At 38.8% G+C, this 144,179-nt stretch overlaps 2 protein-coding genes across 2 annotated transcripts in view; one reads left to right on the top strand and one right to left on the bottom strand.

Annotated features, from left to right (window-relative positions):
- The window catches only part of MRPL45 (mitochondrial ribosomal protein L45), a 22,629-nt gene extending 13,541 nt beyond the window's left edge, over positions 1-9,088 (bottom strand). Inside the window, exons 1-4 of the mRNA XM_036838215.1 lie at positions 8,960-9,088; positions 7,890-8,067; positions 7,357-7,474; positions 3,189-3,287 (exon numbers count right to left, since the gene is read on the bottom strand). Of these exons, the coding sequence (XP_036694110.1) occupies positions 3,189-3,287; positions 7,357-7,474; positions 7,890-8,067; positions 8,960-9,025 (461 nt within the window). The 5' untranslated portion in view covers positions 9,026-9,088. The remainder of the gene's footprint in view (positions 1-3,188; positions 3,288-7,356; positions 7,475-7,889; positions 8,068-8,959) is intronic.
- Positions 9,089-40,190: 31,102 nt separating this feature from the next.
- On the top strand, positions 40,191-143,846 carry NPEPPS (aminopeptidase puromycin sensitive). Its single transcript, XM_036836644.1, has 23 exons — positions 40,191-40,588; positions 51,050-51,134; positions 101,541-101,618; positions 109,974-110,095; positions 112,701-112,808; positions 114,063-114,263; positions 114,716-114,812; positions 114,926-114,959; positions 115,815-115,929; positions 118,787-118,951; positions 119,760-119,864; positions 120,292-120,352; positions 122,222-122,331; positions 124,463-124,526; positions 127,007-127,146; positions 128,953-129,087; positions 130,341-130,560; positions 134,809-134,951; positions 136,121-136,177; positions 139,018-139,125; positions 139,612-139,767; positions 140,040-140,087; positions 142,325-143,846. Exons 1-23 carry the CDS (start codon positions 40,331-40,333, stop codon positions 142,475-142,477), a joined length of 2,763 nt encoding a protein of 920 aa, XP_036692539.1. The 5' UTR covers positions 40,191-40,330; the 3' UTR covers positions 142,478-143,846.
- The last annotated feature ends 333 nt before the right edge of the window (positions 143,847-144,179 follow it).

Raw genomic sequence — 144,179 nt, 5'->3', positions numbered from 1 at the left:
AAAAAAAAATGCAGGCGTATAAAAAGGTAAGAACTAACCAAAACCAAAAGAAAAAAAAAATAAAACAGCCCTATAGAAGATACAGATTTTATCAGACACAGACTTTAAAATAATTAGTATGTTCAAGAAATTAGATGACAGAATGGAGAATTTTAGCAAAGAACTGGACACGCACACACACACTAAATCAAAAGTGAAAAGTACAAAATTAAGAACCCAACAGACAGGCTTAACAGCAGAGTTGATACAACTGAAGAGAGGACAGGAAGAAAGATCAGAAAACATCGAGAATGAAGCTGGAGGGGAAAAAAAAAAAGACTGGAAAATAAAGAAAAGAGCCCTAAGAGACATCTGGCACACTGAAAATATCTAATGTATGTGTATTCAGAGCAACACAAGGAGACAGGAAAGTAGAGCGGAAGAAACATTTGAAGAGATGTTCTAAATTTTTTCAACACTAACCAAAAAAGCACCCAAATTTAAAAAGCAATAGGAACCTGGAGCAAGATAAAGATACACACACACTCACACACACACACACACAGGTACATCACAGTAAACTGCTGAACACTGAAGGCAGAGGAAAAAAAAACTTAGAAGCAGCCAGAGAAAAAAGAAATTTTAACTTCAAAGGAACAAGAAAAAATAGCTAACTTCTCAACAGAATCAACAGAAACCAAAAGATGACATCTTCAAAATGCTGACAGAGGGGCTTCCCTGGTGGCACAGTGGTTGAGAATCCGCCTGCCAATGCAGGGGACACGGGTTCGAGCCCTGCTCTGGGAAGATCCCACATGCTGCAGAACAACCAAGCCCGTGCGCCACAACTACTGAGCCTGCGCTCTAGAGCCGGCGAGCCACAACTACTGAGCCCACATGCCACAACTACTGAAGCCCACGCGCCTAGAGCCCGTGCTCCACAACAAGAGAAGCCACTGCAATGAGAAGCCCACGCACCGCAACGAAGAGTGGCTCCTGCTCGCCGCAACTAGAGAAAGCCCGCGCGCGGCAATGAAGACCCAATGTAGCCAAAAAATAAATAATTAAATAAATACATTTATTTTATTTTTTTTTTAAATGCTGACAGAAGCTACCAACCAACCTAGAATTCTCCACCCAATGAAAGCATCCTTTAAAAATGAAGTGGGGGAGGGACTTCCCTGGTGGTCCAGTGGTTAAGAATCTGCCTTCCAATGCAGGGGATGTGGGTTTGATCCCCGGTCAGGGAACAAACATCCCACATGCTGCGGGGCAACTAAACCCTCGTGTCTCAACTACTGAGCATGTGAGCCACAACTAGAGAAGCCTGCACACTGCAACAAAAGATCCCACATGCCACAACGAAGATCTCGCGTTCCTCAACTAAGACCCAATGCAGCCAAAAATAAAATAAATAAATGAATATTTTAAATAAATAAACAAAAATGAAGTGGGGGGACTTCCCTGGTGGTCCAGTGGTTAAGACTCCATGCTCCCAACGCAGGAAGCCCAGGTTCGATCCCTGGTCAGATCCCACATGCTGCAACTAAAGATCCCACTCAGATGTAGAGAACAAATGTATGCACACCAAGGGGGGAAAGTGGCGGGGGTGGTGGTGGTGGTGGTGGGATGAATTGGGAGATTGGGATTGACATATATATACCAATATGTATAAAATAGATAACTAATAAGAACCTGCTGTATAAAAAAATAAATAAAATTCAAAAATTCAAAAAAAAAAATAAAAAAATAAAGATCCCACATGCAGCGACGAAGATCCTGCATGCTGCAACTAAGATCCAGAGCGGCCAAATAAATAAATATATTTTTTTAAAAAATGAAGTGGTGAATTCCCTGGCAGTCCAGTGGTTAAGACTCCATGCTTCCACTGCAGGGGGCGTGGGTTTGATCCCTTGTCATGCCACATGGCGTGATCAAAAAAATATATGTATTGAATATTTCAAAAAAATAAAAATAAAAAAATGAAGTGGAGGGAAAAAAACAAAAATAAAAAATGCAAGTGAAATAACAACAAGGTAGAACTAAAAAAACTAAATAACAATAACACAGGAGATGTATGAGGCAGTGACTGAAATTCAAGTGTTTGAAGCTTCTTGTGATATTGTCAACAATACATGCTAAACATTTTAACAATAACTATTATAAGAACAGAAGTAGGATGTAATAGTTCCAAGCAAGTGGAAGGAATAAAAAAGTTAGAAGGAAATTATATCAATACCACAAATGAAAGGAAAAAAAGAAACAAAGAAAAATCATGGTAACTAGAATGCAAAAAATAATGTGGTAGGAAAAAAATATCAAATATAAAAAAAACTACACTGAACAATAAACACAGCAGGTTTCAAAAAATACATCATTCATGTAAATTTTCACAACACATTAAACAATACTGTACATTGTTTATACACATGTACATGTGGTGAAAGTATAAAAATGTGCATGAGAGTAATAGGGAAGATAGTGGTTCTTTCTAGGAAGGAAAAGAATGGGGAGATGGGGCTTTAGCTGTATCTATAATGCTTTATCCCTGTCTCTTCCCCCAGTTAGGCATTCAGAAGCAAATACGGCAAAATGTAAACATCTATTACCTTGCAAGGTATTTTTTTATATGTTTGAAATATTTCACAATCACTTTTTTTAAATAAATAAAAGTAAAAAGAAATAATTAATGGATTTGACAGTATAGGTTTGGGATCCTACCTGAAGCCTAGCCACAGCAAGCTACAGTTCAAAGAATGTCAGCAACAGTCCAAGGACTAGTACTTAAGATTATTCCAGGCCCCTCATGTTGATTTTTCATCTACCTAGCAGCCCTAACTTTTCTCCCCTGGTTCAATCAAGAAAAAGTTGGAAATTTTTAAAAGAAACTTATTCAAAATAATTAAGGAAAGGAAATGTACATATATAAGACAAACACACAAAAAGGGTCAGGATGAATTAGGGATCAGGAGGGTGAAAATAGCCATTCAGCAGAGTCTCAACACTTGCCAGTGGAGCTGAGCCAGACCAAATGGTGAAAACGCCCAGAAGCAGTGAGAGGAGTCAAGGACAGCTCCAGGCTCCAATTATTTCCCACAGAGGAACATCTCCCACTCTAGAACTCTTACCTAAAGGAAAAAAAAAAAAACCTGTGCCTAGAATAATAGCTACTGAGAACATAATGGATATAAGACAGGGAGTTCACGTACTTGTTTAGACACAGGTGAGCTTCAATGAAGATGTCCTGGGCTTTTTCAGGGAAGTCCTTTATTTTAAAATTAGGATCACTTTCTCTTATCCTCCGGATTCTGTAAAATTAAGCATCAGAATCATTTCTAAAGAAGACTTCACACAATTTCCATGACTTACAGCTTACTTTACGTCCATTAATGTCTGTCCATTTATTCAATAATTGTTTTTTGAATGTGCCAAGTCCCGTAAATTCAACCTTCTAACTCACACTTAAATCAATCATTCTAAAGAAAGGCCAAAGCTGGGACTTCCTGGTGGTGTAGTGGTTAAGAACCCACCTGCCGATGCAGGGGACACGGGTTCGATCCCTGGTCCGGGAAGATCCCACAAGCCACGGAACAACTAAGCCCATGCACCACAACTACTGAGCCTGCACGCCACAACTACTGAAGCCCGTGTGCCCTAGGGCCCACGCACCACAACTACCGAAGCCCGCGCACTCTAGGGCCCGAGTGCCGCAACTACCGAGCCCGCATGCTGCAACTACTGAAGCCCATGCGCCTAGAGCCCGTGCTCCACAACAAGAGAAGCTACCACTATGAGAAGCCCGCACACCACAACGAAGAGTAGCCTCCACTCACTGCAACTAGAGATAGCCAGCACGCTTTCTCAACAAAGCAACAAAGACACAATGCAGTCAAATATTAAAATTTAAATTTAAAAAGATAAATAAATAAAAATAAAAAATAAAGACCAAAGCTTCTCATAGTGAAATTACATAATTTTGGCATTGAAGAAAACATCCTATAAGCACTAAGAAAGAAAAAACAGGTTTCATACAGAGGCTCAAGAGTCAGAAAGACATTGGGGGCTTCCCTGGTGGCGCAGTGGTTGAGAATCTGCCTGCCAAGGCAGGGGACATGGGTTCGAGCCCTGGTCTGGGAAGATCCCACATGCCGCAGAGCAACTAGGCCCGTGAGCCACAATTACTGAGCCTGCGCGTCTGGAGCCTGTGCTCCGCAACAAGAGAGGCCGCGACAGTGAGAGGCCCGCACACCGCGATGAAGAGTGGCCCCGCTCGCCACAACTAGAGAAAGCCCTCGCACAGAAACGAAGACCCAACACAGCCAAAAATAAATAAATAAATAAATAAAATTTATTAAAAAAAAAAAAAAGAAAAAAGAAAGACATTGGACTTCTAACTAGCAACATTAGAAGTTAGAAAGATGGGACTTCCCTGGTGGTCCAGTGGTTAAAACCCTGTGCTCCCAACGCAGGGGGCCCGGGTTCGATCCCTGGTTGGGGAACTAGATCCTGCATGCCGCAACTAAGATCCCGCATGCTGCAACTAAAAGAGCCCACATGCCGCAACTAAAGATCCTGCATGCCGCAACAAAGATCCCTCATGCTGCAACTAATACCCGGCACAGCCTAATAAACATTAAAAAAAAAAAAAGGAAGTTAGAAAGACAATGGAGCAGTGCTTTTAATTGAGAAAAAAATGACTCCCAGCCCAGAATTCTATACCTGGGAAAATTATAAATGAAGTGGGAGACTAAAAAAAAGACTTTTCCTTAGCCTTGCAAGATCTCATTTATCTACCATCCACCCTTTCTCAGGAAGCTGCTGGGGAATGTGCGCCACCAAAATAACTGAATGAACCATGAAAGAGAGAGATGTAAAATCCACAAAACAGGGAATACACATAAGAGCAAGGCAAAAGGAGTATCAGGATGATGATAAAACTAGATCCCACGATGTACAGTGAGCCTAAAGAGTGACCAATCCAGACTGAAATAGGTAAGAAGGCTCCAGAAGGGCTTTCTTCTTGAAGATGGGATTGATAAAATACTTAATGTTGTCTATGTACTCAGAGAAAATTAACACAACCAGGGGTTCCATAAGCAAATGAGAAAAAAAGACACGACACCAGAAAAAGAAACTATTATGCAGGAAAGGAAATGTAATAATAATGTACTGCATGACTCTGCTGTCAATAGCATTTTCGTAGTTATAATGTAAACAGGGAATCCTGATCTAATCAAAGTGTTACTATAACTATATTAAGAGGATGGGGGACACCATAACCCAGTGGAATTTATCCCAGGAATGCAGGAATGGTTTAACACTAAAAAAATCAATTAATGCAATATACCATATCAACAGAATAAAGGACAAATATCACATGATCATCTCAACAATCAGAGAAAAAGCATTTGATAAAATCCACTCCTTTGCACTTTTCACCTCAGAGCCTTGCTTGTACTGTTTTGTCTCCCTAGAATGCTATTCCTCACTATACCCCTCTACTCAGCTAACTCCAAGCAACCCTTTAGGTCCCAGCTTTAAATGTCATTTCCTTAGGGAAGCCTACCTTTAACTCCCAGACCAAGTTATCTTTCCCTGCCATATGTTCCCACAGCACTCATACTTCACCATATCTGTAATTATTTGTGTACAATCAGTATTTAATAACTGGTTTCCTCCCCTAGATAATAACTCCATAATAAAACCACCTGTGCTCTGTTCATCATCATCATGAAACCTTCCACCAAACAGCTCTTAGGCCAGGAGAGAAATACATGAGAGGAAATCATTGCAATACAGAGTTATCAGAAGCAGTAAGAATATGCGTACAGTTACATTTATAACAAAGGCAGCTCCAAAAAGTCAGGGAAGGCTTAAAAGCAGACAGAGATTAAAAGCAGACCTAGAGATTATCATACTTAGCGAAGTAAGTCAGAAAGAGAAAGACAAATACCATATGATATCACTTATATGTGGAATCTAAAATACAACACAGGGACTTCCCTAGCAGTCCAGTGGTTAAGACTTTGCGCTCCCACTGCAGGGGGCACAGGTTTGTTCCCTGGTCAGCAAACTCAGATCCCACATGCCGCGTGGTGTAGCCAAAAAAAAAAAAAAAACACACACACAACATATCTATGAAAGAGAAACAGACTCACAGACATAGAGAACAGACTCGTGGTTGCCAAAGGGGGTGGGGGAGGGAAGGATTGGGAGTTCCATTATTAAAAAAAAAGCGGGACTTCCCTGGGGGTGCAGTGGTTAAGAATCCACCTGCCAATGCAGGGGACACGGGTTCGAGCCCTGGTCCAGGAAGATCCCACATGCCATGGAGCAACTAAGCCCGTGCGCCGCAACTACTGAGCCCACATGCCACAACTACTGAAGCCCGCACTCCACAACAAGAGGAGCAACCACAATGAGAAGCCCCCACACCGCAACGAAGAGTAGCCCCTGCTCACCACAACTAGAGAAAGCCCGTGCACAGCAACAAAGATCCAAAACAGCCAAAAATAAAAATTAATTAATTTAAAAAAAAAAAAAAAAGCAGACACAACGCTTGAGAGAAAAAGACATTTTTCAGGCAAAGGAAAGGATGTGCAAAGAGACACAGCACAACATTCGTCAAGGAACTGGCAATTAGTTTGGAAATGTTAAAGTTTAGGATGAGAAAAATGGAATAAGGAGATGATGGTGGAGAGGAAGGCAAGAGCCAAATTATAAAAAGCCCTGAATACCACTGAAGAAATCTGGATTTTATTCTTCAGATAACAGGGAGCCACAAAGGAGTCTGAGACAGAAAAGTTGATGTGATAAGATCTGTATTTAGAGAAACAGGTTATGGCCACATGAAGAATTAACACTGACTCAGTACACTTGTGCATAGAAATCTATATATGACCCTAAGAACCTATCATTTAGATACAGTTAGAGCTAGAGTGACAGATACTGAAAGTCTCTTTCAGAAGAAAGTTTTGGCTCTGCTCCTTAACTAAAGCCCAGTTAGCTCCCTAGAACACGTCTGTCTTTTTAAGCCTTTTTGGCTTTTCTTACTCTCTTAAGTTTAAACTCTAAGGTATTTCTCATAAAAATATGCTCTCTCTTATTATTACTTTAAATTTTAAAATATGTGATCAAGAAAGTGTCCTACAAACTTCAATGTGAACTTCCTAAATGATATGACAAAAACGACCAATCAAGGTTGAGATGCTACGATTCAGAATGCCCATATCATACATTAGCTCTATTACAGAGAAAGAATATACTGTCAAGTTATCAAGGGAGTTACAGCCAACGCAATTAACCCAAGATGGCCTCTCTGGATTAAGCAGCAACAAGAAATTTTTATTCTGACTCCCAGCTGTCTCAGACACCTACGATAATTGTGATGTCACATTCTTCTTCAATCGCTCAGTTCTCTGTGCCAGTCCTTCCTTAGAAAGAGATGACACTCGGGCATCACCCTCAGGAGGAACATAGGCGTCAAAGATACCAGCTGTAAAGAGAGACGGAGAAAACTAAAAAAGCATTGAAAGACTAAGAAAAAGTCATCCTGAGGTCATAAAACATTGGGAGGGCTCCTGGATACAAAACAGACTAACAAAATAGACTTCCATGTAAAGGGAATCGTCTTGCATTAGAAAAAGTAGAATAAGATCATTTCAGTCTTCTCTTAGAGCCTCAGCTTCTTCTTGTACAAAAATGGAGAAGTTTTACCCTGGTCTTCTAGGAATAGTGTGAAAACAAGATCAAAGATGACCTCACGAAATATAACGTATACAAATGATTGAGACTGAACCGATTTTGTAGTTAATTAAATGCTATCATTCATACTCCAAATCATTCCACTTTCCAAGAAGATCTCTGACAGAAGGGGATTGGGCCAGGGTCTCAGAAATACCATGTCTCACCTGTACAGGCCAGATGTATGGGACGCTCCAAATGTTCCGGAGGAATGACCAGTCCTGCTTTCCGGGCATATTCTACGAACTCCTTTTCTGATTTATATTTGGGTTGGTAAGTAGGGGGTGTGAAACGTTTTTTAGTTCTCACTGTAAATACTGCTGTGGACTGAGTCACCAGGACTGGCTGGAGGATGGTAGAAAAAGGTTAGGTAACCTGGAAAAAAATCAATCTTGTACAAACTGTAAGCAAAGACAGAATGGGCACATCCAAAGAATGACTTAGGAACAATTACAAAGCCACATATCACGGGGTAAAATGCACAACTATCTTAACAATTATGGGTGTCTCTTACTAAAAGCCAGTAAGCAACTTTAACTAACACCATTCAACGTTTACTAAAGGCTTTCCTTTATTTAGTACTTTCCATAGTATAGGACTGTGCCAACTCCTAGAGATGCAGAGTTGATGAAAGCAAGACTTATGCTTTCAAAGAACGCTCAGTCTGATGGGGAACTTAAACACCAACCCAATACTGAAATGAGCAGAAGAAAAGTCCTCTTCTTGGCATCTCCTCTACATTTACTCAGATTCCATTCTGCTCGTTCTATTGGGAGCCTCAATGTAAACTTTATTCTGTCGTTCTAGCTCCCAACTGATCAATAATCTCTTCAAAGGCCAGGTCTCTTTCCTCTCTGAGCATGAGGTTTGTTCAGGCAGGTACGAGACTCCCTTCTTTACAGCTACTGTTCAATTAAGGACATTTATAAAAATCAACGGGAAGCGAACCCACCTTCCAACCATTACCTCTTCCCCTTTAACACCCCCAGGCCAGTCAGACCCAGACCAAACCGGAGAAACTTAATCCCCGAGAACTTGCCCGCTCTCATGGCCCTACCGAGGCTCTCCCCACTCCGCCACATAGTTAAGTAGTTATGTCTCGTCTACCTCAACTCTTCCCTAGCCTAAGTACGACCTGTAACGTCCAAGTTCACCAAGGACAACTGCAAAGCGAGTATTTCCCTCCACTCTGTTCCGCTCCAGCCCCTAGACTCCTATCTACCCCGTCCCTACCCACCTGCCGAGACCACCATCCTAAAGCCCTGGATAAGCGAGACAAACCCCGCGGCACGGGGACTGCCATTTTGCTCACGCAAAGGCAGCCGGGATGGAGACAGTAAAAAGCCTGGGGCCGGAAAGGAGGTTTATAGGGCGGAGCTAGCTCGGGAGTGGAATTTTCCAGGGCACGCGCCCGCCGCCGAAGTGTGAGCGGCGCGAACGCGCACGTACGCGTCCGAGTGGGTGGTGGTGGAGGAGTTGGGCTGCACATGCGCAGTAAAACGGCGTTGGGGGTAGGGTGGAAGCACGGTTGTCACGCGCCAGGCAGAGAGCGTGCAGCCGAAGCTGCGCCTGCGCGCCGGTCTTCCTGGCTGCCGGGAGTTACTGCATTCGAGAAAGACTGGGACAGTGCTGCACCTTGTGAACGAAAAGATGTTTCCCTTCTGAAATGACTATTTTTCTTCAGTGCCTTCTTGGATCCTAGAAAGGGCAAAAATGACTAGATTCTGGGTCTGTATCCGACCTCGATATTCGGGGTAACCTTAATCCGGAGCTCTAGTTTTCCCATTCTGTACCGTATGAAGAATATTCTTTCTTACTAGCAAATTAAGGAAATTAATGACTACTATGTTTATTGAAGCAAAAGACACGTGGACTGACAAAAGCATTTATCTGTTTGCCATTTGGGGACAGAGGCATAATAATATGAGGCAAATAATATTTTTATTAACAAAAAATAGCTTATACTTAGAAATTGTTTACCGGGTGCCAGGCATCTTTCTAAACTTTTTACATATATTAACTCAGTCTTCACCACAAACGAGCAATATGCTCCTTTTACATATGATGTTGCATAGAAATTAAGTACGTAATTTATTTAAGGTCACACGGCTAATAACTGGCAGAACTGGGATTCAAATTCAAGCAAACTCCAGAACCCATGCACTGACTACTACGCTGTATTGCTTCACATTAAGTGGTTAAAGGATTCATGTTGTTGGGGTCATCCTGGAAAATCCAGTGCTGTAGTCATCGTTGAATGACAAACACTTTTCATACTTACCCTTGGGTTTTTTCTCATTCTGTCAATTAACGTTTATTGAGCATTTACCTATGGTATTTTGCAGTGAATTGGGAGCTATGGACTGTACAGGGTTGAAATAGAATTGCTACAAAGGTCCAAGTAAAATGCTAAGGACTATCAAAGGAAAGAGAGATTACTTTTGAGTTTGGGGATCTCATGTCTTAAATCTTGACTTTTTAATCATACTGTGTATGTGTGTGTGTGTATATATATATATATATATATATATACACACACACATACACATACATTGATTTTTTTTTTTCCTTTTTTTTTTTGGCTGCGCAGGGCATCATGTGGGATCTTAATTCCCCAACCGAGGATTGAACCTGCACCCCCTGTAGTGGGGGCACAGAGTCTTAACCACTGGACTGCCAGGGAAGTCCCTGTATATTCTTCAAGGGTAAGAATTCCCCCACAAGTCCTAGCCACAGCATAGAACCTATAGCATGATACATTAATAGTGACATGAAATTAGGTATTATACGTATGTGATAATTAAAGAATATATATTAAGCATTTAAATGAGGTATATCTAATTATTTCTCTTTTTTTAAATTTTTACTTTTTTAAACATTTTCTTGGCCACCCTGTGTGGCATGTGGGATCTTAGTTCCCCAACCGGGGATTGAACCCCGTGCCCTTTGCATTGCAAGTGCGAAATCTTCACTGCTGGACCACCAGGGAAGTCCCAAGATGTATCTAATTATTTCTTAACAGAGTCCTGTCAATCTACTCTATGCCCCAGAAAATAAAACATGAACTTTTTTTTTAAACTGGTTTTCCTGACCAAGTGGGGAAACCCCAATCCATGATGAGTGGTTATTAATACAGAACATTGATATAGTCTTTCTGGGATTATCTACTTCACTGTTGAGTTTTACGTTTGCCTCACATGGTAGCCAACACATCCCAGATCATCTCTGCCTGCCTTCTGGTCAGTTTCTCAGGGAATGCAAACTTGTTCCATATCAACCTGGATGAAATAATAAGGGAAGTCAATGTTGTTTAATTCATTCTGAGATGAATTATAAGTGGGTTTTATTAGCTGCTGTTTTGGAAAATTCGTATTATCTTCCTATCTCATTAACTGCATGGAAAATTGGGAGTTGTCTGCCTGGGGAAGTTAACACGAAAAGGATATTTTGTAATCCTACAACCCAAGTAGTTCACATTTCAGAAAAAGCAAAGTGAGAGCAAGAGAAGGAAACTTATTGTGTAATTAGAGGAAGGAATAAGGTGGTTAGGGGCTTAACCTTGCAAAAAACAGTCTTGCACATAGTAGACACTCAAATATTTATTCAATAAGTGATCATGGGGGAAAAAAAATAAGTGGATCAGTAGAATCCCAGATAAAATATGATGAGGCAGAGGGCAAAGTTGATTTCCTGTTTCCCCAAATACGGGGGTTTCCTGGAATCACTCGTCTTACTGAAATTTCTAAATGGATCCAAAGAAGATGGGATATCCCATGAGCAGTGGGATATGTACTGTATTTGGATTTTTTTCCCTCTTAGTGGCAGATGATATCAAATATTGGAACTTCTAAAATTCTGCCTGGTAGTCTACATTCTAGGAGAAGCACTGTTGATTTGAACACGGAAGATCCTTCTGGAGAATTGGAAGAATCTGATTACAGTATGTTTATTGATTACCGTAAACAATATGATACTTGGATTGAAGCGAGTGATAGGCTTGCCACATGTTTATGTTGTACTTCCCTCCCTTGAGAGAGCGCATGAAGAACAAAGGAAGTGAAGTGAATTGTCCAAGATAAGGTGACATAGAAGAAACGAAGAATTCTGACTTTCTAAGAAATGTTTTCAACTGATCTTTAGCTAACAATGTTAGCAGAGCTTCTTTGTCACTAGGAGAGTTGACTATCTATGACTCTCACATAGTGGTGCCTGAGTGTACATCTTAGCTCCACTTCTTTTCCTCACCATAGAAAAGGGGAAATTGAGTACCTAACTCATAGAATTGTTACTAAGTCATTAAATGAGTTAATACATGTTCCCACTCTGGTTAGTTATGGTAACTGCTTCCAAGCCCCATGAGAGCCGTGGAAGGGATATATGGAGCCTAGCAGAGTCCTAGTAAGTGTCTGCTCTTTATGCTGGACACAGATAACATCGGCAGTCCCAGAGTCCACCCCAGTGCAGTGTTCCTAAAGCAAAAGAGCCCATAACCTGGATATGAATTGGAAATCCTCAGGAAGTCCTATGTGTGTTAGCTCTTTTCCTCTAGGGAGCAGTCCTCAGCTCTGTTAAACTTAAAACCATTGAAATGAAGGTTGTTTCCATGCCCAAAAGTGATTCCTTATTTCTTTCTTTCTTTATTTCTTTATGACTGTGTTGGGTCTTCTTTTCTGTGTGAGGGCTTTCTCCAGTTGCGGAGAGCAGGGACCACTCTTCATCGCGGTGCGCGGGCCTCTCACTATCGCGGCCTCTCTTGTTGCGGAGCACAGGCTCCAGACGCGCAGACTCAGTAATTGTGGCTCACGGGCCCAGTTGCTCCGTGGCATGTGGGATCTTCGCAGACCAGGGCTCGAACCCGCGTCTCCTGCATTGGCAGGCAGATTCTCAACCACTGCGCCACCGGGGAAGCCCGTGATTCCTTATTTCTGTGCTGCATGACTTTCTTCTCCTAGCTGCTCGTCTGTCTCATCCATCCTTCCATTCATCCCTGCTGCTGAAGACAAAGGCTTTTTCCTTTATCCTTTGCTGCCTGCCTCAGCCTCTTTATTTCTAAAGGTATGTTAAGGAAGAGGTATTGCTCATCCTGGCTCAGCCAGAAAAGAAGCCCATGCATCCCGCTGTTCAAGCGAGGTCTGGAACTAATCCCTCCCCTCTTCTTGCTCCACTTTCGCCCCAGCTGGCTAAATCAAGTGATAATCCTAAAAGGGAATTTCATGCTATTTGTGACTTCCCCTCTCCCTCGCCCCGGGCCCTCCCCCACCCCACCCCGTTCAGGGAGGAGAGAACAAAGCCCCTGGATCAGAGTAATCTGTTTCTAACCCACTTCCATTCCCAGGGATTACCTCTGCGGGAGGAGGGAGACAGAAATAAATCTGACATCTTGGCACTGGGAACTTGGGGCAGAAGCTCCAGGAATGCCTGCAGGGTTGTAGGCATAAGATTCAGGAGCCTGGGAGCTTGTTCTCATAGGCTGGGTTCCCAAAAAATGGGAAGTGTGATACAATGGGAAGAACTCTGGTTTGGGAGGCAGGAGACATGGGTTCTGGTCTCACCATTGCTGACATTGACTTCCTTGTGGCCTTGGGAGTCACTTTGCATCTCTAATCACTAATTTCCCCCATTAAAAAAAAAATTACTCTCTTGAGCCCTAAAAACCTACAGCCCCCATTGATGTGTATTGAGCTCCTATTAATAATGCACAAAGGCCTAACAAGGACTCCCTTTGGGGACCCTTGTGAACCAATGGCTCAGCACACCTTCCCTCTGGTCTGTATTCTTTCCTCTACCCTCCATGGGCCCTGACATACAAACATGTATCTTCCAGTTGGCCATTCTTTGGGGATGCTCTCCAGTGGCTGGGTGAGGGCTTCCTTTCCAGCTCTTCACGGTTGAAGCCAGGAAAGCTGTGTGAATGCAGGAAACTTCCACTAGAGGGTACCAAGGTTTCACTGGGATCTCAGATTGCATAGAGGCCTATGCAAACCCAGCAATTCCAGGGTTTTTAAGTACCTACGTTCAGAGATTTCGAGGTCTCCATTCATTGTTCCTTACTTGGTCTGCTCCTTACTGTTCCTGGAAGGCTTAAGAAGTCTACTATTTTGACATTATTTTGATTTGATTTGACTTCAAATCAAAGGCAGCTTGGTATAGGGGAATCCAACTGGCCAGGTCCAAACTCTATGGGCAAATTCCTTAAGTCTTTTGAGGCCCAGTATACCCATCTGTGAAATGGGGATAATAAAACTTACCTTGTAGGACTGTTGTGAGCACTAAGTGAAATCCTATGTGAAAACATATGACTGGTACACGGTAGGTGCCTAAAATTGTTTTTTCACTAGGTGAGAGTTCTTTCTCAGAATTGCCACAAACTGGGAATGGTGTTGACGGATTTGTGAGAACTGAGTACCTCCAAACAAGAAATGTGACTTTTTGCCATTTTGCTCTTGAGTCTTACAGGATTCCAGGCTAGTGCTTCTTGGTCCTGCTCAGCCTTAGCCCTTGGTCCTGTTCTCTGTGTCAGCCCAGCCATGACACTCTTCTGCCCTTCTCTTATCCTGGTTTCCTCGGTGGTAAGTTTAGTTTCTACTTCCTCATCACCTCCTTGACAAAAAGTCCTTTGTATTTTGCCCTGCGTTTTCTTTTTTTTTTTTTTTTGAATTTAATTTTTTTGTACAGCAGGTTCTTATTAGTTATCCATTTTATACATATTAGTGTATACATGTCAATCCCAATCTCCCGATTCACCCCACCCCCACCCCCCTGGCTTTTCCCCCTTGGTGTCCATCCATTAGTTCTCTGCATCTGTGTCTCTATTTCTGCCCTGCAAACCAGTTCATCTGTACCATTTTTCTAGATTCAACATATACGTGTTAATATACGATATTTGTTTTTCTCCTTCTGACTTACTTCGCTCTGTATGACAGTTCTGAGACTGAGCAGAAGTTTGGGAAAGGGGGAGGACGAGCGTGTCAGGGCTTGCGTGTCAGCAGACACGTTACAGCTGCAGGGCAAACCAGGGTGAAACCACGAGTCAGAGGCCCCAGGGCAGGCTGCTGTGAGGCCCGCCCCTCGGCTCCTCTCTCATCTCTGTCTCACCCCAGAGGTTTCCTGGCAGGAGTGGGAGAGGTTGGTATCGAGTCCTTGAGCCCTGACTCATTCCCTGACTTAGTTGGGTGTTACCCAGTTATCTCCCAGATCTCTCTCCAGAGGCCTTTACTACATAACAGTGTCATCCCAAAAGACAGAAGAGGCAGAAGAGGCAAGCAGACCACTTATTTATTCCATGCCCATGTGAGGATCCCAACAACAAATAAGAAGTTTGCCATCTTCATGGCTTTATATACCACCCAGGAGGTTACATTGGTTATAAAATGAACAAAATCATCTCATAATGCTGCCCTAAGAGATCGGCTATTTTCCAGATTGCTTTATAGAAACAATCATGTTTAACTTTCTCAAGAAAGAATAAAGTTGTGATTTTATTTTTCTTGGGCAGGGAAAGGGGCCGGGGAAAGGGTGGACGGGCACTGGAACACTGAGCCAGGAAGTGACCAGCCATTATCACATAGTGAGTCAGGGGCCTATCTAGGGACTAACTCAGGTTACCTAACCCCACCCCAAATTCCATTCTCTTTGCCTCAGTCTAGTTACTTATGGACTATAGTAATGTTCCGAGTTTTCTGGACCTCACAAAAGTTCTTAAAATCTCCAGGTTCCTGAGGGCTCCATAGGAAGTCAGTTGTATTATGCTTCTAGACCTCATACATGTCCCTTTCACTGTTTGTCCTGTGAAAATGTGAGCTGCATGTCTGTTGCCTCCCCGACAGATTGTTGAAAACACTTTAGAGTTATTTAAGATTCAAAGAAGCCCAATGTAGTAGTCTGTGTGAGCTTAGATCTTAGAGACAGGAGATTCCATGTTTAAATCATTTGTCGGTGTTCACATCCTACTATCCTTGTGTGTCACCGTACTAGTGGATGCTGAAAATTATTTTCTTATCTCCCCTTTACGCAAAGGTCCCAATTGCTCCCTAACTAGGGTCATGCTTCCTAAAGACGTGAGCTGGTTTCCAAGAAAGCAGATTTTAGCTTTATCCCTTGGCAGAGAGAATGGAGTCATTGCACACAGGCCAAAACATTCTTTCTGCCAGAGCTTCCCATCTGGAAGAAAAGAGAAAAAGAGTTTCAGAGTTTCCATAAGGGCTGCCTAAAAATGGGAGGGAGGAATAGTGAGCCATAGGGAGGGGAGAAGAAAGCTACAGAGCTGGAACCCCAAGCTCCATTGTCTGGAAAGAATGTCAGATTACACAGGCCTAAAACCCTGGCCTAGCAGCACCTACCTTTCCCTTCCTCCTAACCCTTAGCCAGGATTTATTTTGTTCCCCATTCCTTTACCTTTCACATGTATTTATCTGTCCTGCCTATCCCATCTCAGAATTTTCCCTCTATTCTTTGTTCTTTACGTACCTCCCTTCCAATTTTGTGCTTTCTGTATGGACAACTCCGAAATGTTCCTAGACTACTTTAATGCGTCTCACAAAAATAAGATTGCAGCGTTAGAAGGAACTTTCTCATAACCTGTGATGTACAGAAGTACTTCAGTGGGTCCAGGAAGCCTCTGAAATTGAATGTCAGTTTAGTCCATATATGCATCTTTCTGGCAAGAAGGCCTGTAGCTTCTGTCAAGTTCTCATATCTTCCGTTCAAATCCCTGCTGTTGACCCTGTAGTTCAGTGTGTTTTGGTGTAAGGCTGGGAACCCGAGTTAATTTTGGAACCTAGATCATGACTTCCATTTTTTAAAAATAAATTTATTTATTTACTTTTAGCTGTGTTGGGTCTTCGTTTCTGTGCGAGGGCTTTCTCTAGTTGCAGCGAGCGGAGGCCACTCTTCATCGCGGTGCGCGGGCCTCTCACTATCGCAGCCTCTCTTGTTGCGGAGCACAGGCTCCAGACGCACAGGCTCAGTAGTTGTGGCTCACGGGCCCAGTTGCTCCGCGGCATGTGGGATCTTCGCAGACCAGGGCTCGAACCCGTGTCCCCTGCATTGGCAGGCAGATTCTCAACCACTGCGCCACCAGGGAAGCCCCATGACTTCCATTTTTTATAATGAATAAAATAGAAAATATCAATGTGGGACTTTCCTGGTGGCGCAGTGGTTAAGAATCCGCCTGCCAGTGCAGGGGACATGGGTTCCCGCCCTGGTCCAGGAAGATCCCACATGCCGCAGAGCAACTAAGCCCGTGTGCCACAACTACTGAGCCAGCGCTCTAGAGCCCGCGAGCCACAACTACTGAGCCCATGTGCCACAACTACTGAAGCCCGCGCACCTAGAGCCTGTGCTCCGCAATAGGAGAAGCCACCGCAATGAGAAGCCCGCGCACCGCAACGAAGAGTAGCCCCCGCTAGGTGCAACGAGAGAAAGCCCACGTGCAGCAACGAAGACCCAATGAAGCCAAAAATAACTAACTGAATAAATAAATTTATTAAAAAGAAAATATCAATGTGTATCACACATAGTAAGGACGTTAGTTTTGATTAACATTTGATTCAAAATGCATATGTATAATAATTTTTATTTTATGTATATATGTATATAAAATCAAAACATCCAACCTCATTCATTTAGTGAATATTTATTGAGTATCCAAAGACATTGCTCTAATCACTGGGAACATGGAAGATGAAAGAGACATGTTTCTGGCCCACAAGCAGCTCACATTTAGTAGGAAAGAGAGAAGTTCACAAAACATTTGCAAAAGAACAAGTCCCACTGTAGAAGTAAGCACAAGGTACAAGGTATAAAAGAGAGTATGACACACCATTTAGAGTTCAGGTGGGGCCACACTTGAGTTGCATCTGGAGAGATGAGTAGGAATTTGCAGGGTACATAGCAAGGAGATGTGCAATTCTAGGCAAGGGACTGACATGCACAAAGACACAGCAGTGTGAGACAACACAGGATGGCCAGGGTGGCAGTGACAGTGGTGTCGTGTGTTGTCTCTGTACTGTAGAGAGGTTGGATGCTCAGGCCAGATCATGGAGAGTCTCCCACTTGAATGCAGATAATGCTAAATATTCCTAACACACTGTCACCCAGCTCTGCTTGGGCTCTCTCAATGAGACAGAACCTAGAACTTTGTGAGGTTGCTCATTCTGTTCTTGAGCATCTGATCGTGACAGATTCCTTCCTGTGCTGATGTAATATTTGCTTCCCTCTTTCAACCATTGATTCTCATTTGCCCTCTGCAGCATTACAAAAGGAGTTGACATCGTCTTCTATTCGGTTGACCCAAATGAAATTACATTTTTGTAGATCAAGATGGTTGGATACTGACAATTTCGTGTTGTTGGCCCGTACTTAAAAAAAACCAAACAGCTAATTGAGGATAGCAATTATTTATTCACCTTAGTCTTTTCTTCCCAATATTTAATATCTTTAAACTCCATCAAATTATTCCTCACGTAAGTTACTGGATCCTTTTCCAACCTGATCTCTCCCTGGGCATACACTGGTTCATCAGTATCTTTTTAAATATGAGGTACCCAGTGGATGGACCTAGAGTCTGTCATACAGAGTGAAGTAAGTCAGAAAGAGAAAAACAAATACCGTATGCTAACACATATATATGGAATCTTAAAAAAAAAAAAATGGTTATGAAGAACCTAGGGGCAGGACAGGAATAGAGACGCAGATGTAGAGAATGGACTTGACACGGGGAGGGGGAAGGGTAAGCTGGGACGAAGTGAGAGAGTGGCATGGACTTATATATGCTACCAAATGGAAAATAGATAGCTAGTGGGAAGCAGCCGCATAGCACAGGGAGATCAGCTCAGTGCTTTGTGTCCACCTAGAGGGGTGGGATAGGGAGGGTGGGAGGGAGACGAAAGAGGGAGGAGATATGGGGATATATGTATATGTATATGTATATATACATATATGTATATGTATATGTATATGTATAGCTGATTCACTTTGTTGTAAAGGAGAAACTAACACAACACTGTAAAGCAATTATACTCCAATAAAGATGTTAAAAAAAAATACCTAAAATTAAAAATTTTCTCGCTCAAAAAAAATAAATAAATAAAAAGGTGTTCATTAGAAGAAAATAATAAATTATAGTATTTGTCAAATAAATAAATATGAGGTACCCAGAACTGGTCAGTTTAAAGCACAGTGACACTATTATCTCTTTTGATCTGACCTTGTGTCTTTTCATGAATCTGTGACTGCATTGGGTTTGGTGAGTCCTAAACCTTTTTCATGTAAAATGCTGTCAAGCCAGACCCATGCCTTCCTTGTACAATTGATTTTTTTTTTTTTTTTAACCTAAATGTGAGTCTTTACTTTATCCCTGTCAAATTTCATCATGTTGATTTTTGGCACTTTGTTCTAATCTGTCATGATGATTTTATTCTTTCTTTCTTTATTTATTTTTTATTGAAGGATAGTTGATTTACAATGTTTCAGGTGTACAGCAATGATTCAGTTATACATATATATATATTCTTTTTCAGATTCTTTTCCATTATAGGTTATTACAAGATATTGAATATAGCTCCCTGTGCCATACAGTAGGTCCTTGTTGTTTATTATTTTATATATAGTAGTGTGTATCTGTTAATCCCACATTCCCAATTTATCCATCCCCCATTTCCCCTTTAGTAACCATAAGTTTGTTTTCTACATCTGTGAGTCTATTTCTATTTTGTAAATAAGTTCACTTGTATCTTTTTTTTTTTAGATTCCACATATAAGTAATGTCATATGATATTTGTCTTTCTCTGTCTAAGATGATTTTAAATCTTGCTTCTATCATCATCTAAGCTACTGATTTTAAAAATATCTAATACAACAGTGAGGCCCCTCTCTTTATTGATATCAACTTTTTAAATCAATATCCTTTGAGGTCAGTTGGAAAGCTAGTTAAAAATCTACATAACTGTGATTATCCATCCACAACTCCCCAGGCTCATTTTCTTAGCCCCATCTACCTGCTCCTTTACTACCTTGCTCTGATCTGTCCCTGGTCCATTAAGCAAACCAGACCCAGGCATCACACAACTACCGATTTCTGTATGGGACCTACAAACACCAGCTGCTTTTAAAGGAATCATCAAGGACCTTCCCGCTTGCTAATTCCCCACCTGCTCTCATGTTGATCTTCCCTCCGTGCAACTCTGCAGAGGCTTTGTGATTCCCAACTCTCATTACTCCCACCAGCCGCTCCAGGCGTGATGTCTCTATTCTTCTAGGATGTAGACTCCAGCTTGGACTTTGGCATTGCTCCTCCAGTTGGCTCTTGGTGCTCTCCCTCTGCCTACAATAGAACTCTCTTCTTTTTAGCTTGCCTATTAACCATAAATAATATGTATAACTTTGCCTCAATCTTTTTAATGGCTACATAGTATTCCATTGCATAGATAGACTATGCTGATGGACACTTAGGTGGTTCCCAAAATTTTGGCATTACAAAGAGGCCATGAGTCTGCTTGCAAGGACCAAGGTAGGATAAATTCCTGGAAATAGAATTGAAGGATCAAAAGTTATGTACCTTTTTTTTTTTTTTTTGTGAGTTTTTTTTTTTTTAATTTTTATTTATTTATTTATTTATTTATTTATGGCTGTGTTGGGTCTTCGTTTCTGTGCGAGGGCTTTCTCTAGTTGTGGCAAGCGGGGGCCACTCTTCATCGCGGTGCGCGGGCCTCTCACTATCGCGGCCTCTCTTGTTGCGGAGCACAGGCTCCAGACGCGCAGGCTCAGTAGTTGTGGCTCACGGGCCCAGTTGCTCCGCGGCATGTGGGATCTTCCCGGACCAGGCAGACCAGGGCTCGAACCCGTATCCCCTGCATTGGCAGGCAGATTCTCAACCACTGCGCCACCAGGGAAGCCCTATGTACCTTTTTATTTTGATAGTGCCAAACTGCTCTCCAAGTTGTACCATTTTACTTTAGTGGTGGTTTAGAGCTCAGCAACATAAATAATTTCAAATTAAATATACCTGTTCTTAAAAGATATCTTGCTGTTATACTATTGGAAATTTGAAATGGCTTTTAATTTTTCCCTTCTCCCTCATTTCTTCTCCTTACTCTCTCCTCTGATTTCTACCCCACTCTGAACTCCAAATTCTTCTCATTCATTTGTACAAAGTAATTCCACTGTCTCCAGACCCTAATGATTAACTCTCCCCATCCCTGCATTTGCACATACAAACCTCAGCATATTAAACCTGCTGCCGTCCAAAGCCATCCTCTTTAGTAATAACAATATTGAGCACGAACATGTATTAACTGATTTAATTCTTTTAACAACCTTGTCACGCAGGTACTATTATTATCCCTACTTCATGGGTGAGGAAATTGAGGTACAGAGAGGTTAAGTAGCTTGTCCAAGGTCACACAGTTTAAAAACTGCACAAATACTATTTGAACCGAAATAGCAGGTCTCTAGAGATCACACTCTTAACCCCTACAGACAGATATCTCTCTTCAGAGATTAGTCTACTTAGGTTCTTATCAAATTCTAACCTAACTTTCTTAGTGCTTCCTATGATATAATTCAGGCTATGGTCTCTACCCTGATCCCTATCTAGCCCACAGCATGTTCTATTAGTAGCTCTGCCCCACAAATGTGTCTGGAAAAAAGAAGTTTCAGGATGGCTATATTTACAGAGGAAAAAGTGTGGGGTGGGATCACAGGCAGAGGGGGACATCAGTCAAGCCCTCTCTCTCCCTCTGCAGAGGTGGGGCCTCCTGTTCTGGTCTCTGGGTGGGTCTCCCCAGACAGGAAGGGAGCAGTTGGCTTAGTCAGTCCAATTTTCCCTAGAGCTCAGCACACTGTGAAATTCAGGAGGTGCCTGAGGCCAATTTAGGCAAGTTCTATTCAACCAACATTCATTGAGTCCCAACAATGGGCCAGACACTGTGCTGTGTAAGGGTGCGACATGAATAAGTCACAAGCTCTAGAGTGAAGATAAGCACTTCAATTACCAGTTACCTACAGTGTGATAAGTGTCTTCATAGTTAGAACCTTGACTGCATTGTTTGGAGTGGGGGAGAGCAAGAGGAGAAAGGGAAAAGGGAAAGTATGGATAAGGTGCATATCCCTGGGTGTTTTAATTTTAAGGAAACGATCCAGATTAGGGAAAGAAATCATAACTCAGTCTCAGTAAAGATTTCTGACAGAAGGGCAGTAACTTCTCAAGTACTGAGGTCTTCAAATGCAGGTGAGGTCAAATACCTTGCCTGTTTATCTGGATTGGTGTGGGAAGGAAGGTATGAGGGCAAAGAGTAGTCAGGAAAAGTTCCAAGATCCATAATGGTGGGGGGAGGGGGACCTGTGAAATGCTAATTCCTACTTTTTCTTGGCAGCTTTTCTGGAAATTGTGATGACAGCTGGTGGTGGGAAAAATCACTGAAATCACCAGTGACCACAACAACTTCCCTGCCTCTAAGTGGCTGGCTATCACCTGAGCCATTCCAGATGATGGCAGGCTGCTATGGATCCTTTCTTTTCTTCCTTCCTTTCTTTATTCCTTCCTTTCTCCCTCCCTCCTTTCTTTCTTTCTCTTTCTTTCTTCCTTTCCTTTCATTTCCCTTCCTTTCTTTCTTTCCTTTTTTTTTTTTTTTTTTTTTTTCTGCAGTGCAGCTGACAGGATCTTAGTTCCCTGACCAGGGATCGAACCCAGGCCCTGGCAGTGAAAGCGCCGAGTCCTAACCACTGGACTGCCAGGGAACTCCTCTTTCTTTCTTCCTTTCTCCCTGCTCCTCCTTCCTTCCTTCCTTTCTTTCTTTCTTTCTTTCTTTCTTTCTTTCTTTCTTTCTTTCAGGGAGGAACAGAAAAAGAGGTTCATTTTCCAAGAGCAATGAATAAGCAAGCCACATCTTCTACATTAACTAGACAGCTTCTTGTAGGATAAAAAGGCCTGGCCAAGAGACTCAGTCAGCAGAGAGACCCAGTCTCTGGCTTCAGATCTGGTCCAACTTAATGAGAACTTTGGAAATTCACAACCTATCTGTACATCCATTTCTCATTTGTGCTGTGGGAATAATAAGTTCTTGTCTCTCAATGATATTGCAAAATAAGGAAAGAAAGGAATAATAGATAAACATTTAAAGGCCTCAGGAAGGGCTTCCCTAGTGGTGCAGTGGTTAAAAATCTGCCTGCCAATGCAGGAGACATGGATTCAAGCCCTGGTCCGGGAAGATCCCACATGCCACGGAGCACCTAAGCCCGTGGGCCACAACTGCTGAGCCTGCACTCTAGAGCCCATGAGCCACAACTACTGAAGCTTGTGTGCCTAGAGCCCATGCTCCACAACAAGAGAAGCCACAGCAATAAGCCCGTGCACCGCAAGGAAGAGTAGCCCCCGCTCGCCGCAACTAGAGAAAAGCCCGCGTGCAGCAACGAAGACCCAATGCAGCCAAAAATAAATAAAATAAATAAATATTTATTCAAAAATAAACTAAAATAAAAAATAAAGGCCTCAGGAAATAATACCTAATAGGGATATTTTTTATTGTTTTTAATAATTTCACGGATTGTTTCAGTAAAGTAAAAAGGCCATGGTTGATGTGCTGTTTTATTAAATGGGTGCTGAGTGTTGCTAAGGGGCCTCTCTTGAGTAACTTCCTCTTCTTAATTGGGACAGAAATTCTGGCTGTGGATAGAAACATAGAAGGGCCAAAATAAAACTCAACTGTTCTACAACTTCTGTTTCTCAATAGACTCCACTTAAGCATTTTGTTCTATTTCAAAGCTAAGTCATTAAAACAGGGGCCAGTTCTAATGAAGAGCATACTTATGAAGAAATATGGATAACACAAAGAGAAAGGAAAGGCAAGAAAAAAAATTCACTAATGAACTACAAGTGGCCATAAATCTGGAAACGTGGGTGAATATACTTAAAAGATTTATGAGTATTACAATACGAAACATGCTATGTTCAGTAACGTTACACGATATGTTCCTCACTAGGGGTGCCTAGTTCTATGCGATGGGCCAACAACCCACAGTACATGCAGTGCTAATGCAGTTTCTACCATTCCTTGCAAATGAGTCTGTGATACCTTGTCTCGTATAATTTATCTTTGATTTTCATTTTCACTGAATAAACATACATACCCCAGAAGAAGTAATCAAGGGGGTTCAATCTGTAAAAATATAAACTGTTATCTATGTTTCCAGACTTTATGGCTATCTTGTAACTTCTACAGAGATGAACACAGAAAATTGATGCAAAGAGAATGGTAAAGGGTCTAGAGAAAAAGAGTCTAGGGTAAAAGTAGAAACATACAGAGTGTGACCATGGAAACAAAACTGGGGGGGGAAATATCCAAATCCAGGCAGGGAGAGACAGAGACAAAGAGAGACATAGAGATCCTTTGGAAAATAAGGCAACATATCAAGGGGACAGGATAGTGAGAAGGACAGAAAAGCAGGTCAAAAAGGAAAAAAGCATTCTTAAAAGGAATTTCCTAAACTTCACAAACTGTCAAATGCAGCCTTCATTAGCCACAGCTGATGGATGGAAGCATACTTTTTCCACAGAAAATTAGAAAAATATAATTTAAGAGCTAGAAAGAAATTAAAAGTTTATCTAGTCCAACACCTAATTTTACAAATGAAGAAATTAAGGCACTGAGAGATTCTAGAGACAGATTTGGGTGGCCCTGTTGAAAAGGTGGGAGAGTCTTGATGACCATCAAGAGAAAATAATGTCTTTTCACAGTTCTCAATATTCATTTATTTTTATTTTTATTTTTATTTTTTATTTATTTATTTTTTTTTTTTTTTTTATTTTTTATTTATTTTTACTTTTTTATTGCAGTATAGTTGATTTACAATGTTGTGGCAATCTCTGCTGTACAGCAAAGTGACTCAGTTTTACACATATACACATTCTTTTTTAAATATTCTTTTCCATTATAGTTTATCACAGGAGATTGTGTATAGTTCCCTGTGCTATACAGTAGGACCTTGGTGTTTATCCATTCTAAGTGTAATAGTTTGCATCTACCAACGCCAAATTCCCAGTCCATCCCTCTCCTTCCCCCCACCCCCGGCAACCATAAATCTGATCTCTATGTCTGTTTTGTAGATAGGTTCATTTGTGCCATATTTTAGATTCCACATGAGAGTGATATCATATGGTATTTGTCTTTCTCTTTCTGACTTACTTCACTTAGTATGATAATCTCTCGTTGCATCCATGTTACTGCAAATGTTATTATTTTGTTCTTTTTTATGGCTGAGTAGTATTCCATTGTATATATGCACCACATCTTCGTTATCCATTCATCTGTCGCTGGACATTTAGGTTGTTTCCGTGTTTTGGCTACTGTGAATATTGCTGCTATGCACAGTTCTCAATATTTAAATGAAACAGGTGATGGAAACTCATCTACTCTTTTTTTAAAATTAATTAATTAATTTATTATTTGGTTGTGCCGGGTCTTAGTTGCAGCTGGCAGGCTCCTTAGTTGCAGCTTGCAGGCTCCTTAGTTGCGGCAGGCGAACTCTTAGTTGCGGCATGCATGCGGGATCTAGTTCCCTGGCCAGGGATTGAACCCGGGCCCCCTGCATTGGGAGTGTGGAGTCTTAACCACTGTGCCACCTGGGAAGTCCCCTCATCTGCTCTTGAGTGGGCCAATTTATGCACCATCTGTTAGGGAAGAACTAAATGGGAACTCAAGCTCTAGACTTGTCTTGTTCCAGCCATTCTTTAGGTTAAATTACATCAGCCCTGGAGTTTATGGAAAAAGATCACGGAAAGACTGAGCGTTGAGGTGGAAAGAGTGCCTGTCCTGTGTCAGGTTAACCTGGGTTCTTGCACTGGCTCTGCCAGTTACTAGCCACTGAGATCCCAGGCAAGTCAATTAATTCATGCATTTCTCAGTTTTCCAAAATGAGAATAATACCATGTGCTTCATGTGGTACTTGAGGAGGTAAGTGAAAGAATACATAGTATAAAGTGCATAGCAATTCACCAAAGCAATAAAAGTGGCCAATGTTAAAAAAAAAGTTCTTCCTAACTAGGAATCAAAGAAATGCAAATAAAGAGCAACGGGATACCACTTTCGCCTACCAAACTGACAAAGATTAAAAGAAAATAAAGCTAATAACATGATGCTGGAGGTTGTGGAAGCAGATATTCTCATATTTTGCTCAAAAGAATGTAAATTTGTACATTTCTGGAGATCAGTTTGGCAACATTTTTAAGAGCCTTAAAAATGTTCATGCTGGGACTTCCTCGTGGTGCAGTGGTTAAGAATCTGCCTGCCAATGCAGGGGACACGGGTTCGATCCCTAGTCCGGGAAGATCCCACATGCCGCTGAGCAACAAAGCCTGTGAGCCACAACTACTGAGTCTGTGCTCTAGAGCCTGCAAGCCATAACTACTGAGCCTGCTACCGAAGCCCTCGCACCCTAGAGTAGCCTAGAGCTACTGAAGTCCTCACGCCTAGAGCTCGTGCTCCACAACAAGAGAAGCCACCGCGATGAGAAGCCCACGCACTGCAAGGAAGAGTAGCCCCCGCTCGCTGCAACTAGAGAAAGCCTGCACGCAGCAACGAAGACACAATGCAACCAAAAATAAATAAACAAATTTAAATGTGGCATGTTTAAAAAAAAAAAAAAGAGTACATAACTGGAGGGATTATATTTGCAGAAGAGAAAGTAAATATTATAAAAAATACTGTTCACTCTCTTTGATCCCTGATTTTACTTCTAGATATTGAGCCTAAGGAAATAATCACATGTAGGAGGAAAAAGGTATTGTATATCTATATCTATAACTTTGTTCATATAAGTTCTTTATATCAGGGGTCCCCAACCCTGGGGCCACGGTCCGTGGCCTATTAGGAACCGAGCTGCACAGCAGGAGATGAGTGGCAGGTGAGCAAAACTTAATCTGCCGTTCCCCATCACTTGCATTACTGCCTGAACCATCACCTGCATTACTGCCTGAACCATCCCCACCCCCCTTCTCTGTGGAAAAATTGTCTTCCACGAAACCGGTCCCTGGTGCCAATAAGGTTGGGGACCACTCCTTTATATGACAGAAAAAAATATAGTAAGTATGAATTTTCACAACCTTCCTCTCTCCCACAAGGCAAAAAGAATGTTTTGCTGCTCAATTGGTAAAATGAGGGTATTGGGTCTTGGAGAAAATGCAATAGAGCTTCAATTTAATTTACATTGAAAAAGGCAGATATTTATAGGAAAGTGGGAAGAATTTTATCAGACTGTTTGGGGTCAGGGACCAAAGAGATGATGGGAAAAGGAAGGAAGGGAATGGAGAAACCAGGAAAAGCAGAGCTAGTTGGGAGGAAGTTTCAAACAACTGTCCTCTGCATGAAGTATTAAGAGGGAGAAGAGAAGAGAGGATTTTGAGAAGCTTTGCTATGTCTTATTAATGGAATCTCCCTTTGGTTTTTTTTTTTTAATTAATTAATTTATTTATTTATTTTTAGCTGCATTGGGTCTTCGTTGCTGCGTGAGGGCTTTCTCTAGTTACGGCGAGTGGGGGCTACTCTTCATTGTCGTGCACAGGCTTCTCATTGTGGTGGCTTCTCTTGTTGCGGAGCATGGGCTCTAGGCACACGGGCTTCAGTAGTTGTGGCACGCAGGGTCAGTAGTTGTGGCGCACGGACTCGGTAGTTGTGGCACATGGGCTTAGTTGCTCCGCGGCATGTGGGATCTTCCCGGACCAGGGCTCGAACCCTTATCCCCTGCATTGGCAGGCAGATTCTCAACCACTGCACCACCAGGGAAGCCCCTCCCTTTGGTTTTATGTTGAGAAAGTAAAGATTTACTTTTCTTTTTCTTTTCTTTATTCTCATTCTCCTCCTCTTTTTCCTTGATTCTTTCTTTTATTTTTAAATGCTGGAATGATGTTTCTGTAAAATCTTAGCTTGGGCTACCCGTCAGCTTGGTTTTATAGGGGTTATATTTAAAACAGTAAACATAATTAGACACACTCTGAATATCCAAGAATAGGAAATTAGTTAAATAAATTAACTAAGTTAAATAAGCTAGCGCATATCTATAGCCATTGACATTGAATATTTAATAACATGAATACCTGAATAATATATTAAGTGAAATAGGTCATGATCCCAACATGGTGTGTGTGTGTGTGTGTGTGTGTGTGTGTGTGTGTGTGTGTGTGTGTTATGTATCATCAAAAAAGACAGGAGGTCAGTATACTAATTATTAACAGTGATATGTTTAGAATTACTGATTATTTTTATTTTCTTAATGCTCATCTAAATTTTCTGAATTCCCTACATTGATCAAGGAATACTTTTATAATCAGAAACCTCCTTACCTTAAACCTTGTTTTTTAAAGTGAGTAGCACAAGAACCATACAGCTTCTAGATAAAGTACAGAAGAGTATCTTTGTGACCTTGAAGGAGGCAAAGATTTCTCAGCAGGGCACAAAAAGCACTAGCCATAAAAGAAAAAATTGAAAACTTGGACTTCATCAAAATTATAATTATTTACTCATCACAAGACATCACTGGGACTTCCCTGGTGGCACAGTGGTTAAGAGTCTGCCTGCCAATGCAGGGGACATGGCTTCAATCCCTGGTCTGGGAAGATCCCACATGTCGCGGAGCAACTAAGCCCGTGCACCACAACTACTGAGCCTGTGCTCTAGAGCCCGCGAGCCACAACTACTGAAGCCCGCGCACCCTAAAGCTGTGCTCCACAACAAGAGAAGCCACCGCAATGAGAAGGCCGCGCACCACAATGAAGAGTAGCCCCCACTCGCCGCAACTAGAGACAGCCCGGGCGCAGCAGTAAAGACCCAACGCAGCCAAAAAAAAAAAAAAAAAAAGACATCACAAAGAAAATGAGTAGACAAATGACAGACTGGGAAAACAGTTTTCATTTTACATATACATGACCAAGGATTCACCCAGATAATTTAAGGAGTGCCTATAAATTAACAACAAAAATTTGAGCTACCCTATTAAAAAATGGGTGAAAGACTTGAAAAGATGCCTCACAAATAAAGAGATATAAATGGCCAATAAGCCATGAAAAGTGCTTGTAGTAAATGCTATGATGTGCCACTCTGATTCTCCTTTTGGAATGAAGGACTTACTCCTCAGCTGTTGGAAAGGCTGCCAGCAGACAGCTTTCAATCAGTCCACTTCAGTGATTGCCTCTGCTGAAGAGCCCTGACTTGCCCAAGGTCAAAGCTTATACACACATACACACACAATGAATTGCTCCAGGCACTAAGTAAATGTTTAATAAACAAGAGCCTCTTCTCGAAGTGGCCTACATCCAGTGACTAATCAACATGGGGGTACAAAAGCCCAGCCACTTGTCCAAACTCAGAACATTTTTGACGGTTCATCCCAGTTTCAGCGCTTTCTGTAAGGTCAGCTGAGGCCTCTGACACTACATTGTATAATAGCTCAACTTCTTCCCTTGCTCAATCATGCTCTGTCTCTTCTCTTCCACAGATGTTGAGCCCAAGTGCACTCCCTAAAAAACCTCCTGCCAACTAATCTCCCAGTGAGTCTGCTTCCAAGGGAATTCAACCTGTGACAATGCTCAACATCAGTAATCATCAGGAAGATGCAAATTAAAACCAGAAGGAGATGCCATTTTACATCCACTAGAAGGGCTAAAAAAAGACAACACCAAATGTTGGTGAAGATGCGGAAAAACTGGAACCCTCATATAGTGCTGGTGGGAGCGTAAAAAGGTACCACCATGTTGGAGAATTGTTTGGCTATTTCTTATAAAATTAAATATATATTTAACCCGTGACACAGCAATTCCATTCTTAAGTGTGTAGCCAAGAGAAATGAAGACATATTTGTATAAAATTGAACAAGAACACTCATAGGTAGCCTTAGTTATAGTAGCCCCAAACTGGAAATAATACAAATGTCTATCAATAAGACAAGGAATAAATAAATTACAGTATAGTCCTACCATACTACTCAGCAATATAAAGGAATGGAGTACTGATACACACAACATGTGTAGATCAAAAACATTATGTTGGGGCTTCCCTGGTAGCGCAGTGGTTAAGAACCCACCTGCCAATGCAGGGGACACGGGTTCAAGCCCTGGTCCGGGAAGATCCCACATGCCGCGGAGCAACTAAGCCCATGCACCACAACTACAGAGCCTGTGCTCTAGAGCCCACGAGCCACAACTACTGAAGCCTGCGTGCCTAGAGCCCGTGCTCCGCAACAAGAGAAGCCACTGCAATGAGAAGCCCACGCACTGCAACGAACAGTAGCCCCCGCTCGCTGCAACTAGAGAAAGCCCACATGCAGCAATGAAGACCCAACGCAGCCAAAAATAAAAACAAATAAAATAAATAAATTTAAAAACAATCAAACAAAAAAAATCATGTTGTATAAAGCCACACACGTACACACACATACACCCCCGCACACACACAACACATACTAAAAGATTCCATTGACATGAAGTACAGGAACAGGCAAAACAAATCTACAGTGACAGAAATCAGAAAGTAGTTGGGTTGCTCGGGTGAAGTGGGGGCAGGAGTGGGGATTGACTGAAAAGGCCATGAGGAAACTTTCTGGGGTGATGAAAATATTCTATATCTTGTTTTGACTAGTAGTTACACAGTGGTTACAATTGTCAATATGCATTGACCTGAACATTTAAGATTCCTCCATTTTCATCGTATGAAAATTATATTTCAGTCAAAGCTTATACACACACACACAATGAATTGCTCTAGGCACTAAGTAAATGTTTAATAAACAAGTGAAGAGGAGATGACTTTTCTAAAGAACCAAATTATTAATAATTATGGAAAAGATTTCCCTTTCCTGGGTTGTAGTAAAATGTGATTCTCTTGGGATATTCCTTGATTAAAACTCTGAATATTTATTCTTCACAGTGGTGTTTTCCCCTCCCGCATTAAAATGGTTAAGCTTTGATCTCTCCCAAAGTGGCAGAATCAGGTCTATAATGTCTGCCTGCATCATTTGCAGGTGAGTGGAAATGCTAAAAGGATATTAAGATAGTAACAGTGGTGAGAGAAAGAAATAAAAAACCATCATTGGTTTCCCAGTGCGGTAGATCAGCATTTGGCTGCTATTCCGCATAATCTTGCCAACATCACTCTCAAAGCAATTTCTCTTATAAAATATGGCACAGTCGCCACCCTATTTTGAACATGGGTATTTAATCTCAGAAAAACTATTTAAGGTATTTGAAATATTTGAAGAGACAAGTTGATTTTTATGGAGCTGGTTGATATCAACCTATGCTGTTTTCCACTAAAGTTAATACCCTGGGGAGTATGAAAATTAGAAGAAGAGAGTCAGAGAATCCTTTTAGGGGTTTCATAACCTAAAAAACTAAACATGACAGAATGCCAGTGACTCTCAAGAGAAAGATTTTTGTAAACACACAAAGCTACTTTAAAATTCCCTTTAATAAAATCAAAAACCATTGTCTGCCATCTTCAAAATCTGAAAGACTACTGGTGGAGTTGCCAGATTTAGCAAACAAAAATACAGAATCTTCAATTAAATTTGAATTTCAGATAAACAATGAATAGTTTTTAGTGTAAGTATCCCCCCCCAAATATTGCATATTTTAGTATTAGCAGGTCCCATGAAATATTTGAAACATGTTTATATTAATAAACAATTTATTAAAAAAAATTTGTTGTTTATCTGGAAATCAAATTTAACTAGGCGTCCTGTACTTTATCTGGCAACCCTAGTACTGGGGAGAGTTATTTAGCCTCCTCTGCAGAACATGAGGCCCCACCTGGCTGATGAGAATGTGCCTTTAGGGTTACTACATGGAATTACAATGTTAGCAATGGTCATGGTAAAAGGAAAAGAACTGAACCTTTCTTCTGCTCCATGGATTTCTACTGTCTCTTTCACACTGAAGAAAGACTGTGAAAAGCATTTCAATGTATTTCTAATTATTTAGAGTGGTAATGGATTAGTTGTACTAAATAAAGAGTATACTTCATTTGGATCTCTAGGCTTTGTTTGTGTAGGGGCTAAGAGCCTAGGATTAACCGTATGGATTTATGAACCTAGAGAACTTGTTTCTCTTGCTAGGTTTGCTAGTCCTAGTGAGGAATGAACAGACCTGATTTAGTAAAGCAGTTGGAAGTCTTCGAAGTTGCTGCATGAAAATATTTTCTAATGAAGTTATTCCCACCACCTCCTTCACTAAAGGATTACCCACATTGTTCTGCTTTTATAGGACTTGTTACTGTGGCAGATCTCTCTATTTGTCAGATCTCATCCTCTTTAATGGAGGCTGGAGTACTAGTGCTCCAGAGGTTAGGTTGAAAACAGCAACATTGCTCTGAGTCTGTTTTGAACGCTCATGGAGGGAGCATTCTTTCTAGCAGCAGCTGATGCTCTGCAGCGTGGGATTCTATTACCTTCATTTGAGCTGCCTGGTTATTCTAGCAATCAGATCTTTCTGTCTCCTTCCTGTTACCCGGCCTTGACACCAGCTATCATGTGCCCACTTTGCCTTGACTCCCAGGCCCACAATTCTTCTTTCATTTTCTTTAAACTCATATGCCAGAATATTGGAATTTCTAGGACATTTACATGGCTATGACAACAGTGGAGAATATTTGAAATCAGGACTGTCCAGTAAAATCTAGGGCATGTAGTCCCCCTAATATTTCAAAACTTGTCCTCTGACAGTTACTTAGGACGGCATGGGTATTTGGAAAGGAGACAGGACTGGGAATCAGAAATTCTTCTCTTCATGGCTTTCGTCACTGCTTTGCAGTTAATTTTAGGCAAATTACTGCGTCTATCTCTGTCACTTTCTGATCCTTTTTATTTGAAACCCCTTATAAAAATAATTAAAAAGAACAAAGCAAAAGGAACTCATTTTCAACTTACTCTGCCTCTCCTTAAAATTTAAGTTTGAATCCTAGTGTTTGTAATACAGCATATTGGGCTTCTCTGTCCATTTACCATGAGGGTGGGGAAAGTTAGGGAAAACTAAGGCCTTAAAGACTTTACCATTTAATTTTAACTTCTTGTTTAGGAGGATAAAACAAGTGTCTGCTTTCAGGACTGCAATTTGTAAACTTCAAGTCTGAACCCAAGCTGGATAGAACTATAGTATTCTAATTCCTGGAAAAAATAAAAGGGGCTTGTAAACTAAAGAAAGTGATTTACTCTGTCAGACAGTAAGAATAGCACTATCTGTAAAACAGTGACTCCTTTTTCTCTCTTCTACCTTTTCAATTCCTTTGATCCTGTCAGCCTCCCCTCCACATATGATATCCTCTTAAATTGAGATAAGATAGTGATGAATCACGTTAGTAAAAGTACATAGGGCCAAACAAAGATGTCATATTTTGGCATCACTTGGCACTGAGACACATTAGGACAGGGCAGAAAGAGTTCAGGATTTCCTGATGCAAAATTCCTAAAACTGTGGTTCCCACTAAGTGGTTAATGTAGGTTTGGGGCAAGAAAAATACAAATCTCTCCTGAATGTTGGAGTTGTGCCTTTTTGCCTGAAGAGTTTTGTCTTTTTTTTTTTTTTTTTTGGCCTGCCCTAATTCCTGATGTCAGGTCCCCAGGGTATCTGTGCTCTGCCTCATTCTCAGTGAATGTATATTTTATACAGTGTGATCACACTTTGAACTAAAATAGACCATATCTAGAAATCTGCTGGTACAGCTTCCCAAGGACTAAAGAATATGAACAGTTTGAATTGTTTTTTGTGTCTGTGGCTTCTTCTTGAGTCAATTCACAATACAGAGATGTTACCCTCTAGATTTTATTTAGGAAAAAAAAGGCATCAGATCCCAAAGGCTAGCCTCCATACCGAGACTATTTTCCTAGTAAATGCAGAATATCTGCAAAGGAAAGGGGCCTAGATGCCTACTTTTCAGTCTCTCTTCAGCTCTGGCATTATTTTTTTTATTGAGGACAAGATAACTTTCAGTTCAGTCCTGTGCGTAAGCAGGCCACAAGCCAATTTCTAGTTCCCCCTACGCTTTTCAAGTGTTTATTAATCTTGAATTCAATGTAAATCCTGTAGGGAGGCTGGCAGTGGCAGATTTTCATCCTCAGTTATTTAAGATGCGGCTAAAACTTCAAAGGCAAATTGCTCTCATAAAATCACATCCTGTAAGACGTGATTTCACCAGGTTGGCAGGCCTTAGTGTTTTGAGTATCTTTTCTTCACCCCACCCTTAACCTAGGGCTGGACAGAGGTGAGATTATTCTCTTTGCTAGGTATGGGGTCAGGTCTTGAAGGAAGACTAATTCTGATGTAAATTCTTCTTGTCAGGGATTTAAAAAACAAATAGAAATAGAGCCAAGGGTGGAGAAACTGAGGCTATCTGACTGTTGCCAAGTTGCTGAGACTAATCCTCTTGGCTACTTCACTGGTCTGGTTCAACCTAAGCCCTCACTATTTTTTTTTGGATTTGAAGTCAAGGCAACACCATTGCTAAGTCAATTCCAGCATGCCAGCTCCAGAACACTGTAACCTTTAAAGACTTGGGATTCCGTGGGAAATGTTGTAGCAGCATTCCAGAGACCCACGCATCAGACACAGACGTATGCATTCTTCCCTGCAGCAGGGGGCGTTGGCCTTACTCCCTAAGTGATGTCCTCAAGAGTCCGGCGGCTGATCCTTCATAAGAGGACAGGGTCTAGAGAATGGACTTGAGGCTATGTGGAGGGGAAAGAGTAAGATGTGACAAAGTGAGAGAGTGGCATGGACATATATACACTACCAAACGTAAAATAGATAGCTAGTGGGAAGCAACCGCATAGCACAGGGAGATTAGCTCGGTGCTTTGTGACCACCTAGAGGGGTGGGATAGGGAGGGGGGAGGGAGGGAGATGCAAGAGGGAAGAGATATGGGAACATATATATATGTATAACTGATTCACTTTGTTATAAAGCAGAAACTAACACACCATTGTAAAGCAATTATACTCCAATAAAGATGTTAAAAAAAAAAAAGAGGGAGGGGATATGGGGATATATGTATGCATATAGCTGATTCACTTTGTTATAAAGCAGAAACTAACACACCATTGTAAAGCAATTACACTCCAATAAAGATGTTAAAAAAAAAAAAAAGGACAGGGTCAAACTGGCTCATCTCAACTTGAAGATCACCAGCAAAGGGCCTGGGTTTAGTCATGTAGTTGCCCAGTCACTTGGGATTGGTAAATAATCCTGGAGTAGTAGTAGTGAAAAAGGAAGCAGAAGTACTGAAAAAAAGGGGGGGGGGGGGGTCTAGAAAGGAAGTAAGACAGGTAGAAATGCATGACTTTTTCAACTTCCTGATGGAAAGATCCAAGAGAAATAAAACTCTTTCCGACTCTGAGGACCTTTCTTTGGCCATATTTGGAGGTATATAATGTCATATTGCCACTCTCAAATAAATAAATAAATGAACACATACAGATATACACACACATACATATATCACCTGTTACATCAAATTTAGTTATTATCCATCAGTATAGTACACATTTTAAATAAAGCATATGGAATTAATCTACTCTCTTTCATGAAGAACACAGGATGGGTAGGCAACATTCCATCTACTCCCCACATTTCCAACGGTCATTCCAACAGCCATTTTAAGTTAGAGAAAAGAGAGAAGCTGGGATCTCATGGCATCAGCTTCCTATGGATTACTCTCCAACTTTTTGTTTCCCTGGTTTTTGGAACCCCTTCACCATCTTCCACAGGTAAGACTCATGTTAGTGGAACCGGAGTTACATGCTTGAAACTGACATTGAAGGCTATAATTCTAAGTTGAGGCTAAATAGTAACAGTAATGCTTTGTTTGCATCTAATGTGGTGGGTTTTATAATGGCCTCCCAAACTCTTCCACCTGTTTCTCTTCCCCTTTCAATGTTCCATGGCCAGTGTGTCTCGCCCCTCTGCCTGAATATATTGGCTTCCTAACCTAATTCCTTTATATTCTCTTTGCTTTGAAACGTCTCTTTCAATTTCTTACATTTGCTCTGTACAGTTGACCCTTGAACAGCATGGAGGTTAGGGGCACTGACCACTCCCTCCAGTCAGAAAAATCCATGTATAACTTTACAGTCAGTCTCTGCATCTGAGGATTCAATCAACCACAGATCATGTAGTCCTATAGTTTGTATTTTATTGAAAAAAACCCACGTATAAGTGGACTCGCGCAGTCCAAACCTGTGTTGTTCAAGGACCAACTGTATATCCTTTACTCCAACTTTTTATCTACAACTCGTGCTGTGAAGATCATTCTGATATTAAGCACATGATAGGACTTCCCTGGTGGCGCAGTGGTTAAGAATTTGCCTGCCAATGCAGGGGACACGGGTTCGATCCCTGGTCTGGGAAGATCCCACATGCCGCGGAGCAAATAAGCCTGTGCGCCACAACTACTGAGCCCGCGCACCACAACTGCTGAAGCCCACGCGCCTAGAGCCCGTGCTCTGCAACAAGAGAAGCCACCGCAATAAGCCCGCACACCGCAATGAAGAGTAGCCCCCGCTCGCCACAACTAGAGAAAGCCCGTGCACAGCAATGAAGACCCAACGCAGCAAAAACAAAAAACAAAAAAGAACATGACAGACTTTTTTTTAAAAGAAATTCCCAAGCCACAAGTAAAATAATGATACTTTTCTTTGAGAAAAGTATGTATTATGCACTTATCTGCTTTACAAATGTGGAAACTGAAGCAGGGAAATTATAAGACTTGCTCTAGGTCATATATAAAAATTGGGACTATGTCCTCAGACTCTCAGACTAGTGCTTTAAAACTAAAGACAAAAGGGACTAAGATCAAAATGAATTTGATTGGTTTTTTGCTTTCTCTTTATTGAAGGATACAACTTGCATAGGTTTTTTTTCATTTGCAGATTTTCAAGGGCTTTGTTAAACAGAGAAGTTAACAAAAAGAAATCTGTTAGAAGTACCGCTAATGGCCTTGAGATATTACTGACTTCCCTACTCTTTCTGAAGCCCCATTGGAGGGAAATTAATTTCCAAGAGCCTTAAACTTCATTTAAATTATGCCAGAGAAGACTGCCTGGAGCATATGTTAGATCCTTAGTCTTCTTAATGGGAACTATATGCTACCTTCCATTCCTCTATCCCAAGTAGGCCTGGGTTCAATCTTGACTTGCTGCATTGGAACCTCGTGGGTCATGGGACTAGGGATGTGGCCAAGTAAGATTCTCCTCATTACTGTTGCCATGAAGACTATGGCCCTCGTAGGTTTTTTGTTTTGTTTTTGTTTTTTAAATCATTTCTGTGATTTTATAAAAGAAGCTTGCTTCTAGCCTTAGGTTCACATAGGTTCTCTGTGGAGCACACAGCTTGTATACAAAGGAAAGGCTACAGACTGGGTAAAATACTCTCTCTTGGTCAGTTGGTTAGTTGGGTCAATAAAAATTGAGATGTACTTTGTGCAGGGCTCAGTACTGACAGTTACAAAAGAATAAGAAGTCAAGCTTTTGCTAATAGTATATCTTAAAAAGATATCCATATAAGACAAAAATACAATTACAGAAAAACAGAACAAGTACAAATAACTCAGCAAAAGCCAGTACTTGAGAGCTGATGGGAAATGGGTTACAGTTGGGTGGAGTTAGTCAATGAGGACTTTCTGGAAGAGGTGAGTTTTGAAGGAAGGGAGGGGCATGGGTTTGCAAAGAAGGATGAGGAGGCCTTTCCAAGCAATAATGCATGAGAAACGGTAGAGAAGAGAGTGAGCAAGCTCTAAGGACCAAGTGGTAAACAGCTTAGCTTGCTAAGACTGGAGAATCTATGTTAAAGGGTAAGGAGAAACAAGTCGGAGAAAATGGTAAGGACAGTGCATGAAGAGCCTTAAATGGTTATATATCAAATTTGCTTTAACAGAAAAGAGGGAGCCTCAAAGGTTCTTGCATAATGAAAATAACTTTTTAAGAAGCTGAGGTACAGATGAATTAGAATAAAACAAAACTGGAGAAGTAGAAAATAGGGGAGATGCTGCAAAATTTTCCAGGAGAGAAAAAAAATGGCTGGGTCCTAATGCCAGCTCTGCCATTTATTAGCTATATGACCTTGGGCAAGTCACTAAATCTCTGTGTGCCTGTTTTCTCATCTGTCAAATGGGGATAATGGTGTCCACCTAACAGAATTGTTGAATGGATTAAATGAATTAATACATGAAAAGTGTTTAGTAAGCACTCAATACATTAGTATGCAATTATTAATTACATTATTAATATATTAGTATTATATTATTATTTTATGACCAAAAAGTGGTCATAGAAATGCATCCATGTAACAAAAGGCCCCATCTCACATCTTACTTTGAAATGATTGCAGCTTTTCAGTCTGTTCTAAAAGGTATGTAGGATTCAGAGGATAGGAGGGCAGGCCTAGTGTCCAAGACTGTGCTGATCAATATGATAGTCACTAGTCACATGGGGCTGTTGAAAACCCAAAATGTGCCTAGTCAAAATTGAGATGTGCTGTAAATTGAGATGTGCTGTAAATACACACTGGATTTCAAAGCCTTATTATAGAAAAAAAAAATCATATACATTTATTTTTTTGGCCATGCAGCTTGCGGGAACTCAGTTCCCCCACCTGGGATTGAATCCAGGCTGTGGCAGTGAAAGCCCAGAATCCTAACCACTAGGCCACCAGGGAACTCCCTCATTAAAACTTTTTTGTTGATTGCATGTTGAGATGATAATATTTTGGATATATTGGGTTAAATAAGATGTATCAGTTTCACCTTTTTCTCTTTTTTTTTGAATTTAAAGTTACTTAGCTGGCTTGCTTTATATATATATATATATATATATATATTTTAAAATAAATTTATTTTTGTCTGCATTGGGTCTTTGTTGCGGCGAGCAGGGGCTACTCTTCGTTGGGGTATGCGGGCTTCTCACTGCCGTGGCTTTTCTTGTTGTGGAACACGGGCTGTAGGTGGGTGGGCTCAGTAGTTGTGGTGCACGGGCTTAGTTGCTCCGCGGCATGTGGGATTTTCCCAGACCAGGGATCGAACCCGTGTCCCCTGCACTGGTAGGCGGACTCCCAACCACTGCGCCACCAGGCAAGTCCCTTGCATTATATTTCTATTGAACAACGGTGGTGCAGTACAACGTTCAGCACTGAGTTTTAAAAATTAAACGGTTCTACATGAGAAGGTTCTATAAAGGAATATGGGGAATTATAGATAAAATCTCCTTGTACTTGACACTTTAAAACATATATTTAAATATACACACATTTATATGTAATTAATATATATTTATATTAAAAATATATATACCTCAATTTGCGAGATACCTACAAAACTGAGGGAGCCACAGCTAATTTACCTTTAAAGAGGCCACAATTGGTAAAGGGTCTTTTATTTTATTATTATTATTTTTTTGGCCCCACCACGAGGCTTGCGTGATCTTAGTTCCCCAACCAGGGATCTAACCCAGGCCCTGGCAGTCAGAGCACAGAATCCTAACCACTGGACTGCCAGGGAATACTCAGGTCTTCTATTTTTTAAAAAAAAGCAGAAACAAAGATGAAAACAGAAAAAAGGTGAAACACATCTTACTTTTGAACATTAAATCATGAAAACAAAAATCTTCTAATTTCTGATATCACACCCTCAAAGGTCCAAATCTTATTGGTTTAAGTAACCTGAATTACTAAAGGTTTTCTGACAAAATTTTTCATATCATCCCTTGAAGTTACTACTTAAAATAACAGGAATAATTACGGCCAAAGAGCCTCCTATCAGGGTTTTCTGCTGGTCTGGAGGTAAAAATCTAGTTTGCGGTTTTGCTCTGAATTGATATTTCAACATTTTGCCCTGACTGCACTGACCAACTACATAGGCTTCTATTTCCAAAGACAGCCCGGGGGTTAGCGGGGTGGGGGCAAAGAGAGAGAGAGAGAGAGAGAGGTGTGTGTGTGTGTGTTAGCGGGGTGGGGGGAAAGAGAGAGAGGTGTGTGTGTGTGTGTGTGTGTGTTAGCGGGGTGGGGGGAAAGAGAGAGAGGTGTGTGTGTGTGTGTGTGTGTGTTAGCGGGGTGGGGGGAGAAGAGAGGTGTGTGTGTGTGTGTGTAGGGGGTGGGGGGCCCTCATGCCTTTTCTGTGCTTCTCAAACCCTTCCGGGCTTCTTCCGGCTCGCAGGCGGCCTGCTCCCCGCAGCGGCGTAGACAGGTGCAGCGCCAGCAGCCGCCTCCCACCCCCAAGGCTCGTCGGCGACCCTACATCCCGCCAAGCTGGCCGCGCCCTCGCCGCTCCGCCCCCTACCCGGCGCGCGCGCGCACACCGGCGGAGGCGCGCCCGTCCGGCGGGGCCGCGCACGCAAGCTGCTGCCGCCGCCGCCACCTCCTCCCTCCCTCCCTCCCTCCCTCCCTGCCTCCCTGCCTCCCTCCCTCCCTCCCTCCCTGCTGGCCCTCCTCCCCTTCCCTCCCCTCCGCCCCCTTCCCTGTAGGCAGCCGGCCCGGCAGCCCGCGCGTCCGCACTGCCTGCCTCCCGGCCCCTGGCGCTCGGGCTGGGTCTCTCCCCCGCCCCCAGGCTCCCCCGGTCGCTCTCCTCAGGCGGTCGCCGGCGCTCGGTGGATGTGGCTGGCAGCCGCCGCCCCCTCCCTCGCTCGCCGCCTGCTCTTCCTCGGCCCTCCGCCTCCTCCCCTCCTCCTTCTCCTCCTCAGCCGCTCCTCTCGCCGCCGCCGCCTCCACAGCCTGGGCCTCGCCGCGATGCCGGAGAAGAGGCCCTTCGAGCGGCTGCCTGCCGACGTCTGCCCCATCAATTACAGCCTTTGCCTCAAGCCCGACTTGCTGGACTTCACCTTCGAGGGCAAGCTGGAGGCATCCGCCCAGGTACGGCGACCCTCGGGCGCCAGGGGCGAGCTGCCGGGCAAGCAGTTAGGCCGCGCCCACGGGCTGGGCTGGGGGCCCGGTCGGCCGGGCGAGCGGGCGCGCGGGCCTGGGCGCTGCGGACCTGGGGCTGGGGGGGGCCGGCTCGGGGACGGGCGCGCCCCTCTGGGGCGGCCGCGGGGCGCCCGGGCGGCTGTGCTCTGCCCTGCCGGCCTGGGGCCCGGGCCGTGCTGCAGGGAGCGCCGCGGGAACCGGCCGGCCCGGCCCGTGTGCCCCTCGGGGCCAGCACACCTGTGTGGAGCCTCCCCCAGACCCCGGCCCTTCCGGGCTTGGTCGTGGTCTGGGAGAGGCTGGAGGGTGTTGGGGAGGCCAGAGGGGTCATCGGAGTCCATGCTCAGCCTCCTGACTCAGTTCTTTTCTCTCGTTCTCCCTACGCCCCATGAGGACACATTGGAAGGGGCAGTCATCTGGGACTCCGGCTGCCTCGCGTTAGCCAGGAGGGGAGATTCTAGAAGGGGGAAGAGGGTGAGAAGGAGAATGTTAATCCCGGGCAGCCTTGCTGAGTTCTCCCCGCCTGCTCCGGCCCAGGGGCTGGGTTTCTAAGATGATCCGCCCCCTCCCCCTTCTCCTTTCCCTCAAGTGACAGTGCAGCATTGACTTTGTTCTCTCCTAACCTCTAGAGAAGCTGAAGGAGGACCCCCATCTCCTCTTTTCCTTCCATCTTCCTAGCTTTGCAGCCTTCAAAGCAGGTGGATTTATTGCTACAGCGATGGTTGCTTAGCAGTACCCTCCTCTGAAAGAAGCTATTAGTTTTAGCATACCACCGGTGAAAATATTCCATTACTCTTCATTGCAGTTTTTGGTGAATCATGCTCCCCCCGCCCCTCCCCCCGCAGATTATCTAAAGTATTGTTTGATTTTGGAGATCATTAGTATTGATGCCCTACAAAGATCCAGAACAATAGACATTTGTGATACCATGTTATATGATGTGTTATGTGAAGTCTGTAATGAAAAATGGGAGCTGTTTAGTAGTTACCTTTAAAAAGAACGATGGTAAATATATTTTGTTTCATTTCTTTTCCTACTGCAGTCAGGGGGAAAAAATCAGTAGGCCTCAACCTTAAAGAATAGGGTGTATGTAGCAGCGAAATGAAAGAAATGTAGACTAGCCTAGCGTTCGAATGAATTGAAAGTTGGCAGTTGTTTTTGAAAGCCGAGTACTCAGATTGAAAATATGTCTAAAAGTGTAGAATTAAAAAGTATACTGTCAGATTTGGAGTGCTTGTATGAAAGCATGAGGGCTCTGTTGTCTGGCTGCATCAAAAGGCAAAACTTACCCCTGTGGAAGTCAGGTGATTTAAAAATTTTCCATTAAGAATATGAATCAGAATGAGTGCATCTTGGGTCTAAATTAGGATTTGAGAGGGTTATTTGGGAGACTGTTTATTTAAGCCAAGTGACTAGAGTGTTTGATATATATTGGCTGTGGGCAGATGGGAGGGATTGTAAACAGTAGTGTGTCTTGTGACTTGGCAGACCTGCGGGAAGAAGGACCTAGCAATGAATGAGTTTGCATTATGTGAAAAGACTAACATTAAAAAAAAAATCATTTGTTTCTTTACCCCAATAGTTGGTGTACCCCATAATGCATTCGTAATTTTGAGAGGTATACATATTTAGGGAAAAGTTTCAGAAAAAATATTATCAATAATAAAGATTTTCAAATGATTATTTTATTGGGAGATGACAGTTTTATTTGTGTTAGGGTATAACAACAAGCGGTGACATGCTTCTCCTTACCCCTTTTCTGCTTGCTTTTGGAAAGAAATGAGAAATAGGTGGTGGACTGGTTTGGGCCACTGAAGGAGCATGTGGTAATGTACTAGGTATTAGCAGGGACTCGTTAATTTGATACAAGGAAATCAGTGAATCTTTTTTTTTTTTTTTTTTACATTAAGTTTTCAGAGCTTTTCAGAAAATTTTTTTCAGGCAAGGTGGCAACACAAATGAAAGATGGCATGATAGAGAATTCTAACAGGTTTTATTAAAGGATGACTGGACTTTTTAATTGTATACTTTGCCACCTTTGGAAGTGTAAAGAGGAGTTAACATTAGTAAAAAGTTAACATTAGTAGTAAAAAGCATATATTGATGTTTTTGAAATCCATAGATTGGAGCAATAAGTTTAACTTGTGGCATTAGGTGGTATCTGATTATGGAAATATAAAAATGTGGACAAAATTATATCTCTAGAAGCCTAGATTGATAATCGGTATTGTGTCAGTTCCCTAACAGTTTGGAATTACATTGCACAAAGTATGCAAGTTGCTTGGTTGCTTTAGTTGCAAAATTTTATGATAAGCTCAGAGTATTTGTACAGGTTACATATTAGAAACTTAGTGGATTTTTAACCTGGTCTGGGGTGTGGACTCCTGGGGAAGATGAAAATTAGTCAATGTGCAGTGATTTAAAAGTAGTTGTCTTTTACGTAAGTGAGTGTGGTCTAATTCAGCAGGTTTTGAAAATGTGCTATCATGGGCCTAGAAAAATGGGACATTCCCTTTCCTCTCCTTTTACATTAGGATATTTGAGAGGAACAGACTTCGTAGCTATTTAAAATTCTGACTCTCTTGCTTTGTGGATAATTAATTTAAAAATAGATTACAAGTTTATGTGAGTGGCTGCAGTTCCTGGTTATGAGTGTATAGTGGTTTATACAGTAATTCTCTTATGGAAATATTTCACCTGTGCCAGAGAAATTAACTTTATCCTTCAAGGCCAGAAGTCAGGATATACTAAACAATCCCTGGCCTCCGCCAACAAAATATTCATGATGGTGATGACTAAATTGGCACGTAGAGGAGAGTTACAGATACAGGAGATTGTTTGGTAGGCTAAAACTTGGCACCTAAATGGATGTTATTGTCACCCTGTGTTATGGAATTTTCTGCCCAAATTTTGCAGATATTCTATGCAGTCATTTTAGTGGTTTTTTATTACTTAAAACAGATAAAGTTAATTAATTTGTACAGCATTGTGCTAGATCACTAAATGGTCTTAAATTAAATTTGAAAGATCGGTCATAAGGAATTGAATTTGTTCATATTTTCTATTCTGTTTCTTGAAATGTATCAATGAGGAAACACCTGAGTATAAGAAACTTTTGTATGGTAAGTTTTATCCAGTATCATCTGGCAATGAATTTTGCAGTGAATTTTCCAGATAAATGAAGCTTACCCTTTGAGGCACTCAGACTTTAAAAAATATGTAAATATTTTGATGGAAATGTTTATCTTTTTAAGCTCCATAATTCCTCATAATCTAGGTTTCTTTCTTTTTTTATTTCTTTTTTTTTTTTTTAAGAATTTCACTTTTTTATCTATTAATTAATTTATTTATTTTTGGCTGTGTTGGGTCTTCGTTTCTGTGCGAGGGCTTTCTCTAGTCGCGGCGAGCGGGGGCCACTCTTCATCGCGGTGCGCGGGCCTCTCACTATCGCGGCCTCTCTTGTTGCGGAGCACAGGCTCCAGACGCGCAGACTCAGTAGTTGTGGCACACGGGCTTAGTTGCTCCGCGGCATGTGGGATCTTCCCAGACCAGGGCTCGAACCCGTGTCCCCTTGCATTGGCAGGCAGACTCTCAACCGCTGCGCCACCAGGGAAGCCCCTTTTCTACTTTTTCTAAACACTGGACAGCCTTCTAACATGTCATTGATACTTGTAACCATAGATTACCCAAAACTGTGTACTATAATTTATTAGTTTCATATCTTTAAAGTTTTTTTGTTTGTTTTCCTTACTCTCAGGTTATTATTTGCTGCTTATTGTGCCTTGTTGCTCCCTATTGTGCAATTTCTTCCCTCTTCTGTTTTACTGAACTTGATCTGAAGAGGTCTAAGTAACCAAATAAACAAGCTTGTTTGAGCTTAAAATTTTTTTCTAAGTGAGGGTTTGATGGATTCTCTTCTGAGTGAAGGGTATGAGCTTCATTGTATGGACTTTGTATCATCTATTCTGGCTTCCATAAAGGCTTTTTTTTTTTTTTTTTAAACTTCCTGGTTCTTGATAATTGATATTGTCCAATACAACCTGGATAAATGCAGTCTTGAGTAGTAAATTATCTATGAAACTTCTCTGAACTTTGCTACATAAATGAGCCTGTTCTTACTGTAAAGTAAATCGTATTCTAATCTGTATTTGAGTCAGTGGCAAAGGACTGAGTCTTCAGATAGCTGTTTTGTTGTTAATTGAGATTAGTTCTCTAGATCTTGGAGATTCCATTTCGAACACCATACAAGTATGTAGTTCTCAGTTTATTTGGCCACTTGCAATCACTTTAAAATTTTATTTTAAATTAGGAAACACTTTAAATACAGAGAAGTAACCACCACCCAGATTTAGCAGATATTAATGTTTTGCCCCATTTGTTTTAGCGTGTACATGATGTTTTTTGGAAAATAAAATGTCACAGATACCACTAAAGTTCATTTCCATCTCTTCTCACCCTCACCCTGAGAGGGAAATTCTCTTTTTTGGTAGGTATTATTCCTATGTATAGTTTTAAAGTTTTAGGGTGTACAAAAGTAGCTACAAACAATAAATAGTAATGTTCTGTATGTTGATGTGTTATGTTTGACTTTCTGCAGCTTGCTGTTTTTAATGTCTCTTTTGTTAGAAAACTCAGCTCAATTTGTGTTTAGTAATTATTTGATCCTTATTGTCTTTAGAAATTATAGCCCTATTCCACAAAGGCAATGATTATTACAAAATTTTAATGATGAAATCGCTTTTTAGGCAAAGTGACTCAGGCTTCAGACTGACTGGTATTTGGAATTATCACACTGGAGATTTCCTTTTACTAAAATCTCAGGATTTTAGCAATCAGAAAAAAACCCTTTTGAGTCTTTCTAGTACATGTAAGGTGTGTTCCTGAGTGATTGTAGTAAAGACTTACTCAGGAAAAAAATTGTCTCAGATTGCCGCCTTCCTAGCTCTTAGGAAACTTCCATTGTAAAATTGTTACCAGTGGTCAAGCTGTCTCTTCAGTAGAACCATTACTTAGCATTTGGTTCAGTTGAAGTACAGTCTGTATGGGACTCCAAGAAGACTTAACTAACCCTGGGTTTGAATCAAAGAAAGGATACGCTAACGTTCCATTCATTAATAGCACCAACTGGAAAAGTTGAAAATAAGCTTGTTATCAACACAATTTATATGCCAGTTTTAACATTCTGCTTCTATTTTAAGTTTGGAAAGTGAAGACTTTTTTTTTTTAAAGGATTTTTAAAAAAAAATTATTTATTTATTTATTTATATTTTATTTTTGGCTGTGTTGGGTCTTCGTTGCTGCGCGTGGGCTTTCTCTAGTTGTGGTGAGCGGGGGCTACTCTTCGTGGCGGTGCGCGGGCTTCTCATTGCGGTGGCTTCTCTTGTTGCAGAGCATGGGCTCTAGGTGCGTGGGCTTCAGTAGTTGCGGCGTGTGGGCTCAGTAGTTGTGGCTTGCGGGCTCCAGAGCACAGGCTCAGTAGTTGTGGCACACAGGCTTAGTTGCTCCGCGGCATGTGGGATCTTCCCGGACCAGGGCTCGAACCCGTGTCCTCTGCATTGGCAGGAGAATTCTTAACCACTGCGCCACCAGGGAAGTCCAGTGAAGATGATAATGCTGAAATTCCTTTGATTTATTGCCTGCTTTTTTTTAAATTAAAGTATAGTTGACTTACATTATTACCTGTATTTTTGACAGTGGAACATACAGGTAGTATTCAATAACATGATGATGTTAGTGTGTAAGAAATCTTATTGAATCATTAGGTCAGTGCTCTTGTTGGGAAAGCATCAAAAAGATCAGTGTGGGGCTTCCCTGGTGGCGCAGTGGTTGAGAGTCTGCCTGCTAATGCAGGGGACACGGGTTCGAGCCCTGGTCTGGGAAGATCCCGCATGCCGCGGAGCAACTGGGCCCGTGAGCCACAACAGCTGAGCCTGCGCATCTGGAGCCTGTGCTCCGCAACAAGAGAGGCCGCAATAGTGAGAGGCCCGCGCACCGCGATGAAGAGTGGCCCCTGCTCGCCGCAACTGGAGAAAGCCCTCGCACAGAAACGAAGACCCAACACAGCCAAAATAATAATAAATAAATAAATAATTATTTAAAAAAAAAAAAAAAAAAAAAAGATCAGTGTGGTTGGTTGAGTACTTAAGCATACGCTTAAGTCCACATGGATGTTTTAAATTACATTCCTTGGTTAGTACATAGAGTATGCTGATATCCAATATAAGATATAATAATATGTGCTATATAATACAGCACATAGTTCTTAAATTTTATAGCATTTTGATTAGGTACTTTATAGACTGTTAGGTGCACATTTAGTCTTGGTCTCTGTGCATGTGGTTTTTTTTTTTTTAATTTATTTAATTAATTTATTTATTTTTGGCTGTGTTGGGTCTTCGTTGCTGCGTGCCGGCTTTCTCTAGTTGCGTCCAGCGGGGGGCTACTCTTCATTGAGGTGTGCAGGCTTCTCATTGCGGTGGCTTCTCTTGTTGAGGAGCATGGGCTCTAGGCACGCAGACTTCAGTAGTTGTGGCATGTGGGCTCAGTAGTTGTGGCTTGCGGCTCTAGAGTGCAGGCTCAGTAGTTGTGGTGCACAGGCTTAGGTGCTCCGCTGCATGTGGGATCTTCCCGGACCAGGGATCGAACCCGTGTCCCCTGTGTTGGCAGGTGGATTCTTAACCACTGTGCCACCAGGGAAGCCCTCTGTGCATGTGTCTTAATAATGTCATCTATTAAGTGATTACTATGTATCAGGCACTAAGTGGTAAAAACCCTTTCTTTGGATTATCCTGTTGTTTAAAATTCATCTCTAGGGGCTTCCCTGGTGGTCCAGTGGTTAAGACTCTATGCTTCCACTGCAGGGGGCACAGGTTTGATCCCTGGTCGGGGAAGTTCTGCATGCCGCGAGGTGCGGCCAAAAAAAAAAAAAATCTCTAATATGAGACAATGTACTGTCTGTTTTTTAAAGTTTGAGTGGAGTTCTATTATTAAGATAAGTATTTTTGTTCCTTTAATTCTCCCCTTCTACCCTTCCAGAAATGGCAATACCCTGAAAAAAAGAATTAATTGCTGTTCAATAAGCAGGTTAATTCATTAGTATAAACAGGTGGGTTTTCCCTAAACCCAGGAAGAATTGGAATGTGCTTGTAACTAGATGTTGTGCCCTGTACCTTTCCAAAGTTAACAAACACTTTCCCTCAAAATGGTACAATAGTAGTGAGATAAATGTCATTTGGCATATGTAGTGTAGTACAGGTATCTTGACATGGTAGATTAACTGCTTGGCTACCATTAAATTCATTGTAGATGTTGATGGATGAAAATAGAATTGCCTAGGTAAAGATTAAGACATGTAACTAGGGACTTCCCTGGTGGTCCAGTGGTTAAGACTCCATGTTCCCAATGCAGGGGTCCTGGGTTCGATCCCTGGTCAGGGAACTAGATCCCGTGTGCCACAACTAAGACCCGGCGCAGCCAAATAAATAAATAAATATTAAAAAGAAAAAACAACAAACATGTAACTAAGCCACTGTTATTAATAATTTTGTTGGCATAAACATCAAACTCTGGAAGGTTTTTATTCATTTTACCCTTTGGAGCACACCCCAGTGCTTCATTTCTGTGTTTCTGAAAATTTTTTTAAAAGTCAGTTTGTGAATAGGCAAAGCATTGTTTTTTTCTTTTTGTTCAAACATAGTGCTGTAAACAGCCAGTTGGGATGTAAAAGTTTTAGTGCTGTTTAGGTATGTTCTGGTGAAGTAAACAGTGTGAAGGAATATTACCACTTACAAAAAAACCCAAAAAAACCAAAAACCAAAAATACTGTTCACTAAATGGCATTTTTGTTTAGAAACAGGAAGATTTATGAGAAGAATTTTTTTTTTTTTAAAATAAGCCAGAATAGTTTCACTTAATGTGTTAGAGATTTTGACAGTCTGTTACAGGCTTAAGAACATACTATCTATAACTTAGGTCAGGTAATTTTAGTTTAATGTTAATCATGTTTATGTATTGGTTATTAATAAAATAATTACTCTTAGGTATAGCTTTTTCATACAGATTTTATATTACTCTGTGTCCTTACCTAGTTCTGTGGTCTGTTCAGTGACACTCAAGGCACTGTTGGGTTTTGTTTGGTCTATACAGTGTTTTAGAAAATTTTGAATTAGTTGTCATCAAATAGAAATTGGGAGATTGCACATGAAATCTGAATTTGTGGCTTTCTTTAATTGGAAGATCTGTCAACACTGAGTCTGTTTTTTATTGTATATAGCAATAATTGGTTAGCTCCAAGAAATGTCTACTTCCCCCTTCCTTTACACATAGCTTTCCTTTATGCATAGCCTTCACCTGGCCTACTGTACTCATCTGTTTCGTTGGCCTCTGTAGGCATTTGTGATTTAAGACATCTGTATTTTTGTTATTTTAGACTTAGACCATTCAAATGTCTGAAAATGAATTTGAGATTTTGTGTAATGCAACAGTTATAGAAAAACAAGGTTACAACCAAGTGGAAAATGAGCAAGGGTTATGAATGAGCAAGTAGGAGAGGAAAAACTTAAGGGTCAAAAAAGAAAGAAAGAGAGGGAGGGAGGGAAGCAGGGGTGGGGAGGCAGAGGAAGAGAGACAGAGAAAGAAAGAAAGAAAGAAAGAAAAGAGGTAACTAATATTACTAGTAATCAGAGAAATTCTAATTAAAACAATAATGGAATACCATTTTTTAAAATAAATTTACTTATTATTTATTTTTGGCTGCATTGGGTCTTTGTTGCTGTGCGCAGGCTTTCTCTAGTTGTGGCGAGCGGGGGGCTACTCTTCGTTGCTGTGCGCGGGCTTCTCATTGCGGTGGCTTCTCTTGTTGCAGAGCACAGCTCTAGGGCGCTCGGTCTTCAGTAGTTGTGGCACACGGTCTTAGTTGCTCCATGGCATGTGGGATCTTCCTGGACCAGGGGTTGAACCTGTGTCCCCTGCATTGGCAGGCGGATTCTTAACCACTGCGCCACCACGGAAGTCCCTGGTATACCATTTAATACCCACTAGATTGTCGAAAAATTTTTAAGTTTTTTGGAGGTTGCTGAAACTGGGATTTCTTTATTCTTTGCTTATCGGAGCGTGCATTGAAACTACTCTGGAGGATAATTTTAGCAATTCTTGGTAAAGAAAATGGGTGCACAAGAAAACATGGGCCAAGATGTTTATTATAGTACTCTTTTACATAACAAAAAAGTGGAAATAACTTAACTTCCTTCAGGAAGGAAATGGATAAATAACTGTGGTTTATTTATAGAATGGAATACTACTATGCAGAAGTAAAATTAATGAGTTAGGTTTACATCTATCAGCATTTACCTATCTCAGAAACAATGTTAAATGAAAAAAACAGGTTGCAAAAGGTTATACACACTTTTGATACCATTTGTGTAAGATTAAAAACATTGTTTGCTGATCTTTATATATGTAACAAAAGTACTAAACATACATGAGAAAGATATACATTAGCCTTAGGATAGTGGTTATCTCTAGGGAATGAGGAAGAGAGGAAGGGGCTTTCATTATATCTGTATTTTATTTTTTGGATCTAAATCAAGTAAGACAAAGTCTTAAAAGTTTATTTAATCTTGGTGGTGAGTCATTAGTGTCTGTTATATTCAAAATGTTTCTTTGGGAAAACAATTTAGAGAGTGTTTTATGAAGTTCTGACATAGTTTATGATACCAGATTTCTTCCTCTATCCTTACAAAAAGAGGGGACCCTCATGATGGTTTTGATGTGCAGGTTGAAACACATGATTAATTGCAACATATAAGAAATGTTTCCTAATTAAAATTTTTTTGAAATTAAAAAATTTAATTAAGAAGTTGTTTTAAATCAAGATTTAAGTAGAAAAAAATGGCTTTTATTTAGCTCATTGGTCAGATCTTTGAATTCTGTGAAATACCTAAGTATTTATTATTGCTTTTAATATAATCCAGATATTATAATATAATCTATTTAGAACTAGTCATTAATTTCTACCATTGATGCATATATATTTAGTGTTGGTTTAAGTGATGTATGGCAAGGGTCCCCAACCCCCGGGCCTCGGACTGCTACCAGTCCGGCCTGTTAGGAACCAGGCTGTACAACAGGAGGTGAGCAGCGGATGAGGGAGCGAAGCTTCATCTGCTGCTCCCCATCGCTCCCATTACCGCCTGAAACCTGCCCGCCTGCCCCCCAACGCCCCCGCCCCGCCCCCGCCATCCATAGAAAAATTGTCTTCCACGAAACCGGTCCCTGGTGCCAAAAGGGTGGGAACCACTGATGTATGGGTTTTTAAAAATTGCCTATGACATATTTTAGGACGAGATGAAGATGTACGTATTATTAACCTAGGCTATTTCTGACATTGCCGATTTTTTTTTTTTTCCACCTTAGGTGAGGCAGGCAACCAATCAGATTGTGATGAATTGTGCTGATATTGACATTATTACAGCTTCATATGTACCAGAAGGAGATGAAGGTAAGCGCTGTTTTCCCTTTTAATTTGCTGTCTCTGTTTATGTATAATATGTACTTGTATGTGCTTTTGTGTGTGTGTATACATAATATATACACTTGCAAATTAAGATATTAATGTTTGTTACTTTTGAAATAGGAAAATTCTTTAGATGTTCATAGGAGATATTTGAGTAATGTAAGATAAAGGAAATGTAACAATTTAAATTCTACTTCAAACATTAACTTATTTTGTGACCCTAGGCAGATCACATTTCATGAGTGTAAAATAAATATAATACCAATCATATAAAGCTGAAGAGTTATTTAAAAATTAAGTACTTTGAACATGAAAAGTTTCTCAAGCAGGCTTAGTTCATATGGGGTTTTCTTAAAGTTTTTTTTTTTTTCTCTTGAAAAATAGATTAAAATTGAGATAGTGTTACTCATAATTGGGAGAAAAATATTTGCTTTATGAGATCAAATGTGAAGGTTAGAAACTAGATGATGGAGTTAATTACAGGGGAAGAATATGTTTAAAAGAAACATGGTATAGAATGTGAGGGAACTCAGCATCTTTAAAATAAGAAATATTTTGGACCTTGTAATTACAGTAAGAATTAAATTAGATAATCAGTTTTGGCCTGAATTCTTATTCCCACATAAACTGCATTTTAAAAAGTTATCAAGTTTGGTATAAACTCACAAGTGTATTAATATTGGATCTGAATTACTTTTTACTCTTGACTTCTCGACATTCCTTGTTAAAATGGCTTATTGGTTAGCCTCTACTACTCAGACTTTTCCTCTTAGAAAGTCTTCTCATTTGATATAAATTAAGTTAGAAATTTGACCTTTTAATTTACATTTTGTATTGCTATTTCCCTTCTTTACATTATACTGAAAATAAGCATACAAGTAACATTTTAAGGCCTGGCTATATTTATTTTGTGGATTTTTCTTAAAATATCTTGTCCATAGAAAGATTAAAAAATGTAAGTAGCAGCTGAGCATATTATTGCCAAGAAGTACTTATGTTCAGTTGATCGTAATTGAGATCAGCTGCTGCCATTTTAAGTTAGAGGAACAGATCCTTCAAATGGACTTTGATTGAGTGCCAACTTTAAAAAAATTGTTTGGTAAATGAAAGAGAGATTGTTTAATTTCTTTAGCTGAAGAAAAATGGGAGCACCTTAGCTAGGCATATCAAGGCAAGCTTTCTTTGTTGTAGATAGAGAACATTTAAATTCAATATAGGGTTTTAAAATGTTGTCAAGTTTAGATAGGTAGAACTAGTAAAATAAGTGTGTACCCTCCAGCTGGCATGGTTTCAGCTCAGGTTTGTTTTTTTATCCTCCTCTACTGAAATGCCAGGAAAGAATTCAGAGAATTTAAATGTTTGAATATGCATAACTGAATGGTGCCAAGCTCATAATGATCTGAATCTTAAGGAAGCAGTATTAGTATTCTCAATGAAAATTCATACAGTAGAGAGGATTTGGAGAGTGATTCATATAAAACATTAAATTTTTTTAGATACATAAAATATTTTCTTCAGAACTAGCTAAGGTACATTTCTCAATTCATTCTCCTATAGCGGTAGGAAATACCTGGAGTCGTGTAAACCCATTTAATTTTAGAGTATAAGAGAATGGGGAGTTGTATTAATTTGGTGTTTTAAGGAGTCAGAACAGATAGATTTGGCCTTCCAGATATATACATAGCTTAATTTTGCCCTTAGATAGAGAAGCATTTCTTGATTTTTATCTTATTAGGAGAGTATAACATTGTTTCTTTAGAAACTAATAGTTGTGAACTTGACTGTCAGCTCCTTCCAGGGCTGTATGCTGGTGGCAGGGTGATAAATGGATTAATAGGAGAGATACCATTTTTTAACCCAGCTAATCTCATCTAGTACCTATTTATGATTGCCTTCTGGAAGACTGTTTTACATATCTGTAGCCAAAATCTTGGTGCTTTAAGGTAAAATCAGAAAATTATTTGAAGGCGTGAAGTTGTTGCTTCTTTGTGTAAGTTTTTAATTGATGAAAAAGGCCATCTTGTGATATGTGCAGTAACCCAGAAAGATCTATTGGCTTGTGTCTTTTTTAAACTAAGGCACTGCCTTTTAAACAGAAATTATTTATTTTAAAACCTATTTGAAATCTTTGTAATATTTTTTAAAATGAGAAATCAGTAAGAAAAACGGCTGAAAACTGTTTTTTTACTGTTCTGCACTTCAAGGGTTGGTGAAATCATTAGCACTTAAGCCAGTGCAAGGAATGCACCTCCCTACACAGTGCAGGGATTAGTATTGTCATCAGCTTCTGCAAGAGAAATACGAAACTTTTGAGTGCCTGAACTCAGGTCCTGACAGGTAAAGAGTCTTTTAATTTATCATTAATAGTTGATGGCTTGGGCATAACCACATAGAGAATGATCACTTGAAAGTTTTGTACCAACTTTTGCCTTAGTATACTCTGTCAGGTATGTGTTTGCAGAATTAGCTGTGTAAGAAAAAGTTTTTCCATTGGTTACATCATATTTCATGCAGAGTTCTAATATATAGTTTCAGATCCACCAGCATCACTTTGGTTTATCCATAGAAGGCATGTAAATTTTAACACATTTATTCTTAAAGTAGGATTGTATATTTCAGTGTCACGCATATGTGCGTGTGTGTTTAATGGAAGGATAAAACAAACAGCTTAGAAATACTGCCAAATATTAATTTTGAGCAAAACTATTCACTTCAAAAACAGGAAAGGTTCCTCACACTTGATCATAAGCTTTTATCCAACTGTTAGTAATCTATATTCTGTCATACAATTATGTGTGGATTAGTAAAAACATTAATAAACCATCTTCTCTTTGCAATAGAATTGTTCATGGCATTGTTCTGAAAATACATATGTGACTAATTAAGTGCTAGCCCTCAAATCAGGAGGATTGAAAGAGAAGGGAATATATCCCTTTCTAATACAAATGTATTGAAATATATCGTATTTCATAGGAAATTTTCAAAGAAATCTGAGTATAACTTTAGTTACACAAATAACAATATAGGATAGGGGCCTAAAACCAAAGTTACTGTGGGGTTAAGCAAATAACAACCTTGAATGAATTGGGCTGGATGTAGGAAAATAATGTTGGGGCAGAGGCTGAACCAAAGAGTCCATGTCTCACGTAAATCTACTAACATTTTAAAGAACTTTTTCTGGCCAAACAGAACATTTTTGTGGGCCATATTGAGTTCTGTTGATTTTGCAACCTCTAAAGAGGGATTCCAGAGAACTGTGGTGTGTTATGCATATTCTTTATCACTTGGACATGAAGATAAGACTTGAACATAGTTAGATCCCTGGTCGGGGAACTAAGATCCCACATGCCACGCAGTGAGGCCCAAAAAAAAAAAAAAAAGAGAGAGGAACTTCCCTGGTGATGCAGTGGTCAAGAATCTGCCTGCCAATGCAGGGGACACGGGTTCAAGCCCTGGTCTGGGAAGATCCCACATGCCACGGAGCAACTAAGCCCGCGTGCCACAACTACTGAGCCTGCGCTCTAGAGCCCGTGAGCCACGATACTGAGCCTGTGTGCCACAACTACTGAAGCCCGTGTGACTAGAGCCCGTACTCTGCAACAAGAGAAGCCACCACAATAAGAAGCCCGTGCACCATAACGAAGAGTAGCCCCCGCTCTCAGCAACTAAAGAAAGCCCGTGCATCAGCGAAGACCCAATGCAGGCAAAAATAAAGAGAAAGAAAAAGGAAAAAAAAAAAAAGAAAAAGTTTTTTTTTTTTTTTTAAAAAGAGGGGGGCTTCCCTGGTGGCGCAGTGGTTGAGAATCTGCCTGCCAGTGCAGGGGATGCGGGTTCGAGCCCTGGTCTGGGAGGATCCCGTGTGCCGCGGAGCAGCTGAGCCTGTGAGCCACAGTTGCTGAGCCTGTGTGTCTGGAGCCTGTGCTCCGCAGCGAGAGAGGCCGCGAGAGTGAGAGGCCCGCGCACCACGATGAAGAGTGGCCCCCGCTTGCCACAAGTAGAGAAAGCCCTCGCACAGAAACGAAGACCCAACACAGCCATAAATAAATAAATAAATATTAAAAAAAAAAAAAAAAAAGAGGAAAAACCCTTATGAGATTCTAAGTTCTTAATTGAAACTGATATAAATTATGTATATTATGCCATATTACTATTAAATATGTTAAGCAAATTGTTTTAGTTTGCTATATGAGTTCCAGTGGTATGTACTTGTAAAAAATTCAGAATCTAGCATAATAGCTCTTTTAGGTAGCTTTTAGTTTTTCAAGCACTAAAATGGCATTTTTTTTTTTTTTAAAAGAATTTCACGGGCTTCCCTGGTGGCGCAGTGGTTGAGAATCTGCCTGCCAATGCAGGGGACGCGGGTTCGAGCCCTGGTCTGGGAAGATCCCACATGCCACGGAGCAACTAGGCCCGTGAGCCACAACTCCTGAGCCTGCGCGTCTGGAGCCTGTGCTCCGCAACAGGAGAGGCCGCGATAGTGAGAGGCCCGCGCACCGCGATGAAGAGTGGCCCCCGCTTGCCGCAACTAGAGAAAGCCCTCGCACAGAAACGAAGACCCAACACAGCCATAAATAAATAAATAAATAAATAAAGTTTAAAAAAAAAAAAAAAAGAATTTCACTTATTTATTTATTTATTTATTTATTTATTTATTTATTTATTTATTTATTTATTTATTTTTGGCTGTGTTGGGTCTTCGTTTCTGTGCGCAGGCTTTCTCTAGTTGCGGCAAGTGGGGGCCAGTCTTCATCGCGGCCTCTCTTGTTGCGGAGCACAGGCTCCAGACGCGCAGGCTCAGTAGTTGTGGCACATGGGCTTAGTTGCTCCGTGGCATGTGGGATCTTCCCAGACCAGGGCTTGAACCCGTGTCCCCTGCTTTGGCAGGCAGATTCTCAACCGCTGCGCCACCAGGGAAGCCCCAAATGGCATTGTTTTTGAGAACTTGTTTTTATTTTGTCTCTCGTTTATTTACTATTCCCAAGTATATTGAGTTTGGGGATTTTATTTATTTGTTTGTTTGTTTATTTATTTTACTTAGAACTCCCAGATTCTCTGGGATGTTCTTTTTTTTTTTTTTTTTTTTTAAATCTTTTGCCCATGCTGCGCCGTATGTGGGATCTTAGTTCCCCAACCAGGGATCGAACTTGTGTCCCTTGCATTGGCAGGGCAGAGTCTTAACCACTGGACTGCCAGGGAAGTCCCTGGGATTTATTATTATTATTATTATTTTTTTGGCCATGCGGTGAGGCTTGTGGGATCTTATTTCCCTGACCAGGGATTGAGCCCAGGCCCATGGTAGTGAAAGTCCCAAGTCCTAACCACTGGACTGCCAGGGAACTCCCGAGTTTTGGGAATTTTGAAAATAAAGTCTATTATGTGCTATTACTGTTCTGAAGAATAGATGAATTAATGCATAAGCTAACCATAGTGTCCAGGCTACATTGAGGAACCAAATATTTTCCCAATTCTTTGGTAACTATCAGAGCTGCCTGTTTTCTGAATTAAATTTTGTTGATTTTATTTTTTTAATTAAAAAACTTTATTTTTTAGGGTTTTAATAAGTTCAGTGCAAAATTGAGTAGAAAGTACAGAGATTTCTCATATAGTCCCTGTCCCCACACATACAGCCTGTCCCACTATCAGCATCCCAAACCAGAGTGGTGCATTTGTTATAGTCAGTGAGCCTACATTGACCTCATTATCACCTAAAGTCCATAGTTTACATTACAGTTCACTCTTGCTGTGATACATTCCATGGGTTTTGACAAATGTATAATGACATGTATCTACCATTATAGTATTGTACAGAATTTTTCAGTACTCAAAAAATCTTCCGTGCTCTGCCTATTTACCCATCCCTCCCCTTGGCAATCACTAATCTTTTTACTATAGTTTTGTCTTTTCTAGAATTAGGTGGAGTCATGCCTTTTCAGATTGGCTTCTTTTACTTAGTAATATGCATTTCTTCCATGTCTTTTCATTGCTCAGTAGCTCACTTCTTTTTAGCTCTGAATAATATTCCCTTGTCTGTATGTATCAGTTTTTTTATCCATTCACCTGCTGAAGGTCCTCTTGGTTGCATCCAAGATTTGGCAGTTATGAATAAAGATGCTGTAAATATCCATGTGTAGGGTTTTGTGAGGACATAAGCTTTGAACTCCTTTGGCTAAATATCAAGGAGCATGATTCCTGGATCCTATGATAAAAGAGTTTAGTTTTGCAAGAAACTAAACTTACAAACTTTGTGTTTAGTTTTGTAAGAAACTGCCAAACTGTCCTCCAAAGTGACTGTCATTTTGGATTCCAGCCAGCAATGAATGAGAGTTCCTGTTGCTCCACATACTCCCCAGCATTTGTTGTTGTGTCTTGGATTTTGGCTATTCTCTAGGTGTGCAGTGGTATGCCATTATTTTAATTTGCAGGACCCTAATGACTTCATGTTGATCATCTTTTCATATGCTTACTTGCCATCTATATATCTTCTTTGGTGAGGTATCTGTTTAGGTCTTTTGCACAATATTAGTTGGATTGTTCTTATTGTTGAGTTTTAAGAATTCTTTGTACATTTTGGATAACCGTCCTTTATCAGGAGTGTCTTTCACAAATATTTTCTCCTACCCTGTGCCTTGAATTCTTATTCTCTTTAATGTTGTCCTTCTCAGAGCAGAAGTTCTTAATTTTAATGAAGTCCAGGTTGTCATTTATTTCTTTCGTGGATTGTGTCTTTGGTGGTGTTGTATGTGAAGTCATCACCATACCTAAGGTCAATTAAATTTTCTCCTGTGTTATCTTCCAGGAGCTTTATGGTTTTGCATTTTACATTTAGGTCTATAATCCATTTTGAGTTAATTTTTATAAAAAGGGTAAGGTCTGTCTAGATTGATTTTTTTTTTTTTTTTTTTTTTGCATGTGGATGTCCAGTTTCCAGCACCATTTGTTGAAAAGATAGGTCCATTGTATTGCTTTTGCTCCTTTGTCAAGATCAGTTGACTATATTTATGTGGGTCTGTTTCTAGGCTGTCTGTTTTGTTCCACTGATCTATTTTTCTCTTGTTTCTCCAGTACCACATCATCTTGATTACTGTAGCTTTATAGTAAGTCTTGATGTTGGGTAGTGGCCTCTGACTTTGTCTCCTTCAGTATTGATTGGGCATTCTGGATTGTTTGCCTCTCCATATAAACTTTAGAGGCAATTTAAAAATATCCACAAAATAACTTTCTGGGATTTTGATTGGGATTGGTATTGAGTCTGTAGATCAGGTTGGGAACAAGAAATATCTTGACAGTATTGGGTCTTCTTATCCATGAACATGAAATATCTTTTTATTCATTTACTTCTTTGGTATCTTTCATCAGATATGAATCTTGTACATATTTTGTTAGAGTTATACCTAAGCATTTCATTTTGGGGGGTGATAACGTAAATGATAATTGTTTTTAAGTTTTTTATTTATTTTTGGCTGTGTTGGGTCTTTGTTGCTGCATGCGGGCTTTCTCTAGTTGTGGCAAGTGGGAGCTACTCTTCTTTGCGGTGTGCGGGCTTCTCACTGCGGTGGCTTCTCTTGTTGTGGAGCACGGGCTGTAGGTGCGCAGGCTTCAGTTGTTGTGGCTCGCCAGCTCTAGAGCGCAGGCTCAGTAGTTGTGGCACACGGGCTTAGTTGCTCCGCGGCATGTGGGATCTTCCCGGACCAGGGCTCGAACCCGTGTCCTCTGCATTGGCAGGCGGATTCTTAACCACTGCGCCACCAAGGAAGTCCCTAAATTATAATTTTAAAAAAATTTCAGATACCACTTATTCATTGCTGGTATATGGGAAAGCAATTGACTTTAATGTGTTAACCTTGTATCCTGCAACTTTGAACTTTGTATCCTGAAACCTTGCTTTAATTGCTTATTAGTTACAGGAGATTTTTGGTTGATTATTTTGAATTTTCTACATGACCATATCATCTGTGAACAAAGACAGTTTTATTTCTACCTTTCCAGTATGTATACCTTTTATTTCCTGTCCTTTTCTTGTCTTGTTGCATTAGCTAGAACTTCCAGTATGATGTTGAAAAGTAGAAGTGAGAAGGAACATCCTCGCTTGTTCCTCATCTTAGCTGGAAAGCTCAGAGTTTCTAATTAAGTATGATGTTAACTGTAGGATTTTTGTAGATATTCTTTATCAAGCTGAAGGAGTTCATCTTTATTCCTAATTTGCTGTGTGTTTTTATCATGAATGGATGTTGGATTTTGTCAAATGTTTTTTCTGCATCTATTCATTTGATTGTGTGATTTTTCTTCTTTAGCCTGTTTCTGTGATGGAGTACATTAATTTAATTTTGAATATTGAAACCGCCTTGCATATTGGGATAAATTCCACTTGGTCATGGTATATAATTCTTTTTTATATATTGTTGGATTGATTTGCTAATATTTTGTTGAGAATTTTTGCATCTATGTTTATAAGAGGTATTGGTCTGTAGTATTCTTGTAATGTGTTTGTCTGATTTTGATATTAGGGTAATGGCTGGCCTCATAGAATGAGTTAGGAAGTGTTCCCTCTGCCTCTATCCTCTGGAAGAGATTGTAGAAAACGGGTATAATTTTTCTTAAATGTTTGGTGGAATTCACGAGTGAACCCATCTGGGCCTGGTGCTTTCTGTTTTGGAAGGTTATTTCTTCTTTGACCTGTGTCTTATCTAGACGTGTGTTTAATCTCCAAGTATTTTAGTATTTTTTCAAGCTATTTTTCTGTTATTGATTTCTAATTTAATTCCATTGTAGTCTGAGAGCAGACAGTTTATAATTTTTTATTCTTTAAATTAGTTAATGTGTGTTTTATGACCCAGAGTGTGGTCTGGCTTGGTGAATGTTCCATGTGAGCTTGAGTAGAATGTATAATCAGCTATTGTTTGATGAAATAGTCTATAGATGTCAATTATATCCAGTTGATGGATGGTGCTGTTTAGTTCAACTGTAACCTTACTGAGTTACTGCTGCTGGATCTGTGTGTTTCTTACAGAAGGGTGTTAAAATCTCCAACTGTAATAGTAGATTCATATATTTCTCCTTGCTATTCTATCAGTTTTTGCCTCATGTATTTTGACACTCTGCTGTTAGAGGCATACATATTAAGAATTGTTATGTCTTCTTGGAGTATTGCCCCTTTTATCATTATGTAATTCCCCTTTTTTATCCCTGATAAGTTTCCTTCTTCTGAAGTCTGCTCTGTCTGAAATTAATATAGTTACTTCCACTTTCTTTTGATTAATGTTAGCATATCTTTTCCCCATCTCTTTATTTTTTTTATGAAACATATTTTAAAATTCTTTTATTTATTTATTGTAAAAATTTATTTATTTATTTATTGGCTGCGTTGGGTCTTCATTGCTGCGTGCAGGCTTTCTCTAGTTGTGGCGAGCAGGGGCTACTCTTTGCTGTGGTGTGCGGGCTTCTCATTGCTGTGGCTTCTCTTGTTGTGGAGCATGGGCTTCAGTAGTTGTGGCTCATGAGCTCTAGAGCGCAGGCTCAGTAGTTGTGGCACATAGGCTTAGTTGCTCCATGGCATGTGGGATCTTCCTGGCCCAGGGATCGAACTCGTGTCCCCTGCATTGGCAGGCGGATTCTTTTTTTTTAAAAATTATTTATTTATTTATTTATTTATTTGTTTGTTTATTTATTTGTTTATTTATGGCTATGTTGGGTCTTCGTTTCTGTGCGAGGGCTTTCTCTAGTTGCGGCAAGTGGGGGCCCCTCTTCATCGTGGTGCGCGGAACTCTCACTATCGCGGCCTCTCTTGTTGCGGAGCACGGGCTCCAGACGCGCAGGCTCAGTAATTGTGGCTCACGGGCCTAGTTGCTCCGTGGCATGTGGGATCTTCCCAGACCAGGGCTCGAACCCGTGTCCCCTGCATTGGCAGGTGGATTCTCAACCACTGCGCCACCAGGGAAGCCCGGCAGGCGGATTCTTAACCACTGCACCACCTGGGAAGTCCCATCTCTTTATTTTTAATTTATATGTGTCTTTATATTTAAAGTGGGTTTCTTGTGGATAGCATGTAGTTAGGTCTTGTTTTTTGATCTACTCTGACAGTCTGTTTTTTCATTGGTGTATTTATACCTTTGATACCTTTTATGGTTTTAACTGAACATTATATGATGCCACTTTCTCTCCTTTCTTAGCACATCAATTATATTTCTTTTTTTAAGTTTTTTTACTGATTGCCTTAGAGTTTGCAGTATACATTTACTACTAATCTAGTCCACTTTCAAATAAAAATATACTGCTTCACAGGTAGTTTGAGTACCTTATAATAACAAAATATTCCTAATTCTTCTCTCCCATTCCTTGTGTCATTGCTGTCATTCATTTCCCTTATACATATGCATCCACACAGAAGCCAACATAATCAAATACATTGCTGCTATTACTATTTTGAACAAACTGTTATCTTCTAGATCAATTAGGAGTAAAAGAAGTAAACATTTTAATTTTTCTCTCATTTACTCATTCTCTGATGCTCTTCCTTTCTTTATTGTAGATCTGAGTTTTTGACCTATATAATTTTCCTTCTCTTTAAAGAACTTTTAATGTTTCTTGTAAAGCATGTCTGCTGGCAACATATTCCCTCAATTTTTGTTTGTCTGAGAAAGTCTATTTCTCCTCGCTTTGTAAAAAGACTTTATTTTTTTATTATTATTTTTTTCTTTTACAGTGTATCTTGTTTTTTTTTATTTTTAGAAATTTCATATAATAAGACTTTATTTTTTAAGAGCAGTTTAGGTTCACAAAAAGATTGGTTTTCCTTCACTTTGAAGTTCAATTTTGAAAGGTACAGGATTCTAGGTTAGTAGTTTTTCTCTCTTGACACTTCAAAGATTTCATTCCACTCTTTTCTTGCTAGTATGGTTTCTGAGAAGTTGAATGTAATTCTTATCTTTGGTCCTCTGTAGGTAAGGTGTTTCTTTTTTCCTCCAGCTTCTTTCAAGATTTTTTTTTTTCTCTAGCTTTGATTTTCTAAATTTTGACTCTAATATGCCTAGGTGTAATTGTTGTTTTTTTTTTCTTTCCCCTCTGTTATCCTTCTCTGAGCTTCCTGGATCTGTGGTTTGGTTTCTGACATTAATTTGGGGAAATTCTTAGTCATTATAGCTTTAAATATTGCTTCTGTTTCTTTCTCTTTTTCTTCTCCGTCTGGTATTCCTGTTACATGTACGTAACACCTCTTGTACTTTTCCCACAGTTCTTGGATATTTTGTTGTGTTTTTGTTTTTTTTCAGTCTTTTTTGTCTTTGCTTCTCAGTTTTGGAAGTTTCTAGTGTCAAGTCCTCAAGCGCAGAGATTCCTTTCTCAGCTGTGTCTAATAATGAGCCCATCAAAGACATTTATTTTCTGTTACAGTGTTTTTGATCTCTAGCATTTCTTTTTATTTCTCTGAATTTCCATGTCTCTGCTTGCATTATCCATTGTTAGATATTAATCGTACTGGTCTGATAATTCCAACATTCCTGCCATATCTGATTCCAGTTTTGATGCTTGTTCAGTCTCTTTAAGCGGTGTTTTCTGCCTTTTAGTGTGCCTTGCCATTTTTAGTTGAAAGGCAGACATGACGTACTAGGTAAAAGGAACTGCAATAAATAGGACTTTAATAATGCAGTGGTAAGGTAAGAGGGGAGCGGAAGCATTCTTTAGTCCTATGATTAAATCTTAGTCTTTCTGTGAGCTTGTGCTCCTGGTCTGTGAGCTTCACTGGTGCTTCTCAGGTTTTCTTACCCCCTTAGGTAGGATATTTCTTACCCCCTTAGGTAGCCCCCTTAGGAGGGGCTGGAGTTGGGCATTTACTTTACCCCAGGTAGGTTAGGCTCTGATGGAACCCCAGCAGGTTAAACTCTGGTAAAATAGTTTCTCCTGAGGGGTTAAGAACAGAATATTCTAGCATATTTCAGAATGGTTTCTTTTCCCCTCCCCTTGCCAGAAGCATGAGGGAATTTTTCTCTGATATTTACTTTTAGGACCTGGTATAGCTCCTGGAGGTAAGACTCACAAAAAGCATGAGGGTCCCCCTATGACTGGGTCCTCCTGGAATTTTAAACTCTCAAGCTTGTCCACACTGAGCCTCCAGCACTTCATCAATTACAGTTCAGGTATTCCTACCCCAGCACTAGTTGCCAGGGGTGATTTCTTCTTGTGGGTTTCTGCCCTGGTATGTTGTGATTTTCTGTATCTGCCTGTCTCCAGTTTTTTCAGCAGTGGTTTGCTCTTTGTCCTCACTTCTCTGGTGGATCTAAGGAGAGTTGTTGATTTTTCAGTTTCTCCAGCTTTTTACTTGTGTTGTTAGGATGGAGTGGCAACTTCTAGGCTCCTTACATGTAAGACCAGATATCAGAAATCCTCCTAGTGATTTTATTTTTATTTCAAATATGAAAGGTTGCATTCTTAACATATAAAAGCAATATGTGCCCTTTTGTGGACATATGCTTTCATTTCTCTTGGGTAAATACCTGGGAATAGGGACTTCCCTGGTGGCGCAGTGGTTAAGAATCTGCCTGCCAATGCAGGGGACATGGGTTCAATCCCCGGTCCGGGAAGATCCCACATGCCACAGAGCAACTAAGCCTGTGTGCCACAACTACTGAGCCTGCACATTAGAGCCCGCGAGTCACAACTGCTGAAGCCCGTGCACTCTATGGCCCGCATGCTGCAACTATGAGCCCGCGTGCTATAGCTACTGAAGCCTCCGCGCCTCGAGCGCATGCTCCACAACAGGAGAAGCCACTGCAATGAGAAGCCTGCACACTGCAAAGAAGAGTAGCCCCTGCTCACCACAGCTAGAGAAAGCCCACACGCAGCAACCAAGACCCAATGCCGCCAAAAATGAATGAATGAATGAATGAATAAAAACACTTAAAAAAATACCTAGGAATACAATGGCTGCATAATATGGTAAATGGAGAATTTTTAAAGAAACTGCCAGTTTTCTCAAATGGTTGTACCATTTTATATCCCCATCAGCTGTGTGAGATCCAGTTGCTCCATATCCTTGCTAACGTTTCTTGTATTCCATTTTTTAAATTTTAGCTATTAAAGTGGTTGTGTAGTTGTATCTTGTTGTGGTTTTAATTTACATTTCCCTAATGGCTAATGATGTCAAGCATCTTTTCGTGTCCTTATTTGCCATTTGTATTATCTTCCTTGGTGAAGTATCTATTCAAACCTTTTGCCATTTGGGGGGAGTTGTTTATCTTCTTAGTGAATTTTAAGGGTTCTTCATATATTCCAGGCATAAGCCTCTGGTGGACATATGTTTTGCAAATATTTTCTCCTAGTCTGTGGCTTGCCTTTATATATATATATTTTTGAAGAACATAAGTTTTAAATTTCAACAAATTCCAGCTTATTGAATTTTTCTTTTACAGTTCATGGGTTTTTATGACCTATTTTATTTTTTTATTATTGTTACTTTTGAAATATTTATTTCTTTATTTACTTTGGCTGCACCAGGTCTTAGTTACGGCATGCGGGATCTTCGCTGTGGCATGCGGGATCTTTAGTTGCGGCATGCAGGATCTTTTTGTTGCAGCATGCGGGCTCTTAGTTGCGGCATGCGGACTTAGTTGCATCATGCATGTGGGTTCTAGTTCCCCAACCAGGGATCAAACCCAGGCCCCCTGCATTGCGAGCTTAGAGTCTTACCCACTGGACCACCAGGGAAGTCCTTTATGACCTATTTTATTTTATTTTATTATTTATTTATTTATTTTTATTGTGGCTGTGCTGGGTCTTCGTTGCGGGGCGCGGGCTCTTCATTGCAGGATGCGGGCTCTTCGTTGCGGCATGTGGGCTTCTCTAGTTGCGGCGTGTGGGCTCAGTAGTTCCAGCATGCAGGCTCTCTAGTTGTGCATGGGCTCCAGAGTGTGCGGGCTCCGTAGTTGTGGTGCAGGGGCTTAGCTGCCTCGCGACATGTGGGATCTTAGTTCCCCAGCCAAGGATTGAACCCGTGTGCCCTGCATTGGAAGGCGGATTCTTAACCACTGGACCACCCAGGAAGTCCCTGACCTATTTCAGATGTTGCAAAATTTAAGAACATTACAGTTGTCTTCTAGAAGTTTTATAATTTTAACTTTTACATTTAGGGCTTTGATACATTTTGAGTTAAATTTTGTACATGGTATGAGATAAGGGTAGAGGTTCTGTTATTAGTTAATTAATTAATTGGTTATTGGTATATGGCTGTCTACTTTTTCTAGCACCATTTGTTATGAAGGTTATTCTTTCCCCTTTGAATTTCTACACTCTTTCTGCTGTATTTTAAGTCTTGAAATCAGGTAGTTAAGTGCTCCATCTTTGTTCTTTTTAAAAATGATTTTGGGGACTTCCCTGGTGGCACAGTGGTTAAGAATCCGCCAGGGTTCGAGCCCTGGTGCGGGAAGATCCCACATGCCACAGAGCAACTAAGCCCGTGCGCCACAATTACTGAGCCTGTGCTCTAGAGCCCATGAGCCACAACTACTGAAGCCCGCGCGCCTAGAGCCTGTGCTCGGCAACAAGAGAAGCCACCACAATGAGAAGCCTGCGCACCGGAACGAAGAGTAGCCCCCGCTCGCTGTAACTAGAGAAAGCCCGTGCGCTGCAACTAGGGAAAGCCTGTGCGCAGCAACAAAGACCCAGTGTAGCCAAAAATAAATAAATAAAAAATAAAAATGATTTTGGCTGTTCTAGGTCCCTTCAATTTTCATATAAATTTTAGAATCAGCTTGTCAATTTCTACAAAAAGCTTGTTGATATTGTTATAGGGATTGCATTGACTCCATTGGGGAGAGCAATATTGAGCTTTACCATTCATGAAGAATATTGATTTCTCCATTTATTCAGATCTTCTTTAACTTCTCTCAGCAGATTTTAGCTCATTCTAGAGAGGAATTAACTTTCTTCTTCCTCCTCCTCCTCCTCCCTTTCTCTTCTTTTTTTTTGCAGACAATATAGCCAGCTCATCTTTTTTTTTTTTCCTAATTGTGGTAAAATGCACATAACATAAAATTTATCATCTTAACCATTTGTAAATGGACAGTTCATTGGTACACATTTACCTGTAGAGCAATCATTATTACTGTCTATCTCCACAGCTCTTTTATCTTGCAAAACCAAAACTCTGTGCCCATTGAACAATAACTCCTCATTTCCCCCCATCTCTCAGGCCCTGCCAACCACCACTGTACTTTCTGTCTCTATGAATTTGACTACTCTAGGTACTTCATATAAGTGGAATCACACAGCATTTGTCATTTTATGACCGGCTTATTTCACTTACCATAATGTCTTTAAGGTTCATCTATGTTGTAGCACGTTTCATTTTTAAGGAAATGTGGTACGTATATTTTATCTGTGTATCTGTCAGTAGACACTTGGTTTGTTTCCACCTTTTAGCTATTGTGAATAATGCTGCTATGAACATAAGTGTACAGATATCTCTTTGAGACTCTTTTAATTCTTTTGGATATACCCAAAAGTGAATGGCTTGATCATATGGTAATTCTGTTTTTTATTTCTTGCCATACTGTTTTCTGTAGAGGCTCCACCATTTTTCATTCCCACCAATAGTACACAAGGGTTCCAGTTTCTCCGTATTCTTGCTACCACTTATTATTTTCTTTTTTTGGTAATAGCCATTCTAATAGGTATGAAGTGGTATCTCATTTCAGATTTGATTTGTATTTCTCTAATGATTAGTGATATTAAGCATCTTTTCATACACTTACTGACCATTTGTACATCTTTGGAGAAATGTCTATTTAAGTCCTTTGCCCATTTTTAAATTGGGTTGGCTGGTTCTTTGTTGTTGAGTGTAGGAGTTCTTCACATATTCTGGATATTAACCCCTTATCAGACATACTATGCAGATATTTTCTCCCATTCTGTAGGTTGCCTTTTCACGCTGTTGATTGTCTTTCTTTTTTTTTTTTTTGGCCACTCCACACAGCTTGTGGGATCTTAGTTCCCTGACCAGAGATTGAACCTGGGCCCTCGGCAGTCCTAACCACTGGACTGCTAGGGAATTCCCTGTTTGTATCTTTTTTTGTTTGTTTGTTTGTTTGTTTGTATCTTTTGATGCACAAAAGTTTTAAATTTTGATGAAGTCTAATTTGTCTATTTTTCCTTTTGCTGCCTGTGCTTTTGGTGTAATATCCAGGAATTATTGCCAAATCCAGTGTCATGAAACTTTTATATTTTCTTCTAAGAGTTTTATACTGTTAGTTCCCACATTTAGGTCCCTTTTATAGTGCTAATTCCCACATTGTGATCCATTTTTGTATATGGTATAAAGGGTTCAACTTCATTCTTTTGCATGTGGATATCCAGTTTTCCAAATGCTATTTTTTTGAAGACTTCTCTTTCCCCATTGACTGAATGGTTTTAGCACCCTTGTTGAAAATCATTTGACTGTATGTGCAAGAGTTTATTTCCGGGCTCTCCATTCAATCCATTGGTCTATATGTCTGTCTTGCTGCCAGTACCACACTTTTTGGGGTTACTGTAGCCTTGTAATCAGGATACGTGAGACTTCCAACTTTGTTCTTTTTCCAGATTGTTTTGGCTCTCCAGGGTCCTTTGAGATTCTGTTTGAATTTTTGGATGGGTTTTTAAATTTCTGCAAAAAACACTGTTGGGCTTTTGAGAGGGATTGCATTGAATCTACATATAGATCACCTTGGCTATTGTGGACATCAAACAATATTAAGTCTTCTAATCCATGAACAAGGAATGTCTTTCCATTTATTTGTATCTTCTTTAACTTCTTTGAGCAACATTTTGTAGTTTTTAGTGTGCAAGTCTTTCACCTCTTTGGTTAAAGTTTTTCCCTAAGTATTTTATGTTATTTTTGATGCTATTGTAAATAGAATGTTTTATTAATTTCCTTTTGAGATTGTTCATTATTTTAAAAATAACTTTATTTATTTATTTATTTATTTATTTTTGGCTGCATTGGGTCTTTGTTGCTGCGTGCAGGCTTTCTCTAGTTATGGCGAGCGGGGGCTACTCTTCATTGTGGTGTGCGAGCTTCTCATTGTGGTGGCTTCTCCTGTTGCGGAGCACAGGCTCTAGGCCCGTGGGCTTCAGTAGTTGATTCTTTTTTTTTTTTTTTATGAATTTATTTTTTATTTATTTATTTTATTTTTGGCTGTGTTGAGTCTTCATTGCTGTGCATGGGCTTTTGCTAGTTGCAGCCAGTGGGGCAACTCTTTGTTGTGGTGTGTGGGCTTCTCATTGCGGTGGCTTCTCTTGTCGTGGAGCACGGGCTGTAGGCGTGTGAGCTTCAGTAGTTGTGGCACGTGGGCTCAGTAGTTGTGGCATGCGGGCTCAGTAGTTGTGGCTCATGGACTCTAGGGTGCAGGCTCAGTAGTTGTGGCACATGGGCTTAGTTGCTCCACGGCATGTGGGTTCTTCCCGGACCAGGGCTCGAACCCGTGTCCCCTGCATTCGCAGGTGGATTCTCAACCACTGTGCCACCAGAGAAGCCTGGCAGGTGGATTCTTAACCACTGCGCCTCCAGGGAAGTCCTGAGATTGTTCATTGTTAGAGTACGGAAAAGCAACTGATCTTTTTTTTTTTTTAAAGAAGGTTATCTCCCTTTTAAATTTATTATTTATTTATTTATTTATTTATGGCTGTGTTGGGTCTTTGTTGCTGCGTGCAGGCTTTCTCTGGTTGCGGCGAGAGGGGGCTACTCTTTGTTGCGGTGCGTGGGCTTCTCATTGCGGTGGTTTCTCTTGTTGCGGAGCACGGGCTCTAGGCATGCGGGCTTCAGTAATTGTGGCACGCACGCCCAGTAGTTGTTGCTCACGGGCTCTAGAGCGCAGGCTCAGTAGTTGTGGTGCACGGGCTTAGTTGCTCCGTGGTATGGGATCTTCATGGACCAGGGCTTGAACTCGTGTCCCCTGCATTGGCAGGTGGATTCTTAACTACTGTGCCACCAGGGAAGCCCCCTACAAAGCCATTTCTTAAATGTTGCACATATTAGTTATCCTTCCCTTTTTTGGCTGTTATAAACAGTAGTGCAAAAGACATCTTTTGTGAACCAGTGTGACAGGTTTTGGATATCTGTATTGACGTTTTACTGGATGTTATTATGAATCTTTCTTTTCTTTTCTCATCTGAGAAATGATAAATAATATTGTTTACATTTGAACTTTTTTTTAATAGAGTTGAATATCTTTTCATATACTATTGGCCTTTTAATTTTTTTGGTAACAATTTTATATTTGTAATTTTTTTGGCCTATTTTTGTATTGCTTTGAACATACATGATATAGATTGTAGGTACACCATTTGTTATCTATCATTGCAAAATTTCATTGGGTCTGTCTTTTGTGTTTTAACTTTGCCATACTAGTTAAATCTGTCAGTTGAGTGAATTTTTTAAGTTAGGTTTCTCCCTCCTTGGTAATCTGCAGCTAACTGAAAGGCTATTTTGATTTTGCATTTTGGTTTAGAATTCTCTTTTGTCGTGTCTTTCTAGATTTTTATATTCTAGTTAATGTTTCTGGACTTGATTCAGTCTGTGGTATTATGAGTCTACAAATTAAAATTTCTAATTAGCATCCTGTGACCATTCAGTCACTTGAGACTTATCCAGAAATCTTAGAACTTGCCTTAAAATAACGCATAATAGGATTTATATTACCTATACTGAGTATGAGTTGTCTGCTCTTCTACCCGCTCTCCCTTGGAAAGAGGAAAGTGAGACCATTTCAAATAGAAACTAAAACTTTCTCATATCTTTTAATCCAGATATATTAACAGTTGATACTTTTTTTTTTTTGTTGACCGCACCGTGTGTCTTGTGAGATCTTAGTTCCCCAGCCAGGGATTGAACCCAGGCTCTTGTCAGTGAAAGCCCGGAGTCCTAACCACTGGACCTACAGGTTGTGTCTTTAGATGCTTTGACAACCATAAACAATTCAGTGACAATTTTGGTGAGTAGGTTGTTTTTTTTTTTTTTCCTCCCCACATTTTCCTATTTTCCATTTTAATGGAACTTTACTCTGAAGGTATGTATATTCTAACATTTAAGCACTGGTTCCCAAACCTACATTATTTGGCTGCTTTATGAACATTTAACATTTTGGTTTATTTAAGTCTTTTTTTTTTGGCTGGGCCACACAGCTTGCAGGATATTAGTTCTGCGACCAGGGATTGAACCTGGGCCCACAGCAGTGAAAGCACCGAGTCCTAACCACTGGACTGCCAGGGAATTCCTTATTTAAGTCTTACTGATGTGTACATAAATGATTATTTATGTAAGCATCATAATTAATGTTAGAATCAAGTACCTTTGATTATTGTGGAACTGCAAGTAATATCATACAGAATGTTCCCCTCTATCTCCCAGGTTCTGCCTGTCTGCTCACTTTTCAGATAAATTAGCTAAAGGAAGTTTAGTTTATTATTTATTTGAAGCCTTCCCCTCCCCATATCAAAGTTTTTTGTTTTGTTTTTTTTTTTTGCTTAAGTGGTCATTTGCGTAGTAATTCAAGGAGTTTTTATTTAATATCCATTAAAAAAAAGTTTTTTTTTTCTTTTTGGCCACACTGCGTGGCATGTGGGGCCTTAGTTGCCCGACCAGGGATCGAACCCATACGCCCTGCAGTGGAAGTGCGGAGTCTTTTTTGGCCACGCCGGGTAGCATGTGGGATCTTAGTTCCCCGGTCAGGGATTGAACCCGTGCCCTCTGCATTGGGAGTGTGGAGTCTTAACCACTGGACCATCAAGGAAGTCCTGAAGCGCAGAATCTTAACCACTGAACCGCCAGGGAAGTCCCAATATCCATTTTTAAGTGGTAGTTTGGTAAGTGTGTAAGCATGTCTGAAGTATCCTTTATCTACAAGAAACTTAAAACCAACTGCAAAGACAGTAGAGACTAACAGAACACATATTTTTCAAGGGAAGAATTTATACATAGTATTAACATTAAGATAAAACCTCACATTTTTTAAAAAAGATATATTTATTATTTATTTATTTTATTTATTTTTGGCTGTGTCAGGTCTTAGTTGCGGCATGCAGGATCTTTCGTTACTGCACGCGGGCTCTTCGTTGTGGTGCGCAGGCCTCTCTCTAGTTGTGGCGTGCGGGTTTTTCTCTTCTCTAATTGTGGTGTGCAGGCTCCAGGGCGCGTGGGCTCTGTAGATTGTGGCACGCGGGCTCTAGTTGAGGCGTGCAAGCTCAGTAGTTGCGGCATGCAGACTTAGTTGCCCCGCGGCATGTGGGATCTTAGTTCCCTGACCACTGATCGAACCTGCATCCCCTGCATTGTAAGGCAGATTCTTTACCACTGGACCACCAGGGAAGTCCCAAAACCTCACATTTTAAATTCCTGATCTTGTTGGGATTTCTGAGTTTATCTGTGAACTGTGTTCTGCTTTCTATGCAGAATGGATCCTTTTTTTTTAAAATTCTGGCCACACTGTGGCTTGTGGGATCTCAGCTCCCGACCAGGGATTGAACCTGGGCCACAGCAGTGAAAGCACCTAATCCTAACTACTAGGCCACCAGGGAACTCCCAGAATGGATCCATTTTAAAATAAGTAATCTTCGGGAGTTCCCTGGTGGCCTAGTGGTTAAGGATTCCAGGCTTTTACTGCCGTGGCCCAGGTTCAATCCCTGGTTGGGGAACTGAGATCCCACAAGATGTGAGTCATGGCCAAAAAAAAACTGGAGTCACATTGACTAAATCCTTGCATTAGAAGGAACAACTGATAACAGTAGCCAACCTTTTTAGTACAGGTCAGAGAGAAAGAACATGAAGTTTGCAATTGTACATACTTATATTCTTTCACTTTCACTTTAGTTGGTTTTGAGTGATAGTGAAAGACTCGCTGATGAGGAATAGTTAAATTTCCATATGGCTATGTACAAATATAAAGTATATGAGTGTATAATGGTTTTAAAATTTTATTTGTATTTGGCAAGTTTTAAAATATTATTTAAACTGCTTTAAGCTGATATGGATTGCTTTAGTGACTGTTGTTTTAAGAATTTAGATGACTTATCATTTGATTATACAAGGTGTATTTGTCTTCCTAAGTTAGGTTTCCTAACCTTCAGACCAGGTCCAACCAAGGGTATCATTTTTCTTAATAATGATAATGTTAATAGTGATGATAATAAAAAAAATGAATTCATTGTTTAGTGTATGCTAGGCACTAAATGCATTACATAATCATATAGATATCCCTAGGTACAGAGAGGTTATATAACCTACTATAGGTCATAAAATTGGTAACTGATTCAAACCTAGACAGTTCAGCTCCTTGGGTCCATGCACTTCATCACACAGTCTACTGCCTGTCATTAAAAACCACGCCATATATATATATTTTTTTTAAATAAATTTATTTTATTTTTGGCTGTGTTGGGTCTTCGTTGCTGCGTGCAGGCTTTCTCTAGCTGCGGCAAGTGGGGGCTACTCTTTGTTGCAGTGTGCGGGCTTTAGTAGTTGTGGTGCATGGGCTCAGTAGTTGTGTGGCTCGTGGGCTCTAGAGCGCAGGCTCAGTAGTTGTGGCACATGGGCTTAGTTGCTCTGTGGCATGTAGGATCTTCCTGGACCAGGGATAGAACCATGTCCCCTGCATTGGCAGGCGGATTCTTAACCACCGCGCCAACAGAGAAGTCTCCACACCATATTTTAATTATCTGTTTGTGTCTGTGCTACTTCTTATTAGAATCTAAGTTCCTTAAGGACTAAGAGCCGTGATTCATTCTTTTTCACCTGTGGTCTTCCATGGTATCTGACATATAGTAGGTGTTCAATAAATATTTATTGAGTGAACTAAAGCAAAATATAAAGAAGTGGAGTAATAAGTCTGTCATTTTTTGGGCCTGAATTTCTTTTCTTTTCTTTTTTTTTAACTTTATTTATTATTTATTTTTGGCTGCGTTGGGTCTTCATTGCTGTGCGTGGGCTTTCTCTAGTTGTGGCGAGTGGAGGCTACTCTTTGTTGTGGTGCGCGGGCTTCTCATTGCAGTGGCTTCTCTTCTTGCGGAGCACGGGCTCTAGGCACGTGGGCTTCCGTAGTTGTGGCTTGTGGGCTCTAGGGCGCAGGCTCAGTAGTTGTGGTGCACAGGCTTAGTTACTCCGCGGCATGTGGGATCTTCCTGGACTAGGGCTCGAACCCATGTCTCCTGCATTGGCAGGCGGATTCTTAACCACTGTGCCACCAGGGAAGTCCCCTGAATTTCTTCATATGCTTATTCTATTGACTTTATGTGTAACAAACAAAATTGTATTGGGGATTACTTTTCATTAGCTTTAATTTGTATTTTACTTCCCTTTGAGGAATACAATCAAGATATTTACTAATTGTAAAGATTCTGTACAGTGTTTTAAATATTAAGGAAATGCAGAGTGTAAAAATTGTAAATTACGTACTTTTTAGATTAAATGGAGAGAAAAACTGATTCCATAGCATTATATAATATTGTATTATATGCTATTGTTTTTTCCAGTTTTATTGAAGTATAATTAACAAAAAATTACATATCTTTAAGGTATACAACTTGATGTTTTGATATACATATACATTGTGAAATAATCATCACAAGCTAATTAACATGTCCATCACCTCACATATTTACCATTTTCTGGTTTTTTTGTTTTGTTTTGTTTTTTGTGGTGAGAACACTTAAGATCTACCCTATTAGCAAATTTCAAGCATGCAGTACAGCAGTAGATACATTGCTGTATATTAGATTTCCAGAACTTAGTCATCTTGCGTAACTGAAACTTTGTGCCCTTTGACCAATATCTCCCCGTTTCCCCCTCCCTCCAGCTCCTGGCAGCCAGCATTCTACTTTCTGCTTCTGTGAGTTTGATTATTTTAGATTCCACATATGTGGTATCACGCAGTATTTGTCTTTCTGTGTCTGGCCTATTTCATTAAGCGTAATGTCCTCCAGCTTCATCCATGTTGTCACAAATGGCAGGATTTCCTTCTTTTTTAAGACTGAATAGTATTCCATTGTGTGTATGTATGTGTGTATATATGTGTCTGTGTGTGCGCGTATATATATATATATATATATATATATATATATATACGCGCACACACACATAAACATATTTTCTTTATCCATTCATCCATCACTGACAGACATTTAGTTTGTTTCCATATCATAGCTATTGTGAGTAATGCTGCAATGAACATGGGAGATATTGATTTCATTCCTTTATGTTGTATACCCGAAAGTGAGATTGCTGGATCATAAAATAGTTGTTTTTAATTTTTTGAAGAACCTTTGTACTGTTTTCCATAACGGCTGTACGAATTTACATTCCCACCAGCAGTATTACAGAGGTTCCCTTTTCTCCATATCCTTGCCACCACTTGTTCAGTATGTTTTGTCTTTCTTCATAATACATATGCTTGTTCTTAAATGCTAAACTGAAGAGTTAGTTCTCCAAATCAGTGCTTCTTAACCTTTTTTTCCACAAGATGTTAATAGAAAAGGATGTTTTCTTGGTACACCAGAAAGAAGAGGCTCACACGAGGAGGGTGTCAGAGGCCTCTCATTGCTCAATACCTATTGGCTACCACAAGGGCCAAGGAAATCAATATTTTGGCAAGCCTGTAATTCATATTTGGAACTGCCACAGAATATTGCTTGGAAAACCTCCGCTGTAAATAGTTTCAAATTTTTAGAAGTACAAGGGATCTTCGCTTCCAGATCCCTTATAATAAAATATTATTTTATTTTTCTATGTATATATTCTATTATAAATAATAATTTTATAAACTTATTATATTTATATATTTTAGTTATTTGTGCCTTCTCTTTTTCCTCCCCTTAATCCCCAGATATTTGTCCATTTTATTAGTCTTTTTTAAAAAATTTAATTTATTTGGCATTGGGTCTTAGTTGCAGCACGCAGGATCTTCGTTGCGGCGTGCAGGCTTCTCTCTAGTTGTGGTGTGTGGGCTGCAGAGCATGTGGGCTCAGTAGTTGTGGCATGTGGGTTAGTTGCCCCCCGGCATGTGGGATCTTAGTTCCCCGACCAGGGATCGAACCTGCGTCCCCCACCTGCATCCCCGGCATTGGAAGGCGGATTCTTAACCACTGGACCACCAGGGAAGTCCCTTATTAGTTTTTTCAGAACACTGACTTTTGATTTTTTAAATCCTCAACTGAATTTTTATTTTCTATTTCCTTAATTTTTGCTCTTATCTTTATTATTTCCCTTACTTTCTTTGGGTTTATTTTGTAGTTTTTTTTTTTTTAACTTCTTGAGATGGATACTTGGCTTATTAATTGCTTTTCTAGTATATTCACTTAAAGCTGTAAATTTTCCCCCTAAACATATACTGCTTTTAGCTGTATCACCCACTTTTTTTGGTTTGTTTGTTTTGGGGGAAATTCTCAGGCAGTGACTGTAGCTCTTGTTGCTTGCTGCTGCTGCTGCTCCTCCTCCTTCACTCCTCTCCTCCCCCCAACCCCCCTTAATAGCTTTGTGAAGGTATAGTCAATATTCACATACAATAATCTGCATGTATTAAAATGTGTAATTTGGTAATGAACATATCCATCACCCCCACAGTGTTTCCTCATGTCCCTTTGTAATCCATTTCTCCCCTTCTCCTCATCCCCAGGCAAGCACTGATCTGCCTCTACAGTTTTTGACATTTAGTGTTTTTATCATTATATTCAAAATATTTTGTGATTTTTGATCTGGAATGTTTAGATGTACCTGGAGATTTTCTAGTTTAATTGTATTATGGTCAGGAAACATATGATTTCAGTCCTTTAGACTTTTAAGACTTGCTGTATGACCCAAGATATGGTCAACTTTTAAAATGCTTGTGTGTGCTTCAAAAGAGTATAGCTGTTGGATGTAATGTTTTATGTATGTCTTACTAAGTCAAGTTTGTTAATTTTGTTTAAATCTTTCATTTTTACTGATTTTTTTTCTCTTGCTTGTTTTGGTTAACCTTTGCATGTAATTTTTTTCTCATTCTTTACCTTCACTTTAAAAAAAAATTATTTATTTATTTATTTATTTATGGCTGTGTTGGGTCTTCGTTTCTGTGCGAGGGCTTTCTCTAGTTGCGGCAAATGGGGGCCACTCTTCATCGCGGTGCGCAGGCCTCTCACTATCGCGGCCTCTCTTGTTGCGGAGCACAGGCTCCAGACGCGCAGGCTCAGCAATTGTGGCTCACGGACCTAGTCGCTCCGCGGCATGTGGGATCTTCCCAGTCCAGGGCTCGAACCCATGTCCCCTGCATTGGCAGGCAGATTCTCAACCACTGCGCCACCAGGGAAGCCCTACCTTCACTATTTTTGAATCTTTATGTTTTAGGTATATCTCACATAAACAGCTCATTGTACTTTTTTTTCTTTTTAAATCCAGTCTGAAAATCTTTGCCTTCTAAATAAAGCATTTATTAATCCATTTACGTTTAATGTAACTACTGTTATTTGGCTTTAAATCTACCATTTTCTTATGTACATTCTCACATTCTCTTAATTAGAAAAGTTAAAAGAAATTTTTTTATTGTTGTTGTTTTTTGGATGTGTGTCAATACCCCAGGAATTATAACAGCCACCCCTGACTTAAAAAAAGATCCAGTGTTAATTGATCATTTTACCCTTCTCCTGGATTATACAAGGATCTTAGCGCACTTAATCTCCATTTATCTCCCTCTGATTTACGTGGTATTATTGTGGTGTAGTTTAATTTTCTTATGTATGTATGTATATTTAGTTAAATAATAAAGACATTATTACTGTTATATAGTATAATGTTCATTTAGCTTTACCCAAATATTTACTATTTTTGTTGTTCTTTATTCCAGTAATCCTTTTAGAATCATTCTTTTTCTGTTTGAAGAATACCCTTTGTAATGTTTAATGTGGGTCTGTTGATGGCAAAGTCTGTTTTTGTTTCTTTGAGCATATCTTTGCTTTACCTTATTTTTTTACCTTCATTTTGAATTCCTACATTGTTTTTTTAAATAAATTTATTTATTTATTTATTTATTTATTTATTTTTGGCTGAGTTGGGTCTTTGTTGCTGCGCGCGGGCTTTCTCTAGTTGCGGCGAGTGGGAGCTACTCTTTTTTTTTTTAATTTATTTTAATGTATTTTTGGCTGTGTTGGGTCTTCGTTTCTGTGCTAAGGCTTTCTCTAGTTGCAGCAAGCAGGGGCCACTCTTCATCGCGGTGCGTGGGCCTCTCACTATTGCGGCCTCTCTTGTTGCGGAGCACAGGCTCCAGACACACAGGCTCAGTAATTGTGGCTCACGGGCCCAGTTGCTCCGCAGCATGTGGGATCTTCCCAGACCAGGGCTCAAACCTGTGTCCCCTGCATTGGCAGGCAGACTCTCAACCACTGCGCCACCAGGGAAGCCCGGGAGCTCCTCTTAATCGTGGTGTGCGGGCATCTCATTGCGGTGGCTTCCCTTGTTGCGGAGCACGGGCTCTAGGTGCACAGGCTTCAGTAGTTGTGGCATGCGGGCTCTAGAGCGCAGGCTCAGTAGTTGTAGCACACAGGCTTAGTTGCTCTGCGGCATGTGGGATCTTCCTGGACCAGGGCTCGAACCCGTGTCCCCTGCACTGGCAGGCGGATTCTTAACCACTGTGCCACCAGGGAAGCCCTCCTACGTTGTTTTAATTGTAGTTGATTTACAGTATTAGTTTCAGGTGTACAGCATAGCAATTCAGCATTTTTATAGATTATAGTCCATTTCAAGTTATTACAAAATAATGGCTTTATTTCTCTGTGCCATGCAAGATATCCTTGTTGCTTATCTACTTTATACGTGGTAGTTTGTATTTCTTAATTCCATACCCCTGTCTTGCTCCTCCCCACTTCTCTCTGTCCATTGGCAATCACTAGTTCTTTATAATTGTGAGTTTTGTTACGTAAATTCATTTGTTTTATTTATTTTTATTTTTATTTTTAAAATAAATTTATTTATTTTATTTATTTATTTTTTTGGCTGCATTGGGTCTTCGTTGCTGCGCGTGGGCTTTCTCTAATTGAGGTGAGTGGGGGCTACTCTTTGTTGCGGTGTGCGGGCTTCTCATTGCGGTGGCTTCTCTTGTTGCAGAGCACTGGCTCTAGGCACACGGGCTTCAGTAGTTGTGGCACGTGGGCTCAGTAGTTGTGGCTCGCAGGCTGTAGAGCGCAGGCTCAGTAGTTGTGGTGCATGAGCTGAGTTGCTCTGTGGCACGTGGATTCTTCCTGGACCAGGGCTCGAACCCATGTGCCCTGTGTTGGCAGGTGGATTCTTAACCACTGAGCCACCAGGGAAGCCCTGTTTTATTTTTTAGAATTCCAAGTATAAGTGATAATGTACAGTATTTGTCTTTCTCTGACTCATCACATATTGCAAATGGAAGGGTTTTATTCTTTTTTATGGCTAAGTTTCTGTTATATATAAATTACATCTTTCATTCATCTGTTGATGGACACTTGGGTTGCTCCCATATCTTAGCTGTTGTAAATAATGCTGCTGTAAACATTGGGGTACATGTATCTTTTCAAATTAGTGTTTTCTTTTTTTTTTTTTTTTTTTGTATACATAACCTAAGAGTGGAATTGCTGGATCATATGGTAGTTCTGTTTTTGTTTTTTTAAGGAACCTCCATACTGTTTTCCATAGTGACTGCACCAATTTACATTCCCACCAACAGTGTACAAGGGTTCCCTTTTCTCCACATCTTTGCCAACATTTATTATTTGTAGACTTTTTGATGATAGCCATTCTGACAGGTGTGAGGTGGTATCTCATTGTTGTTTTGATTTGTATTTCTCTAATAACTAGCAATTTGGGACATCTTTTCATGTGCTTGTTAGCCACCTGTATATCTTTTTTGGAAAAATGTCTATTCTGGCTTTCTTCCTATTTTTTGATTGGGTTATTTGTTCTTTTGATATTGAGTTGTATGAGCTCTTTATATATTTTGAATATTAATCCCTTGTTGTTCATGTCATTTGCAAATATTTTCTCCCATTCCAAAGGTTATCTTTTCATTTTATCGATGGTTTCCTTTGCTGTGCAAAAGCTTTTAAGTTTAATTAGGTCCCATTTGTTTATGTTTGCTTTTATTTCTTTTGCTTTATGAGACAGACCCCCAAAAATATTGCTGTGATGTCAAAGAGTGTTCTGCCCATGTTCTTTTCTAGGAGTTTTATGGTTTTAAGTCTTACATTTAAGTCTTTAATCCATTTTGAGTTTATTTTTGTATATGGTTTAAGGAAATATTCTAATCTCATTGTTTGACATGTAGCTGTCCCTTTTTTTTGGCACCACTTACTGAAGAGACTGTCTTTTCTCCATTGTATATTCTTTTTAAAAAACATTTATTTATTTATTTATTTATTTATGGCTGCGCCAGGTCTTAGTTGCAGCATGCGGGATCTTTTAGTTGCAGCATGTGGACTTCTTGGTTGTAGCATGCAGGCTTCTTAGTTGTGACATGCATGCGGGATCTTGTTCCCTGACCAGGGATTGAACCTGGGTGCCCTGTATTGGGAGTGTGGAGTCTTATGCACTGGACCACCTGGGAAGCCCCTCCATTGTATATTCTTGCCTCCTTTGTCATACATTAATTGACCATAGGTGCCTGGGTTATAGAGTTCATTTTCGAGGATTATTTTTTGCTGGCTATAAAACTCTAGATTGCAATTATTTTCTTCCAGTACATTGACTCTTTTATTCTAGCTGTTCTCTTTCTTCCATTGTTGATCTTAAGAAGTCAGCTCTCAGGCTGTTATTTCTTTAAAAATAGCCCTCCTCGAAACCTCCCTACCCCAGATGATCATAGTCTTTGTTTTTCTGAAGTTTAACTATACTGTATGCAGTTGGATTCCTTTTTAGGTAGCCTGCTTGGGATTTGAAGGGCTTGGTGAATCTATAGCTTAATATCTTTTAATTGGTTTTAGAATGGTCTTGGTCATTATCTCTTCAGATACTGCTTCTGCTCCATTCTGTCCTCTCATCTGCGCTCCTGAGATTCCAGTTAAAGGTATGTTTGTTCTCCTAACAGATCCTCCATCTTTCTTATCCTTCCCTGTATTTTTTATTCGTTTGTTATTATGTGCTTTGTTTGGATCTTTTATTCTGGTTTATCTTCCAACTCATTAATTCTTTCCTCAGCTGTATCTAATTAGCTTTTTAAAAAAAATAAATTTATTTATTTATTTATTTTTGGCTGCATTGGGTCTTTGTTGCTGCACATGGGCTTTGTCTAGTTGCGGCTAGTGGAGGCTACTCTTCGTTGCGGTGTGCAGGCATCTCATTGCGGTGGCTTCTCTTGTTGCGGAGCATGGGCTGTAGGCATGCAGGCTTCAGTAGTTGTGGCACGCGGACTCAGTAGTTGTGGCACTCAGGATCAGTAGTTGTGGCTTGCAGGCTCTAGAGTGCAGGCTCAGTAGTTGTGGTGCATGGGCTTAGTTGTTCCGCGGCATGTGGGATCTTCCCGGATGGGCTCGAACCCATGTCCCCTACATTGGCAGGAGGATTCTTAACCACTTCACCACCAGGGAAGTCCCTAGTCTGCTTTTAAGATTGTCCGTTGAAGGTGTTTTTCTTTGTGTTTTGTTTCATTTTTTGTTATTGTATATTTTTGTTCTATAATTTATTTTTCCAAGTGTACAGGTTGTTTTTGTGGTTTTTTTGGCAGGGGTAGCTTGTCATTCTCTGCCAGATTTTTCAAGCTTGGGCTTTTATCTTCCTATTTTTTTTTTTTTTAATAAATTTATTTATTTTATTTATTTATTTTTGGCTGCACTGGGTCTTTGTTGCTGCGTGCGGGCTTTCTCTAGTTGTGGCGAGCGGGGGCTACTCTTCGTTGCGGTGCGTGGGCTTCTCATTGCGGTGGCTTCTCTTGTTGCAGAGCACCGGCTCTAGGCACGTGGGCTTCAGTAGTTGTGGCACGTGGGCTCAGTAGTTGTGGCTCGCGGGCTCTAGAGCGCAGGCTCAGTAGTTGTGGCGCACGGGCTTAGTTGCTCCGTGGCATGTGGGATCTTCCCGGACCAGGGCTCGAACCCGTGTGCCCTGCATTGGCAGGCGGATTCTTAACCACTGTGCCACCAAGGAAGCCCCGCTTTTATCTTCTTGAACATAGTAAGAAAGTATATAAATATATCTGCTAATACCTGGGGACTCCTGTTTTATTGTCCATTGTTTTAACTGTTTTCATTTAATTTGTCTTGTCCTCTGATGTGCCAGGGTTTATTTGATTATTGTATGTTAAATTAGGAAAATTGTATTGTCAAAATAAGATGATATTTTCTTTGTCTAGGGAAGATTTTTGTTTACTTCATCTGGGGGTCACTAGTACTCAGTTATAATCTTTTTCCAATATCAGGGCTTCAGATTTTCTGAAGTCTTATTGCATTCCATGTGTGGACTAGTTTTCTTCTTAGTCACCTTTACTATGAGGTTATTGCCTTTTGAGGTTCAGGTCCAAAGGAGGAACTGGTTTGCCAGGACCCCTCCCCACCAGTCTTGATGGACCCTGAATTCTAACTTTTGTCCCAAGGGCCTACTAGACTCAGCCTCTAAGGCATGTCTACCAAATCAACAAATGACTCTAGAAGAACAGTGGCCTGGCATGGGATAGCTTCCTAATTTTGTAATCCTGTTTCTTCTTCATCTTGACTTCCTTATCTTTTTGCTTTTTGATGCTTCTAAGAAGAGGTTTTTTACCCCTATCTAACTTTTTTAGTTTTGAGGGAGTTGGGTAAGTGAGAGGGAGAATTTGTTTAAATTATATACTACACCATTACTTGAAATAAAGTTCCTAATTGTTTTATAGGTGAAGAAACTGAGATCCAGACAGGTTAAGTAATACTGTAAGACCACATAATCAGCGGCAGAACCAGGTCTACAATCTGTGTCTTTGTGTTACTCTAGTACTTGTACTAATGATAAGTCATTTTAACTAAATATACAACAGTCATTTATTTAAAATAGGTATACTCTAGAAGGGATTTCTTTGTTCTCTTGGGCCTGATTTGTATTTGGTATATGGCTAATTCTCTTTAGACTTTTTAGATAGCCTAATGGGGTAGGATCATTACTATATTATATAAATCCATTTCAAAATATGGAACTGTGAATATAGTTACTGCTTGATCTGTAACTGTGCATACACCAGAATGGTTTCTAAAACCACAGAAACAATATGGTAGGTAGGTTGCCAAAAAACAAAATAAAACCTCATCACATGTTTAATCTAGTACTGAACTATACAGACGTATGTGGGCTATATAGAATTATGTGGGCTAGGTTTCCTGTTACTTACATACAGCAGTAGCTTGGAGGAAATGACATTCTGAGTTCCAAATAGACAATATATAAAGGAACTTTTAAAGTACAGTTGAATTGAAGCTTCTAATATTGGGATTTTTAGAAGATTTTACATTTGTATCTCAATATAATACGAGAGCAGAATCCATTAGAGGCCTGTTTATATGACATAAGCAATGACAACTTTGGCTGACTTTCTGTGTGTTTTTTCTTTTTTTTAAAATTAATTAATTTATTTTTGGCTGTGTTGGGTCTTCGTTTCTGTGCGAGGGCTTTCTCCAGTTGCGGCAAGCGGGGGCCACTCTTCATTGCGGTGCGTGGGCCTCTCACTATCGCAGCCTCTCTTGTTGCGGTGCACAGGCTCCAGACGCGCAGGCTCAGCAGTTGTGGCTCACGGGCCTAGCTGCCCCGCGGCATGTGGGATCTTCCCAGACCAGGGCTCGAACCCGTGTCCCCTGCATTAGCAGGCAGATTCTCAACCACTGCGCCACCAGGGAAGCCCCTGTATGTTTTTTCTATTTCAATCTTTTAAAAAATGTGGCCTCCTGAGTGTACCACCTTGTAGTTCTCTCTTTGTACTTCCTTTTCTGTGATTAAATTTCACCATGTTTAAACATAAGAGGGAGAAAAGTGTATCATGGCTCAACTAATGATTGCCTTTGAATCCAAGATTATCATGCTCAAATATTTTTAAAATAAATTTATTTATATATTTATTTTTGGCTGCATTGGGTCTTCGTTGCTGCGTGCAGGCTTTCTCTAGTTATGGCGAGCGGGGGCTACTCTTCATTGTGGTGTGGGAGCTTCTTATTGTGGTGGCTTCTCCTGTTGCGGAGCACGGGCTCTAGGCGTATCGGCTTCAGTAGTTGTGGCATGTGGGCTCCGTAGTCGTGGTTCACGGGCTCTAGGGCGCAGGCTCAGTAGTTGTGGCTCATGGGCTTAGTTGCTCTGTGGCATGTGAGATCTTCCCAGACCAGGGCTTGAACCCGTGTACCCTGCATTGGCAGACGGATTCTTAACTACTGCACCACCAGGGAAGTCCCAATCATGCTCAAATATTAATATAAGAAGGCTTTTTTGATACAGAGAGAGGGAGGAAGAGAGTGTATATGTGTATGTAGAGGGCTAACATTAAAATGTTAAATGAAGTGAGGAAGAAGAGGTGTTGTTCTAAACTTAAAACTTATTGCTTCTTCCAATAAAAATTATTTAAAAAAATCTGATTGCTTCTGCTAAATTTTACTGGTGAAATAACAACTTTAGTTAATTGTAAACTCCTTCTTAATATAAATGTAGCATCTTCTGAAAAACTGTTCTGTACTTTGCTTATCTTGGAGCTTGTTATAAATCAGTACATAAAGAGCTTCTGGGGCTTCCCTGGTGGTGCAGTGGTTAAGAATCTGCCTGCCAATGCAGGGGACACGGGTTCGATCCCTGGTCTGGGAAGATCCCACATGTGGCAGAACAACTAAGCCTATATGCCACAACTACTGAGCCTGTGCTCTAGAGCCCACATGCTACAACTACTGAAGCCCATGCACCGCAACTACTGAGCTCACGCACCACAACTACTGAAGTCCACGCGCTCTAGGGGCCTGCGTGCCGCAACTACTGAGCCTGCGTGTTGCAACTACTGAAGCCTCCGTGCCTGGAGCCCGTGCCCTGCAACAAGAGAAGCCACAGCAATGAGAAGCCTGTTCACCAGAACGAAGAGTAGCCCCTGCTCGCCGCAACTAGAGAAAGCCTGCACGCAGCAATGAACACGCAACACAGCCAAAAAAAGAAAAAGTGGCATATTAAAAAAAAAGAGCTTCCTCCTTTTTATGATTTTTAAAATTTATTTATTTATTTATTTATGTATTTATTTTTGGCTGTGTTGGGTCTTCATTGCTGCACGCGGGCTTCCTCTAGTTGTGGCGAGCGGGGGCTACTCTTCATTGTAGTGCGCAGGCTTCCCACTGCGGTGGCTTCTCGTTGCAGAGCATGGGCTCTAGGCACATGGGCTTCAGTAGTTGTGGCACGTGGGCTCAGTAGTTGTGGCTCACGGGCTCTAGAGAGCAGGCTCAGTAGCTGTGGCGCACGGGCTTAGTTGCTCTGCGGCATGTGGGATCTTCCCGGACCAGGGATTGAACCCGTGTCCCCTGCACTGGCAGGCAGATTCTTAACCACTGCACTGCCAGGGAAGTCCCCTTTTTATAGTTAAATGGAATGAATTTATCATAAATCATTAAGAATCTATGCTGCAATGAATAGTATTGTACATATCTCATATCATTTATCTAGGATAAATTCCTGGAAGTGGAATTGCTGGGTCCGAAGGTATTTATATTTGTGATTTTGATTGATATTGTCAAATTGCACTTTATAGAGATTGTATCAACATCTACCAGGTTGTTAGTCAGACACCCTGCTCAGCAGCATATCTTCTCAAATTTTTTGATCTTTGTTAATCTGATGGTAAAAAATGATTATTTTGCACTGCCTTTACTTTGCATTTCTTTATATTGTAAAATTAAAATCTTTTCATATATTTAAAAAGCCATTTGTATTTCACTTTTCTGTAATCTGTTCAAGTCATTGTCCATTTTACTTGGGTGCTGCCCTTTTTTACTGATTTAACTTTTTCCATAATATGGGTTGTAGTATTTTTTCCCCAATTTGTCATATGTCTTTTGATTTTTGCTTATGGTTATTTTTATAATGCCCAGGTGTTTTTGTATTAAGTGTATTTGTTTCTTTTATAACTTCTAGATCTTAAGACATTTAATTATTAAAACAAATTTTAACAATGTTAATTGAAGTAGAGTTGATTTGTAATATTATGTTAGCTTCAGGTGTACAGCATAATGATTCAGTATTTTTCAGATTATACTCCATTAAAAGTTATTACAAGATAATGGCTATAATTCCCTGTGCTATACAATGTATCCTTGTTGCTTATCTATTTTATACATAGTAGTTTGTATCTGTTAATCTCATATGCCTGTCTTGCCCCTCCTACCTCTGTCTCCCCTTTGGTAACCACTAGTTTTCTATATCTGTGAGTCTGTTTCTGTTTTGCATATATATTCATTTGTATTATTTTTTAGATTCCATATATAAATGATTATCATACAGTATTTGTCTTTCTCAGCCTGTCATATTTCACTAAGCATAATCTCTAGGTCCATCGACATTGCTGCAAATCGCAGAATTTCATTCCTTTTTATGGCTAATTTTCCATTGTGTGTGTGTATATATATGTGTGTGTGTGTGAGTGTGTGTGTGTGTGTGTGTGTGTGTGTATCAGATCCGTGTCCCCTGAAGTGGAAGCATGGAGTCTTAACCACTGGATCTCCAGGGAAGTCCTTGTAGCACATCTTTATTTGTTCGTCTGTTGGTGGGCACTTGGGCTGCTTCCGTGTCTTGGCTGTTGTAAATAGTGCTACTGTGAACATTGGGGTGCGTGTGTCTTTTTGAATGAGTGTTTTTGTTTTTTCTGTATTCATACCCAGGAGTGGAATTGCTGGATCATATGGGAGTTCTATTTTTAGTTTTTTGAGGAACCTCCATACTGTTCCATAGCGGCTGCACCAATTTACATTCCCACCAACAGTGTACAAGAGCTGCCTTTTCTCCACATCCTTGCCAACATATATTATTTGTAGACCTTTTGGTGATAGCCATTCTGACATAGGTGTGAGGTGATAATCTCATTGTTGTTTTGATTTACATTTCTCTAATAATTAGTGGTGTTGAGCATCTTTTCATGTGCTTAAGACATATTTAGAAAGGCTTTTGCCAGCCAGAGATTATTTTTTTAAATCAGTATTTTAGTAGTTCCTGTTTTTACATATAAATCTTTGTTCCATCTGGAATTTTCCTAATAGGTATAAGGTATGAATACAACTTAAAGTTTTGCTCCGACACCATTTATGGAATAATCCATCTTTTTCCCCACATCCAATTGCCACCTTTATCATATACTAAATTATATATGTATTTGATTCTTCTTCTTACTTTTTAAATATACTCTGTATTCCTGAGTTTAGTTCCATACTTATTATAGTTACTGTAACTTTGTAATATGTTCTAATGTCTGGTAGAGCAAGCCCTCTTGTTACACTTTTTTTTTCTGAATTCATTTAGTTCCTCTTATTTATTTTTGCATATGGACATTGGAGTCAGATTGCATAATTATAAAATGAAAAAAATCCTGTTAGTATTTTTATTGGGATCATATGATATGTAACTTAAGAGAATTAACAATATTTAAGATATATCCCCAACTAAGAATATTATTTACCTTTCCATTGTTTGTCTTCTGTGTCTTTAAGTAGTGTTTAAAATTTTCTTCATAAAGATTTTACATATTGCTTATTAAATATATTCCTACGTGTTTTATACTTTTTGTTGCTATTATGAATGGGGTCTTATCTTCCATTATATCTTCTAGTTATGAGATATACGAGGTTCTTGATCCCTCTATATTAATTTTGTATTATGCTACCTTACTAAATTTTCTTTTTATTTCTAATAGTTTCTCAGTTGACTCTTTTAGATTTTCCTGACGTATAGTCTTATCACTTGCAAGCACTGAACTTTTATCTATACCTATTTTATTAAGAGTTTCTATCAAGAGTGGCTACTGAACTTTTATTGTGTTTTCAGCATCTATGGAGTAAACAATTTTCGTCTTTTAAATCTGTTTTACTGAATTGGTTTAGTTGTGTTTAAAACACTATAAGAAATGTTTTGGGATTAGGGTAGATGGTATCCGTCTGTTTTTAGTATGACCCCCTCTCCTTAAAAATTATAAACTTTTTATTGTGAAAATTATCATTACCTCAGAAAAATGCATATAACAATTTTACAGCTTAGTGCTATAACCCTAAGAACCTCTCACATGGCCCCTTCTGATCACATCCTCTCCTTCCCCAAAGAGACTACCTTACTTTGACTTTTGAGGTAGGAATTTTCTTTTTCTTTTTAAAAATATTTATTTATTTATTTGGTTGCTCCGGGTCTTACTTGCAGCATGTGGGCTCCTTAGTTGCGGCAGGTGGGCTCCTTAGTTGTGGCACGTGGGCTCCTTAGTTGTGGCATGCGAACTCTTAGTTGCGGCATGCATGTGGGATCTAGTTCCCTGACCAGGGATCAAACCTGCACCCCCTGCATTGGGAGTGCAGAGTCTTATCCGCTGCGCCACCAGGGAAGTCCTCAGTAATTTTCTTAATTTGCTTTATAGTGTGACAATGTAAGTGTGCATCCCTGAGCAATATAGCTTAATTTACCCTTTTTTTTTTTTGTATTTTATATAAATGGAATCACAGTAAATACTGTGTGGTTGCTTTCATTCAGTATTAAGTTTTAAAGATTTATCCATGTCATTTTGTGTAGCTGCAGTGCCCTGTATTCCATTATAGGAATATACTGAATGTATTTATCCATTCTCCCACTGGTGGACGTTGATGAACATCTGGACTGTTTCAGTTTGGGGCTACTGTGCACAGTGCTGCTATGTACTTAATGTTCAGGCTGGTGCACATAAGCACACTTTTCCATAAAATATATGCCTAGGAGTGGTCTTGCTAGGTTATAGGGTATACATATCTTTAGGTTATAGCAGTTACACTACTTCCAGGAGTGGATACCATCTGTTCTGTGTCCTCATTAACACTTGATATTTTCAGACTTCTTGCTGTTAGCTAACTTGGTGGGTATCTGATGGAGGTTTTAATTTTTATTTCCTGATTTTAATGAGGTTGGTTACCTTTTATATGTATATTGGACATATTTATTTCCTCTATTGTGATGTATCTGTTAAAAGTTTTTTGCCCATTTTTCTACTGGGTTCTGTGTCTTTTTCTTAGAATTTAAAGGAATTCTTTTTATGTTCTGGTTATAAGTTCTCTGCCCCTTTTGTGTTACAAATATCTTCTGCATCTTTACTTTCTTAACGGTGCCCCCTTTTTTTTTTATACAGGTTACCTTGTTTTTGTTTGTTTTTTGTTTTTATTTATTTTTGGCTGTGTTGGGTCTTCGTTGCTGCACGCGGGCTTTCTCTAGTTGCGTCGAGTAGGGGCTTCTCTTTGTTGCGGTGTGTGGGCTTCTCATTGAGGTGGCTTCTCTTGTTGCAGAGCATGGGCTCTAGGTGCGCGGGCAGCACGCGTGCTCTAGAGCGCAGGCTCAGTAGTTGTGGCGCACGGGCTTAGTTGCTCCGTGGCATGTGGGATCTTCCCGGACCAGGGCTCGAACCCATGTTCCCTGCATTGGCAGGCGGACTCTTAACCACTGCACCACCAGGGAAGTCCCTTAATGGTGCCTTTTAATGTACAGAAGTTCTTAATTCTCATTGGGTCAAAGTTATCATTGTTTTGCTTTATGATTATTGCTCTTTTGTCCTTAAAATTTTTTTCCCTATTTCCAACATCATGAAGATATCTTCCTATATTATCTTCTGAAAACTTTATTGTTTTGACTTTCATAATCTACTTCTTAGGTATGGTGTGAATCCAGATCCAGCTTGCTTTTACCCCTTAATGGGAATTCTGTTGCCCCAGTACCATTTACTAGAACATGATCCTTTCCCCACTGCTATGCAGTGTTCCTTTTGATAGTTCACATGGTACAAATGATACGTTTAGTATCTGTTGATTAAGTTTTTGGTCAACCTTCTATGAATTTAATAGTACTTTAAAATAGATTTTATTTTTATGACTACTAGTATTATTTAAATTTGAAAAAATGTTAGACACTTCAGTATCTAGGTAATGTTTTATACTTACGTTGTTAATGCAAGAAAGAGATCAAAGAATCAGTGAGGCCCTACAGGAAGCCTGTGGTTCACAGGAAGGAAACTATTGTTTGTTTATTTATTCTTTATTTTTTATATTTATTGCTTTATGTAGCATAGTACAGATTGAATAAAAGATTCAGTTGAAGTACAGGATTGTAAGTGCATGTGGACATATTTAGAAATTTTCATTTAGGAGAAACTCTGTCCTAGATTTTTTTTTTTTTTTTAAATAAATTTATTTATTTAATTTTGTCTGCGTTGGGTATTTGTAGCTGCTCGCGGGCTTTCTCTAGTTGCTGTGAGCGGGGGCTACCCTTCGTTGTGGTGCGCAGGCTTCTTATTGTGGTAGTTCTCTTGTTGCAGAGCATGGGCTCTAGGTGCGCGGGCAGCACGCGTGCTCTAGAGCGCAGGCTCAGTAGTTGTGGCACACGGGCTTAGTTGCTCCGTGGCATGTGGGATCTTCCCAGACCAGGGCTCAAACCCGTGTTCCCTGCATTGGCAGGCGGACTCTTAACCACTGCACCACCAGGGAAGTCCCTGACCTAGATTTTTTTAATAAGGAGAGCAGGAGTTACCTTATAATTACTCATTGTGTTATTCATTGATAACACAAATTGGCTTTAACAGCAACAGTAGGTTCCCTTATAGCGGTGTAGGTGTTTACTAAATAAAAGGCATTGTATCCCTCTTGAGGCCTATTATGGCAGAAGAGAGAACCAGAATTAACATATTAAGTGACAAAGTGGGAAAGGCCAGCTGAGAGGGGGGAAATTACAGTGAAGTAAAGCAGATTCATGAAGGGGCCTGAGGATCCTGATATTCTTTGTGGAAGTAAGCAGGGTAATTTAAAGGAAAGGTATTGGACCAGATAGGATACCTGCACAAATATTGAACAAACTCTTTGTTCTAGAAGAACTCATGTGAGAGAGGTTCTCAAATTTTGTCAGAGACTAAGTGGTGCAGTGATTAAGAGTGTCTGCCTTCTTTTGGTTATAGTTAGAGAGTTTTGCACTGGCTCATTGTACAAAGAACATGAGCCACTTCACCTTTTGTGTTTTCTAAAGATGAGTATGGGTTTTGAATTATGGTTGGCCAAAGTCCTAAAGACCTAGGCAAGAGTGCCTCCTTGTCAATAAGCCACACTTGGAAAACCCAGAATGAGAACACATATTCATTAGATTTGTTTGATAAATGGGCTTCCTATAAAAATTTGACCAAGATCTCAAAAGGAATATCTTTAAAAAGATATTTTTAAACAATTAAAAATTTTTTCATAGTTAATATGTACACATGATGCCAAATTCAAAAGATATGCAGGACTAAGTAAGCCTGCTTTCCCCCTCTCCAGCCTTCCAGCTCTCCTGCCTGGAGACAAAGTTGTCAGGTTTGTGTGTATCCTTCCTCAGATTGTTCTATGCATTTACAGACATATATGTGTATATATGTTCATGTGTGTGTGTCTATATATCTACGGATATCTATAGATATATGGATATGTGTGTGTCTATATTTCTATATATACATATGTAATGTGTGTGTGCTCATAAATGATAGCATACTGTGTTCTGAAATTTTTTTTACTTAAGTCAAAATTATATCTTAATTGGTTTTTAAAACGTGACATTTAAAATCCAATTTATAGGTCTATCTTGTTATGAACTTTGTAGGTATATATTGTCATGAGTAAACTTTTATAGTCAAAGTGAATATTGTTAGTAGTTTTGAGTATAAGATTTTTCTTGTTACGGTTTTATACATGCTATGGTTATATTCAAATTTTGCTTCTGCTTATTTGATTACTAAAATACATACTTAATACATGCATGCTTATTCCCAGATATGTGTGTTTATAGCCATAGATTTGAAAATGCCAATTACATTTAATTTTTTTCTGAAATGTAGCACTCCATGATAAGTAATTTCAGGGAGAGTCCTTATTTATACAGGTATAATGAATTAGTTGTAGTTGAATTAATAAAGAACTGTTAGATATATTATGATCTAGAAAAGAGTGTTTATTTTTTAATGGTCATAACCAGACACTGTGCTAAGCACTTTGCGTAGAGTATATTATATAATCTTCAAATAACTAAGGAGTAGGTAATGATTTTAATTTTACAAGTATGACACTGAAGGCTCAGAGAGTTGAATAACCATATATGCTTGATTATAAGATTCCTACTCTCCCACTTAAAATATTTTTTAAAAAAGTTTTTTAATCAAGGTTAAGTTTGGTTAAATTTAATTTTATTGTTTATACATGATGTAGGAAAGTGTCTACTTATAATGCTCAGTTTACATAGATACATTTTAAATTATAGAAATGTTAATATAAACTGTTATTGATACATTAGTATTAAATTAATATGAACATTAATTTAGAAATATTACCTTTTCTTCTCTACTTCAATGAAGCATATTTATTCAGACTTTTCGTATGTGTTTTAGTATTAATGGCTTTCCACATTTTGAACAATCTAATTGTTCCAGAGCAAATATTATCTTCTAAGGTATTTGAGATAGATCCCTTTTTGAATCACTGTATTATGTTTTAATTGGAAAATTTCTCTCTAGCCATAAATCCCCATTCATGTAACATTAGTAAAGGTGTTTTTTTTTTTTATATTTATTTATTTATTTGGTTGCACTGGCTCTTAGTTGCGGCAGGCAGGCTCCTTACTTGTGGCATGCATGTGGGATCTAGTTCCCTGACCAGGGATCAAACCCAGGCCCCCGGCATTGGGAGCGTGGAGTCTTATCCACCTGCGCCAACTTATTCCCTGCACCACCAGGGAAGTCCCAGGGTTTTTTTATTAATGTATTTCATATGGATAGTATTGATGATCTTTATGATGTAATCACTTAGGCTGTTGCTTTTTATTTTATCTTTATTTTTTTAATTTTAATTTTATTTTTAAATTTTTTTATAAATTTATTTATTTATTTATTATTTATTTTTGGCTGTGTTGGGTCTTCATTTCTGTGCGCAGGCTTTCTCTAGTTGCGGCGAGCGGGGGCTACTCTTCATTGCGGTGCGCGGGCTTCTCATTGTCGTGGCTTCTCCTGTTGTGGAGCACAAGCTCTACATGCGCAGGCTCAGTAGTTGTGGCTCACGGGCCTGGTTGCTCCGCGGCATGTGGGATCTTCCCAGACCAGGGCTCGAACCCGTGTCCTCTGCATTGGCAGGCAGACTCCCAACCACTGCGCCACCAGGGAAGCCCTGTTGCTTTTTAAAGTGATCTATTTCTGCTGCTAATATTTACTAAACCTACTATGTGCTAGAAACCGTTCTAGCATTGGAGGTAGAGTGGTGGACAAAACCAAGAATCAACATTCCAGATACAAGTATTCAATCTGGAAAGAAAGACAATAACAAATATGTGGTGTAAAGTAGTGATTAGTACTCAAAAATCACAGTAAGAGGATATAGAATGAAGATTGTTGTTTAAGGTGATAGAACAGATTTCTAAAGAAGTGATTTGAGCAGAGACCTGAATGACATAAAATGTGTAGGTAACTGGATAAAGAATTTTCCATGAAGTTGCAGAAACTCTGAGGTTGGAGAATGCTTGCAGTCTTTGAGGAACAACAGTGAGGCACCAGCCTTACTGAGTTCTAGTCATTGCTCCGTATCTTCAATGACATTTTGTTATATGTTTCATGTGTACAACATTATATTTCTACTTCTGTATACCATACAGTGTGCTCACCACCAAAAATTTCTTTTCTATTCATCACTATACAGTTGATCTCCTTTACCCATTTTGCCCTCTCCTGGGCACCCTCCACCCCCAGTAACCACTACTGTGTTCTCTGTATCTGCATGTTTGTTTTTGTTTGATTTAGTTTGTTCATTTATTTTGCTTTTTTAAAATTAGTTTTGTTTTATATTCCACATATCAGTGATATCATATGGTATTTGTCTTTCTCTATCTGACTTATTTTACTTAGCATAATAACCTCAAGGTTCATCCGTGTTGTGGCAGATGGCAAGATTTCATCTTTTTATGGCTGAGTAATATTCCATTGTGTATATATCCCACATCTTTATCCATTTATCTGTTGATGGGTGCTTAGGTTGTTTCCATATCTTGGCTATTGTAAATGAGGTTGTGATGAACATAGAGGTGCATATATCTTTTTGAATTAGTGTTTTCATATTCTTTGGATAAATACCCAGAAGTGGGATAGCTGGATCATATGGTAATTCTATCCATTCATTCATTCATTCATTCATTCATTTATTTATGACTGTGTTGGGTCTTCATTGCTGCACACGGACTTTCTCTAGTTGTGGTGAGTGGGGGCTACTCTTTGTTGCGGTGCGTGGGCTTCTCATTGCGGTGGCTTCTCTTGTTGCAGAGCTCAGTAGTTGTGGCACTCGGGCTCAGTAGTTGTGGCACACAGGCTTAGTTGCTCCGCGGCATGTGGGATCTTCCCGGACCAGGGCTCGAACCCGTGTCCCCTGCATTGGCAGACGGATTCTTAAACCACTACGCCACCAGGGAAGTCCCGGTAATTCTATTCTTAAATTTTTGAGGAATCTCCATACTGTCTTCCATAGTGGCTACACCAGTTTACATTCCCACCAACAGTGTATGAGAGTTCCCTTTTGCCCAGATCCTTGCCAACACTTGTTATTTCTTGTCTTTTTGATAATAGCCAGTCTAACAGGCATGAGGGGATATCTCATTGTGGTTTTGATTTGCATTTCCCTAAAAATTAGTGATGTTGAACATCTTTTCATGTGCCTGTTGGCCATTTATATGTCTTCTTTGGAAAAAATGTCTATTTAGCTCCTCTGTCCATTTTAAAATCAGGGTTTTTTTTGTTGTTGGTTGTATGTGTTGTTTATATATTTTGGAGATTAACCCCTTTTCAGATACATCATTTGCAAATATCTTCTCCCATTTGGTAGGTTGTCTTTTTGTTTTATTGATGGTTTCCTTTGCTGTGCAGAAGCCTTTTAGTTTGATGTAATCCCATTTGTTTACTTTTGCTTTTGTTTCCCTTGCCTGAGGAAGCATATCTAGAAAGACATTGTATTGGTAAGACCAGTGTCGAAGATTCTGCCCGTGTTTTGGGTTGTCTGTCTTTTTATTGAGTTGTAGAAGTTTTTATGTATATTCTGGATACAAGTGTTTTGTCATATATACAAAGTAAAATATTTTCTCCTGGTCTGTGGTTTGCCTGTGCATTTTCTTAATAGTGTCTTTTGATAATTACAAGTTAAAAAAATTTTTTTTACATATATATATTCTTTTTCATATTCTTTCCCATTATGGTTTATCACAGGATATTGAATATAGTTCCCTGTGCTGTACAGTAGGATATTAATGAAATTTGATCTATCAATTTTTTTCTTTTATGGTGAGTGCTTTTTTTGGTCCTCTCCAAGAAATAATTGCCCATCTTAAGCAGACTTAGCTTTTCATTCTGAACATTTGGGACTCCATTAGAGGCTTAGATCTCACTGATTACTCTAGCTGCTGTGTGAAGACAAGATTATAAGGCAGCAAAAGTGGAAACAGACCAGTTAACAATTTATTGACCAGAGACATATCAATACGTCTTTTGTTAGCCGATACAATTAACATCACCATGAGATGTTGTTAGAGCTTAAAATTGATCAAGGGTTCATTATACAACTTATGATTGTCGTTATCATTCACATTTTGCTCCATTAGGTTTTTGTTCCAACCTTGTGTATATTATAAACGCAAGTTTATTATCGTAAAATTTTCAAAAATGATGCATTGTGAAATTTTGAGTGAAGAAGAATATTTCAGTGAATTTTATCCAGATGCTTTCTCTGATTGTCTGAGCGATGTATATACTAGTCTCTCAGAAGATGATAGTTCTTCAGAACATAGTTCTGATTCAGGCGAATGTGAATATTAGACCAACAAAAAGACAAAAAACCTTAGTGATTGATTCTGATATGGGAAGTGAAAATGAAACCCATGGTGCTGGAGAATGATCCTTTTCTTCTGCAGAAGAGTGGGTTGAAGACAACATTTCACAAAAATTAGAAGACTTTACAGGTGTGTCAGGTGTAACTTTTTTTAAAAAATAAATTTATTTATTTATTTATTTATTTATTTATTTATATTTTTGGCTGCGTTGGGTCTTTGTTGCTGTGTGCGGGCTTTCTCTGGTTGCAGCGAGTGGGGGCTACGCTTCATTGCTGTGTGCGGGCGTCTCATTGCAGTGGCTTCTCTTGTTGCGGAGCATGGGCTATAGGCATGCGGGCTTCAGTAGTTGTGGCACGTGGGCTCAGTAGTTACACGAGCTCTAGAGCGCAGGCTCAGTAGTTGTGGCACACGGGCTTAGTTGCTCCGCGGCATGTGGGACCTTCCTGGGCCAGGGCTCGAACCCGTGTTCCCTGCATTGGCAGGCGGATTCTTAACCACTGCGCCACCAGGAAAGCCCAGGTTTAACTATTGAATGTAATAACCTGCAAAATGTTAGTGAAATAACAATTTTTGGTAACGACTTTTTTGAGTTGGTCACTTGTCAAACAAACTTGTATCACCAACAGAATGAAAAATCATATAAAAAGTATGATGAGGCGTTAAAAAGTTCTGATGTAACCAATAGTGACATGAAGAAGTTTCTTGGATTAATAACTTTGATGGGACAAATAAGAAAGTCACACTGGAAAGAACATTGGTCGACTGATACCTTACTTGAAACACCTATCTTTCCAAAGATTATGACGAGAAGAAGGTTCCAACAAATAATGACATTTCTTCACTTTAATGATAACTCAGGAACTCCACTTCCTACAGACAGAATTTCAAAAGTTAAACCTCTTTTGGATTATTTTCTATCAAAAATTTTTAATAAATTTTTAAAATATTTATTTATCTATTTATTTATTTATTTATCTATCTATTATCTATTTATGCGGGCTGCGCCGGGTCTTAGTTGCGGCATGCAAACTCTCGGTTGCAGCATGCATGTGGGATTTAGTTCCCTGATCAGGGATCAAACCTGGGCCCCCTGGATTTGGAGCGTAGAGTCTTACCCAGTGGACCACCAGTGAAGTCCCTCTACCAAAATTTCAATCAATCTATATAACCAAACAAGAGCTGTCACTTGTGGAGGCAGTGATAAAGTAGAGAGGATGACTCAGATTCAAAACCTGTAATCCCAGAAAACTTACAAAATATGGAATTTTGGTCAGGATGGTTGGTGAAAGTGAAACTGGATATATATGCAACCTTGAGATTTACATGGATGAAGGAAAGAAACTACAAGAAACAGTATTATTGGTCCTACAACGTGATCTTGGTTCGTGGCACCATATTTACCAAGACAGTTATTACAACAGTGTGTCCACATCTGAAATATTGTTGAAAATAAAACCAGAGTTTGTGGGACTATAAGAGAGAATCGTGGTCTACCAAACCAATTAAAGGAGAAATCTAAATATCTGCAGAGGGGAGAAATGACATTCTTACGGAAGGGAGAAGTGACTCTTCTTATATGGAAAGACAAGAGGCTGGTCCACATGGTGACAACTATTCATGACACATCCATAGCCTCTCCATAGCATGGATCCATAACATCTACAGGAAGGAAGACAGGAGGACTGGCCGTCAGATAACTAAGCCCACTTATATATTAGAGCAGCTGTCCCCAACCTTTTTAGCAACAGGGACTGGTTTTGTGGAAGACAGTTTTTCCACGGATGGCGGGGGGATAGTTTAGGTGGTAATGCGAGCGATGGGGAGCGGCAGATGAAGCTTTGCTCGCTCTCCCGCCGCTCACCTACTGCTGTGCGGCCCGGTTCCTGACAGGCCACGGACCACTACCGGTCCGTGGCCTGGGGGTTGGGCACCCCTGTATTAGAGTATAATAAATATATGAAAGGAGTTGATCAGTCTGATCAATATCTGGCAAACTTCAGTATCTTCCAGAAAACTTGAAAATGGTATAAGAAAGTAAGTTTCTATTTGAGTAATTGAGGTTTATTCAATGCATTTAAAATTTTACTGTAACCTTAATGCACAGAATAAAATGACTTACAAGCAATTTTTCTTAGCAGTAGCTAGAGAATGGGTAACTGACCATTCTGGTAAGTGTAGTGGTAGTCCCGAACCTGGTCCTTCTTGTGGCGTTTCGCAAAGATCCACCTTGTCGACTCTCAGGTAAAATAAAATAATATATGCTAGAGGAAATAATATACACAGGACTAAAAAAAAAATGCTGCCAGAAAGCGTAGAGTCTGCTCTTCCAGGGGAAAGCATAGTGAAACACAGTATATTTGTAATAGATGTTCTGTTCCCCTGCACAGAGGTGCCTGCTGTACTGCGTATCACACTCTAACAAAATATTAGAATGCTTTAGTAAGACATGCACAAAGTTTCAAATAAGTACATTACGTGCAAAAAAAGTTGTTGATATTTACTCAAACTTGGGTGTTTCAATATTCCCTTATGTAACAAATTGCTGGCCACAGTTTCTGCAAAAATCCCCTGGTCAACAATGTTAAGAGGCTATTGTAGTGGTCTAGGAGAGAAAATAATGGTACTTTGGACTGGGCTGTAGTGGTGGAGACATTGAAAAGTCTGGGATTAAGGGTGTTGAATTTGCTTGTTGGATGTATGGTGTAAGAGACAGGCAGACATGGAGGGGAGGCAGTTAGGATCATTTCGTATTTTTGACTTGAGCCACTGGATAAATGGTGGTGTCATATACAGAATATACAAAACTACAATTGACCGAGGTTATTTCAAACTCTAATGTACATTTGCCAAGTAGTATGTTGTCCAATATAAAGTAATTGGAAGAGTATCCCGTAATACAATAGACTTTTAAAGAATTCAAATACATGGCTACTCCCTTTTTACTAAAAGAATTTTGGCGGAAATTTTGCTCTTTTTTTGGTACACATGTATAGTTGATATGTACATTTGGAAGCATATTTTGTAGAATGTCATCTAACAATACAGTACTTGATTATTTAAATTTAAAAACTGCTATTCTTTTGTTTTTCTAGCTTCATTTCTTACCATTTTGAAGCTTTTTTGTGCATCTATAAAAACAAGTTAGCTTTAGTAAATTTTTTTGGAGATGGTCTTTGATCATAGTACCTCAGAGGTACCATAATGCTACTTCATATATTAGTTAGAAAGGTACATTCTTAAGCCTTGAAGTGCTTCTTAGCTTCCCTGTAGGCAAAGTAAGATTCTATTCTTGGGGATCAAGTTAGAGCAAATCTCAGATTTTTGCCAGCAAAAGTCATTGTTTCAGTAGAGATTTCATTAATATTATATATATATACTAAGTCTTGAGTTTCTGTTCAAATTTAGGAGCTAGCTTAAGATAGCAGAAAGAATTTTGGCAACAGGAATAGGAAGGGAACTGAGTTCTAGTCCAGCTCTGTGACCTTAGGTGAATCATTAACTTTATATGCCTCATTTTCATCTGTAAAATGAGGAATAATTGATTAAAGTTCTTTTAAAAACTGAAGTTATAGTTTCTTATTGGTTTTGTAAAGATTTTGGCTTTATAAAGACATGTTTGAACCATCGTATTAGAAACATTGGAGGGATTTCCCTTGTGGTCCAGTGGGTAAGACTCCATGCTCTCAGTGCAGGGGGCCTGGGTTCGATCCCTGGTCAGGGAACTAGATCCTGCATGCCACAACTAAGACCCAGCGCAACCTAAATAAATAAATAAATATTAAAAAAAAAAAAAGAAACATTGGAAATTTAATCTTTGGGTGACTCATTTGAAAAAAAAAAGTGAATTGTGGGCATCTTGCCTGGTTCATGGAATGTTATTAAATTTGAATCATGGGGGCTTCCCTGGTGGCGCAGTGGTTGAGAGTCTGCCTGCCAATGCAGGGGACACGGGTTCGGGCCCTGGTCTGGGAAGATCCCACATGCCGCGGAGCAACTGGGCCCGTGAGCCACAATTACTGAGCCTGCGTGTCTGGAGCTTGTGTTCCGCAACAAGAGAGGCCGCGACAGTGAGAGGCCCGCGCACCGCGATGAAGAGTGGCCCCGGCTTACCACAACTGGAGAAAGCCCTCGCACAGAAACGAAGACCCAACACAGCCATAAATAAATAAAAATAAATAAATTAAAACCTTGTGTGTGTGTTATACTAAAAAAAAAAAAAAAAAAATTTGAATCACTGTTACCCATATCAAACTTAAGCCTGTGACTGGTAAGGCTACCTCTCTTTTAATAATAGCTTATTGAGATATAATTCACACACCATACAGTTCAATTCAGTGGTTTTTAATATATTCACAGAGTTGTGCAACCATCGTCAGAATCAATTAGAGCATTTTCTTCCCCTTTTTTTAAAAAAAAATTATTTATTTATTTGGCTGCGTCAGGTCTTAATTGCGGCATGTGGGCTTTTCGTTGCGGCATGCGGGCTTCTCTCTAGTTGCGGCATGAGGGCTTCTCTCTAGTTGTGGTGTGCAGGCTCCAGAGTGCGTGCGCTCTGTAGTTGTGGCACGTGGGCTCTGTATTTTGTGGCATGCAGGCTCTCTAGTTGAGGTGCACTGGCTCAGCAGTTGCAGCGCATGGGCTTAGTTGCCCCGCGGCATGTGGGATCTTAGTTCCCGACCAGGGATTGAACCTGCGTCCCTGCATTGGAAGGCGGATTCTCAACCACTGGACCACCAGGATAGTCCCTTAGAACATTTTCATCATCCCAAAAGGAAAGTACCCATGAGCAGTCACTTTGCATTTCTGCATGACCTTCCAGCCCTAGGCAACGGCTAGTCTACTTTCTGTCTCTATGGATTTGCCTATTCTGGACATTCCATATAAACCTGTGGCCTTTTGTGTCTGGTTTCTTTCACTCAGCATAATATTTTCAAGGCATATCCATATTGTAGCATATATCAGCACTTCGTTTCTTTTTGTTGTAGCATAATATTCCATTGTATATCACATTTTATCTGTCCATCAATTGTTGGACATTTGGGTTGTTCCTACTGTTTGGCTACTAAGATCATTTGTGTATAAATTTTTGTATGGACATATGTATTCATTTCTCTTGGATATAATCTAAGAGTGGGATTTCTGGGTTATATGGTAACTCTGTATTTAATCTTTTGAGGAACTGCCAGACTGTTTCCCATAGCATTTGTTTTTGTTTGTTTGTTTTTTTGGCTGCGCTGGGTCTTTGTCACTGCGTGTGGGCTTTCTCTAGTTGCAGCGAGTGGGGGCTACTCTTTGTTGCAGTGTGCGGACTTCTCCTTGCGGTGGCTTCTCTTGTTGTGGAGCACGGGCTCTAGGTCCACGGGCTCAGTAGTTGTGGCTCACGGGCTTAGTTGCTCCATGGCATGTGGGATCTTCCCGGACCAGGGATCAAACCCGTGTCCCCTGCATTGACAGGCGGATTCTTAACCACTACGCTAGCAGGGAAGTCCCTCTCATAGCATTTGGAAACATTTTTGCATTCCTATCAGCAATGTATGAGGGTTCCAAATTCTCTACATCCTCCCTTAAACCTTATTATTGTCTATCTTTTTGGTTATAGTCATCCTAGTGGGTGTTAAGTGGTATCTCACTGTGGTTTTGATTTGCATTTCCCTGATGGTTAAAGATGTTGAACATCTTTTCAAGTGCTTATTAAGGCTACCTCTTTGGGCAGTTTTTCTTTTGGAATGGGGATATGATGTGGTTGGGAGTTGATCTACTTAGCTCTTTTCCTAAAGTGTCAACTAAGCATTCTGAAGTATCAGTTAAACAAGCAGACTCTTCTCACTCCTGGTAGAGAATAAATCAAAGTCTTAATTTAATCCACACACCTGTTTTCACCTTCTTTATTTCTGTAAAATGTAACAACAAAGAATTTCACTGGAAATATGATTTATATCTTGTTGGAATTGTTACCTATGTTTGGGTGGGGGACAGAACTTTCACTGATATATCTTTAACACCGAAATCTTAGCAATCTGCTCAGTATTTCAAATGTTCATGAGTAAGACTGCAACATATAAAGCAGTATCATAGTCACACAAAGATGAGAATGAAACGTGTCTGGGAATCCGGTAGAAAACCTTTTCATATTTATAGCAGCCCTATTTCCCTTATATCATAAAAGTTTTGTGAATTAGTATAGGATGTGTAATTGTTTCTAAGGAGCATATTTAACTTAGGTTACATAGCCTAAAACAGGTTACTTTGAAATGATACTCTTGTTAATAGGAACTTAATTTATTAAATTAAGAATATTTAGTTTTAGTAGAGATTTTGCTCTTGAAAATGTTAATTGCTGCCATCTGGATTTGGTCTTATCAGTCCAGTCAGATTTGTGAAGTAATTTTTTTTTTCCATTCCAGAAATACATGCTACAGGATTTAACTATCAGAATGAAGATGAAAAAGTCACCTTGTCTTTTCCTAGTACTCTCCAACCAGGTAGGAGAAATGGCTTTCGAAAAATCCTGTTATGAATAGTGACATCTTCCAGAAAAATTTATCGTATGCCCTTTTTTTTTTTAACTCATTGTTTTAAGGAGATTAAGTATTAAGACAGAGCTTTAGACAGAGTCAGGTGCACTTCAACTTTTGGACCACCAGAAAAAATAAAAAATATAGAACATAATGCATTGTTTTCACCTTTTCAGTTTTTTAAAAATATATCTACCTAGCTCCATCTTCTACTAATTGAATCCAAATCTCTGAGATGAATGTCCCACAGATGATTCTGAGATACAACCAGAGATTAGAGAGCTATTATGCTAGTGAGGGCATGGATGGAAAGATTCGTTGATGTGTTACTATATGTGCTATATAAAAGCACAAAGAAACTAGACGTTCTGAGCTTAATATAATGGAAGAAATTATATACAAATCAATTGGTAAAGCACTAAGACTTTGATTAGTGAGCAAATGAAAAGCCACAGATAATTTGTATGAAAGAAAATGCAAATAAATAATAAATATGTGAAAAGATATTTGCCCTCCTAGTAATGAGAAATATTAAAACAACAGCTACTGATATATCAGTTTTTGCCTGTCATATAAGCTGAAGTAAAAAAATGATTCTCAATGATGTGACTGCCTCATATTACTGGTAAGAATGTAAATCCATGTAATTTATTTGGAAAGCGGTCTGGCAGTATGTATTAAGAGCCTAAACATCTTCATGTCTTTGACCCAGCAATTCTGGTAATAGGAATATATCCTAAAGAAAAGTCATAAATACAGGAGATACTGTATGCCTAGAAATGTCTATTGAGACGTTACCTAAGGTAGTAAAAAATAAGAATTAATACATTTGTCCAACACTAAGGGAATGATTAAGCTAATTATGACATATATGTATGGTGGAATATATATAGCAATTAAAAGTGAGGTTTGTGAATTCTTAACACTGTAAAGTACTTATTATAATGTAAAATTGAAAAGCAGAATACAAAATTACATATACAAGGTGATGAATCAGATCTCTAAAATGGTACAAATGAAATTATATGTCTGGTTGTTGACATAATTGATGATTTTTATTCTTAGTCATACCTTTCTCTGGTTTCCATAATTTTTATATTGAGAATATATTCCCTTAATATAAAAGTATTTTAAGAAAAATTTTAAATTGGAGAAATTTTGTCTTTTATTTTGATACTCTTAAAAGACCTTTCATTTTGTCTCTTTCTAACTAAGATTATTTTTGTGTGAAATTATTATAAAAACAAATGCTTGCCATGAACATGTATTAAAAGATACTGAAGAATATAACCTGAAAATTGAGATTCCCTCTCTTTGACCCCTTCTACTTCCATTGTCTACTAATCCTTCCAGAAATATTCTATTTCTTTCTAGAAATATTCCATAAGTGTATGTGTACATTTTAACCCACAGATGGGATCACAAATGTCAGTGGCTTGCAACAAATATTTCTTGTTTACACATGGCCCTGAGGACTGCTGATCATCTGCAGCCATATTGCCAACTTTACTGAGCACCACTAAGCTCACAAGTCTGCTCATTCCAGGCTCTGTAGTGAGTAGCTACTATCTGCAACATGCTGTTCTCTCACATGGCAGAAGGCAGAAGCTCAGGGATGGGGACAGGGCCAAACCACAAAGACACATTTAAAGCTTCTGCGTGGATGGTGATGTCCATTCACATTTCATTGGCCAAAGCAAATAGCATGGCCAAGCCCAAAGTCACAACAATTACCAGACATTTGATAAAACTTCTAATATGAAACATAAAGCAAAAAGCAAAACAATAAGTATAAGAGAAATATAGGAACTTGGAAGAAGCAAAGACAAATGAAAAGAAAGCCTCAAAAAACCCAAACAGATTAATATCCTTAGAAGTATTATTAATATTACATTCATTAAATAAGGACAGTATGGAATAGAGTAAGAAAACTTTTGGAAATTTTAATACATTAGAAGTAAAAAACCAAAAGAAGTTGTAGAAGATGAAATAGAGGCATCTTCCAATTAGGAAAATTGGAGGACCAATCTAGCAGGACTGGGCATCCATCTAGTGAAAGAGAGGACAGAGAAGATGGTAAGGGGAAATGATGAAAGACGCAAAACATGAACATTTCTCTGAACGGATGGGGCAGGAGCCTTAGGTTTGAAAAAAATACACTACTGAGAGGGACTGACTCAAATGTAAAAAGTCCCACATCAAAGGAAATTTTAGAACTTTCAGGGGTAAAGTGAGATTCTCAAAGAGTTTCTACCCGAGGTGAGGGACTTGGGAGGAAGGAAGGAAGACTGACAGATTACCTTCAAAGTTCAGGAATCAGAATAGCAGTAGGTTTACCATCAGGAACAGTGGAAACTAGACTCTAGTATGGCCGTTCCTTCAAAATTATGAGTGAATCTGATTTTCAATCTAGAATTCTGTGCTTAGCCAAACTGTGAAGTTAAAGAGAATAAAATATTTGCAGATTTGGAAGGTTACAGAAAATTTAATTCTTTGTAAAAGATGTAGGAGTGGAGATGTAGTTTAGCTACACTTCACTTTTTACTGTTTTTTTAAAAAATGTATTTATTTTTATTATTTATTTTATTTTTGGCTGTGTTGGGTCTTCGTTCCTGCACGCGGGCTTTCTCTAGTTGCGCCGAGCGAGGGCTACTCTTCGTTGCGGTGCGCGGGCTTCTCATTGCGGTGGCTTCTCTTGTTGCGGAGCATGGGCTCTAGATGTGTGGGCTTCAGTAGTTGTGGCTCGTGGGCTCTAGAGCACAGTCTCAGTAGTTGTGGTGCACGGACTTAGTTGCTCCGCAACATGTGGGATCCTCCCAGAGCAGGGCTTGAACCCGTGTCCCCTGCATTGGCAGGTGGATTTGTAGCCACTGCACCACCAGGGAAGCCCCACTTCACTTTTTATAGTAAGAAGAAAAGAGTGTGTAAAATTGTAAAATGAAAAAATAGCTAAATAAGCAAGGTATTTAGAAATCACAGAGTTGCTACTGAGGCAAGTGTAGGGAGTAAGTGGCATTGGGCAGGTGCCTGCAGCTTATATATGTAAGCCTGTAGAACTATATGAGGTTTTAAACTATGAAATATTATTTTGATAGAAATAACATGAACTTTAAAAAAAATTAAAATCTGTATCATTACAGACTATATTCTATGTTCACACTGTGAAAAGATAAAAAAGTTAGTTGCAAAAGAGAAACAAAAAAATTCCTTCTTTGGAAAAATGATACCTCTGAAAATTAATGAGTCAAAGAATATTTGTTAGGGAAATTAGAAAATATTTAGAACTGAATAATGAAATTACTACTTACAAAGCACGTGGGATGCAGGTAAAACATTCTCAGAGAGTATATTTAGCTAAGAAGGAAGACTGAAAATTAATTAGCTAAGTAAGCATCAAGAGCAAAATTAGACAAAAAGAATAGGTAGCTTGAAGAAAGTAGAAGAGATAAAGATTTAAGAGCAGGAATTAATGAAATAAAAATGACTTAGTAGCTATTGACCTTGGGCAAGTTATTTAAGTTAAATAAACTCAGGCGGAGTCTGAATTTGAACACCAGCAGTTTAACTAAAAACTTTGCACTTCTAACCACCACATTATGCTCTTTTTATTTTTTAAATTAAATATTAAAAAATGTAATACATGGACATGGTTTGAAATTCAAATAATATATAGTGATAATTTGTCATTCTATCCTGTCTTCCTCTCTCAGCTCCACTTCTCAGAAGTGATAAGTTTCCTATGTATCCTTTCAAAACTGTTCCGTGCTTTTATAAGCATTTATGTATGTACCATTTAAGAACACGGAAGTTAGCATGTCATACATATTCTGTACCCTTCTTCTTTTCCCCTTATATATATGAGTTCATTTATTATCAGTATATAAGAGCTGCATCATTCTTGATAAGGACTGTTTACAGTAGACATGGTAAATTAAGTCATTTCTAATAAAAGCAGGAACAAGTCAGTGAAGGTTATGACCATTAGTATACTATCATTTGACAGAGTTTTGGAGATTTTTAGCTAATATAATGATATACATAAGTAATTGATACGAATATTAGAATTAAAAAATCTTATTTGCAGATGTGACTATATTAAATTATTGAATATCTATAAATATCTGTTCAAAAAAATCACTGGCTTTCACATTTTCCCAAGATTCTCTGGGTCAAAGTTACCCAGTCATTCTTTGCTTTAAGAATAAAGTCCTTATTTTTTCAAATTTTAAGTGGTCTCTCTTCTGGTAATGGAGTAAATATTGAACATATATCAGGAGGATATTAGTAACCTTTGTGTTTAACCTCTTCAAACTTAACAGTCATGCCAAATATTATATAGCTAAGTAAAATATCTTCTTTTCTGAAATTGGCACCATTCTAGAATAGTGGTCAACTTACCATGATCATTGTAAGGCCTAACAACCTCAGAATCGATGGTTAAGGATCCTGTAGAGTGACGTTCATTTGGAGAAACACTAGAAGATGTTAACATTTTGAAGAGTAGAAAACAGGATCATAAGAAATGGTGACAGAAAGGCAGAGGCCTTTATTTTCTCTTTATATAGAGTAATCTGTTTTAAATTTCATAGTGTTTGGTAGGCTCATTAAATTTTTAATAATTTAATTTTTAATAATTTTATTACTTCAGGTTTTACAACAATCATTATACTCTCCTAAGCTTTAATAAACAAATTAGGTTTTTGGAGGAGGTCCTAATTTTTCAGTTGTTTAATTAATAAATGAGCTTATTGTATATTTTAAGAGGCTTAGTACCCCAAGCAGGTAAATATTGCGTACATTGGATATTCAAATAAGGTATCTAATTTGAGGAAGCAATGTCAATTATGTGTGAAAATAGGTATAAAATCAGACTTTCTGGCAATTGGTTTGTCAATATGGTATAAATTTCATAAATGAAATTTATCATGAAGTCCTTTTTCCTCCTGTTCTTGCCCTAAAATTCTACTATATCAATAGCAGATACTTTGTAATTAGTATTGTATAATGTGACACTAAATTTATTAATATATTAAAAAAACTTAAACTTGTGTTTTGTTTGAATTTCAGGTAATAGCCCTTCCCAATAATTTATATTTTGTTTAGTATGCCACTTTTTGGAAGTGGTCACTGTCAATATCTTGCTATATAGTATGATGACCTTGGAGATTTAAAACCAAGTAAAAGTGTAAGCAGCCTTTCTTATTTAGTTTTGAGTTTTAAATCCACTTTTATTCCAAATAGGAAAAGTCAAAAGTAGATTTACTGTGGAATATGAGTTATATAAAAGACATCTTAACAGCTGACTTAGGGAAAACAGACTGACCAATTCCATTTATGGAATTGTAACATAAAGTTCCATCAAACAGTTATCTTTAAAGGGGTTTTTGTAATCTAATAGATATTCCTTGTAAACTTTATTAATGTGAACACATCTGCTTTTAAAAAAAAAAATCAGTGAGGGACTTCCCCGGTGGTCCAGTGGTAAAGAATCTGCCTTCCAATGCAGGGTTCGCAGGTTCGATCCCTGGTCGGGAAACTAAGATCCCACATGCTGCGGGGCAACTAGGCCCGCTTATCACAACTACTGAACCCGCGCACATCAAGGAGAGAGCCCGCATGCCACAAGCTACAGAGCCTGCATGCTCTGGAGCCTGCACACCACAACTAGAGAGAAGCCTGCATGCAGCAACTGGAGAGAAGCCCGAGCGCCGCAGCGAAGACCTGACGTAGCCAAAAATATAAAGAAAATAAATAAATATTAAAAAAAAAAATCAGTGAATTCCTAATGAAAATAGAAATTTTTTATTATTTATAGCTAAATTCTTTAGTATCAATCATTTAGAATTCTTTCAGATTCTTTTACTGTATTCTTATTTACCGTCCCAGTAATCTATCATTCTCTTTAAAAGTAAAAAGTATTGGGACTTCCTTGGTGGTCCAGTGGGTAAGACTCTGTGCTCCCAATGCAGGGGGTCTGGGTTTGATTCCTGGTCGGGGAACTAGATCCCACAAGCATGCCTCAACTAAGAGTTCGCATGCCGCAACTAAGACCTGGCACAGCCAAAATAAGTAATAAATAAAATAAATAAATATAAAGAAAAAAAGAAAAAAGCATTTATTGACCCCTTCAGACAGAATGTCTGGTTTAAAAAAAAAAAAAACTATCACAAATGTCTATTCATTGGACCTTCAGTTGAGTTGTTTTATTTTCCCAGCACAATTAATTTAAGAATGTGGTACTTTCTTTAGTGGTGACTTTGCTGCAAAGTTCTGAAATTTTCACTTGAAATTATTTTCAGAGCCAGTTTGAGGCACATAAGAAAATCAGTTTAATTATTTCTTAGACACAATTAGTGTTTTGTCTAGAAATAGATTGCAATTTGTCACTCACATATTCTGTAGACTTGAACTCTTCATGACTTGGACCTTTCCAAAAAGCAAGTTCAGTTTTGGAAGGTGAAGACATGACTTTGAGAACATCCAAAAGGATATGTCAGAGAGAGAGTCAAGAACATTTCGAACAATGTCAGTGTCATTGCTCTACAGCATTCCAAAATGACAGTTTGAAACATTAGGATATAAAAGTTTTGATATAAGTGGCTAATTACTTTATAGTCATACTGTATCTGACTTGTTAGATTCCCATGCTCTAGATTCTTTTATAAATAGACACTTTAAAGGGATCTGTTACAAAGTCAACATTTTGGGGGGTTTTTCTGTGACTGGATTTGTAAAATGTAGAATGGGATTATTGTTTTGTCATGCATCTGAATTTAGTAGACGACTACTAGATAATAGTGATAATCTTTTTTCTATTAGCGAAAGAGAGCATAGTTGATGCTTGAACAACACAGGTTTGAGCTGCACGGGTCCGTTTATACTCACATATTTTTCAGTAGTAAATACTGTACCACACAGTCCAAAGATGGTTGAATTAGGAGATGTGGAGGAACTGCGGATATGGAGGGCCCTGTATAGTAATAGGTGGATTAACCTCTGCATTATTCAAGGGTCAACTGTATGTATACTCATAAAAACTCACATTTTCTTCTCTTTCTTTTTTCTTTTTTTAAATTTATGTATTTGATTTTTGGCTGCGTTGGGTCTTCATTGCTGTGTGCGGGCTTTCTCTAGTTGTGGTGAGCGGGGGCTACTCTTCGTTATGGTGCGTGGGCTTCTCATTGCGGTGGCTTCTCTTGTTGCAGAGCATGGGCTCTAGGCACATGGGCTCAGTAGTTGTAGCTTGCAGGCTCTAGGGCGCAGGCTCAGTAGTTGTGGCGCACGGGCTTAGTTGCTCCATGGCGTGTGGGATCTTCCTGGATCAGGGCTCAAACCCGTGTCCCCTGCATTGGCAGGCGGATTCTTAACCACTGCACCACCAGGGAAGTCCAAAACTCACATTTTATATAAAAAAAAGAACTCTGTGTATAACTGAGTCACTTTGCTATACAGCAGAGGTTGCCACAACATTGTAAATCAACTACACTTCAGTAAAAAACAAAACAAAATAGAAACTCCCATTTTGTCTAAATTGATTTTGCTCTTATATAACAATAGTATATGTATTCAGATTGCATTTTTATTTGCATTTAATAATTATTGATTAAAATTTATTTCTTTAATATTATTAGATTTCAAATGATTGAGGTAACTGTAAAAGTTTGTTTGATGCCCTGTTGCTGATCAAATCATTGGTCTTCTCTATAGTTCCTTACAAATGTATGGAATCAGTGTTCCATTTGGATTGAACATCTGTGTCTTGTCTTAATAATAGAATAATTGGCATGAAGTCATCTAAAAGGACCAATTTACATGGTATAATTGGTAGAGAGCATGAACTTTGGATTAAACAGACCTAAGTTTTTAATCTTATTCTTGCTACTTACTAATGGTGTGACCTTGGGCAAGTTATTTAACTTTTCAGGCTCAGTTTCTTCATCTGAAAAAATGGAGACAATACCTACCCAACTAAATATTTTTAAAGCACCAGTGCACAATAGCTTGTCATACATTTAATAATAAATGTTCATTTCTTTTCCTGCTTTTATCTTCATGTATTGGTCATTTGAGACTAAGTTAGTAAAATTAAAGAACTTTCTAAGCAGTCATCCTAAACATGATTTTAAGGTTTACTTTAGGATTAGTCTGCCATTTACTTTAGTAAATACTGTATTCTCTCCATTGCCAGGAGGAGTATTTGAGAAAGGAAGGAATGATTTGAACATTGTCAATAGCCAGCTGAATTAGTGTTTTAGGGACACACTTTTGATAACTTGTACTTAATATCTCCATGAAAATGTTTTCATTTATCTTCAATCACAGGTACAGGAACTTTAAAGATAGATTTTGTTGGAGAGCTGAATGATAAAATGAAAGGTTTCTATAGAAGTAAATATACTACCCCTTCTGGAGAGGTGCGCTATGCTGCTGTCACACAGTTTGAGGTATGGTATTCTTTAATATATTATGATCTTAAATTAGACATTCTGACAAAGGTCTAATTCTATTATTTGCGTGATTATTTGAGGCTTAGGTGCCTTTGGCCATAATTGTATTATTGATTTTGGAATTTTTATTTTATATTCAGCCAGTTATCTCTGTTAATATGAGAGAGAATTAGGGGTGTGGGCTGGGGAATGATTTTATTTATAACAGTACCACTATTAATTTAGTAGGAAAAGCCACAGGTACAAAAAGAGGTACAAAGTATAAAAGCAATCCAGGTATTTAAATTTTGTTACCTGTATGTCTGTATATATAGTTATATATGGATATACATAGATATAGACCTATCTATTTAAATATAATTTTGTTACCTGTATGTGTGTGTGTATGAGTGTGAGTGTGATTCCAGTGCTTATCTCTAGCCCTTTTGAGCACTCCTTCATCCTGGAATGGTTGGCTGGAGTGTGTCTCCAAATGATTTTTTTTTAAGAGAGGGTATGTGAGTGGTATACTTCCTGAGTCTTTGCATATCTGAAAATCTTTCATTTGCCTTTATACATGACCAGTTTTACTGAGCATGTAAGAGATTTGTTGGGGGGAAAAAGAAAGAAAGAGCAGCCCCTGACATCCAGAAGTTGTCCTAGCACTGAAAGCTAGTCCATGTTGTTTTCCTTGGACATAAACAGTATCATAGAATGCCAACCTCAGACAAGGTTACTCCGAGACCATGATAAAATGAGACAAAACAAGGGCAGTTCATAATTTCATCCAAGCATAGACAAAAACAAGTTCACTTTGTTAATCACAAAAGACAAACAACTCTCTCTCTTGGTTAAAATGAGTGACTGCTGCTTCTTTACCAGTTGCAGTTTTAGGCTTGATGTAGTCTGCCCTCTCCATAGATAAATAACAGTTATTGAGATACCCACTCATAAAATTGCCTCCACTTTCTGATAGCACCCAACTTAGAATGAATCCTTTCTTCTTAAATCCTCCTCCAAATCATTCAGTCAAATCCAAAATCATATAATTGTTTCTTTCTTAGACTCTTATTGAGATACCCCATGGTTTCTTTTGATGTGAGTTTTTCCCTTGCTACAGTGAGTAATAAGCCCAACTTCTTCAGTGATAAGAGTGGTACAATTGGCTTACAATTTTTCTCTTTCAAAGGTGCATAAATATTGTTCTAAAGTCTTTCATGTCTCATTTTGTCGAGGGGGAGGAGTCAGACTAGAATGTTTCTTCTCCCTTTGTAGGGTAACACATTTTAAAATTTTGTTTTATTTTCTTCCTGATTGCTTGTTAAATTATTTCTTTGTACGTAAAAATTAAAAATTTTCACCAGGTGTTCACTTTTCATTAACTTTTAATAATTGGTGAACCCTATTGATGTTCATATTCAGAGCTTTCTTCAGTGTAGCAGTATTTTCTTCTATTGCATCTTCATCATGGTTTCTGTTCTGATCTCTTCTTCAGGAACATCATTTAATAATAGATTTAGCTCTAGTGTCTATCCCCCAAATGTACCTTTGATTGCTTTTATCACTTTGTCCTTTGGATATTTTGGAAACTTAAATCTTACTATCTATGTCATTCATTTAATTTCCTCTAATATAAATACATTTATTTACTGCTGTTGCTCCTAATTTGAATTTTTCTGTGCATTTCTTTCTTTACACTCTACTTACTTTTCCAAATGTCTTATTTATTCTTTTTTTAAACATCTTTAGTCTTATTTATTCTTTAGTAGAATTCATAATTTATTTAGTTTCTTTGAGAGTGCAGTCAGCCATCTTATGTTTTTCCTTGGAGAAATCCTTTTTCAGAAGTATGTGCTTCCTCTACCTTTGCATATTTTGTTACTTTTTAAGATACAGAATCTTGGCAATGGTTCTATTTCTATTTTATTAAAGATTTTTTCTTTTATAACTGATACTCTACTGCACCACTAATCTTATTTTGCTTTAACAAGTTTGCTCTTTTTTATTTTTAAAGAAAGAATGAGATCTCTTTCAAAAGGTAGGTCAAATGGTGACAGTTTTATGTGTTGTATATGGAAGTGCCTTTAAACAAATGACCTGTTTGGAACTGATACAGCATCTGTCTTTATTCCTATTGCTACCATTCCAGATAAAGAACAAAGCACATCAAAAATTCTGAAGATATTTTTATTTTTATTTTGAAATCAAAGCTAGAGAGGCAACCAGTCATATTTTCCCATTGTTGAATCCTTACAGTAGTATACTGTTAACCTTCCTGTGCTCTGTGTTGTGTTGACATTATAGATAAAGCCATTTGCCTTTAATTTGAAATATTGAAATGTTTTAATAAAAACAAAAATATAATTGTCAATTATTCTAATACTATAAATTATTAAGCTCTATAGCAGACCTAGTTCTTGGATAATTGCTGATGTGGCAATGATAGTAAACCTTGTGTTTTCTTTGTAGTCAACGCCTAGCTTGTTGCCTGGCACTGAGTAGAAAATAAATATTTGAAAAAGTGAATGAACAAATGATAGAAAGAAAGAAATGTCTGTTATTTCATGAAATAGTCTGGTAGGTTAATTCTGTGATATTTTATATTTCATATTCTTTTCTTAAGGCTACTGATGCCCGGAGAGCTTTTCCTTGCTGGGATGAGCCTGCCATCAAAGCAACTTTTGATATCTCACTGGTTGTTCCTAAAGACAGAGTAGCTTTATCAAACATGGTATGTTTGTGTTTGTGAGTATATTCATATTTTGAATAAGCATTGAGCATATTTAGTTTGCTGATTAGATGGGATAGCATGAAACCACCCAGCACAGTGCTTAACACATAATTGGAACACAAATGTTAGTTCTCTTAATTTCTGAAAAGCCTTCTTTTTCTTTATTGCCTTATTTGGGGAGTTTCCCCCTCCTGGAAGAAATTCTTTATAAACTATATTAACAAGATCATCTAATTCCTTCAATTTGGAAATCTAAATAAGAAATGAGTTTAATAAATATTACCTGAAAGAAAAAAAATCTGATATTCTTATTAAATGCCAAAAGATGTAGCCACATAATGAAGTGTATTTAGGTTTTTGGCTGATTGTATTCTTGGAATGTGCTCCCTTCACTGATGTCGTTGATCCTCATTCATAATAGAGTAAGCATTCACTACTTGAAGTGTATTGTCTAAGACTGCCTTACTTAAGACATAGAGTAGCTTGTGGCTTATAATAGGAGTCTAGGGAACTTGGAAATGCCTGCTGCACCTGAAAATAACTGGCTTTTGCCTCCTTTATTGGTGGAGAGAATTCCATAGATTCTCTTCTCAAATATTCTCAGAGAGGAAGCTAATATATTACACTGAAATGTTCATTTACAATTTAGTATGAATGAATTTATCAGATCAATTCTTGAATAAGTCTTACTTGGAAGAAAGAATAGAGAGACCTTGAGGAAACTGAGAGCCTGAATAGGAAAAAGAGGGAGAACACCAAAGGGAAATTAGGGGACTCCAAAGGTAAAGTGGAGATTTTGTGACAAATTTGTTTAGAGCCAGCCTTGGTACAGAGAATGCTCTAAATCTAGAAATCTGTACCCTTTGAAATGTCTGATTCCACAATTACATTTTATTTTCATTAATATTTGTTGTCTCCTTTCCTTCATTCACTTGAAAAGTATTGAGGTCTTAAAACATCCCAGTATCTGGCATATTAATAGGTATTCAAGAAAAGTTGCTTCTTTTTTCATACAAATCCTTGGAAGTTTTAACACTTTAGGCTCCAGTTTCTTAGTGTGAATGCTTTATCAGGTGACTTTCCTTCTTAATAGGAAAGATCTTGATAGCATAATAGCACTGGATGAATTAGGATAGAGAAGTAAGCAGTGCTGGAAAGGGGGAAGAAAAGGCCCCAAAGCCTAGAGTTTTTGGCTAGTGTTTGCTCTAAGGTATTTAATGTAAATCTGTTAAATTTTCCTTTTTTTTTTTTAAGAATGTAATTGATCGGAAACCATATCCTGATGATGAAAATGTAGTGGAAGTGAAGTTTGCTCGCACACCTGTCATGTCTACGTATCTGGTGGCATTTGTTGTGGGTGAATATGACTTTGTAGAAACAAGGTCAAAAGATGGTGTGTGTGTCCGTGTTTACACCCCTGTTGGCAAAGCAGAGCAAGGAAAATTTGCGTTAGAGGTAAATGTACTTGAAGAGGATTGTTCCAACAGTCCATAACTCCAGGTTGGGGAATTTACATTTCTGATCAATTATTAGTACAATTATTTATAATTTAACTGAAATTTCATGTACTACTTTGGTTTTACTTTTAATAGAATCTGGGAACTAGCAACTTTGGTGTTTTATTAACATTTTACAAGATAATGATTAAGAAAATATTAGAGTAGAATTTATTTACCCAGAGAGTGGGTGGGAAAATATGTAATTATACTTTTCATACTGAATTATAAATGGATTAAAGTTTGGCTGACATACAAAGCTTAGGGCTAAAGCACTGTTTGGAGGTGGGGCTCCCCAGGGTTGGTTTCTAGTAACTTGAGATATTTGGCTTGCAACAGGATTCCTTTGTGGATTTCTATATGAATGACAGTAAGATTTATCAGATGGTTCTTTTGTCTATACTTTTATAGGTTGCTGCTAAAACTCTGCCTTTTTATAAGGACTACTTCAATGTTCCTTATCCTCTACCTAAAATTGATCTCATTGCTATTGCAGACTTTGCAGCTGGTAAAGTAAATTTCATTTTATTGATGAATTGTAATAACTTTTTTTGAATTTTATGATTTTTCAAGAAGAAGTATATATAAATATCAATAAATGTTTATATTTATTTTATGAAGGTGCCATGGAGAACTGGGGCCTTGTTACTTATAGGTATGTTAATGATGTATTACCCTGCCTTATCTTTTTAAATCACTGATTTCATGAGAGCTTCACTCCTAAGTACAGTTCAGTAGCTTCTGCTTTATGATCTGTCATAAATTTTCCTACCTCCCCCCACTTCCTTGAACATTTCAAGAATGAAGATGAACACCCTCTGGTGCTACTATCTGAGAGTATAAGATTTTAAAGTGAGCATCTGGCATTAGTAGCATTTGTAGATGTATTTTTGGCTGAGTTTCTCATTTCAGTGCCTTCTCTTCCTTCTAGTAGTTACATAGTTATATATCCAGCTTGAAGAACTTTCCCTGATTTAATATCTTCTGACCAAGTTTTTACATGTCTGTCACCACAATACAAACATGTAGGTTGTATAATTTTAAAAGCAATGTCTGTAAACAAGTTTTTGTCTTCTACTTTCAGTTGCCTTCTTCAGTGAGCTAAGTTTTGGACAGCCTACTCAGTGTTCTTTTTAGGACTGTGGAATGCATCTTCCCCCCACTTTCTGCTCCCCTTCTTTTAATGGAAGGACTGTCTTCTCTCTCTGTCTAGCACAATAATCCCTAATCCTTTAGACAAAGTTTTTCTGAAATTTCAGGCAGCTGTCCTATAAACAAACTGATAATTAAACTTGTGTCACATCTTTGATCTTCTGTTATGAATTCTATTGGAGTGGTGTCTTTAATCTTCCCAGAACTTTTTCTATCCTGTGTACTCTGAGGAAATGTTTTCTTGACATCTTTAAAGCCTAACTTGACCATCTTATTTACTGTTTGAATCTCCCTCCCCCACTTCTGCATGCCTGCTTTGATTGTAATACTTAAAAAAAAAATTTTTTTTTAAACACAGGGAGACTGCATTGCTTATTGATCCAAAAAACTCCTGTTCTTCATCACGCCAGTGGGTTGCCCTGGTTGTGGGACATGAACTCGCCCATCAATGGTTTGGAAATCTTGTTACTATGGTATTTAATATTTTTAAGTGCTCAAATATATTTATTTTTTTCCTGCTGCACCTTTTTTTGTCTACATAGTATTTCAGGTTTGGCTGGAATGTTGTACCAAAAAAGTAGTTTTTTGATTGAAAAACTTTATTTTAAAAGGTCCACTTTGAAAAGTGTTTATCAGAATATTCTTGTTGATCAAAAGCATGTAGATAATCTTTATTCAACAGAAAATACTTCCTAAACTGTTCTAAATACTGCCTGCAAGCGGGGGAAGTCATGATACTAATTTGGGTGAAAGGAAGAGATTCCACTTAGGTAGAGAGATTCCATGCAGTGAGATTCAGACTAACTGTAGTTTCTTGTGTCATATATATTATGTAGCTCACTAGCTGTAAAGTAACCTGATAAATGACAAACTATCCTTGATTAGGTTGAAATGTTTTTAAGGGTCATTTTCTTCATTTCCTGAAATTTTAAGTTGAAATTTGACAGAAATGAAGGCAAAGAAACAACAGAATAACTGTGAAGTATATTAAAATTTCCAACTGTCCTATTGAAGTTCTTGTTTATTATAATGTTTGCAGTGAATGATCTCTGTCCTCTAGTCTTGACCTTTCCCTCTTACTCTGAATAAGTACTATCTATAGCAGCCAACTGTGTTAGGGCTTGGGAGCCCAGCGTTTAATAAGTGAACTAGAAGTGCCTCTGCAAAGAAAGAACTGGAGATTCTGGAGCCAGCCAAATTCCCTGATGGCATTTTAGGCTGCCAAAGAGCAGAGCCCAATTTGGATATTAGTTGAGTCCACATGTCACAAAATAAGCAAGAAAGGAAAACATTTAGCAACTCTTACATATTTGAAAGAGTTTCTAAAGAAAGTCAGCCCTTGAAAGTAAATCCTGTCCTTTTTGCTTTGGATGTTTAAAATTTTGCTTAGGGGTAAAAAAAAATTTTGAAATATAATTTTATGCAGAAGTAAGTATACTAGTACCTGTATTCAATATGTCAGAAACGTTCTTTTCTCCTAATGCAGCAAGTTTGTTGCTACCAAACAATTTTTTTGCTCAGTGTTGAGCAGACTTTATTTTTTATGATTTTATTTTTAAACTTCCAGTAATAAATTTTAGTAGGGGAAATGTGTGCATTCTCATTTTGCTTTTAAACAGCTTTTTACTGGATTGGAGCAACTTATAGTTATTAGATGTCAGTTGTTTCATTAACCAAAATTCAAAGGCTTAGAGATAGTTGGAAAATTACTAGGTTTGTACCAGCTTATCCCAGTGGAGGCTTTTAGTTAAATAAGTGCACAAAGCATATAAACAGATAGCCATTTATCAGTTGATATTGAAAATATTTGATCTTTTCAGAATTTTAAAATGCCCTTTTGTTTTTCACCATTGCATTAGTCCTTTGTCCTGAATTCATATAGTATTGCTTTCTTTTCATAAGAGATTTAATCAATTTTTTTTTTTTCCCCTAATGAGTTAATTGGATTGAGGGTTTATTACTGTGATATCAAAAACATTCAGTTTGGCCTTCAAATTGAAAAGGACTATTTAAAAATAAAAAGGTTCTGGGGCTTCCCTGGTGGCGCAGTGGTTAAGAATCTGCCTGCCAATGCAGGGGGATACGGGTTCAAGCCCTGGTCCGGGAAGATCCCACATGCCGTGGAGCAGCTAAGCCCGTTCACCACAATTACTGAGCCTGCACTCTAGAGCCCGTGAGCCACAACTACCGAAGCCCATGTGCCTAGAGCCTGTGCTCTGCAACAAGAGAAGCCACAGCAATGAGAAGCCCGCGCACCACAACCAAGAGTAGCCTCCGCTCACCGCAGCTAGAGAAAGCCCACGCGCAGCAACGAAGACCCGAAGCAGCCAAAAATAAATAAATAAAATAAAATAAGCTTAATAAATAAATAAATAAATAAAAAGAGTTAGGCTAGGCTTGATATAGTTCAAAAAATAAAAATAAAAAAAATAAAAAGGTTCTAAAAGGACCTTATACTATCCTGTTACAAGCCAGTCTGTACACAGGCATACACTCCCTGTTCAAGGTGAATCGGGTCCTCATCCATAAACAAAGGCTTTGAATCTGCACCTCCATGGGCAACTGGTGATTTTGTTTCCAGTAGAACTTTCCAAGCTACATAATTCCTCCACTGACAAGTGTTTTGAGACTTAATCAACTTTAATGAAAATTAGATTGAAATCTCTTTCTAAAAAGTTGATTTCTTTTTCAAAAAGTTGATTTTGTCTGTGACCCATTATATTCTTTGTCCACTCCACTGTTAATTCTTATTACCGGATGAGAATTTTATATTTCATAAATGTTTAAACACCATGCGTTACTGAACTACTTACTGCCATGACATTTCTGTTAATTTCACATAATTCTTATATAAGCAGTACTGCTTTTCTGTTTATCTAGAAAGTTTAACTTTTCAATCAACAATGATTTTTCCCTGTCATTATGGAAATAGTTTCCAGTTTTCCTTGTTTGGTCCTGATAAGCTTTCTGTTTTTTTTAAGAGAACTGTTTATTAAACTAAATTTTATATGACAGTGTAGGCTCTTGCCTATATTTACGCGCTTTCTTCGCCTTTTCCATATTTAGGGTGTTTTTCATCCTCCTTCTTCCTCCTTTTCTACCTTTAGTACCAGAAAGTTACTTAGCAGTGGTGATACTGCTAGTGTCACCAGATTGGCCTTTCTTGGCATTTCTTTTGTTCAGGGATGTGAGTTATTTACTAAATGTTTTGAAATGAATTTCAGTTCATTAAGAGCTTTAGAGTATAGTGGAAGGGACATATGAGTTTTTTAAATTAGTGGAGTGACAAGCATCTTGTTCTCTTTATATATTTCCATCTTTTGTTTTTAGGAATGGTGGACTCATCTTTGGTTAAATGAAGGCTTCGCATCATGGATTGAATATCTGTGTGTAGACCACTGCTTCCCAGAGTATGATATCTGGACTCAGTTTGTTTCTGCTGATTACACACGTGCCCAGGAGCTTGATGCTTTAGATAACAGCCATCCTATTGAAGTGAGACATAATTTTCAGTCATTGGCCTTTGCTCTCATTTTCAATAAAATATATAATTTGTTTATAGAGGTACTTAGGACTCTGCAAAGAAAATTGCATGGGTGATGTCATTTACTTCTGTAGTTTATATTTCCATTCTTGAAATTCTAGCAGTACTAAGTTCTAATTAAGTTTCTTTTTAAACATCTGTGATCTTTGTAGAAGCAAGTGCTCTGTACCCATAAGCATTCACTAAATAGATTTTTATTGAATAGTGTGGGGGAACCATAGCTGTTGGGTAGTGTGATTCTGTTGTTTCAGAGAGAATTCTGAACATACTCTTTATTGTTGTCATCTGTTTTTATATAAATATTTTAATTCTTTTGACTTAGCCTGTCCTTATTTCAGCTAGTTTATCTGTATAAATTTTGCCTCTAAAGAGCTAGACTTAGAGTCTACTTTGACATATTTAACCAGGGTCCTATGTAACTGTAAGCCATTACAATTAGTGCAAGAAGTCAAATGTTTTTCATCTCTCCCTTCCTTACCCTCACTTCCCTACCCACAAAGAGATCAATAGTGACTTGCCTCCCAGCAAAGCAGTGTCAAGATTGGAACCCAGGTCCTAAGAGATGATGGGGATTGTGTTATATATTCTATTTTATTAGTATTAGTTATTAAACCCTTTTAAACAATTACACATTATGAGTCACCTAAAGGCAAAAAGTATCTTATGATTTAGAAGGGTTTTCCTAGAAAGCTTTTTATGTAATTCAGTATTACAGGCTGTCTGCTTCCTGTCATAACCTTGAATCACACTGTCTGCTAGGTCAGTGTGGGCCATCCTTCTGAAGTTGACGAGATATTTGACGCTATATCATATAGCAAAGGTGCATCTGTCATCCGAATGCTACATGACTACATTGGGGATAAGGTAAAAAAGCAATTTAAAAAATCTTCCATTCTTTTATGGTGAAACCATAGAGTTTTGCATGAAAAAAAAAAAGTTTGATTTTATTTAGGTTAAGTTCCTAAGTAATTTTTCTAGAATCTATAAGGATAGTATTCTGGCTTGTCTTTATTTCTTTTTATGCTGATTATTTTGGTCTCTCAGATGAATGATGTTGCAAATATGTTTTGGGGGTTGGTGGAAGTCTGGTATAAAACTTAAAAGCAAAAGTAGAAGGCAAAGAGTATGCATTTTTAAACAGAAGGTAGTAGACATTAGGGGGATACATGTGTTTTAGTAAATCTGACAGTCAAGTAATTTGAGTAAATTAGTTTTTGAGTTCTATGTACTCAAAATATACTATAGTTCTGAGTTCTGACTCTCCTGGATTTTAAAAATTGTGTTTTCTCAGGACTTTAAGAAAGGAATGAACATGTATTTAACCAAGTTTCAACAAAAGAATGCTGCCACAGGTAATCTTTAATAGCTTGAGATAGAAATGGAGAGAAAGTGTTGGCATAATACTATCCAGAGTGACATTTTATTTTTTCTAAATACTTAATTTTCCATGTGATGGATAGGAAATAGAGTCGACTTACTTGACGATGTGTTACATCATGGGTCAACAGCATGAATTGGGACCTATTATCCTTTTGGTCATCCTCCAGTAGTCTGCTTTCCACAGCTCAATGTTTTGCCACTTTAAAAGAGTCTGAAAAGTTCTGTTTACTTTACCAGAGCTTGTTCTTTTTGATGATTTGTGGGTTTTGTTGCCCTTCGTTGACCATTGACCATTGACCATTAAAATAGCTGCAAATTAACCATTTGTAGGAGTGAACTTGTGGAACTACAGATTTTCAATGAAGTAAATTCTTAAGATTTTATGATGGTCTATTAGATATTAGAGTCAAAAGGAAGAATAAAGGTGTAATAGTTGATTGAATATGAAGCTGAGTTCCTTAGTGAACAAAAATAGTTTAAAAAACAAGATTTGTGTAATGTCATTAGTATAGGTCTGGGGTGGGGCCCGAGAGTCTGCATTTCTAACAGACTCCCAGGTGAAGCCAGTGCTCCTAGTTCGTGGGCGGTACTTCAGCTCACCAAAGTGTAACTGGTATGAGGTGTACCATGTAACTTTTTTTGGTTTGTTTTTGTTACTTATGAAAGACAGTTGGCAGTTCAAATACATTCTGATATCATCCATGGTTTTTATCCTCTTGTAGCAGTTGTAGTGCTCTCTGTCTACTGTCTCCGCCCCTCCCTTAATTTATGCCTTCTTGATCTCTCCCCTGGAATTCACTACTAATTTACTACTTGCCTTGTCCCACTCTCTTCAGTTTCATCTCTCACTCTGAGGCTAGCTAGGGTTATCTTTCTAAAGTGAATATCTAATTACATCACCCTACTGATTAAAAACACTTGAGATGCCACATTCCTTTCACGATGAAGTCTATACTTCTTTGTAAGCCATACAGTCTTGAACAGTTCAACCCCTGCCTACTTTTTTAGCCTCATGGCCTGTTACTCCCACACATGCGCCTCTGTCTTCAGCTTATTGAACATATTGCTGTTACTGACATTTTCTGTCATTTCTTATACTTTCCTCTTTTTTTTTTTGGCTGTGCTGCACGGCTTATGGGATCTTAGTTCCCTGACCAGGGATTGAACCCGGGCCCACGGCAGTGAAAGCTCAGAGGCCTAACCACTGGACCGCCAGCGAATTCCTTTTTATTTTCCTCTTTGTACCTTTATTCTGTCTACCTGGAATGCCCTTTTTCCCTCTGTCTAAAGAACAACTCCTCTTCAAGGTGCAGACCAAAAGTTTACCTCTTGTGAAGCCTTTATTCTTTGGATTTTTCTTTCTCTGTTCTTGCCCCTGTTATAGTATGTACCACATTGTATTGTTGTTTTGCTTATTCTACCACCAGAGTTGTTTGACCATATGGGTCAAAAACAGCATCAGCATTGAGTATTTTTTAACTTCTGTTAATTGAATGGGTACAATAGTTTTAAGTTTGTGAATGATTGTTTAGTAGTGACCTTGAATATGTGTCCATTTGTTTGTTTCTGTTTCTTGTTTGAACTCACCTGTTTGTCTTTTATTTATAACTTGTAATTTTTTAATAAATTGGAACAATTAAGAACATCTTAGAATATAAGACCATAGAGTTCACTTAATGGGAAGGCAAGGGGAACGTAATTTGGCCTACTGTTCCTGAACCTGAAAGAACCACAAAATTGGTCATTGTTGCAGTGTCAAGAGTTATATAAAATTTCTGGTTTGTTTAGGAAAATAAAAATGGAAACATTTTAGATTTTCATTGTTTGTATTTATCTTCTAGAGGATCTCTGGGAAAGTTTAGAAAATGCCAGTGGTAAACCTATAGCCGCTGTGATGAATACCTGGACCAAACAAATGGGATTCCCTCTCATTTACGTGGAAGCGGAACAGGTAAACTTATAAAAAGTCCTTCAATTTTTCTGATATTGTATTAAATGAAATTCAGTCAGTGTTATCAAATTTGCTTTTCTGTCCTTTAAGTATTCTAGGTAAGATTTAAACCAGCCCTTATACTCTTTTCTCAATGATTTATTATGTCTGTACCAAACTATTTGCCCCCATGTCTTTAAAATTATACATGCTTATGGTAGAAAACAAAATATTGTCTGCCCTTACTGTCTCCAAGGAAAACACTGTAACCTTGTTGATATAGTTCTAAAATCACCAAATGAGGTTTATTCTGAGAATGCAAGGTTGGTTTAATATTAAAAAACAGTCAGTGTATTGACTCATAATCACTACATTAACAGAATCAAATTAGAAAAACCACATAATGACCTCACCTGATGCATAAAAAGGATTTGGTAAAATTCAACACCCGTTTATAATATCATTCTTTAAAATTAGTTTTTAATGTTGGATGGCATTGTGATATTGATTAGAATTGCATTCATATTAGTTGAACTGTTATCTGAATTCAGACAGGTGTAGTTCAAAATGAGTTGCCCTCCAACAGTACTGAGAATTACACATCAACCTATAATGCATACCAGAAAGTTTGTCTTAACTTAGTTTAATTGTATGAAACTATGAAATCATTCTCTTAAATTTCTTTGCCATGGTTTTATAAGCTCCATAGGGAATTAATTCCATTCTTTTTTAGGGAGGAAGATTCATAGCTCTTTTTTAGGTATGTGTTTGTCCTTATGGTTCTGCATTGTCCATGAAGCTAATATTTTACAAAGGCTCAATGTGGCAATCTTAAATAAAGTATACACATTGGAGGACCTCTCAGTTAGATTGGCTGCAAGAATTTGAAAAGGCAATTTAGGGAACACAATTAATCATATTTGGTGAGAAAGGATATCTAAAACTTTAGTGAGCTATCATTGTGACCATTCTGTTTCTTTCTAGTTTATCAGAAGAGAGGACACTAATACCCCACTTCCTCCCAATGTTATTGAGACTCAGAGAACTTTTCCATCAAGCTACTTTCAAGATCTTACTTTTTCTGCATCTTTTTTGTCTCCAAGCACAGCCAAACTAATTCTCCATTTTACATTACAATAAAAAGCCTGTCTATGACTCAATTCTTTTACAAATAGGAGAACTCTGCAACATTGTATCTTGATTATGATCTGTATCTCACTTTATATTCCCTAAATTTAAATATTTTTGCTTTATTTCTGAATCAATTTAAAAGTCACCTAATAACTTTTTCAAGGAAATCTATGTGATACAAAATTAATCAGTGATGTAGTATCAGTATTTAAGTTCATTAGTAGTTTCTTTATGGCATCAAAGTGGCCATTGCTTCCTCACTCAAATTTTTTAGTTTTTCATTTCTGTCTCTTGCAGTCAGTTTATCCCTTTATAAAGGTCATTGACCCAACTTAGTGTTTGAGTTAAGTGATCTGAAAATTGTTGTATCTTGCGTTATTTAAAATGTCTAGGGCATAGTAACAAATGATAACTAAAACAAAAGGTTGCATATTGTTGAAGTATTTTTTTAAAAATATGTACTTGCCTTTGTTGCTTCTGGCTTTTTAGTTTTTTGCAGTACCTCCCCCCGACTTTTTTTTGTGTTTCATTGCAAAGCTCATCCTTTGAAACAAGGTGTGTGCTGCTTTCATGTTTGTCAGTTGTTCTAAAAATGACTTTGGATTCTGAATTCAGAATTTGAATTCTGAATATTGAGTCCACATGCTAATTTAATGTTGCCACTTTTTGGAAGTAAAAAAGGCTAAAGACATAACCTTCCTCCATAAAGGTTAACTATGTATCCTTTTTGAAAACTTTAACACTTTGAAGTTCTTATCTGGATACATATCTCCTCTCATGAGCAATATTTCATGGAACCTGGCCTTTAATTTTTAGAGTATTGTTATTTTGAGACCTTAATGAGAAATAGTGACTTTTCTTCCATTCTGTAGTATCATGCTCTTTATCACCATTGCATTTTGTATATTCAGGAGCTATTTGGCTATATGGTTTCACCTCTACTTTGTCACAGAGATGTCGTCCCCTCCAAAAAATAAAGTGTTGATGCTACTACAGCTTTTGTTTTGTTTTGCTTCTTTAGATAGAAGATGACAGACTACTGAGGTTGTCCCAAAGGAAGTTCTGTGCCAGTGGACCATATGTTGGTAAGCAAATGGCTATGAGTGGGAGCTGATCAGTGAGTTTGGATACCATACCATAGTGTTCCAACTAATAAGAAATAATTATCCATTTAAAAATATTTTTAATAGAATTAAACAGAAACAAGGTAATGGTAATAGAATAAAAACGAAATCTAGGAAATCAAAACAGGAGATTCATGGGGTATTTGTAGTATTGTCATATTCTTAGATTTTTGAAAGTCCATGTCTCTGTGTGTTATTGGGGGCTGTAATGAATGAAGAAGTATAGGAACACTCAAGAAGTGATGTCTCTAACCTTAATCCCTAAAAGAAGACTTGGTATGCATTTGTGTACTAAGTCTTATGCACTTGTGTACTAAGTACATTTGGTATACTTGTGTACCAAGTGTATACATTGTGGCTAATTTTTTTTTTTTTTAATTCTTGGGGGTAGTAACTAAGCAAATAAATAAAGCCCAATGATTATTTAGATTTATTATGTACCAGTCATTGTGCTAAGCACTATGACTGACCCTTATTTTATACTCTCAGCAACCCTGTTAGGTAGGTCATATTATTTCTGTTTACAAATAGGGAAGCTGAGGCATAGCTAACTAAGTAAGTTAAATTGTGCAAGATCACCTATATAATAAGTAAAAGAGTAGGAATTCAAACAAAATAGTTGGATTATATAAGTTTATAATCCTTAAGTTTATACCCTTAACTATCACTCAACTCTGCTTTTTCAAATATTTCTACATGACATTAGACTCTTTTTTTTTAAAATTTATTTATTTTCGGCTGTGTTGGGTCTTCGTTGCTGCACATGGGCTTTTTCTAGTTGTGGCGAGCGGGGGCTACTCTTCGTTGTGGTGCGTGGACTTCTCACTGCAGTGGCTTATCTTGTTGCAGAGCACGGGCTCTAGGCGCGTGGTCTTCAGTAGATGTGGCACTTGGGCTCAGTAGTTGTGGCTTGCGGGCTGTAGAGTGCAGACTCAGTAGTTGTGGTGCAGGGGCTTAGTTGCTCCGCAGCGTGTGGGATCTTCCTGAACCAGGGCTCGAACCAGTGTCACCTGCATTGTCAGGTGGATTCTTAACCACTGCACCACCAGGGAAGCCCGACAATAGACTCTTTTACCCAGGGAATTAAAGATGAATTGAAAAATCAAGAAGTAAACTGTTTTTCTGCACCTTTCTCACTTCCTTTAAAATAGTATTTCCCAACAGGGGGAAGGGTATATCAGAATCACCAATGCCTTTTCATGTTCCACCCACCAAATGATGATGCACTCTACTAGGTTTAAGAGGTACAGCCTTCAACCTTTTGCCTTCCTTAGCATTGAGAGTTACTCTTAATAAGTATGTCTGACAAGTGAGGTGACATGTTTATTATCTAAATAAATAGTGTCACAGTTGCTGTTTTCTGCACATATCTGCAATCTGCATTGTAGGACTGACAGGTTTTGCAGGTCTTTCCAATACTCTGTGACCACTATAGGCATTATTAAAACCTGAATTATCCCAGTGTCAGGAGGGAATTTTCATTTGTGGTTTAGCCTGATAGCATAAAGCTATATAACTTATTAAGATAGTTTCATTAATGTACTGGGCAATGACTCTCTTTTGTTTGGCATCTTGATGCAAAATCTATTTTGCTGTATAATACCTAAGAGAGTGTATGTATTTGCCTTACAAAAGCTTTGGCTTTTAGATGTGACTCCTCAGTGTTCGAATCCAGCAGCTCCCAAGGCGTATCCTGTCTGTCGCAGAAATAAAATCAGCCCTTCAGTTTCTCAGCAGTGTATATACCTGTTAAGAATTGCACCTTAGGGCTTCCCTGGTGGCGCAGTGGTTGAGAACCTGCCTGCCAATGCAGGGGACACGGGTTCGAGCCCTGGTCTGGGAAGATCCCACATGCCGCAGCACAGCTACGCCCGTGAGCCACAGTTACTGAGCCTGCGCGTCTGGAGCCTGTGCTCCGCAACAAGAGAGGCCGCGACAGTGAGAGGCCCGCACACCGCGATGAAGAGTGGCCCCCGCTTGCCACAACTAGAGGAAGCCCTCGCACAGAAACGAAGACCCAACACAGCCATAAATAAATAAACTAATTAAATTAAATTAAAAAAAAAAAGAATTGCACCTTAGAATTTGTTTTTAAGTGCTATGTGAGAGCTTTAACCCACTCGAAATGTCTTTTATTATCTCCTTTGCTCTGAAAAGGGAAAACAACAATTAAATTAAAATTGTTGTATTTGTGATTCTACAAGTAAACACAGTGTTCTCTTTTTTATAGGCTATTGTGATTTCATTAGTAAATTCTCTCTTCCTTATTATTATTCAGGTTACCTGGAAGAGTTCATGTACCATTAAAAATGAGCTATTGGCTTAACAATTGGATTCAAGCCCATGCATGGGACACCAGTCCTCTCTCTCTACCTTACCTTCTGTTTCTTCCAGTGAGAAATTATTTTTCAAGTTTCCTCTTTGTTCTTCTCTTGCTTAAGGAGAAGACTGTCCCCAGTGGATGGTTCCTATCACAATCTCTACTAGTGAAGATTCCAGCCGTGCCAAAATGAAGATTCTAATGGACAAGCCAGAGATGAATGTAGTTTTAAAAGATGTCAAACCAGACCAGTGGGTGAAGGTGAGTCCAGAAATGACATGGCCTTTTTTATCTTACCTAAATTGATTTATTTCTTTCATTTCCTTTATGCATTTTATGGCTGGCTCTAAATTCTACTGCTTCATTTTGGACTAGGACTTGAAAAGAAAAAAACATTTCTGAACTTTCTTGTGTGAAATGTAGGGCCAACTTTCAAATAGTATTGTCTAGATATTTGCCTTTATGTCAAGTAAGGGAGTGGTCAATAAGCAGTTACAAAGGGATAGGATTAAACAGGAAAAAACTAGTAGTCTATGTATAAAGTCACATTAACCAAAACATTTGTAGTCTTGCAACTTCAAACTGCCCTGTCATTGTAATGACATGTTAACTTCAGTGATGTGTTGTCATTGTGCATGTACAACTATAATCAAGTGAGATCAGATATATAATAATCAGTTTGTGTCACTGAAATGTGAAATTCCTTTTAGCTGGTGTTTTAAAGCCATTTCACAAAAATAAGAGTCAGTAAATATTATTTTTCATTATTCTGTACTCTGCCTTTCATAATGAAAGTATCTATTACAAACTTTTCTCCCAATTATAGGTTCCTAATAGGAACTATACATTGTCTCAGGCTTTTGTGCTTGCAGAACTATTTCTCCCTCTGTTTTAATTTTTTTAATATATTTTTATAATATACCCAGTGGAATACTATATTACCATTTGAAACTACAATCTGGAACATATGTAACAATATGAAATTTTTCTTATAAGAAAAAACACTATGATTGTAATTAGGTAATTAAAGGTGTTATTCCTATAGTAAAAGATAAAGGGAATCAATAAAATAATTACTGTATTAGAAATGTGAAGTGACTTAAATATATATAAATAGTAAAATATTTATATCTTTTTTAAAAAATTTATTTATTTTATTTTTGGCTGTGTTGGGTCTTCGTTTCTGTGCACGGGCTTTCTTTACTTGTGGCGAGTGAGGGCTACTCTTTGTTGCAGTGTGTGGGCTTCTCATTGCAGTGGCTTCCCTTGTTGCGGAGCAGGGGCTCTAGGCGCACGGGCTTCAGTAGTTGTGGCACGCGGGCTCAGTAGCTGTGGCTCACAGGCTTAGTTGCTCTGCGGCATGTGGGATATTCCCGGACCAGGGCTCAAACCCGTGTCCCCTGCATTGGCAGGCGGATTCTTAACCACTGCGCCACCAGGGAAGCCCAAAATATTTATATCTTATACTGTCATTTTATCATTAAAATATTTTGCATATAAATATTATCAAAAATATTTTTGACTGTTGGTAAATAGCCTATAGAAAATAATGATAGTCAATGATTACCTCACTCCAAAAATCATATGAAATTGCCTTTTAACTCCATGTAATTCTTTAAAATCTAGGACCTGACAGTTGTTATTGTATTGAGGCTCTGGGCTCATTAGATCAGTATTTGTAAAGGTTTAGTCTTCCTCAGAGATTTTATTGTCCATGTATTTTTATTTTGTAGTAAATGTTTTGTGTAAACTGAAAACCATTCACTGAAATTAGAAATAGAAACTTAGCCGCATTATATCCTCCTTTTCAGCCATGTTCTTTTCACTGTTGCTCACTTTGGCTCCCACTATGCCAAGTTTCTGTTTTCTTTTGCCTCTGTATTCATCTTTGACAACTGATTACTATCTTTATATGTTGTTTCATTTTAATACTTGTCTGTTAGCATAAATGATCTTTGTTGTTTTTCATCCAGATATGCTAAAACTAGAACTTCTTTCATACCTACAAAAAATTGATTTAAAAAATAAATGCAGCTCTTTAATAATACCTGTTGGATATCTTTTCAGTTAAACCTGGGAACCGTTGGGTTTTATCGGACCCAATACAGCTCAGCCATGCTGGAAAGTTTATTACCAGGCATTCGTGACCTTTCTCTGCCCCCTGTGGATCGACTTGGATTACAGAATGACCTCTTCTCCTTGGTGAGCCTCCAGTAGTATGATGGATTTTGTTGATTAAAGGATTTAGTTTTTCCTGGAGTGCCTGACTGAAACATAACTAGAAGAATATAGTTCTTCCTGAAGGTTGAATGCCTTTAGGACCAAAGCAAATGACTAATTATTAATTAACATGGCAAGATTGAACCTATATAATTTACCAGAAACAAATCTCATTTTATTACTCCTAAGCCAGCTTTTTGCAACTATACTTAAACTATCCTTTGTAAGGCAAAAATTCTCTTCAACAGACATAGACATGAACCTTGAAGAAATTTCTCTACTTATGTGGTTTTTTAAAATAACTCAGAGTGATTTATATTTTTCTAAAATAGTGGTTGTACTTTGCAGGGAAAGTCTAGTAGAATTTTTTAACATTTCGTTACTATTCAAGTTATAATAGCCCATTAGCTTTAGAATTATATTTATATTTAGCTTTGTTCCAGAAAAAATTTTAAGGAGCAATTAGTAGTATTATCTTTATGACCCCAAAGCATAGGTTAGATAATTTCTAGATGTCTCTGTGATAAAATTGTCAGATTCCTCCTAGTGTTCCTTTAATTGGACTTGAAATTTTCATTCCCCTCTGCAGTAACTGGTTTTGGATTCCTCCTTTGTATAAACACAGATTAGCATTGATGCACAAAACCTCACATCTGCTGATTTCATTGCTGAGAGAGACCTGTCCCAGGAGAGTGGTGTGTTTGTGCAGTTGGCTGCTGTAACAGAAGTTCTTTTTCCTAACTCTGTTAGTCAGTTCTGAAAGGACTGAATTTGTAGTGCCTTCCAGTTTGCCTTCTTTTAGAAATGAGTAAAGGACAGGCTGACGTTGACACAGTTTGCAGGTCTAGTTTTGAAAGCGCCTCTGTCAAAAACCAAAGCCCCAACTGTTTTTGCAACTTTTCTGAAAGTATGAAAAATTTCAAAATAAAAAACAATGCCAAGACCCCAGAAACTGAATAGAAATAGGAAGTTAACTGTTTTCTTTCTTTTTCTAAATTGGTGGAATTTTAGCAATTTTTTAAAGTGGCTCTTCTATAAATAGCAAAAAAGTAAGGAATGGTGTCATAATACAGTTTTTATTTTATAAAATTCTATAGTGGTCTGAGCTTATATAGTCTAGTCTCTTCCTTAAGGGATAACTAACTAGCAGAAGATAATGCCAAAATTACATGCTTGTGTTTTTTGTTTTGCTTTTGTTTGAAGACTAGATTAATTTATGTTTTTTCCTATCCCAGGCTCGAGCTGGAATCATTAGCACTGTAGAGGTTCTAAAAGTCATGGAGGCTTTTGTGAATGAGCCCAATTATACTGTATGGAGCGACCTGAGCTGTAACCTGGGGATTCTCTCAACTCTCTTGTCCCACACAGACTTCTATGAGGAAATCCAGGAGTTTGTGAAAGATGTCTTTTCACCTATAGGGGAGAGACTGGGCTGGGACCCCAAGCCTGGAGAAGGTAATGGATGTACTGAATGGGGAAAGAATTGATCAGAAATTGGTCCTTTTTTTACTCAGCTGTGGTTAACAATAACAATAGCATCATCTTTGTGTCTGCTGGATGTTACTGTGTATTCAGCTAACTAGAAAGTAAGACTTAGGACTTTTAAGCCTCCTGGTGAAGTTACGTGGGTAACCAACATAAAAACAGTGGTGGCTATGTGTATTCGTTGCTAAATATGATTTATGCACAGAGCAAATGGTGGAAATAAAAGTCTTTCACAAAGTTCCAAAGGCCCATTTTTAGTAAAGAAAAGCTAAAGGGAATTTTGGATTATTTTATTTATTATTACCATAAATACCAGGCACCTTATGTGCAACTTGAAAAGGTGTTGAGAGACACAGGGGGCCAGTTTTCTGAATTAAAGGAGTTATTTGCTTTCTACATGTATTCTCTCCTCTTTATTTCTGTAATCATGTATTTACTCTTTTGCTGTCATTTAAATGTTGGGAATAGTGATTACAGGGCTTTAAATATAATTATTTTCTACCATATGCTAATAACTGAAGGTGGTATTTCCTCCTGCCCTTCTTGTTCTGGGAGTCTTTTACAATAAGAACAATAGTAACAATTATCTAGAGCTCTATGTCTTTCTTTTATTGATTCAACAAATATTTATGTACCCAGTAAATGCCAGGTACCATACTAGGAGCTGGTGGTATAACAGTGAACAAAAAATCACCGTGTGGCTTACATTCTAGTGGAAGACACAGCAAACAGTTCAGTAGATAATATTTTAGGTGGCAGCAAGTATCATGAAGAAAAATACAGTTAGGTAAGGTAGATCAGGAGTAAAAGGAGTAGTAAGCCACTATTTTGTGGAGAGTGGACAGGAAAATGCAGGAAAACTAGTGAGGTGATATTTGAGCGTAAGCAGAGACCTGTAGGAGAGAACTGTGAGGATATCTAGTGGGAAAATGGTCCAAACAGGAAACAGCAAGTACAAAAGACCTGAGGCAGAGGCATGCTTAGATGTTCAAGGGATAACAAGGAGGCTGGTAAAGTCAGGACAGAGTAACTGAGGGAGAGAGGAGGGTGGAAGCATATCAGCTCCTATAGAACCCGTGGGACTTTCACGTTTAGTGGTATGAGAAACTCATTTGAGAGTTTAAAGCAGAGGAACATGACTTATTTACTCAGCTGTGTGAAGAACAGACTGTAGCAGGGGAGGCAAAAGAGGAAGCAGGGAGACAAGTTAGAAAGCTATTTCAGTAATCCAGTTAGGTGTTGGTAGGTAGTAAATTCTGGGTATGTTTTGAAGGTAGAACTGAAAATACTTGGTGGTGGCCTGTGTGGTGGAGAGAAAGAGGGGGAGTCATCAAATTTTGGCCTGAAGAACTGGAAGAATGAAGTTACCATATACAGGGACGGGGAAGACTGCTGTAGATGCAGATTTGGGTGCAAAAGGGAATCAGCAGTTTGGTTTTGGACATCTTAAATTTGAGGTCCTTTTAGACATCCAAGTGGGGAGTCCCATGCCTAGAGGTCCAGGCTGAATAGATACATTTAATGCGTAGATGGTATTTACAGCCATAAGATTGGATGAGGGCACGGCCAGTCGAAGATTTAGAGATTGGGTAGAAGAGGAGGAATCAGCAAGGGAGATTGACCGGACAATAAGGTAGGAGAGACAGGAGGGAAAGGAGTGTCCCAGAAGCCTTAAAGAAGCAGTAGAGAGGGAGAAGTGATCATCTGTAACAAATGCTGCTCTAAGTCAGGCAGAATGATGAAGAACTGATGATTGCATTGGCCAAGTTCTGTGGCGTGGTGATGAACAACATCAGAATGGGAAGAGAGGAAAAGGAGACGGCACTTTTAGACAACTTTTTAAAGGAGTTTTGCTAAAAAGAGGATCAGATAAAAGGGGATAGTCTGGAGAGAGATGTGAGGTCAAGGGGGCTTTTTTTTTTTTTAAAGTGGGAGACTTTATAATATGTTTTTGTGCTGATGAAAATGATGCAGTAATAGAAAAATTCATGATGTGAAAGAGAGGTAATTGCTGGAGTGATGGCTGAATAATCGAGAGGAGTCAGGATCCATTGCACAAGTGGAGGAGTTGGCTTCAGGTAGGAATACAGTAGATCCATAAGAACAAGACAGGAAGTATGTGGACACAGATGCAGGTAAATTGGTGGATGTTGCACTTTTCTTTCATGATGATAATATGTGAAACTTAGGGGGCTAAAAAACGCCTTTTTGAAAGAGGGAGAATGTCATTAGTTTCCCAGCTTTATAGATGGAAGAATCAAACATAGCAAAATAATAAAAATATTGCCTGTATCAACACAGCAAATCAGCACCAGAATTATAAATTGGTTCTTATAAGAACCTTCACTAGCGTCGTGTTATCTATTGATTTCTTATGGTTTTCTTAAACTTATTTTTTTATGGAGTTACTATTTAAATATGGCAAAATGTACATGTTCAATTCAGTGACTTGACAAATGCATACAACATTTCCATCACCACAGGAGGTTGCCCTCAGGCCACTTCCCAGTCCCTGCCACTCTACCCACCCCACCAACCCTCACATCCCCTGCAGGCAAACACTATTCTGACTTCTTTCACCCTAGATTAATATGGTCTCTTCTAGAACTTTATATAAATGGAATCATATTATATAGTCTGTTCTTTTATCTGGCTTGTCTCACTGAGTGTAACGTCCTAGAGATACATCCTTTTTATCGCTGAGTGCTATTTCATTGTATGAATATACCACAATTTATTTGTCCATTGTGCTGTTGCAGTCCATCAGTTTGTATGCTAGGTTAACTATTTTTTTTTTGAGGTATAATCAATATACCACAAAATGCACTCTTTTAAATATACAATTCAGTCTTTTTTCACAATGTTGCACAACAACCAGCACTATCTAATTCCAGAACAATTTCTTTACCCTCAAAAGAAACTCCATACCCATTGGCAGTCACTCTCTATTCCCTGGCAACCCAGTCCCAGGCAGCCACTAATCTGCTGTCTCATGGATTTGTCTGTTCTGGCATTTCATATAAATGGAATCATACCCTGTGTGGCCTTTTATATTTGGCTTCTTTCATTTAGTATGTTTTCAAGGTTCATCCATGTTGCAGCATGTATCAGTACTTCATTTCCTTTTATAGTCAAATAATATTCCATTGTATTATATGGATATACCACATTTTCTTTGTTCATTTATCAGTTTATGTATGTTTGGATTGTTTCTACTCTTTGACTGTTAGGAATACTGTTATGAACATATGTATACAAGTTTTTGTATAGACAAATACTTTCATTTCTCTTGGGTATATACCAAAGAGTGGAATTGCTGGGTCATACGGTAACTCTGTGTTTAACCTTTTGAGGAATTGCTGGACTGTTTTTCAAAGTGGCCACACCATTTTACATTCCTACCAGCAATGTATGAGGGTTCTAATTTCTCCCCGTCCTTGCCAACACTTGTTATTGTCTCTTTTATTCTAGCCATCCTAATTGGTGTGAAGTGGTTATCTCGTGGTTTTGATTTCCATTTCCCTAATGGCCAGTGATAGCTTATTGGCCATCTGCATATCTTTGGAGTAATCTATCAGATTTTGATTTTAAAAATCTAAGATTTCAACGTAATATACCCGGCATACGCATAGCACAGGGAGATCAGCTCGGTGCTTTGTGACCACCTAAAGGGGTGGGGGATGGGGAGGGTGGGAGGGAGGGAGATGCAAGAGGGAAGCGATATGGGAACATATGTATATGTATAACTGATTCACTTTATTATAAAGCAGAAACTAACACACCATTGTAAAGCAATTATACTTCAATAAAGATGTTTAAAAAAAAAAAAAATTCTACCCTGAAAAAAAAAAAAAATACCCGGCATACTAGTTCTACATGTGATCTTTCTCTAAATCTTGGGTCAAAATTGCATGATCTAAGTCTGTTCCTTTCACACATAATTCTTATTAGTGTAATTACCTAGATGGAGTGAACATTTAGTAAATCCAGTTGGCATTGTAACTATAGACAGAGGCATCATATTTGCTTGTCTAGTGTGTTAAGCACTTCATTTCATTCTTATTTGATAAATTTAAATCAATTGTTCTCTCGAGTACTAAGGTAATTGTTTGTTCAAGACCGTAGACATGGTATAACACAATTATAAGATATCCAGGTGGCATATTTGTAAAAATAAGCTTTTTAAGTAGTTCTATATCTCTTTTACTTCTCAATCAGGTCATCTAGATGCACTCCTGAGGGGCTTGGTTCTGGGCAAACTAGGGAAGGCAGGACATAAGGCAACGTTAGAAGAAGCCCGTCGTCGGTTTAAGGACCATGTGGAAGGGAAACAGATTCTCTCCGCTGATTTGAGGAGTCCGGTAGGTTTTCATAATAAAGTACCTTGATTTCTAGGTGACTGCATCATTCTGTGTAGTGTGGAATGTGTTTAATAGTAACCAAAAATGACCTAAGTATTGACTCACAAATCATGTCTGATTCTTTTCTTTATTTTTTTCCTTTATTTATTTATTTATTTTCTTTACTTATTATTTTTTTTTTACTTTTTGGCTGTGTTGAGTCTTAGTTGCGGCATGCGGGATCTTGACTGAGGCACACAGTCTCTTCGTTGCAGCACTCAGGCTTCTCTCTAGTTGTGGCATGCGGGTTTTCTCTCTCTAGTTGTGGCACATGGGCTCCAGAGCACGTGGGCTCTGTAGTTTGCAGCAGACCGGCTCCTTTGTTGAGGCGCGCGAGCTCAGTAGTTGTGGCACACAGGCATCTAACCTGTGTCTCCTGCATTGCAAGGCGGATTTTTTTACCACTGGACCACCAGGGAAGTCCCCTGATTCTTTTATTTTTTTAAGATATTTTATTACAATTTTTTTTTTTTGGCTTTGCATGGGCTTTCTCTAGCTGCGGCGAGTGGGGGTTACTCTTTGTTGTGGTGCGCGGGCTTTTCACTGTGGTGGCTTCTCTTGTTGCGGAGCATGGGCTCTAGGTGCACAGGCTTAGTAGTTGTGGTGCATGGGCTCAGTAGTTGTGGCACGTGGGCTCAGTAGTTGTGGCTCGTGGGCTCTAGAGCACAGGCTCAGTAGTTGTGGTGCACAGGCTTAGTTGCTCCACAGCATGTGGGATCTTCCCAGACCAGGGATCAAACCCGTGTCCTCTCCACTGGCAGGCAGATTCCCAACCACTGTGCCACCAGGGAAGTCCCTCCTGATTCTTTCAATATACACCACTTATGAGGTCTGTAGGCAGCTTCTCATTGATGTCAAGCTTCTCAGTCTGCACTAGGGTACTGAAAGGTGATTGACTATCTGTGCACATTCTCCTGAGAGACTGGTGTGTTCTGCTGTTACTTACTACCTGCCATCTACCTTTCTGGTTGTTTATGTGGGCTCTTAGATCCTTGCCACAATTTGTATTAATATGTAATATCCACACAATTTTTTTTGACTTGCTTTCTGTTTTTTCTAAACATTAGAATATTTGGAACAAGATACATTTAATCAGATGCCTTCTTTTTTGTTCCTGTATTCTTTTGTAGGTCTATCTGACTGTTTTGAAGCATGGTGATGGCACTACCTTAGACATTATGCTGAAGGTGAGTAAATTTAGAAAGGGCTCCCATTTTCTGCTTTTTAAGTTGAATTAACATAGAGAGTATGAGCTTGAGTGGTTAAAAAAAAGTCCTGGCAAAAGAAATACATGCTGATATGCATACTGTAGACATGCAAATATTAGGAAACTGTGGGAGAAATATATAATATCTGTTTATCTGTACTACCAATACAAGTGCCAAAAGTCATCTAAATTTTTCACTTTTTTTTTTTACTCACGAATTTATGCATCTTAAATCTTAATACTGAAATGTTAATTTTGATTAAAAAGTCAAGTTCTTAAAACTTTTCCCATCAATGCAAATTTACTTGGGGTTCTGCCCATTTTATACAAAAGGTTTGTTTCTGTGCTTAGAAAAGGGATAGATGATTAGGTGTCTCAAGGGTTTGGTCTATGCCAGTGCCTCTTATGAATGGACAGGAAATTAATTCACTTGCTTTCACAGCCTCTGTAGTTTCCCAGGGTGGTTGGCATATAATTAAACTCCGACTTAGAAAAATATAGGTAAAACTTTCCATGTCCTTATAACGGCAGCGATCGGTTTGAAAGTCCTAATGCTGTGGAACAAGTGCTATCTCCCCAGTCCTTGTCCATGCAGTTAGTAGTCTAAGAAATAACTTGACAATCTGGTTGCATTAGAGGTGGAGAGAGCTGATTCTACTTATTACCATTAAATAAAATGTGCAAAATGTGCCCAAATACCCAAATCATCTATCAGACCCATTCATTAAATGATCCGCACTTAGGGAGACAAACAGGATGGGAATGGGATGTGCTTTAATACTTCTACCCTTAATCAGAATACTTTTCTTATCCCAAGTGGATCAGAATTGCAAATCTAATTTCTAGTATTTTAGTTCTAAACAAATCCTATTTAAATGATTAGAATGTTTTTAAAAATATGTATTATAAACTTTATTTAAGAAACTACATCTCAAACTGTATTGCTTTAACTACCTATCTTGTATAAGGATTTCCTTTCTAATAACATAAAAAAATATACTTTGGGTTTACCTGTCAACTAAATGACATTAAGGTCCCTTCTCATTCTTAATATTCTGTGATCCTATGCACTATAAATCATGTGTTTCTTTGCATATGAAACGAAGTACTTGGTATTTTTTGTCTATTCCATAAAGGTGTGGGAAAAATAGGGGTTCTGAAATTTTCATGAGAGGTACTCTGACATTTTCATGTCATGGCATATTTTTAAGAATTTATACTAGTATGTTTATTTAATAAATGTTTGCATCTAACACAAGGGAGCTCACAGTGATTCAGCTTTACTATGGAAAGAGCTCTAATGAAGGCAGAATCAGGGTTCTTCAAGAAACCAGTCAGGGGAGGTTGCAGAGGGATGGATTGGGAGTTTGAGATTAGCAAATGCAAACTATTATTATGTATGTATAACTGAATCACTTGCTGTACATCAGAAACTAGCACAACAATGTAAATCAACTATACTTCAATAAAATAAATTAAAAAAAAAAAAGAAAGAAACCAGTTGATGAGAGATGAGGAAGACTTTTCTGTTGGTAATTTAGGAATAATGAAGCAGGATAAATAACTTTAATTCAAAGTGTATTTGAAATGTGGTGTTATGGTGCCATCTAGTGGACTCCTGTAACAGGTTCTCCAGGGGGTGGGGTGGGGAATGCTTCCTAAAAGCCAGAGTTCAGACCTTGAGTATTAGAGCTGAAAAGGACCTTAGAAATCATCTGTCCACCCCACTCATTTTACAGATGGGGAAACTGAGACCCGGAGAGGTTAAGGACTTAGTCAAGATCACACAGCTAGTTAGAGGCAAAACTGGGACTAGAACCCAGGTCTTCTGACCTCCTATCTATTTTACTACACTGCTGCTCAAAAGAGTCCAAAGGAAAGGAAGAGGAAACTGGGAGCTGTGATGGGGTCTCCAGACACTGGTCAGTGTTAAATCTTCAGAGGGGAAAAAAGGTCAAGAGAGTCTATAAATTAAGTTGTCCTAGAGAAGTATCTCATATACATTTGTAGTTCTAATTTTAAAAAATATATAATAATATTTTGTTTCTAAGTATGAAAAAAGATTTTGGTATACTCACTATCGAAGATTTAGAGACTAGAAAAGTATAAAGAAGAAAACAGAACTTACCTGTAATTTTAAAAACGTCACAAATATAGCATGTATAATATGATCTTATTCCTGATTTGGTTTTTCTTTATGCTTTTCTGTTTTCTTAATATTCTTCATTCAGCATGTGCTGCTTTTGCAGCTAAAAAATGTGATGATCCCACTGATCAGAGACCATTATTATTGTTAACATTTTGATGTGTTTTCAGGGTTTTTTTCCCCTTCACATTAACTTTTTAAAAATTTAGAATCATTTTGCTTTGTCTCTCTTCTTTCATTTAATATATCAAGAGCATGTTTATGTCATCAAATATTCTTAAAATATTACTTTCAATAATGCATCTTATATTTTTCACTATTGTAAATAGTGAAAAATATTACAAATTGAAGTGGTATTAGTAATTATTATTTTGCTCATCTAACATAGAACATTAGTCAGACATCAGTGAGTAAAGAATTGGGTCATGACAGGTTGACGCCTTAGATCTTGATGTTGAACTGCTCAGAACTGATGACAAGCTATTCATACAGTAAGCACTTACACCTAGTGTCTTACTATGGGGGCACACGACAAATTTAGTGCCCAAACATCTTGAAAAATATTCTTTTGTTAATTTCATATCCTGCAGTCTTAGCCAATAAGAATGTAGAGCAAAAGTTTCACCTTAATGGGGGAGAAGTTAATTATCTCTATCTGTATTTTTTCACTATAGCTTCACAAACAAGCAGATATGCAGGAAGAGAAAAACCGGATTGAAAGAGTCCTTGGGGCTACTCTTTCACCTGAATTGATTCAAAAAGTCCTCACGTTTGCACTTTCAGTAAGTTACAGTGAAAACTGCTTTTAGAGGGAATTGTTACCCACTGATCTGTAGCAAGTGTCCTTGATTCAGTATTCTCTGCCTTAACCCTAGACTAAAGGCTCCCTCATTCTTGGAGGACTGGAATAAGCTTTTGTTACTAATCACTGTATCTCCCTCTAGTGGTGAGAATCAGAATAGTTGGGAGAGGAAATCAACTGGAAAGCTGACACATCCCTGTGCCTACTTTCTGTCTCTCCCTTTCTTTACCCTAGAGCAAGTATCTATTGAGCAGCCTGTTTGTACCCATCCCAGTGCTTCATTCTCAATTTGGCTGATCTTTAGGTTAAACATGCTCCTCTTTGTTAGAAGCTTCTGGTGCCAGTTATTCCTAAAATAATAAGTGTCTTCCGTGGGATTACTTGGGTACCTCAACAGCATTTGCCCTTTCTGGCAGCAGACGATGTTCTGGATATGGTAGACTTTTAGCTCTCTTCCTCTTTTTAGGAAGAGGTACGTCCACAGGACACTGTATCAGTAATTGGTGGAGTGGCTGGAGGCAGTAAGCATGGAAGGAAGGCTGCTTGGAAATTCATAAAAGACAACTGGGAAGAACTTTATAATCGATACCAGGGAGGATTCTTAATATCTAGACTAATAAAGGTAGGTGAAAATTTTTATTTTGAGTAGCTTGCTTATCATGGATATTGAGAGACATCCATGATTCACTAGATCCATAGATTATGGCCTTTGCTTTTTAAGAGTTTCCTTAAGTAGTTATTAGCTTTACTAAAGTGTTTCTCCATAACCCATCCTGTACCCTCTAGAATAAACTGAAGTTGAGAAAGAATGGAGTGATTTGTTTTTATGGTAAATGGAAGTTTGTTCCTAAACTCTTAGTTGTTCTTACTATTTATAAACCATTTTTTTTTCAGCTATCAGTTGAGGGATTTGCAGTTGATAAAATGGCTGGAGAAGTTAAGGTAAGGAAAGGAATGTTTACTTTTCACTTTTCAATCCAGTAAGTAAAAACACTAGCCAAATTGTAATGATAGAGTGTTGGGGTAATGTTGTACTTTAGGGTCTCCGTGTTCTTGCTTGGAGAAGGACAGGTTAGGTTGTATCTCTAATGCTTGAAGAATTTAGAGTTGGAATCATCTTTGGGGCATTGAAGTGTGGTTGAAAGAATGTGGAACTTGACATCAGTCGACCTGGGTATAAATCTGTGCTCTGCCCCTTGTTAGCTGTGTAACTTCAAGCAAGTTTTTTTAACCTCTATGAGCCTGGCTCCTCATCCATAAAATGAGGTGTTAAGATTGTTATTTAGATTAAGTAACATAGGGGGCCTGGAACATAGTAGGTCCTTGATATTAGTTCTTCTTCCTTTTCTAAAACCTTCATAGGTCTTTTGTAGGCACAATGAGACAAGATGACTATGTAGGGACTCTCCCCTTAGCTCTTAGAAAGACTGATAATCAGTTTAGTGGCAGTTCAGTGTTTGGAGGACAAATCTACACTGATTAGGAAAATCTTAACTTTGAGCCTTTCATTGCATTTAATTGCAAAGTATTTTTTAAGTGTCACTTCCACCTTCATTCTTGAAAGCAAGGGGGTTATCAGGTGTGAATTTGGAAATTCTGAGAGCTATAATGTTTGATTCACTTTATGAGCCATTGTTAGAAATAAGATTCATTTAGTTTACATTGTGTATTGTATTGTGTAAATAATTACTTTATTGTAAAGGTAATAAATACTCTGAAGGAGAAATACGTATAATTAGTTTGAGGGGAGGGCAGTGGTTAAGCTCAGGTTGGTAAAGTAGGTAGAGGCCAGACCGAGGAGGGAAAAGTTTCCTAAGAATGGGAAGCCCTTGAATGGCTTACAAACCAGATCAAGTCACTCCTTTGTTTATATGATAAAAATTTCAGTCTGGCCACAGTGTGGAGAATGCATAATTTGGAAAGGAGAAGAGAAAATGTCGGGAAGCTAACTCTCCAAGCAAAAATGATTTAGTAGCTTGGAGAAGATGGAGTAAGAAAGAAATTCAGGGGCTTGATTTTGTTAAACTTTAATTCAGCCAGTATTTACTGAGTGGCTTCTCTGTGTTGTGAACGTATCTGGGGAGGAAGAAGGAAGAGTCAAGGATAATTCCCAGGTTTCTGGTATGTAAATAGTGGTGCTGTTTCTTGAGGTGAAATGAGAGGAAGTCTTGTATCTTACTCAGGCCCTAAGAACCCAACTGTGATAGGAGCCTTGGAGCAGGAGCCATTGTCATCCATGTAAATAAAGTTATTGATTTCTAAAAGGTCTAGACTTAATCTGATGAATTAGTCATTCTCTCTTATATACCTGTGATGACTAGCTCAAAGGGAAGACCCCTATCCTTTTGCTGGTTGGTATTTTCTATGGAACCAGGTATACTTCATTAGAAAATGGTTTATTCAGCGTTTAATCAATAAGCATTGTGATAATTACAAGAAACTCTGAAGTAGTTTTACTGTATGAAAAATGTGAGTCTATAAAATTTTAAATTATTAGAATATAGAAGCAACTTAAGCTTCTTAATTTTATCAACCCTTACAAATTAATCTTTATTTCAAGCAGCCAAACTGTGTTGAGTCCTTAACTACTCTGTGCCAAGTATTATGCTGACTGTTTATGTGGGTTGTCTCTTTAATCCTCTGGAGTAAATACTTTCTCACAGATGCGGAGACATACTTAGAGCAGTTGACTTACTCGGTCACAGGTTAGTGCGTGATGGAGCCTAGATCAAGTCCCAAGGGTGATTCCAAAACCTAGACTTCAAGTCGGTTTTTTAACCCCTGTGAGCCAGTTTCATCTGTAAAATGAAGTGGTAAGATTGTCATTTAGATGAAGTAACTAACACAGGGGGCCTGGAACAGAGTAGGTCCTTGATATTAGTTCTTTTTTACTTTCTTTTGCTGGTTGGACAATGAACTTAAAAGAAAGGCCGTAGGTTCTGTCTCTTTACTGTTAACTTTTGATTAGGTTGTAAGCATATAATATATTTGGAGGAGAATTCCTGTAGGCAGGTACAAGGAGCTGCTTGTTTTCTTTTAGCCTGGAGGTGGCAGTGGTAAATTTTCATGAGTGAAGCTTATGAACCCTTTATAGACAGTGGGTATTTTTTCATAGCCTGTGATATTAGCTTCTTACTATTGCTGGTAATGATCCTACATTCTGGGTTGTTTTATACCAGGCTTTCTTCGAGAGTCACCCAGCTCCTTCAGCTGAGCGTACCATCCAGCAGTGTTGTGAAAATATCCTGCTGAATGCTGCTTGGCTAAAGCGTGATGCTGAGAGCATCCACCAGTACCTCCTTCAGCGAAAGGCGTCACCACCCACAGCGTGAACCCGGAGCATGCCGCCACTGCGGTTCTGCTGCTTCATGCAGGGATAAGGTGGAGCAACCGAACAGCTGATTCATATGCCAAGAATTTGGAGTCTTCTTTCAAGCCAGTGGGGGTTGGACAATGAATGTAGTTAACTGGTTCCTGCTCACACTCCAGAATTAAATTCTATTGAAAAAGGAAAATCAGCAATTCAGCAAAAAAAATAAAAAATAAAAAAATGTAAATATGATAGTAATAAAATAGAGCATAACGAAACTGTGAAACTTCCTGAAGCCTTGTCAGTGGTTAAAAGTATTTAACACTCTCCTGTTAATGACAGATGTTCTGTTTTTATAACCTACCAAAAGGAAACTAGAGGCTTCTGGGTAAAGAGGATTTTTGTGAAATGGGTTCTACAAGCAGCCTACAAGCCAAGGGTAGTGTCCATTGCTGGGGATGTTAAACATGAAAAGGCTGATAGCTGGTATAACATAGAGTCTGTGCATAATCTCAAGTGGGGTTTTTTTTTTTTTTTTTTTTGGCATGGGGACTGATCAGGAAGATATATTTTCCTGCATAACTCAATCTGAACCAAGGATTGTAGTTTTCCTCCTTGCTTTCCCTTCTGTGTGACCCCTTGGCAAAAAAAAAAAAAAAAAAAAAGTTTAAAAAAAGCAACCTATCCTGGTCTGGGTTTTTTCCTCCCCTAGTTCCATCCCCAACCCACCACTCCGGTGTCCTTCTTAGAGATAAAGAAATAATAAGGAAACATCTTTTATAGCCACATTAAATAAGAGAAACTGATATACATTATTTTTTTCTTTCTTTTTTAAGATGACTTTTAAGAACCCTGAAATGCATATAGGTGAGACAATAGAAATGAAAGGTTTTCATCCAGGCCTTTCTGAAGGAGTTACTCTGCTGCAAATGGTCTTAGTTGTCTGACAGGCCAACTGTTGAATCTCTTTATGACAGTATCAACACTGGCTTCTTCTGGTTCATTTCGGGCATGTAAGAAGTCATTGGTAACTGCTGCAGGGCCTGTATATTAGTGGTAACTGGTTTTAAAAACAACAAAGACTATAAGCCTGTGTGTGCCACTCTGCTTCCACAGTGTATCCTACTAACAAGCCTCACCAACCTAATCCAGTAAATTTTAAGTCTAAATCTCATTCCTTTCCTCTTTCCCTACCTTTTTTCTTTTCTTTTTCTTAAAAAAAAATATTTTTGTGTGTTATTAACAGGAATTCATATTTGGTGTGGCTTAACTGTATTTCAGAAGGTCATCAGATTGTGAGACTGCTTCCTTGAAACATTTTTGTGCTATTGTTTTAAAAAAAAATAATTAAAAAACAGTTGGCGTTAATAAAAATGTCAATGTGAAATAGATGTCCTGATGTCCTTTATTCTCTCTGATAAGCAACTAAAACCTTTCCTGTCATTCAGTAGGATTATAAGAAGTTTTACTACCATAGGATTTTTTTTGAGTCTGAGAAAATCCAGTTGCTGAATTCCTAATGAATAGTACCTAACCAGAGAAATCCTAAGATTCCTCCTAATTTAGTTCTGGGTTAACTCAGAAGTCTCTCAGAGTCAGCATTCAGGAGTTAACTTGAGCCTGCCAGTTCCCATTTATTGAGGCTTCCTTTTATCTAGGCGTGTGCCATTGGCAAAGCAGGGGCATCAAAAAGAAATTCTGCTTTAGTTAAAGAACTCACAATC

Source organism: Balaenoptera musculus, chromosome 20 (genome assembly GCF_009873245.2).
Source record: "Balaenoptera musculus isolate JJ_BM4_2016_0621 chromosome 20, mBalMus1.pri.v3, whole genome shotgun sequence".
In the NCBI taxonomy this organism is placed as follows: Eukaryota; Metazoa; Chordata; class Mammalia; order Artiodactyla; family Balaenopteridae; genus Balaenoptera; species Balaenoptera musculus.
Note: the sequence above shows the minus strand (reverse complement) of the source record. Positions and strands in the feature narration are given on the sequence as shown.

What these genes read in the sequence shown, in the direction of transcription:
- NPEPPS (XM_036836644.1), top strand. Translation starts at nt 40,331, where the DNA reads ATGTGGCTGGCAGCCGCCGCCCCCTCCCTCGCTCGCCGCCTGCTCTTC. An exon ending in AGCTGGAGGCATCCGCCCAG is followed by an intron (nt 40,589 to 51,049) that starts GTACGGCGACCC and finishes TTTCCACCTTAG; the next exon opens with GTGAGGCAGGCAACCAATCA. An exon ending in TGCCAGTGGACCATATGTTG is followed by an intron (nt 124,527 to 127,006) that starts GTAAGCAAATGG and finishes CTCTTGCTTAAG; the next exon opens with GAGAAGACTGTCCCCAGTGG.